The sequence below is a fragment of the Myxocyprinus asiaticus genome, chromosome 44, assembly GCF_019703515.2.
Source record: "Myxocyprinus asiaticus isolate MX2 ecotype Aquarium Trade chromosome 44, UBuf_Myxa_2, whole genome shotgun sequence".
NCBI classification, from domain to species: Eukaryota; Metazoa; Chordata; class Actinopteri; order Cypriniformes; family Catostomidae; genus Myxocyprinus; species Myxocyprinus asiaticus.
This window is the reverse complement of record NC_059387.1, coordinates 22,868,440-23,012,618: the sequence shown is the minus strand read 5'-3', so window position 1 is coordinate 23,012,618 and position 144,179 is coordinate 22,868,440.

The window sequence follows — 144,179 nt, the reverse complement described above, 5'->3', positions numbered from 1 at the left end:
GTTCTGGGGGTGGTCACAAGGAGCCAGGTAAGTGCTTCGATGTCCCTAGACTCAGCACGGCCACAACGTGGTGTGGCACCTCGCGCTCCACCCCGCTCTGAGGCCCCAACTGCCGGTACGTCTGACGACGTTGTCCCCTTGGTCCCCCTCGCGCGGAACTTGGACGCGTGGCTTGCGCATTCCAATCCATCACGATGGCTGATCCGGACCGTCCGACTCGGCTACGTGATTCAGTTCGCCAGGCGCCCGCCCAGGTTCAGCGGTATTCACTTCACCTTGGTCAAGAGCGAAAACGCTGCCACCCTGCGTGCGGAGATCGCTACCCTCCTACGGAAGGACGCGATAGAACCTGACCCTCCAGCCGAGATGAAGAAAGGGTTTTACAGCCCCTACTTCATCGTACCGAAAAAAGGCGGTGGGTTGCGGCCAATCTTGGACCTCCAAGTACTGAACCAGGCTTTACACAGACTCCCGTTCAAGATGCTGATGCAAAAACGCATTCTGGCGAGCGTCCGGCATCAAGATTGGTTCACGGCGGTAGACCTGAAGGATTCATATTTCCACGTCTCGATCCTTCCTCGACACAGACCCTTCCTGTGGTTTGCATTCAAGGGTCAGGCGTATCAGTACAAAGTCCTCCCTTTCGGCCTGTCCCTGTCTCCTCGCGTCTTTACGAAGATCGCAGAGGCTGCCCTTGCCCCATTAAGGGAGGTGGGCATTCGCATTCTCAACTATCTCGACGACTGGCTAATCCTAGCTCACTCTCGAGACATGTTGTGCGCACACAGGGACCTGGTGCTCTCACACCTCAGCCGACTAGGGCTTTGGGTCAACTGGGAAAAGAGCAAGCTCCTCCCGGTTCAGAGCATCTCTTTTCTCGGTTTGGAGTTGGACTCAGTCTCCTTGACGGCGCACCTTACGAACGAGCACGCCCAGTCGGTGCTGGCCTGTTTGAAGGCATTCAAACAGAAAACAGCGGTTCCACCGAAACCTTTTCAGAGGCTCCTGGGGCATATTGTGTCCTTGGCGGTGGCCACCCCGCTCAGGTTGATGCATATGAGGCCGCTTCAGCACTGGCTCCAGACTTGAGTCCCGAGATGGGCATGGCGCCACGGGACACATCACGTGGCCATCATGCCGGTCTGTCACCGTCTTTTTAGCCCTTGGACCGACCTAATTTTCTCAGAAAACACTAAATAGCATCAAAAACTACCACAGGACTTTCATGAACACCTGTTTGTCACTATGCACTGCAAAAAAAATTCCTGTTCCATGAGATCACTGAGTATAATGTCTAAAGTTTGATTCTGAGGTAATTTGATCTAACATTTAATCATTTTTAAAATTTTGCAAATTTATGTAGCTAATGAATATCCTGGAAATTATCACATTTATTTTGAGACAAAATACTTAATACTTACACTAAATACTTACACTATGCAGTATATATAGGGGTACCAAACAGGAACTTACAAGGACACATCAGTGTTTCCCACAGGATTTTGTGAGACTGTGGTGGGTGGACCTCAGACCCATTACGGAGGTCTGGGGGCATGCTCCCCTGGAAGAAAATTTTGAACATATTAAAGTTAAATGCATCAATCTGGTGCACTTTAAGAGCAAAATTAAGAGGCTAGATCTATGAAGAACTTTGTGCTCTTGTAAACAATTTTGTGCTCTAGTAGTAATTTAATCATAAACACATTGGTTGTATAGATATGAGTGGTGATGATATCAACCGCAAAAAAGTCACACCCACAAAGCATGGTAATTGAGACGGAGTTTAACGCAGTTCACAAATGGTCAAAACACAAAATCGACTAGAGCATACATTTGAGCCATCAAAGAAATGAAGCAAAAGTGTTTTTTTTTTTTAAATAGTTACGTTGTCAGAGCCGCTGGTAATAACATCAATGTTAGATAATTAGCTAACGTTAGCTAGCTAGATATCCAGTGACATTTTTTTTTTTTGTTTGTTGATGTCAACAACAAAAAGAAGTTCTCTTCCCCCTTTAAAGTTGATGAGCATATTTATTTATAAGAACCCATTATATTTATTATCCAGTTTATTTCCTAATATCAAACATCATTCTAACAGATCATATATTACACAGGAGGAAAACTTTTTATTCATAATTTGTCCATAAATCCTGGAGGTCCATTTATGTATTTGCCCTTATATTTACAGTGTAATGACAAGCACAGGCATAAGACCATGATGGCCCCTCATTACTATGGCTATAGGTCAATGTAGCTAGTTTTTCTAATAATAATAATAAATTATAGTGTTAATGAAACATTTTATAGATTCTACCTAATAGAATATTTAATATGAAACTATAACATTTGTCAAAATATCACAGTTACTGTTACTACTGTAAAATCGTGAAACATATTTGTATGGGTGATGTGTAATTTTAAAAACAACAACTTTATTTTGGCGCATAGCACAGTGTTGCTCTGTTCCACCACACTGTTGTTTATAATGTCGGTGCTGCCTGTTTGAGAGGTTTGACTTCCTCCATAGTGGTTTAAAATAGAAAATTTCTCACTAGAATTCAAATGGGCGTTGATGCGCGGTGGGCGAGCATGCGCGCCAGAGATACAGTGGATCAGAGAGCAGATCATTGCCGTGAGTTGTTCCATTACATTCACGCAAAAAACAAGCTTTAATCGCACCGTGAAAATATCGTGTTGCAGACGAGAAGCCTTTTGCGTGTATAAAGCACTGAAATTTTACTTAGGCGGCTGGCGAAAAATTTTCAATGGGAGAATCATGCATGTTCTTTTCCTGCTGTCCGCAACCCAGTCCGAACAGTCCTGCGACTCACTTTTGGGTCACGACCCACCAGTTGAGAAACACTGTTCTAGACAACCTATCACATTTTGGAATTCCTCCTTTCCGGACAGAGGTGTCATAGGAATTCCTCAAGAGGTAGTCAGACAGTAGAGGTAACAGTGAGTCCGTGCTGGAGAAAAGACCTCTTTTAGAACAAACGCTGATGACACTTGTGACAAGTTAAGTTCTTCAAGTTTTTTGCAAGTCAGCATTTTACCACATGGTAAATATAAATATAACATAATTTCAACTTTGTACCCGTTGCTGCCAAATTCTGAAGTGTCAGCTAATGATTACCAGATAATTCAGAAGAATTATATTTCCATCTGCAGTGTCAGCGCTAAAAGCAGAACAAGATGCGCTTTTCATTTGGAGTTCAACGAGGCGCTTGCTGCCCTGAAACAAATCATGTGCATTCTATATTTGAAATGAAAAGACTGATGATGATAAATATTGTGGAGGATGAGAGTTTAAGAGATTTAATGTGCATTAAAATGAATAGTAGTTCTATCAATCAGTCAACATCCCACTTAGACTTTGGTAAATGTAGAATGTTACTATAATTGGTGCTGTTTTAGTGAATTTCTGTCTTTGTACTGTGGAACTCGGAAAATGTTAATGAAGCATTATTGTTAAATATTGTTTTGTTATATTGTGTTATTCTTTCCAAAGAAGGAAATAAATGCATTTTGACAGTAAATAAGTATATATAGAGTCAAATTTCAGCACTTTTCCAATTTGAGAGTAATCATGATTAACTACAGTTGAAGTCAGAAGTTTACATACACTTAGGTTGAAGTCATCAAAACTCAGTTTTTAACCACTCCGAAGATTCAGTATTAGCAAACTATAGTTTTGGCAAGTCGTTTAGGCAGTAGCGGTTTTAACCACCATGCAAACCATGCAATTGCGTGGGGCTCCAGACGTCGGGGGGGGGGGGGTCCCCGCCCCGGTAGGAAAGCTCTGCAAAAAATGCTTGAGGGGTGACATATTGTTCTGGGTACACGTGCGAATACGCTGTTGTCAGCGCTCTTGGAGCGGTTCACGTTAGAAGCCCCTGGGGTCAGGACAGCTGAGTTTTTAAGTAGGGTTCGGGTTTGTAATTTATGAAAAAAATATATTGGTCTTCCAAAATTGTTTCGCGCACGCGCTCTCACTCACAGATACGCGCAAACGGATGAGTTAGGGGCTGTTCACACCGAATGTGTTTTTGCCTGCGTCTGCTCTGTTTTGCCATTGTTTTCCTGTGTAAAGACGTGATGGATGAACGCCCATACCTGCTGCACTGTGTCTCGCTGTTTCTTCAGTGTCTCACGGAGGACTGGCACATTTTTAGACACTGTGTCAAGTTAATAAGAACTTAAGGTTTCAAAAATGCATGCCGAGACACCTGCGTTCTGTATCAGTCATTGAACTGTGTCTAGATTGTTTTTTGTTTTTTTTTAGCACGGGTGTCACAAAGATTTAACGTTCTGAACAAGTTCAGGTTGCAAAGAGGGGATTGTTACAATTATTCCAGATTGTTCTGCAACAAGCAAATTTCAGCGCTTGATAAATGGCAATGTTTTTTTTTTCCTTCTGCTTTAGTGTGCTGAGGGGCCACCGTTCTTTGTATGTTTATTGTTAGTTACGAATGTTGCCTACAATGCTTGCATAAAATACAGCCCAGCATCAGAATATAAGCTCCAGCTGAAAGTAAAGTAAATAAGACAGGAATATATTACTATTGTATACATCAAATCCTCAAAGTAATAAAAATAATGTATCATATTATAATGGCAAACTGGACAACAATAAATAATTGTTGGGTTATAAAATTAATAAATAACAACTGAATTCCAAAATGTTACTGGGTGAAGTAGTAGGTTTTGCACACCCTGTTCAAAAATATTTTTTGTATAAATTTATGTGGGTAAATATTGCTTTTTTTTATTACTGTATTGTGGAAAAACTGGAAAACATGCATTAATTATCTTTAACTAGATTTGTATTTCATTAAACATTTTGAATGTACTTCACTTCAATGGTTGATAGGATGAATTTAAAATTATGATTTAAAATACATTTTATGTAATGTTTTAAGCAAAAAATTTCAAAATGGGGCCCCAGTTTGGTCGGTTGCTTGGGGCCTCAGAAATCGTAAACCCACCCTGGACATCTACTTTGTGCATGACATGAGTAATTTTCCCACAGTTGTTTACAGACACTTTTTACACACAAGTTTCACTTTTAATTGACTATATTACAATTCCAGTGGGTCAGAAGTTTACATACACTAAGTTAACTGTGCCTTTAAGCAGCTTGGAAAATTCCAGAAAATGATGTCAAGCCTTTAGACAATTAGCTTCTGATAGGAGGTGTACTGAATTGGAGGTGTACCTGTGGATGTATTTTAAGGCCTACCTTCAAACTCAGTGCCTCTTTGCTTGACATCATGGAAAAATCAAAAGAAATCAGCCAAGACCTCAGAAAAAAAATTGTGGACCTCCACAAGTCTGGTTCATCATTGGGAGCAATTTCCAAACACCTCAACTTCTTAAACTACTTCAAAGATTTCTCATCAAAAAATCATCCACATGCAGAAATGACAGCTTTGGCATTCTAGCTGTCAGTTTGTCCAGATGCTCAGGTAACATTTTGAGCACTTCTCACACACCTTACAGTCTAGCTGATCCCACAAAAGGTCAGTGGGGTTAAGATCCATAACACTCTTTTCCAAATTATCTGTTGTCCAATGTCTCTAACCTTTTCTTTTTGTTTTTCTGTTTCAAAAGTGGCTTGTTCTTTGCAATTCTTCCCATAAGGCCTGCACCATTGAGTCTTCTCTTTACTGGTGTACATGAAACTGGTGTTGAGCGGGTAGAATTCAATGAAGCTGTCAGCTGAGGACATGTGAGGTGTCTATTTCTCAAACTAGAGGCTCTGATGTACTTATCCTCTTGTTTAGTTGTACATCTGAGCCTTCCACATCTCTTTATGTCCTTGTTAGAGCCAGTTGTCCTTTGTCTTTGAAGACTGTAGTGTACACCTTTGTATGAAATCTTCAGTTTTTTGGCAATTTCAAGCATTGTTTAGCCTTCATTCCTCAAAACAATGATTGACTGATGAGTTTCTAGAGAAAGATGTTTCTTTTTTGCCATTTTTTACCTAATATTGACTTTAAGACTTGCCAGTCGATTGCATACTGTGGCTACTCAACAACAAACATAAAGACAATTTTAAGCTTCATTTAACGAACCGAATATCTTTTAGTTGTGTTTGATATAATGGCAAGTGATTTTCTAGTACCAAATTAACAATTTAGCATTATTATTCAAGGATAAGGTGTTGGAGTGATGGCTGCTGGAAATGGGGCCTGTCTAGATTTGATCAAAAATGACTTTTTTCAAATAGTGATGGTGCTGTTTTTTACATCAGTAATGTGCCGACTGTACTTTGTGATCAGTTGAATGCCACTTTGGTGAATTAAAGTACCAATTTCCTTCCGAAACAGCAAAACCTGTACAATATTCAAAAATTTTGGCCACAAGTGTGTGTGTATATATATATATATATATATATATATATATATATATATATATATATATATATATATTTTATTACGTACACCTGTACATTTAGTTATTCATGCGATTACCTAATCGGCCAATCGTGTGGCAGCAGTGTAATGTATAAAATCATGCAGATATGGTTCAGGAGCTTCAGTTAATGTTCACATCAACCATCAGGGGAAAATGGGGAAAAAATGTGATCTCCGTGATTTAGACATGGTATGATTGTTGGTGCCAGACGGGCTGGTTTGAGTATTTCTGTAACTGCTGATCTCCTTGGATTTTCACACACAACAGTCTCTAGAGTGTAAAGAAAATGGTGCGAAAAACAAAAAACATCCAGCGAGAAAAATGCCTTGTTGATGACAGAGGTCAGAGGAGAATGGCCAGACTGGTACCACCCTGTTTCTTGTCATGTTTTGCATTCATGAAGTACTGTACTTTACTTTTACACAAAGAGAAAGAAGGGTTTCAATTAGAAAACAATTTTATATGATAGACCAGAGGGATCTATTGGGCTCAAACTTGTTTATTAACGGCTGGCACGCAAAGTCAGGAAGACGATGAATAACTTGGTTTTTGAAATGCTTTGATGTTCTAATAAATGGCTCTGACGCACAGCTGTAATATACATTAGAATTAACATGAGCTCCTTCCCTTTCCAGAATGCCACAGACAGAAAGCAGAGAAGGTGCAATTAGTACTTTATTAGATGAAACTTCATGTAGGTAAAAATATGTCTGGCACAAATGTTACAGATATTAAATATTTATCTGGTGAGAGCTTGGAACAATGTACAGTTCTGTTTTTCAAATTCTTGCCTGAAAATAAAGAACAAGGGATTTTTTTTCGCCACTGTTTTTTTTCTTTTAATTCCTTTTTTCTTTTTCTTTTTTTTTTTTTTTTTTTTTGGTAGACATGCAATTTGTATGCTAGGAAATGGGGTCTCATTACTGAGGCCCATGGCAAGGTCTGTGTTATTGCAATCTATATTAAGAAAAGCTCTTGTTGATCTTGTTGTTTTTCTTCATTGCCATGTGGACCACGGTCTTTAATATCGATTGATTAGATGCAGTCTGATTAAAATTACCAGACATCATTTATTGAAGAGGACTGTTATGACTTGTCAAGCAGAATCTATTTCTTTTTTAAAAGATCTTCATAATTGGCTTGTTGTATCTTGGCTTTTTTCTTTTCCTCCTCATTTTTGTAAGTCTTCATCACTAATAGGATATAAAGTTTGTATGTGGGGAAATGGGATTCATTAGACATGAATATGCAATTCAAGCATGATGGTCCTCTTACTGTTCATTGCTCTTTACATAGATAAGATGAAAGACTTAGGTTACTCAGTACAAGGAAATTAAGATAAGAAGTACTTTAATAGGCAATACAGGGTAAGCTTTACGATAGTGTTCATAAAACACAAAAGTATTTAAAAAGTTGCATGATAATGTGACCCTCAAATATATGAGATCATTTGAGCATAAAATGGGCTGTTTGGAAGGCTGGAAGACAAGGTTATGCTCTGTGTATTGTAGATGATTAATTAGATGGCAAACTCCTTTCAGAAGATTTGGAGATGATGGAAAAGATGTTAGGTTTAAAGCATTTTAATGGATGGTAAATTTTTAAGATTCTCCCCCACAGCTCTTACTGAAATTCCATGCCCATATTTATTAATGATCTGTTTATTATTATTATTATTATTATTATTATTATTATTATTACTATTGAAAGACACAATTTTGCTCCTATCAAATTTGCTTTTCATAAACAATGTCATTTGCTCTCAATGTCCAACAAGATCATGTTGCATGTTGCGTGTTGGGGGGGTGGGGAATTTGGAGATGAGATGGCTGGTGGACTTCAGGGCGCCCACTTTTTATTTGTTTATGGGCGGCCCATAAAAGTCATGGGCTCATGTAGCCCATGCCTAAAGCCGCCCCTGCTCAGCCTCATGTTGTTTCAAATATGCATTGCATTCTTCATGGAACATGAAGACAAGTTATCGAGCAGGATGTCTAAAATGCTCTTTTCCATACATATGAAAGTGGTTGGTGATCACGGCTGTCCCTGATCCCTTTTCATTGTATAAAAAGGAGCAGCTTGGACATTCTGTTAAATATCTGAGGTTGAGTAAAGGATGACAGAATTTTCATTTTTGGGTGATCTATCCTTTTACAAAGTTTTGTTTTGCTCCTCAGCAATGCCTTTGATGGCCCCTTGGAGTCAACAGGATAATTTGTAACTTAAGCAGAATTGGAGACATTCCATCAAAGATGGAATCCAATATGGAGGCCATCAGAGTTCGCAGAAAGTAGGTATGTCTTTGCAAGGCTTTGGAGTTCTTCATGATGATCGTAAAACTAGTGTGTAGGTTGCTCTGCCTTACATGTACAGTAACTGAATCCATTTCCCTTGTGAACAGTTGATAGCTCAGCTGAGCACTTTAGCGATGCCATTTCACCCTTAATGCCAAACTGCGGTTCAAAAACCTTTAAAAGTAGTGGATGAAACCCCTTTTTTCCCACAAAGAAACTCTCTCAGTCTTCCTGAAAAAGCCCACACAACCCAGCGTGAGAGCTGTTTCTGTCTTAACTAGCAGGTTAAGTCACTTGACTCCTCTGTGAGTCCACCCATCAGAACAGCATGCTATGATGCTCTGCCTGCTGTCTGATTTCAAAACCATGAAAGTCTTCCACTTGAAAAACACAGTAAAAAGCTGTTTCACTTCTCAGATAAAAGGCCTGAAAAGAAAAGGAGAACAAATCTTATCAGGAGAAAGTAAAAGTGTGATGTTTCCCATTAAAGTTAAGATAAAGATAAGATGTTTATGTTCACCGTACCATGCAGAGATTTAAAAAAAATAAAATAAATACAAAAAAAATGGTAGGGTACAATGGGGCTAAAGACACCCTTTAAAGGAATGTAACTTTTTTCATGGACACAAAATGTATGAAGGTCAAAAAAAAAATATTTCTTTTTATTGAATATTGATGGAATAACATACTTTGTGTGAAAAGAAATAATAACAAAGTTGTAAAATTCAGTTTTTAAAAAAAAGGTGGTGAGGGAGGCTTTTACCCCACACCTCGGGTAAAAGGCTCCCTTGCTTGAGGTAAAAGGCCCCTAGGGGGTTTAAATTTATATCATGCAGATATGGGGCAATAGTTATAATGCAAAATTTGTCAACTAATGCAAATAATTTTAAGACACCAAGATGCTTTTTTGAGTAACAAATTAAGATGATGCTTACTCATAATAACTACTTCAGAAAAGTCAACCATTTCCTGTTAATTTCCAATGCATTTGTCATTTTATTACATCTCAAGTATTCTATAAACAAACTAATCGCTATTATGATTGGTCTTTAACCCCTGCAACAGGGGGATTTTTACCCCAAATACTATCCTTTCACTTACTGGACAGTTTTTATTTGTATTTTTAAATGTTTGATTTAATAACCTTAAATCAAACTGAAAATGATAAATTAGTATTTTGTCTCAAAAGAAATTTGTTAATTTCAGGGATTGTCATTAGCTACATAAATTTTGTTGTACTGTTGTACCCTACTTACAGCTCACATTACACTGCAGTGCCGAAAAAAAAAATAAAAAAAAAATTAAACAATTATGCAACACCTTGTCTATACAGGCCTTGCAGATTTGTCATTTATTATTCATGGATGCATTATCTTTTCAATAAACAGGTAATATAGCTAGATAGATGTTTATTTATTTATTCATACATTTTAAGAAAAATGTATAGCTTTGCAGTGTCCATTAGATAATGAACACAAAGATCAAGGTTAATTTTGTGAGGTTTTTTCAATTTATTTTTGGCTTACATATGAGTACTCGAAAAAAAGCTCAGGCCCCCTTAAAGCAAACCAAAGTTCTGTTTATAATATTTTTAAATAAATAGAAAAAATTGAAATATACATACTACATACATACATTCATGCTATAAATCAGTGGTTCTCAACCTTTTTTGGATAAACGCCCCTATGTCATTCCCTGAACCTATTTTTTAGGATTTAAGCATTTCTATTTCATCTTTAAAAAATGTAGTGCATTTTGCAATTATGAAAATGTATCATAGTTTTATTTATTTATTTTAGTTTTTATAGTTTTAACAGTGGTATTTGTAAAAAGACTATGGTAAGCACATGGAAGCATAGATGTTCACTACCATGGTTAGATGTAACATGATTTCTATAAAACAAACTATGACATTTTTGTAATTATAAACAGTAGGTCTACCCTAAACACATTTAAAAACAATTATTACAAAATATAAACATTTATAAGAAGTAAAAAATTAATTATATTCCCTCACTCCCCTAATGTAGCCTTTTACATTAGAGCTGAATTGATATGATCGTATTTATTATGCATCTGCTTCTGCCTAAAGTACATTTAGTGTTACTATAGTAAATTCAAGGGTGGTGATGTGTGAAAAGACTTGTAATTTGTGCATGTCACAGTGTTTTCTCTTGTTCATAGAGGTTTGCACCAGAGAACTCTGTGCTGAATGCAAACGGTTTCCGCATCTCATGCCGTGGTTCTCACAGCGCTGTAATGATCAGAGGTGAGTGTTTGAAAGATCGAGACCGGTCTGCAAATAAAAATGCACCTGCTCTGGGCTCATGCTGCTCTGTCCATGAAGCCATCTACAGAGCCTTACAGGTGCATTAGCGGAGGTGGTGACTCCACCTGTCTATTTGACGCCATTAATCCAGATACTTCAGATGACCGCAGTACAAATGCATACCAACCCGTATAATGGAGAACTTGTATATTCCAAGTCTAGATAAATGTGTTTATGCAATGAGGAACTTGACAATAGATTTAATTAATATGACTGATAAACGCCCCCCATTTGTGACCTAACGCCCCCCTCTCAACTAATTTGCTCTCAGTGCCCCATGGCATCCCTTGAATGCCCCTGTTGAGAACCCCTGTTATAAATAAAACAATGCTTAAGCAAGGATAATTATTACATACATTTAGAAATAAATTAAGAAGAAATAATACTACAATTCACTTGACATTGAAGTGGTCTGGGTTCCAAAACCAAGTAGTGTGAATAGAAAGTGAACTGGAAGGCCATGTCCACACTAAAACCTTTTTTATTTGAAAAACACATTGATTTCGCAATGTTTACGTCTCTCATCCCGACTGGAATGTTTTGACTTTTGAAAACGTCCTTTATTACCGCATACTTTGGAAAACTATGATGTTAGGAAACTGAAAATGCAGTTTCCAACTGAAGATGGATTAGTGTGGATATGGCCTCAAATGGACCAAATTAGATCTGAGCCCACTTTTAACGCCAGGAACAGTTTTAATGCAACAGACTGGGTTTCTTATTTTCACATTAAAGGGGGCTGAGATTGGTTCTTTTAAATGGACTCAAGTGTGAAAACTATTATTGCATGGGAGTTATCCCCTGAATCTTTCCTTCTCCTTAAGGACTTTAACCTGTGCATTGTGATCTGATCTACTTTCTCAGCATCATATGATGCATCTAATGAGGTTTCCTGTTACGTGAAATGATCAGGTAAATCAAGTGCTGTAGGACCCTGCATGTCTCACAACAGCAGCTCTACCCTTATTCCAGTGTCAGTGACTGATAACTGTGGACAGCTCTGAACAGAAAGGTAGGTAATTACAGCAGAGAGAGAGAGAGGGACAGTAAGGGAAAGTGGAAGTGGAAGTGGGAGTCTTGTGAAATATTCTCATTACAGGTCATCGTGGTAATTACCTGACACCTTCAGATGGAGTTGCCTCTTAATCAAAATAATGAATCATTACTGATATTGATTCAAACTAAGATGTTTGAAGTAATGACCGCACTAGTCAGGCAAAAAAAAAAAAAAAAATCCTGGCAATTTTCAGCAACTTCCCTTAGTTCCTGCTCTAAATAATAATGGAACGTCTTACTTCATTCCAGTGTAATGGCAGGAAAACGAGCATGGCAGCTGCGACTAAATTGCCCCTGTCTAATCTGCACAGATTTCAGGGCAAGAATAAAGTCGGACAGGATTTGATTTCTAATTTCTGTGCTCTCTATTCATAACAGCCAATAATTCATGTCTTTTTATTAATGAAATGAGCTAGATTAAACATGGTTATAGACAAAAAATATTATACTGTTGACTGACTATGATCCATCTGTGTTTTTACTTTTGTTATTCCATGTTTGTAATTCAGTGATTCAGGCCTGGAATTAAATTAACAGTGTAGATGTGCTATGACATTGTACATATTTCTGGGAACTAAAGTTCATGCAGATCTATACCTTGTTAAGTCATAACTTTTAATTGAACAGAGCCTGTAAAAGATTCATGAATAATTGCATGTCCCCTTGGTTTTCTTTTTTTTTAACAAAGAAAGGAGAATTAACCTGTTTCTCCATAAGTGGCTGGTGTCATTCAGATGATTTTTCCCTCTCGTTGTTACATGAGGCCAATGTGTCCTCTCATCTCTCATTTCCACATTGATGCTGTAGAAAATTACACTTAGCAAGGTAAGTTAGTCAGGGGAAAGATCTGCGCCTCTTGTGTTAATTTTTAAGAATGTCATTAACTGTTTTATAAGTACATGGTGATGTTCCTTTGAAGCAAGAAAACATTAAATTGCCATCCTGAATGCAAAGTTCATTACAAATCCCTTACGATGGGTCATCCAGTTAAACAGTAAACATGTCTTGGAGAGATTTATTGAAGGAGCACTACGTAATTTGTATGTCACCTAAGTCAATTTGGCAGTCGTCTTGGACTTGGACTGACACCCAATTGTGTGGATGCAGTATCTCATGGAATCAAATGTTTTCAGTTACAGAAGTCTTGGTAGAAATGTGCTATTTACTGTCAGCAATGATTCATTTATTCTGCAAGCGAAAGTGTCCAATAACGAGGGTTACCAAGATAAAACTAGTAATATTTGGCTGGTCATGTGATCTCAACATGTCAGCCCCCTCAAGGCTAATTTATACTTACTGATTCGCCTACAAATGATGATGAAATGCAGTGAAGTTTTTGTTCTGCCAAGGTGTTTGTTTGGTGAGATTTATCCTGTTTGCTGAAATTCTTGACCCAAGAGAACTCGGCTGGTCAAAGAGCGTTGATGATTGGTTAAAACTATTCGTGGGTGTGGTTTGGATGTGACGCTTTTTATTTACAATTGCACTTGTCAGCTGAGGAGTTGTTACCTAGGTTACTGATATTAAAATGGATAACTTTGAAGTCTGTCTCTCAGAGATTGTGTGGAAGTGTACTTTTTACATGATTTGCAACACAAACTCTACAAAGACGGCACGGCCACGACAAATGAGTGGAGAGAGTTTTGAGTTTTTAAAAGTGAAAGGGGCCGTGGCAAGTTTAACAAAGCAAAGAAGTGGCACAACGCTAAAAGCGGTGGTCCACGGAGAGAAAAACCTGCATTATTGGCTTTACTTGTGGCTGGAACAGTACGTTAAACACGTGACATAACCCTAAGCTAACACATTTTGAAACAACGTCACATGTAGTATAAACAGCGGCTTCGTTCGCCTAGGGGGCTTTAGTTCGTCCAGGAGAAAAAAGTTTGGCTTCTTCCAAAGTATAAACCAGGCTTGAGGTGACCCACTCCATGTAAAATAAAATAAAACATTTAGGCTACTGAGATGATTGGTGTCTTCATCTCAAGTGAGTGTTCATGATTTATGAAATCAGTTGTTTAGCATATAATAAAGTGGCAGAGAAAAATAAAATCAGGTTTGGTCTGAGTGTAATTATGCAGATTAGACCTGCGTATGATTATACTTCACAAACTGTCACCCTTACACTGGTTTTCACTCTATTTATTACTGTTAGATAAGCTTGAAATCACAGTGTTCCCAGGCCATATGATTAGATGGATGGTCTCTGAAGTGGTATGCATATCCAAGTATGAGAGGCCATAATCTGACCATAATTGCGGCATAAATTGCAGTGTGAATTTAATGATACCTGCAGTATCAACAGATTATTATCTGGTACCTTTGAGAACATGTTCCTTCTCCATCATGTGGCTACTCTCTGCGCTCTAGAGCAGCTCTGGTTTTCTGCACTGTCTGAGTTACAAGCTAACAGAGATTGGAATGTGTACTTCAGGCAAAGGTTATAAACTGGTCACCCAGACTGGCCAGATAGATTGGCTGGTCTGTTATTATGGTTTTAAGGGGCTTTGGGCAATTGTGCTGGCCAGGCTTTGAACTAAACCAGCTGAAGACCACCTTTGGCTGGTTTAATCCTTTGTAGCAGGTTTTAGTAAGAAGGAAGCTGGAGCCGGGGTTGCAGTCCATGTAAGGGTGATTTTATTCTCCAACTTTAACTCATAAAGGTGCTTTTCAACAAGTCTTTACACTTCACAGACAGAGCTTCACTGATAACAGTCAGAGTAAATTTAAAGTAAATAAACGCTTTGCAGCGTATAGCTTCAGGGTGTGTATCTGGTTCAGACTCTCTCTCCCTCACTGGCGCTTCGCCGGCCTTTTCAAGCCCATCTCCGCCGTCACTGAAATGATTTAGTATCAATAATCACCAGGTGATGGCTCTTACCGCTTCCTCTCTCCCCAGTGACAGACACACGACCACGTCCCGCTCCACACACCCCCACCGCCCGACTCAGCCCTGGGCCCCGTCCAGCCCATTAACCCCCCCCCATTCTTGGAGAGGAAATCAGCAACAACCATCTGCAGCCCTGGCCTGTGGACCACCTTAAATTTGAACAGCTGAAGTGCCAGTTACCAATGAGTGATCCGCGCATTGGCATCCTTCATGCAGTGGAGCCACTGAAGCGGGGCGTGATCCGAGCAGAGGATGAAGGCTCGACACAGTAGGCAATAGTGGAGGGTTAGGACCACACATTTGATGGCCAGGCACTCCCTCTCAATCGTGCTGTACTAATGTAGAGCATGGGCTGCTCCACCGCCTCCACCTGCTGCGAAAGCACGGCCCCCAACCCCCTCTCTGATTCATCCGTCTGCAAAATGAAGGGGAAAGGGAAGTTAGGAGCATGTAGGAGCGGCCCACCACAGAGTGCAGATTTCACTCTCGTGAAAGCCTGTTGGTATGCTTTCGTCCACTGGACAGAATCTGGGACCCCTTTTTAGTGAGATAGGTCAAGGGGCTGGTGACATCAGAGAAACTAGGCACAAACCTTCGGTAGTAGCCAGCCAGCCCCATAAACTGTCTCGCCTCCTTTTTGGTCTTGGGACGTGGGCAGGCCGCTATCACCGCGGTCTTATCAATTTGGGGCCGTACCTGCCCATGACCTAAGCGGAAGCCCAGATACCGTATTTCCACCAGTCCAATTGCACACTTTTTCTGGTTTTCCGTGAGCCCCGTGCTCATCAGCGACCTCAGGATGGTTCTTAGATGCTGCATATGCCTCTGCCAGTTGATACTGTATATAATGATGTCGTCCAAATAGGCAACGGTGTATGCAGCATGCAGCCAGAGAATCTTATCCATGAGGTGCTGGAACGTGGTGGGAGCCCCGAACAAACCGAACAGAAGAGTGACGAATTGGTGTAATCCGAACGGTGTGGAAAATGCAGTTTTTTCTCGGGATAATGGTTAAGGGGATCTGCCGATATCCCTTTTTAAATCCAGTGTCGAATAAAATTGAGCCGCACCCAACCGATCAAGCAGTTTGTCAATTGGGGGCATTGGGTATGCGTCAAATTTAGACATCGCATTGACTTTCCAGTAATCTACACAGAACCGGACTGACCCATCACTCTTAGGTACAAGAACAACTGGGCTGGTCCAATCGCTGTGCGATTCTTCTATTACCTCCATCTCGAGCATTGCCTCTAATTCATCCCGAATCAAGCCGTATGGCCGACTACGCACTACCACTCCCAGTGGGGTCTCGATATGGTATTGTACTAGGTTTGTATGACTGGGAAGAGGAGAGGACACGTCTGCAAATTCCTTTTGCAATTTGGCCACCCCCGCGAGCTGGAATGGTGAGAGGTGGTCTCCACAAGGGACCGGGGTAAATGGATCGCCTTTGAACTTTACCTCCGGCCCGAGCTCCACCCTCTCCGGAACTACCATCGTCATGGACATGGGGACCACCTCTCTCCATAATTTAAGGAGGTTGAGGTGGTAAATTTGACATATTCCCACTCTATCCATTCGTTTAACCTCATAATCGAGATGTCCGACTAGCCGTGTAACCTCAAAGGCTTGCAGGACCTCCCTGACTGCAAATAATAGGGGTTCCAGCCATTTGTCCCAATTGCTAGTGTCTTCATGTACGAACTTACGAATTATATTTTTCAGGGTTCGATTAAATCGTTCAACCATCCCATCGGTTTGCGGGTGGTAAACGCTGGTGCGAATCGATTTAATCTCCAGCAATTCATAAAGTTCACACAGTGTATGTGACATAAATGTTGTGCCTTGATTGGTGAGGATTTCCGTTGGAATCCCCACCCGGGAGATAATCTTGAAGAGTGCCTCCGCAACACTGCATGCTGAGATGTTGCGTAAAGGCACCACTTCCGGATATTGCGTTGCGTAATCCACCAGGACTAATACAAACCGATATCCGTGTGCTGACCACTCTAATGGCCCGACGAGATCCATACAAATTCTTTCGAAGGGGGCCTCAATTAATGATAATGGGCACAATGGCACTCTTGGGGTCACTGGTGGATTCACCAACTGACATTAGCGGCATGCCGCACACCATCTGCGCACATCCCCGTGAATGCCCAGCCAGTAAAAGCGGGCCATTAACTGGTGCAGTGTTCTTTCTTGTCCTAAGTGACCCACCATAGGATTATGGTGAGCCACCTGGAAAAGTGTTTCCTGACGGCTCCTCGGGACTAATAACTGGGTTGTGTTCTCATGGGTTTGAGTGTCCTGTGTCACTCGATACAGCCAGTCCCTAATAATCGGAAAATACGGATATGTGAGGGCAACATCAGGCTGGATCTGCTGGCCATCGATTACTCTCACTTGGTCAAATGCGTGACTAAGGGCTTCATTACATGATTGCTCTAGAGGGAAATCCCCCTCCGGGAACTCCCTCAGGGTGGGCCGTCCCTGCTCGATCGGGGGCAGTCTGTGGCGTGTCGGGGACCCAGATCCACATATCCACCTCCATTACTGGACACCGGATTTGGATGTGTCTCGGTTCCCCGCAACTCCGACAGACCAGCCCAGGCTTCCCAGCTGCATTCTTGGCGGCAGAGACATCAATCTGGGAAGGGCGACGGAGAGGGGTAGGGGAGGGGGCCGGCGCATAGTGCAGCCCGCAGAGGCGGGGCGTCAGTTTGGGTGGAACCATTTCTGGGGAGCTGGTATAGGGTGAGAGGGAGGAGAGGGAGGGACAAGAGGGGGAGGAGGAGCAAGAGGGAGAGAGAGAGATCTGGACTGCTCGCCGGTAGGCCGCCATGTGGGCTTTCAGCCAGCTGGACAGCATCATCCACCGACTTGGGGCGATGGCACTGGACCCATTCTGCAGTTCTTCGGGGCAGGCGAATGGTTAGCTGCTCCAGCATCATCAGCTTGATGACATCTTCCACATCGTGGCCTTCCTCAGCTAGCACCCATTTCCGGCAGGCATCACGGAGCTGCTGGGAAAACACAAACGGGCGGCTGGCTTCGCTCAGGGTGAGGGATTGGAACCGCTGGCGGTGTTGTTTTGGTGTGCACTGCAGGACAGCTGTCTTCAATCTTGAGTAGTCCATGCGGTCCTCTGCGGGTAGTTGCTGCGCCACGAGCTGGGCCTCCCCGGAAAGCAGCGGCAGCAAGTGGAGGGCCCATTGGGTTTGGGGCCAGCCAGAGGCGGTGGCCGACTGCTCAAAGAAACTCACAAACACCTCCGGCTCGTCCTGTGGGCCCATCTTTGAGAGCAGCAGCTGTGGCTTCATCGCTGCTTCCGGGGCTGCGGTGGAGGATCCGCCTGGAGCTAACCAGCTCCACAAGGCCTGCCGATCCTCGGCTTGGGCTTGGAGGAGCTCCTGGAAATGCCGTTCTTGAGCGAGGAGAGCTTGATGGTGAGTCTCCTGGATGCTAGCCAAGGCACGGATGACTTCACCCAGCGGTGAGGTGTCCATGGCGACCAGTCTTCTTTCTTATCCCGGGATTCGGAACCAGTGTAGCAGGTTTTAGTAAGAAGGAAGCGGGAGCCGGGGTTGCAGTCCACGTAAGTGTGATTTTATTCTCCAACTTTAACTCAAAAAGGTGCTTTTCAGCAAGCCTTTACACTTCACAGTCAGAGCTTCACTGATAACAGTCTGAGTAAACTTAAAGTATTAAATAAATGCTTTGCAGTGTATAGCTTCGGCGGGGGGTGGTGTCTGGTTCGGACTCTCTCTCCCTCTCTGGTGCTTCACCGGCCTTTTCAAGCCTGTCTCTGCCATCACTGAAATGAGACACAGGTGTTTAGTATCAATAATCACCAGGTGATGGCTCTTACCGCTTCCTCTCTCCCCAGTGACAGACACACGACCACGTCCCTCTCCACAGCCATTTTTTCCAGGAAGCAGTAGTTATTTATATAGTTATTTTCTGCATTCAAGTTAAAATTGAGTTATTTAGGAATATTTTAAATTCATGACTTAAGAAGGCACACTTTGAATTGTTCAGAGTATCAGTCTAGTTGCACAGCTCTATAATGGTGTAATGTGTTCTGTTTCATAACTTGTTCTACCAGGATAGTTTATTGACACTCAGAGTGTCAGATCAAAGGCTTATCAGTGTTTTCTTTGTAGTGATTGTCTAATCACATTTAGAGGCTATTATTTGTTTTGTTTCACAGTTCACACTGGAAATTGCCTGTAAATTAGCAGCTCTAATCTCTTAAATTGCTCATTTTCATGTGAAAATTGCACCATTATATCATGCCCATGCGTTCATACAGAACAAAACACGACCAAGAAAACAGATTATATATCCCATTTGCATTTTCAAAGTCCTATGCATGAAACCAGGCATGAGAAAAATTCCTGTGGCATAATAGCTGTCGATTAATGCCTCCTAAATGTCATGGCATGTTTGTTCCGAAATGTTTAGAATCGTTCCTCCCTCAGAGTCACAGAGTCTCTCTAGCTATGAATGGCAAGTTCTGTTGGGGGTTGATCAACAAACCAATAAAGCGAAGCAACAGTGTTGCAATTTGCATTAAATGCCCCGTGCAATTTTGTGCAACATGATAAACACATGCCCCATATATTCACAGGCCACTGTACTCCAGGCGGGCAGAGGCTTCTATAAATAATGCCTTGTTCCCCGCAGTGGATTCTGACATGCATAAACATACACTGTATGCTTTTTGTGCGATAATTCCATAAACAGTGTTGGTAACAAGTAGCCAATGCATGTCTTTACAGCTGTGCAGCAAAAGTTATGAAAAGGTAACAGGAAGTTGGAGAAGTATTTGACAACACAGCTGGAACAGCAGCTGTTAGCAGGCAGTGCATAGGGCTCTACACTAGAGCTTTCAAACCCATCCCAGTTAAACTTGGCTCTGACCTTCCATAAAGTAGATGGAGAGAGAGAAACATTGCACCTTAGCTTTTAAAAGGGCCTCCTGGAACTAGAAAACTCACAGCTCTGGTTAACCATGCAGTGTGTGATCCAACAGAGCAGGGCTGACTTGTTCATGAAGTAACCCAATGATGCTGAAACTAAACTCAGGAACTTAGGCCCTATTTACACCTGGTATTAAGATGTGTTTTTTGCATCCGATCACAAGTGGACAGGCGAGACACATCACAGTTTACACCTGGTCGTAATATACTCTTGGTCTCTTTTGACCACCAGATTTCGAGGGGAGGGTCTCTGATTTCATGACAACATCAATCACTTTGTAAGTACTGTATGATAATACTGTTATTTTTTGATAATAAAGGACAAAAAATGTAAAAGAAGAAAAATAAAGCATTAAAAAGCAGCGTTTCCCTCAATTATACTTGCTCTTCACCTAAGCACAAAACTTGGGGTTTAGAGCATAATTTATTTTATTGGAGTACCTTTATTAACTGAGCTTCAGATGTGCATACTTATTATTTGTTTCCCTGCATGTTGATATCAGGCTTATAGAAGTTCCATGAAATTCTTGTGCATCTGCATGTATTAGATATTACAAATTTATAGATCAGAAAGTTATTTCCTTTTAAAGCTGCACGTAACCGGCACAGGTTAGAGGAATATTGCGCTCAGACAGTTTTAGCAGTTTAGAGGCAGAAATATGAAACTTCTGTTAAAACTTGTGTATAAATTGTTGACTTTACACTCATTTTAGGGCTTACACTGTCATGGCAGTGTTGTCATATGTAAAATTGGATATAACTTTACACAGAAAAGGTTAGTAAGCCATTTTATCATGTTAACATGCTTATTGTTACATCTTGAGGCTATTCTTTTGAACCAGTGGGTATTTTTAGTCATTTTAACTGATTGGCCCCATTCACTTACATTGTAGGTGCCTCACTGTAACCTCTGGCATAACTTGCTTTTTTTTTTTTTTTTTTAAGAAAAGGAGGGACAAGTTGAAATTACTTTTTGTGCTAATCAGCATTATGCCACAAATGCTGTCAATTGAGATTAAGTTGTATTGAACCCAGATTATTCTTTTAAATTCTTGTTTTAGTGTATCTGTTGATTGACAGGTGAGTAGACGGTGCTTCACTGCTATGCATTTGGATGGATGTGCATCTACGCTATGACCGCAATATGGTCAGTTTTCTACCACTTTCAACCAGCCCCAAATGTGGTTGAAGTGTACTCCATTTACACCAGTCTTTAGCATTGTGCAGTTTCAAACAAATCACCAAAAATGCATCTTAATACCAGGTGTAAACTGGAGCTTTAGATGCTACTGTAGATTCAGGTGCTGTGCCATTAAGGGAACTCTCATGACATTTGAACAGACATTGTCTTTTGAAAAAACATTGCATAATTCTATAGTAATAGCATACGTATACTTACTATTTTAAGTATAATGCCTATAGTATATAATTTTTACTTTTTCTGTGGCATTACTATAGCAATGATATGTACAGAAAGAAGTCTATTCAGTCTGTTCCTCACACAGAACTATCATATGGCATTAGAAGACATGGAATGTAGTGCACAAGTTGTATGGGCTAGGGTTGCGCTGTATACCGGTACTAACAAAATGCCGCGCTACCAACATTTTTTAAATGGTATGATATCATCTTGTTGTTAATTTCGGTACCATATTAAAGTATGCTGTCATTAGCTAAATTTAATATAATGTGAGAGTTTTGAGATGAAATGAAAGACCATTTAAAAATAATAATAAAAAGCCTCTATATGGCCAAATGTGATAATTAAACAGCAGAAGGATGTCATTTAATGAAATAATATAGAGTCACATGCGCTGCGTGCCACAGTATGAATAAGATGCGCCTCTCTGCTCTGTCATCTCCTTCACACACACACACACAAATGCAAGGCACACTACTAAAGCTTGATTTTCGTGCAGTGTGTCCAATAGTATCCATCTACAGAGCCACAGATCAGTGTGTTGAGAGTATAAATGGCTGTGAACTCTATAATGAACTCTTTCTCCATTGCAGCTCGGAGATTTCAGCTCACGAGTCATGGGAAGCTTGATATATCGAACTCTTTACGAACAGGAAGAACTTCAAAGATCTTTCAATATAAAGTCCCGCTCAAATGAGAGCTCTGTTCAACTGATTGCGTGAAATTGAAGACATTATGACAGAAAGATATTACTACTGTATAATAGTGTAGTATTCAAAGCAGTCACAATAATAATCATAGTTAACAATAATATAATATGAAATGGTTATTTTATTAGTATTATTATCTGTAAGCAATATCACATAAGCAAGGGTACTGAATATCAGCATGCTGTGATTCAGCCATGGCAGCCTTTTGCCTCAGGTAATCAGATTGTTTACATTTAATGTTTTCATTAATACTGTAAAGCTCTGTTGTGCATTTTTTTTTTTATTTATTTTTTTTTACCAAAAATGTTATATATGTCCGCAATAGGCTGAGAGAGGCTGGGCTGAGGGCTTGTAGGCCTGTTGTAAGGCAGGTCCTTACCAAACATCACCGGCAACAACATCGCCTATGGGCACAAACCCACCATCGCTGGACCAGATAGGACTGGCAAAAAGTGCTCTTCACTGACGAGTCACGATTTTCTCTCACCAGGGGTGATGGTCGGACTCGCATTTATCATCGAAGGAATGAGCGTTACCCCGGGGCCTGTACTCTGGAGCGGGATCGATTTGGAGGTGGAGGGTCCGTCATGGTCTGGGGCGGTGTGTCAGAGCATCATCGGACTGAGCTTGTTGTCATTGCAGGCAATCTCAATGCTGTGTGTTACAGGGAAGACATCCTCCTCCCTCATGTGGTACCCTTCCAGCAGGCTCATCCTGATATGACCCTCCAGCATGATAATGCCACCAGCCATACTTCTCGTTCTGTGCATGATTTCCTGCAAGACAGGAATGTCAGTGTTCTGCAATGGCCAGCGAAGATCCCGGATCTCAATCCCATTGAGGCTATATTTTGCTGAGAACATGAGCTCTCATAAATAAGCAAAGGGATGATTCACCCTATGCCTGCACTGTGCATGTAATAATACATTGTTATTTAGGGCTGGTGTGTTGCCACCAGTTGGCCAATTTCTTTTCTTTTGCTTAAAAACACCCTCTCCTCTTTAATGAACCTGACAGCAGTTGATTACCGTGGATATGATCATTTATATTATGCCTTGTGCTCTATGTAAGGAGAAGGTCATTTGGTCTGTAGTATTGTTTGGGGAGGATTATTCACTTGTCTTTGTTTATAATATGCTGGTATTTCAACCATGCGTCACCCTCAGTAAGTTTTCTTCAAAAACAAAAATGGTTAATGGTTAAATATTCTGTCATCATTAACTCATCAATTTTGTTATAAACCCATATGAGTTTCTTTTTTCTATGGAACAAAAGATTTTGAAGAATGTTGATGCTCCTTTTTTCATAAAACAAAAGTGAAGGGGACTGAGGCTAACAATCTGCAAAACATCCTTTTGTGTTCCATAGGAAAAAAAGAATGGCATACAGGTTTTAAATGACATGAGGGTGAGTAATTAATGACAGAATTTTCATTTTTGGTAAACTATCCCTTTAAGTTATCAAAGCTGCTGTTATTATTTAGAAGCTGTAAGCATGAAATATCAAACCTGACATGCTTCTGATATAACAAGCCTCTGGGTCTCATATAAACAGCTGATTGCACCTCTGTTTGATCATCCAATGAACTACTCTATTCTTGTTCTTTTTCACTGTCATTCACAAACACACATACACCCTTAAGTAGAAATGTGTCTCAAATGTTGATGAAGGCCACAGAATAAATAATATGCTGAAAAGGACCATGCTGTGTTGGCTAAACAAATAGACCTTTGAGACTACTCTTTGAAATGGCCCTTCTGTGAAGAAAAGAAGCCGTTGCACTGTGTTAATGAGGGACTGTTTGGAGATGCAGGCCTCTTAGTGTGGCATTCACTCTCATCCGCAAGAGGCGAGGCAACATTAACCAACTGATTTTTTTTTTTTTTTTTTAACCCAAGGATTATACATTTTAATGAGGTAAGACATGGCTTGTTAGTGGTATTAGTCATTTGCAATGTCACAGTTAAAAATACTTATTTTTAATGCATGCACACACATCTTAGCCTCACATCCATGGCATAGTCATTAAAAATAAAACCACAGGCTTTTAAGATTCCAAGCCAAAGCCAAAAGTACTAGGAAGAAAGAGTCTCTTGGAAACAATGGTGTGGAATCATCATTTGTTGTTGTTTAAACCCCAGTGAGGGTTTCTAAGGTTAAGCTAGCTTTTTATGTGTTTTAAACTCATTTTAGCCTAGCAGTCCCCCTCCCACCTAAAAAAAAAAAAAAAAAAAAAAACTTGCACACGTGCACACCCATCTTAAGCATAGTTCACATTTTCAATATAGTGAGCTCATTTTTATTAAAAAAAGAAATGGGACTGGTATCCTCTCCGCCCTGACTTCCTGCCATAATTTGAGTTAATGAAGATGTGGTTGTAGTGCGTGTGGTCCTTTGGAAAATGATGGTACCATGAAAACATGGCCATGCAGTACTTTCGTCCCTCCCAAAATGAGCTTTTTCTCTACGCAAACTGTGGGAGCCCACTCCAGCCAGGGATGTTGACAATTACCCATGAGATTATGGCACATTATTTTATTTCACCATTGGAAATGAAATGAGGCCTTCATGCCATATGCACACTCAAATGCATTACACATGTGTTCATTTTCTCACCTTAAACTCGGCTGATTTAAATGATGTTAAGATGAGGCACACAGACGATAGCACATTTCAGCATGGCAGCTGAATAGCCTCTTGCTATTGACAGACATTCAGTAGAATCATCAAACCAGCTGTGTATTTGTGTGAGGGAAATTTCCACAGTCACAAATCCATCTGAATTCATCATAACAGAACATAGGTCTGTTTTGCATTCAGAAACACCCACTGTACACTTTTATTTTTGCCTTTTTTTCTTCTTTTTTTAAACTCTCTTTCTCTCTCTTTCTCTTTGTCCAAAGCATCTTTTAATACTATAAACTTCAAAACTCAAAAGTGTGCTTTGTCTGTTGGATTGTTATGCCGTTGAAACAGCAGCATATTAAGAATCCCAGGGTCTTAGGTAGAATAAAATTTAAATTTTTCTTCAAGGAGTATTTTAAAATAATGCATAAGGTATATATACAATAGGGTCATGGAAAACCTAAAAATATCATATCAAGTCATTAAAATTTCTACAGTGACTATACAATATTTTTGTAGTGATTATACATATGATTGAATCACAATATGTACTTGGCTATATTATTATGGTTTAGAGCATGCATAGTGTAAAACTTTCATGCAAGCCACAGACTGATTTCCAATTTGTCCGAAAAAGCGTTCTTGAGTCGGTTCTTTTCAATAAATTGGTAAATGGTTTACAAATCAGTCTAAACTTTACATTAGTGATTGAATCTGGATAAAAAAAATATTGGGGAAAAAAACATGTAAATTCATTGGTCATAATGTGTGGGAACCCTGATTATATATAAAAAAATAAAATAAAATAAAAAAAAAAAAAAGAAAGAAAAGAAAAAACTGGTGGTGCTAAGTCTCTTTGCTGAGCTTGCTAGTTATTTTAGTGCATATTTTCATTAAATGTAATTTAATTTGTTAAATCGTCAAAAAATTAATAGTGGATGTTAAAAACAAACTTGTCATTTAAAGCAACATTATGGGTATCACCTGGCAAGCCAAACCTGTGCAGCACTCCTTAAATTGGCTTTCTAAGATTGAAAAGGGAAATGATAGATAGTCAGATGCAGGGCACATGTACCTGATTGGACTGTAAATGAGGGTTGAGAGATGTCTGTCTGGACCACGTGGTGCTTAGATGGGGCCACTCTTTGCTGATTACCAACTGCAGCTTTATGGTATGTGAATGTGAACTTGTATGCAGGGTCATGGGCTGTATTCATTTTGAGACACAGAATCATGCATGGGGAAGCCTAACTAGTCTTGATTAGAAGAGAGGCAGGGGAGAAATAAAAAACAACTTCATGACCCTACCTAGGTCAGAGCTGCCCTTTGGGGCCAGGGGATGGGTTGGCTCTTTTCACCTTCTCGTATGCTGTTGAACTTTAATGCTCGGTGTGATCACATGCAGAGATCATGCTCATTTGAATGATGTCTGGAAATCAGCATCTACAATCATTTTAAACCAGAAACTGACTCCAATGCAGGGAATGACTGGGTGCGGCCCATTGAGAATGTGTTAAGCCAGAGTACCCCAGGCTCCTACAAGATCCTCTTCACTCCTGTTAGGCAGAGTGAAACAGGAAGGGTTAATCCTGAAAGAGAGGTGACCTTTATCCTTCCTAACTTAGTCCCCTCTTTTTTATCAAGCCTCTCCAAAGGGACTCATCATACGTGAGGCTCCGCAGAGGGAGAGAGGAGAGCATTGTCCTTATCACCTCCTCCCAGAAAGTGGGGAGTAATAGGACTTTGTAAGGAGAAATGAAGCCCGGCCTGATGGTGGCTGATTAAAAATTGACTCTGCCACATCAAAGAGAAGTTGAAGGTGAAAATGATGATCACTTTCCCTCTCTCAGGGACCCACCACCATTTCTTTTATTCAACCTTGAAAGATTCCCCCTGAATGAGTAAAGCTTCCCCGAGCCCACTCATTGGCGATGGAACCTGACAAATGAAGATCAGAAAGCACTCCATTCTTCATATTAGAAAAATCAAATCATTAAATTTTTTAACTAATGACATCTTAGGACAGGACTGTTTCGTTAACAGTGTGGAGAAATTTATCTATGCCCGAGTCCATGCACTTACTGTAGCCTAATTGCTTTGAAGGGTAACTGTGAGTACACAGGATACAGTGGGGTTCAAACACTAAAGGTTTTCAGAATCTAATTTAAACCAGGAAATAAACAAAGTTTTAGGATTTTGAATTTTTTTTAACAAGAAACATTATGGCGTTCAATGAGTAAGAACTATTTAAGATTCTGCACTATTTCTAGATCAGTAATCTAATAAGCAAATTTGTTAACCCCTTTGTACAAAAGGTCAGATTTCCTTTTATGCACTGAAGCACACAAGATGCTCTGTAGAATACTCTCAACAGCTTTGGGGGCGTGTTGAAGTGGGTTTCACCCAGGGCGCCATACAAGCTAGAACCGTTACTGTTAATGTCAATTGTTCAGTTCAGCCTTTCGTTTAAATTTTTATTCTGACAAAATAATTTGTAATGAAAACAAAACTATTAGATAAGTACAAAATAGAAGCATTTTCATAAGTGGTCTCAAACTTTTGAATGCAGACCGAGCATTTGGCCAGTGCACACTAATGTTTGTTCTTGCGTAGCTGTGGCGACAGCAAACTTCATTACTCAAGGGAGCGATAGAGTTGTCTTCAAATGTTTGTTCCAGAAAACCGGATGTGTTATTATTCAGGTAAGTTGCTTTAAGAATATCGACTTACTTGCTCAGCAATATTCTCTTCAAACTTTTGCTCCATCATTACAGTAGTTGACTTGAAAGAAAAAACTCACAGAAGAAGCGGACGCTGATGTCCTCTATAGCACCTCTTGTGGCTATGATGTTCTGAGCTACAGTCTGACACATTTTGTAACGCAACGATGCACAAGATCGAGTTTGAGTAGCTAGAAGCATCCATATTTACTACTTGCATTGAGTATGTTTCGGACTTAGTTTACTTAGGAAGGACTTAGGAATAGTTCACCCAAAAATTACAATTCTCTCATCATTTACTCACCCTCATGCCATCGCAGATGTGTAATATTTTTTTTCTTCTGCAGAACACAAACAAAGATTTTTAGAACATTATCTCAGTTCTCTAGGTCCATACAATGCAAGTGAATGGTGACTAAAACTTTGAAGCTCCAAAAAGCACTTAAATGCAACATAAAAGTAAACCATACAACACCAGTGGTTAAATCCATGTCTTCAGAAGCAATATGGTGGGTGTGGGTGAGAAAAAGATCAATATTTAAGTCCTTTTTATTATAAATCTCCACTTTCGACCAGCCTTCCTACGCGCTTTCACGAGAGGTCTTTTGTTTTTTTGTTGATTCACATTCCTGCTGGGCTGTTGAGCAAATATGATTTATTTATTATTTTCTTTTCCTTTATTGCTTTCTTTTTTCTTTATCCTCCCTGCTCAGTAGGTGGCGATATGCACGAAGAATGGTAATCGCCAAAAAACTAAAGAAGAAGAACTGGGTCCTCTTGTGAACACACATATGAGGGCAGGTCAAAAGAGCTACATTTATATATTTTTCAGAGCTTCAAATTTGTTCACAATTCACTTGCATTGTATGGACATACAGAGCTGAGATATTCTTCTAAACACCTTTGTATGTGTTCAGCTGAAGAAAGAAAGTCATACACATCTGGGATTAAAATTTTTGGGTCAACTATTCCTTTAAGGCTGTCCTAACATTTTGCCCAATAGACCAATCCTTTGCCAAAGACACCGCTTACGTCACACACGGAAATGGTGGCAAAAATTGTGCGCTAACAGTAAATTTTATTTGAATTACATTGTTGAAAAATTTGTTCTAGGCCTCTCGTAGATGGCTGTGGCTTCAAACCATCAATAGAGCTGATGGGACTGAGAAGATCATTTCATCTTCAGCTTTGTAGAAAACATTTATAGCAAACATTATTACAGGCATGTTATTAACTCATATCATTATAATAGTTGTAAAGCTATGAATATTTCTGTATATATGATGGCTTTGTGTCGTACTTTTGTTTAATCATCTAATCTGTCAAATCTAACACAACAGTTTGTCGGCTTTGTACAATCTCTTACTGCGCGTGCGCTGGAATGGTTGTAAACAATGGGACTGGTCTATATTCCAGGGGTGTTGAACTGTCCCTTAAAATTTGTGTAGTTAAGTGTGTCTGCACAAAGCACCATTTTAGATATAAAAAAAATCACACATCCCGTATGAATTGCGCCTGCCCTCAGCCTTTCCTTTCCTCCCGTACAGTGAGTGCTACTTGGTGCCATTGTTCCTGTGAAACTATAGGCATCATTAGCATATTTAGTGTAAGATATCAGCACCAATGTAATCTCTTCCAGTGAATGACAAAATGAAGGTGTCACATGAGGTCAGAATCTCCCAATGGCAAGCTGATGTGTGTGATGTCAGAATTTGACAACAGTGAGAGGAGCTTGTGCACGTATGCAGTAAATCAAGCTGATCCATAATGGAGGATGACATATCCAAGCAAAATGCTAAAATACCATCTGACAGGCTCACAATAACAGCAGCATCACTCAGCCACACAGAATTTGGAATGTATTTAAAACTGCCCCAAACCTCAATGTATGGGCCATTTGCCACAATAATATTGTATTTTGATTATGATTACTGTAAAAAATACTTTTTATAACCCAGCTAATAAGCAAATACTGCTATATATTTTGGATGGCACATGAAGGGATTGTTCACCCAAAACTAAATATTCTGACATCATTTATTCACCAAATGTTCCATCCCATTCTGATTTTCTTAAATGTAAAACAAAAGGAGATGTTAGGCAGTATGTGACAGACTGAAGTAAATGTTAGGCAGAATGACAACCTCAGTCATCATTCACTTTCATTGTATGGAAAAAATATTTATTCTGCCTAGCATGTACTTTTGTGTTCCACTGAAGAAAGTCATACAAGTTTAGTAGCCTATAACATGTTGGTGAGTAAATAATGACAAAAATGTAGGAGAACTATCTTTGGTCAAAGAGTCATACTTTAGTATACTTTACTTCAGTGTAGCTGGTGGGTTGTAAAGAAACAACACAGGATACAAAAATATCTTTTGGGGTTTTATTCTGACTGCTGTCTCAATAAAAGGACAGTGGTCGATGGGGCCATATTGAATTTAAGAAAAAAAAAAGAATAAAGAAAAAAAAATGGAATACAGAAATTAAATACGGTAGATTAATGTCAAATGAAAATACAAACAGGCATTAGCCTATCCATATTCTTCAGCATACATCACCTTAATACATGCTTATAACATTCACAGCATTTTATGCATTTAAGTACTTGCTTAAGCATTTTATGCATTTATCACATGCTTAAATCACTCAAAGCATTTTGTTTATTTTTTTAACCAGGCTTTAAAAACATGTATAACACTTATATTTACACATATAACACATATTTCACTTGTTCATTAAACTGGAAAACACTCACGGTGGCCAAACGACTAAAAGGTGGCCCTGGACTTTCTAGCCCAGAGCTGCCCACCAAACCCGGCCCACAACACACCACACCATAACACACAGGCTCATTGATTTCATTTTCCGGCTCATTTTCAGATTTTTGTGTAAAAAAAAAAAATAATAATAATAATTTCTATTGACTGCTATTCATGACAACAGGCCCCACCAGTGCAAAAATTGTCATAACTTTAAATATAAACCCACTGTAAATGTGATGAGTGGATTTTTCAGAGAAAGCACTAAAAATAAGCACTTTATAGTTCAGACAAATAACATGTCCGAAAACTTACAAGGGAAAGTGTGTATTTTAGGTGCTGTGACAAGACAGCACTTCTTCAAAGTTTTTAAAGATCTTAATCGCATTTCAGCTTTTTTCCAGAAGTGCAAATAAACTATTGTCTTAGTTAATATGAGGTTGTGGAAACAACAAGTATAATAATAATATATTATATATGCATATATAGCTATACAATATCGTAAAATGTTTAAAATAGTTAGATGAAGAAATTGTCATACAGCAGGACACAAAAAACTAGGGCTGGCAATGTGTCACATATTTACAAATGCAATCGCAGGCCTCTGCCTCTCCACTGCATTAAATGAAAAGCGGAGCAACCCAGAATGACAGTGTGTAGAATTAAAATCAAACATGTATCTTTGAAAGTTTGCGCCAATAAAGCCTTCTCTTGCCTGGCAAATTTTTTTTCACACCTATTAACGCAATATCTATGCGTGCTCTCCTCTCTATCATTGTAATGTGACTGGGGACATTCAAATGGATTTAGAAGACAGGAGAGAGACAGCAAGAGAGAGAGAGAGTTCTCCAGGGAAGTCAAAACACAGCCCTGCAAGTTTGCCAGTAACAGTGGCCCTGTCATGGGTTTGTGAATTTCACAGTTTAGTGCTAATAAGCAGATTATGAAAATAAACTAACCATGTCCACAAATCCCTTTACTTTTCCCCCACTCCGTAGTGTCAGTTTAATTTTTTTTTTAATTTAATTCATTTGTTGTCAGACTCTCCAAAGTCCTGTAACCTATCAATGATCTACTGCAAGGGTCGGCAACCTGACGGTTGGGTGGGTAGTAACGTGCTACAATTACTCTGTTACATTTACTTTAGTAACTTTTTGAAGAAAAAAATTACTTTTAGAGTAGGTTTAAAAGTGGGTACTTTTTACTCTCACTCAAGTAAATTTTGAATGAATTTTTTTAACTTTTACTTCTTTACAATGGATGCCGTTCCTGTCATTACATTACTGGGTTTAATTTTAATTAATGTGTAATTTATTGAGAGATTTTGAATGGGACTTTTACGAGAGCAGAAGTTCACACAGCTGCACGTGCTGAGCCGCTGTCACAGACTGTCACTGCTGCAGCATCAAGCTCTTCAAAGTGAAACACTTTCTTCGCTCCACACAGTGAAAAAAAAGAATAGTTTCGTCATGCAATGCCTTCATTTAACACCAAGACAAGCTGATATTTCAAGATTAAAATCACAGCTCCAACTTAAGGCAGCACGCTGAGGTAAATTTTGGCTCCAATCCTAACACGGGCTTTTCTGTGTAATGAGATGGTCATTTTCAAGATGATAATGTAACTGGGCTCTTATGACACCAGTTTTTAAGTGTACATTTTTAAATCAGTGCAGCAATATATCAGTGCGCTTTGTCCCATGTCCCGCATGTCATGAGCAGTATTTACACATTTACCCCCCGCGCCCTTGCGGGGGTACTGGAAACTATCGCAGCTACTTCAGGCAGATTAACTATATAAATCCATGTAAACATCCAAGTTAAGTGTAAATTATTGCCATTCATGTGATCGACAACTGGAGCACGAACAGACAGCATTTCTGCGCATGCACAGCGAGGTGCGCGGGGAGTGCGTGTGTGAGATGTGCGGGCGCGAGGCAATAGTATGGCGAAGAGAGTGGCTACGTACGCAATTGTTCACTCATTCACTATTTCCTATATAGTGAATGGCAGTTAGTGCACTATATCTCAGCGGTAAGTGAACGAAATGAATGAATTCGGAGGCCTGAAGTAGCTGCGATAGTTTCCAGAACATTTTAAAGCTAAACAAAATCACGTAAGTTAGCATAAAAGTAATCCATAAGACTACAGTGGTTAAATCATTATCTTCAGATGCGATGTGATAAGTGTGAATGAGAAACAGATCACTTTCACATTCTTCTTCTTGTGGTTTTGGTGATTCTCATTCTTCTCTGAATATCGCCCCCTGCTGTCTAGCAAAAAATGACAAATATTGATCTGTTTCTCACCCACACCTATCATATCACTTCTGAAGATATGGATTTAACCACTGGAGTCTTATGGATTACTTTTATGCTGCCTTATATGCTTTTTGGAACATCAAAATTTTGCCCTACAGGGCTAAAATATTTTTTTTTTAAATCTTAATTTGTGTTCTGCAGAAGAAAGGAAGTCATACACATCTGGGATGGCATGAGGGTGAGTAAATGATGAGAGAATTTTCATCTCTTTAAAGTGATAGCTCAGCCATAATTTAATATTCTGTCATAATTTCCCTACTCATATGTTGTTCCAAACCAGTGTGATACTTTGTATTATGTGGAACACAAAATATATTAGACAGAATGTTAGGAACTGACAGTCTCATTCACCATTCACTTTCAAAATATGGAGAACAAAAAACACATTCACTGAAAGTAAATGGTGACTCAGGCAAACATTCTGTCTAAAATGTCCTTATTGTGTTGCATAGAAGAAAGAAAGTCATACAGGTCTGGAACAACATGATGGTGAATGATGACAGAATTTCCATTAATAATAATAATAGTTCTGTAGTACATGTTCAATGTGTATTATGTAATGGAATATAGGGGAGTAAACGTCTATTATGTAATTTGTGAAATTAACGAGTTACTCACTACTTGAGTACTCTTTTAATTGGATACTTTCAAATCAAATCACTTTTATTGTCACACAACTATATACACAAGTGCAATAGTGTGTGAAATTCTTGGGTGCAGTTCCGAGCAACATAGTAGTCGTGACAGTGATGAGACATAAACATCAATTTACAATAAACATCAGATTTACAACACAATTTATAATCTAATATACACATAATTACACACAACACAATATACAAATAAGAACATACAATGTACAGTATACAATACCCAATTTCTTACTCAGGTAATTATTTATGTTAGTACTCTTACTTTTACTTAAGTAATTTATATATATATTTTTTTAAGTAATTGTACTTTTACTTGAGTACAGTTTTTGGCTACTCTGCCCACCTCTGGTAGAATCTTAAATATTTCTTATTATGTCATACATTTTTCAAAATCACACAGAGGGGTAATTACTAATACGCAAGCAACAGCATGAGAGTAGCAGACTATTTTATTTACATGACGTTTTTCACACCTGCATCCAATCTACATCTTGATGTAATCCTTCCTCATGATTACACAGTGTGTTTTCATTAGCTGAATGGGAGGCTAAACACTATTAAAGTGTGACAAGAGTCATGCTGCACATGCAAGCCATTCGTGCATCACAAGCTGATCAACTATTTAGCCCTTTTCGGTGAATCGCACCTGCAAAATCCTAAAACTTTATTTCCAGGTTTAATTTATATTTTGAATAGACTCAGATTTTTGAACCCCATGATGTGGGTTTATGTTTTATGGGTTATGTTTTATGTTATCTTTTAATCTTTTAATGTAATTTTGAGTGTGGCCATGGTTTAAGGAGGGTGTACCTGTATGCTGGGTTAGAAATCTCAAGGATTAATAGTGGCGTTTTCCTTATTACATCACGTGTTGTTCTGAAAGCAAAAAGAAACAAATGAAACACGGAATGTAGGCTGTCATCCACGCAGCCTGACCGAAGCAAAGTGGATGCGTTTACTTGTGCGATTAATGGAAAGTGAAGCGCTGCCTGCACGTGATGCGCGAATGGCTTAAACGCGCTGCACGAGTCTGTAGGGTATATTGCAGTCTCCTCACATTTTTACTTTTTGTTTAGCCTCCCATTCAGCTCATGAAAACATGCTGTGTGATCATGAGGAAGGATTACATCAAGATGTAGATTGGATTCCAGGTGCGGAATTTCACATGAATAAAATTGTCTACTCGTCTCTCGCCGTTGCTGACGTGCCAGTGATTAATTGCATTATTTATGCATGGCCTCATTATGCATGCATTACTTAAAGTAAATGTACTTTAGTGGTAAACAAATTAATACACTGTTTGTTTGCATTGCCGTTTAAGCAGTTTCCTGCAATATCTGAGATAATCTTGCACTCCCTTGCTTCCTCTGAAGCTCATGGGCAAGGAAACAGGCGGATAACCATCTTATTTTCTCGATCTCTCTATCAGATGCTCACAGGAGATGATAGCTTATGCTCGGGTCCTTTGCACTCGGTCTACCCAAATATCAAACAGATTTTCCCTGGTGTGCGTTGTACAGAAGCTCCCGCCTTTTAGGATGGCTAAGTTCATCAATGAAGGCTATTAGAGCAGTATGCATTAAAATTGAGTCTGACCCCCTCAGTACATGCCTTCCTATCATAGCAGCGACTAGAGCATTCAGGTGAAAAAAATAAATGAGTTCATTTAGACAGCTTCATCAAAACAAGAAAGAACAAGAGAGGTGACAGGGCCTAACTGAGAACTCCATATGTGGGCCAGACAGAAGTTATCTGAGGGCCAATCAGGTCCCTCATCCATTTCCATTTCATCAACCCAAACTACTTTTCTATCTTCTCTGCCTCCTTCCATTTATAGGCTGTTTTTGATAATGTAGGTTTCTGCATGTTTAAGCACCAGTGTAGACATCTCCATATGAATGTAGGTGGGTAGGGCATGAAGCTGTAGATAGACCAGTGAATGATACGAATTTAGTGGACCCTGCAGAAGCCCTCCGTGGTTTTTCCGCCACATATCAAAAAGGGCATTAGATTCTGGCATGCTTGAGAAGTTTGGCTTGGCAGGGTTCCAGGCCATAATAGCTGGGGATATGTATGTTCTGAATAAGGTGCACTTGTGCTGCCAGTAGAACAGGGGGGGAATAGCGGTTTACGCTGGCAGGGCGCCTGACCACGGACGCTGCAATTGTCCCCCCTTCCCTCCCCCTCATGTTTCACGTTTGTTTCTTTCACATGAGCCGCGTTATGTGCAAACGCAAGCGTGCCAGGAAAGATATTTAGCTAGATTTCTTTGGGCTCCATGCAAAGTTGAAGGAGAGATAAGTGCCATGAAAAGTTTGTTAGCCCCAGGCTTCTATGACTCTTTAAAATAATTTTCTAGTATTTTTCCTTTTTTTTTCTTCACCATTTTATTTCTTTTTCATCTTCTCCAAAACCAGTGCGACTGTCAAATTTCAAGAAGATGCACCCAGTTTTTCTGCTAATTTTAATTGGCTCGGTAGGATTCATTTTCCATTGGGGATTAGTGCAAGCTGTTCTAATATAAGATAGGGTGGTGCTTGTGTTAGCACTGTAAGTGTGTGTGTGTGTGTGTTGTGTGTGTGTGTGTGTGTGTGTGTGTGTGTGTGTGTGTGTGTGTGTGTGTGTGTGTGTTCTACATTCTGACTGCGGGTAAACTTTCAGTGCCTGAAGTAGGGCAGGTAGGCAGGTAGAGTTGGCAGACCAGCGTGGCAGCATATCCCCATAGTCCATCTGCCTGTGAGACTTAGTTTAATTACGGCACTTTATGAAATAGTAATTATGATAATGACAACACATGCATGTAATATTGCATTTTTAATAAAGAACATCATGTGCATGCTCCATTTTTTCTCTCCAAATAATTCTTAGATGTAACATTTGCTTAATACGCACTTGAAATAGCAACTAAATAATTTATTAAAACAAATTCTACATTATTACAAAGGCCTCAAATTAAATGTGACCAATAATAAAATATGTAATGCATGGGTATAAAATATGCATGAAATTATGTAAATTATGCAAGCAGGATAGAAAAAGACTTCCAGCTATACTTTGGGATTTCTGACAGATCGCTAGAATTCAAACAGGAACGGCGTTGACGTGGTTGTCAACGGTTATATTTGCTATCGTAAACAGAGTGGAACAATCGCAGTGAGCACGTTTCATGCACAGTCTTACACTGAGTATGCTTAATAAGCCGACAATGTGTAAGGTCTTGTAAATGCCTTAAACTGTTTTCTTTTATTGGGTAAGGTCTAGGGCTGTCGATTTAATCTGTTAATACGGTGCAATTTAATTAAATAAAAAATAATGCGTTAAAAACATTAATGGAATTAATGTCTCTGGACCGTAATATGGAAAATTTCTACCATCGGAGCAATTCAAGCTTGAAGTACCACATTTTTTCAGCAGGGGGCAGTAAGCGAAACTCCAGTTGTATAGGCAGTGCGCAGCTGTACAGAGAACAAACCACTCTCATGCTTGACACTAGGGAAAGCACAAGATGAGAGCATGTTCTTGCTCTCATGAGTTTAAACACAGTTGGCCGGAGCACAGTTTTGAATGCTGGGGTCTCAAAACGTGTTTTTCTACGTTTTAAACCATGTTTAGCTTGACACAGCGACTTAAAAACATGTTGTTTATGATGCAATACAACCAAAATGAGATGCTCCAAAAGCATCCATCCTATGCAGTTGTGCAATCTATCTTGGACAGATTGAATAATTAAATTGCAAAATGAATTGCTGTGGACTGTAGGACTATAGAGTTCAGTAATAGAGAAACAAATAATATATTGCATTCTGAAGCCACTTTTAGTATGGTCTTATTACTCGTCTGTCACAATAATGTAATGTATTTTTGTAATCTTAGTTATTATTTTATAATATATATTTATAGTTATATAAATATAACTATTAATAATTATTAAATCATTTTATATTAAATTGTTGTTATTTGAGGGGCTTTCTCAGCAGATACAGTATTTACATATTTGATTAATTTGAATGATTAATGATTAATGTAAACAATTTACACCAGGTAGATTTTTGCCCATTACAAATTTCGCATTGCATACCGGCGTTCATACTGACTTATCCAATGTGTGCATGTGGTGCACGCATGCCTTATATTTTGAAGTCAAACGCAGAGAATAAGTGGATGATTTTAAATCTCATGTAAATGCAGGTTTCTTGCGTTGTCAGATTTTTTTAATAAGCTGATTTTTGGTAGTTATCACTGTAAGTGTGTGCATGGAAATGCACTCACTGTGATAGTACAGACACAGTGAATATGAAACACCAACACCAACATACAGAAGTGTTCTTCAGTCAAAATACTCACACCAAGTAATTTCCGGTTTCATGAGGAGCACACCAAAGCGTGGGGGTTGAATCCATAATGTTCACAGATGGCTTCCTCACTGCTAGTCTGTCTCGTGTCATTATCTCGATTTGGACATTTCACTTCATTTTGACAAATGGCCTCCATCGCTTCTTGTTTGGGGAAAGAGGTATCCATTTTGGGGCCCGACCTAAGCGAAAGGAATTATGTTTGATAACGTAAAACCCTCAGAATTTTAAGTTCACTGAGAGGGTCTGTTGTTAATTTTATGTCTGACTGTTTGTGTTCTGCATTGGGTTAAAAAAAGATGATGTGTTAATAGCTCAGCCTCAGATAAACAAGGGCTTAGGTTTGCCATGGTACTGACATGAGAGAAGCACCTAATCTGACATTTTTATTGCTGTATAATGTAAAGGATTTGCATGTTGCGATGTATTATCTTACTGTAAAATGGACTGTTCATGTCAAAACCTAAACACCAAGTATACATTTCTCTGTCAGCTGTCATTTCTTGTCATCTTCTCTCTTTTTCTTTATCTGCCTCTGTCTCTCTCTCTCTCATTTGCTGCCCTCTAATGGCATATAAAGACAGAGTAAACCCACACAAAGAGCTCTATGGATTGAGTATGTCTCTGAGTGTTTATGAACAGCTATTTTTGCTTTTTGAATTAAACACACCCAATACCTCAGATTCAGTGTGATTAATTTCCTTTATTACCTTACAGATTGATATAAGAAATGAGCATAAGAAATTGTAAACATTTAACACTCTGATAAAGAGCACATTACAGTAGATTAAATGTGAGAAATGCTGTTCACCAGAGTATCTTGATAAAAGTTATGGCAGCCCTGATATTGTTGTATGTGCAGAATATTCTGTCTTAAAATCATTCTCAAGTTCCATTTCAATTTCACATTGTTTATACCTGAAACATAATATGTTATTGCATTTAGTGTTTTAGTGTCATTCATTTGTAATAATTTACATGAAGAAGCGTGATTTTTTAAATTGTGACATGTTGAGTGTGTTGCATTGTAAAGTTATGAGAGTGGATCTTGAGTGTTTGTAATTATATCCCATTTTGCTTCAGACTATGAAGTGAAATTAACATTATGGTTATGATGATTTAAGCTTCATGGATGTGTTTATCTCAGCTTGAATATTAATTAAAGACATTATTTCCTGCTACTTTTATCTCTTATGGTGTAAGAAGACACACTGGGAATTTCCTGGTGAACATGCTGAGCCTCACTACTTCATTAATTTGTATGGTAAAAACTGTATTGTTTCAATTATGTGTTCTTTATCAGAATATGACTCTGCTGAATTGTACTCTGAGTGTGAAAGCATCTTAAATTGTCATAGTATTCAGTTAAAAGGGAAATTGTGTTTTTAGAGTTCATTAGATGAGTCATATACAGTATGGCACAAAATTCCTTCAAGAATCAATAAGGAAGGGAAAAACTTGAAATGTTTTCAGGCAAATTCAACAGTCTACTCAGAACTGAATCTTAAAGACAGAGCAAGATAGTTCTTTAAAATGTATGTTTTCTTTTAATTATTGGTCATTGTAGACACACTACAGTATGTCAGTTGGAGTATTCTGTATGGGTAGTTGACATAACTTGTCCATAGTCTTTTTCAGGTGAAATGCTAAGAATTATGCCAATATGCAGCAAAATCTGCATTTGTTTTTATTGGGCAACTGCTTTGAGGACACTATGTAAAAAGGACACAGTCATTGAATACCATTTAAAGTAAAGAATAACGCTCGCTTGTGTGAATCAAGGTAGATCAGCTTGTAATGTACATTAAGGCCATTTCTAATGTCAGTGCTTGTTTGATTACAGATTGCGGACAGGTAAATATACCTGCGACTACACGTTGAATACCAAAAGCTCTTAAAGGAGAAAATAGTTGCCTTAAATAGCATCTATTCTCTTGATTATGCAACACACATATTCACAAATTTGGAAATCAGAATGAAAATATCCCAAGGCCTGCCATAGTTATCAACCTGAATATGCTCACAGGCTATAATCAGCTGTTTTTGATAGATTTTTTCTCCCTCTGTCATCTGTCCTGGAAAATTACAGCACAGCTGACTGCCATATACTGAGGAATTGTGTCATATACTGGCAATTTCATGCCCATGTCAGACATTCTTTTCTTTAATATGACTGCCATTGCTCTTAATAAAATGCTCTCCTCCATATACATGGAGGCTGCCATGTCCCAGAGTTCATCACGGCCTGCTCAATACCCTCTTTAAATATTTACTTCTGCTGAATGACAATGGGAGTTGAGGAAAATAAGCTCCAAAATGTGAGTCCCTCACTGGTGCTTATAGTCTTAAGCAGCCGAATGGAGAGCTTAGAGACACTGCGAAACCAGAAAATGGAATTTCCTATCAGTTGATCAAAATGCAGCCATGGTCGCCATGTGTCCATAATTCACCAGGCCGCACGGCAGGATTGTTTAAGGAATCCTAAATAAAGAGAAAGACTGAGATGCTGTCAGGAAAGAAATCCCTACATCAAAAGTCACCCTTAATGTCCATCAGAGAACACAGTGACAGGACGGTGGGCAAAATGGTGTCATGGTGGGTCAGTTTTGAGCGTATCACCTTTTGTGCGGCAAAACACAAATCAACACGCCTGATAAATACTTACAGTACCTCCCTGCAAGAGGCATGTGGAACAACTAAACAAAAATCAGAGCACCAGTGCCAGTAACAGGTAAGAACTGAAATAAATCAAACACATTTCCTCGGTCATTTAGATCAATTGTTACTGCAGTCATCATGCTTAATGTTTCCCAGTGGATCATTTAAATGAGCTCAGGCGTTTAGGGCTTCATGTGAATTCTAATCTACTATTCATTTGTCCTCAAGTTGGGACAGAAACACAGATGGAGTTTATGTGTTACTTGTCTAATGGCCTCCGATTGCACTTAAAAACGTATTTTTTTCAAGTGTGCTGCAATTAGTACCGTATTAAAGAATCAGCTGCAGTTAGTACACATTTTATAGATCTCTAAATACATTAGTTGGGCATCCTTTGGGATGCATTTGCAAAGAATGCAGACAAATATGTTTGTGTTGCTAAAAAAGTATTTATTTTGTTGTTTTTTGCTGATCAAATCGAAATTACAAAGAATTCTTAAAGGGTCTTAAATAGTTATTGGACAGGCCGATTAACTGGCAGATATTTGACCATTTTGAGATTAACAGCATCTTCCAATAATGGTTCCCGATTAGTCGAATTGACACTTAGTGTCAAATCCAAAATCTACTTAAAGCCTTGTCAATGGATAATAGATCATACATATTTATTTATTTATTTATTTATTTATTTTTAAGGATTTTTGAGCAAATACTGAGTAAAATAAGTACTCATATACATTCAGAAATTCTTAGTACATTTGATTTGCAATTGTTATTTTTTTTTTTTATACAGTATGTCTCTGCATTATATCAGCCATTGGCCACCCTGCTCTTTAGATATCATTAGCGGTATCTGCCATTAAAAACACATGTTGGTCATCAACTAGTCTTAAAACTGCCCTATGACACCTCTTGAGACCTTGTTTGTATATCAGAGTTCATGAGATCTGAAACTTTTCTCAAAGGTTACTTGTGTCACCTATTTGGCTCAGTTGTTGACCTGTCTTTTGGATATTACGGTGTTCTGACATTTTTCAACATCACCCTCCCCTGATATACACAGATGTGCAAGGCTGACCAAGAAAACAGTCAGATCCACCCTCATTTTACAATCTTAGCATATTTACCAAGCTGTTTGGGAAGCTGAGCTATTTTCAGCAAGGATAATGGATGCTGCTATGCTGTGCAGAGTTTTAATGACTTTCCTACACATTAAAATAATCTGTCATTTCAATTAAAGCTCTGTCAGCTGCATGATGTCTCCCCGCACCTCCCGTACAGTGTTAGCATACTCCTTTCCTCCTCCGATGGGAGTTCACTCAAAAAAACAAAAAAAACAAAAACAAAGAAGAGTTTCAAGGGAAACTGTTTGACAGCAGCTTAAAAGCGAGTCAGGAATAACTTATCAGGTGAGGGCATATGTTACTTTACAGGGTCATTTCATTTAGATTACATTCCCTTCACTCAAAAAAAAAAAAAAAAAAAAACAGTTAGAGAGAGTGAGCAAACTTAAGGAAAACAATTTTATGAATTACAACTTTTTTTACTCTTACATATTCAGTTCTTCTCAATAGATATGCCAACTACCTTTCTGAAAATCAGCAGGCACGACAAAGTACTGTACATATTAATGTTTGTGCTATGGATCCATCACCTCTTATCCCACTGATAAACACATACATAACATCAATGTTTGACCTGCCTATGATCCGATCTTTTAGGGGGCCTTTCTCAAACAAATACAGTACAGAAAGTTGGACATATAGATTATATATATAAAAATAAATAAATAAATAAAATCTTTAGAAGATTTGCAGGACCAGTTGCATGCTTCATGACTCAGTTCAAGTTTTGTTTATTGAGAAGCGCTTGACCAACTTTTAGTTAATCATTTGTTCAATCTAATTAGCTGCATACCTATGCTTTTAAAGAAAACAACAGATCTTTTGCCCTGTACTGACCTGAAGGCAGTCCCAAAAGCAGGATCTAATGTACAATGTTATGATTGCAAATTATGAACTGTACCCCTATGAAAATGCACTCTGCTCTGGTTTTTGTCCTCCTGTTTTAGTGTATTGGTGAGATTATGAAATGTAGGCCTTCTTAAGTCTGAATTTTTCTTCCAAATGAGAGCCAGCTGAGATCTGCTTCACATTAGCTGCCTCAGGACTGCGATCTATAAGAACACCTTACCCCTCTGTGTGTATATATTCAACTCGATCTAATGAGAAGTCATGCAAATTCGCACGAGATGGTTAATTCGTATGAAATCGTAATCAAGTTTGTTCGTATGAATACATATGAATTATAGACATGCAAATCACCTGATGTGTAAGTGAAAGTTCTGCGCGTCAGACGTTGTGTACATGTTTCTTAATTTTATGCCCTTACCCAAACCCCATATCTAAACCTCACCATAGAGGAGAGTCCCAAAGCATAATCTGAAGCAAAAAGAGTGTGTTATGTATGACGGACGAAAGTAATTGTCACGTTTTAGAAGGAGATGAGGGAAAGTCACCTGACTGATTGTTGGAAAAAGATTTCATACGATTTAGCCAACTCTATATACATATGATTTATACATATAATCAACATCTGGGACATAAAAGTGTCCGTAGTTGATGAAAAACATATGTGCACAGGAAAAAACAGAATTGTTTTTTTATGTTTTTGTTTTTTCTTCAATACATATATTGTTCTCATTAGCTCAGCAATATATGTATTCTGTAACTTTCTGGTTTTATGACCAAAGTACTTATCTTTTTTTTCTGGTGGACTAAAGGATAGAACAGATGCAATTAAATGTAAAATGCTCACTGAGTGTTTTTACTATTATAGCAAATAAAAGAGGTAGCAGAGATATTCAGACAGCTCCTATATGTTTATTACTATGCACACTGTTTCTTTAATATAGAAAGCACTGATATAAAGAGGATTAGAGCAGCCTATATATCAATAAGACACTTTGGCTGGAATAATTGCATTAGTATTTACTTTTCTCCACTTCATCTCAGCCCTCGCCTACGGCCATCTATCACTGCCTGTGTGTGTGTGTGTGTGTGTGAGAGAGCGAGAGAGAGAGAGAGAGACACCTAACAATGGGAGAGAGGGAAGTGATATAGGAAGAGAAAGACTAATAATGCTATTCAGTTTAGAATCAGAATCAGAATTAGCTTTATGCTTACACACACAAGGAATTTGTCATGGTGACAGAAGCTCCCAGTGCAAAGAGAATACAAAAAATATACATATACAACATATACATACAAACATTTGAAATATACATATAAACATATATAAGTAAATAGTGAAATAACAATTTAAAATATGATACAACAGATAACTATATAGAGGAAACTACAGTAGGGCAATAATGTTGTTCAAATATGTTATATACAGACATACAGTTATGTGCAAGGTGATTTCATGTATTATGCAGAAGAGGTAGGACATGTCAAATAAATATAAATGGAATATAAATATAATATGAATGAATAGTTGAATATGCACATGATTGTATTGCCACAATGGAGAGTATTGGGGGCAGTTTTAACTGTTCATAAGGTGAATGGCCTGAGGGAAGAAACTGTTCTTGTGCCTGACTGTTCTGGTGCTCAGTGCTCTGTAGTGCCGGCCAGAGGGCAACAGTTCAAAAAGGTAGTGTTGTGGGTGAATGGGGTCCAAAGCAATTTTATCAGCCCTTTTCCTCACTCTGGAGGTGTACAGTTCTTGGAGGGTGGGAAGGTGAGATCCAATAATCTGTTCAGCAGTCCAGACTGTCCTTTGAAGTCTTCTGATGTCTGAATTGTCCAGAATTATCCAGAGGGGAGAATGGATAGCAAGATGGAAGGCTGGAGAGAGAGAGAGAGAGAGAGAGAGAGAGAGAGAGAGAGAGAGAGAGAGAGAGAGAGAGAGAGATGGGAATTTCTTTTGGTTAAGATTTGTGAGCATTTATTTTTTTGGTGTGTGAGGGTACAGTGTTTTTCAGATTGAACAGTTATACTGGTGCCCCGTATTAAATAATCCAGGTCGAAAGAAAAATCCTAATGGCAGTTTCATGCATTGTGGTTGTTGTTGTTTTGTTTTTTCTATTAGAGAACAGGTGAAATGTTTGTTTTATTTGTCTGTGGAGAGGAAATGTTGACATTTTCATTACAACTGTGCTTAAATCGTATTCATAGTCATCCGTTGGAGGATGTCATAGAGACTATGAATTTAAAATGTTTCCTGTTTTGTATAGAAACATATGCTGCATTATCTTCTTTGATTGTGTAACCTGTTGTGTAAAAAACTGTCTACACTGCTTAAAACAGAAATGGCGTCTATAAAACTAAACCCTCTACACTATAGTGTTTCCCAGGCTTTTATGTCTTGGATACAACCACAGCCCCATCAGTAAGGTTCAAGTAGCACTTCATCAACCCCAACCCTAAAGTCATTCATAAAAAAACTAATTGCATGTTTATAGTTTTAACAAAGCAAAAACTAAATCTTTCTAAGTATCCTCTGAAACATTCCCTTAAAAGGTTTTTGTATGTATGATCCAAACAGGCTAGGGAGAGGAGCAATGAGCTCTTTTTTGAAAGTGGGCCCCTGCAAATGTGACTTTGTATATAAAGTCTGGCATCTAGTCACAATCTTTATCTAAAAGAAATAGGCAGCATTTTTAAGTAAGCAGCTGATCTCAAGGCAAATGTTAATGTTAATAAAAGCTTTTTATTTATTTATTTATTTATTTTTTTTAACATGTAAATGTATTATGTGGGCCCTAATGCATTGGAAAATAGAAATCAATTCATTTTCAGAGGTACTTTTATTGTCTTGCCCTTTGTAGGGTTAAAGTTAAAGTTGAGAATTCTGTCATTTATTTACCCTCATGTTGTTCCATTTACACACCCTCATTTTGTTTCCAACCCATGTGACTTTCTTTCTTCCATGGAACAGAAAAGGGGATGTTATGTAAAATGACAGCATCTGTCACCATTTACTTTCATTGCATGGAAAACATGAAATAAAAGTGAATGGTGACTGAGAGTAACATTCTGCCTAGCATCTCCTTTGTGTTCCACAGAAGACCTGAAGTCATTCAGGTTTCAAACAACATGAGGGTGAGTAAATGATGACAGAATATTTCAGTGCTGATCTATCCCTTTAAGTACCCCTTGTTGGTAATCGCTTCTGTACACCACTTACCTCACACTAGGTGTAACAACCATTTGAATTTTTAAATAGTTATACTTGCATTATCTGCTAAATGCCTTAAAATGTAAATGTACCAAATGGGATATCCACAGCCCCTGGTGATGTATGTGGTTAATCATTTAAATACTATGTAAAATGGATGCTGGTTTGCAAAAGGAGGGCAATGGAACTCCAGATGTGATTATGCCAGTAAGTGTCTAAATTTCACATGCTTTGTACTATTTATAGTACGTCTGGTCTTGTGCTTATCATTGCATTTCTTTTCTTTTTGTTTCCAGTGTCTCATCTGTCTCTGACAGTTTTTCATGTGTCAGTTTTCTTTTGCTTTCCCAGTTTGCTTCTCTTTGACAGGCAACCTTTACAATGAACACATTAAGTTTTCAGCCAATTACATTTAAGCAAGCGTTTACGGTGCCAAATATTTCAGCCTTTAATCCGCTTTACTGTAGGCAGATGTATCGGCCTACATTTGCTACACTTAACATATGTAAATTTGCCAGATAATACACATCCTGCCTGATAAATAATGTTTTTATACCTGCTAAAAACACTCTGAACCCAGGATTTCTCCCACTACAGGATAGGAGACCTGATACTTTAAAGTAAATGCCTGCTAAGCAACATTAACAGGTGTAAACAGTGAGTCAGATGTGGCTTAGCCACTTCATTTTAAAAGTGGACCCCCCCCCCCCCCCCCCACACACACACACACACACACACTCTCCTGACCAGAGTTATCACTTTTCCTCAGGGAGTGCAGTGTGCATGATTGCAGCCCTGCCTTGTCAAAAATCTGCCCAGTGTTTCTATATTTCTTTGTGAGACGTCCTACTCCTGAATAATGCATGAGACCTGGTCTCATTACATTACTCTCTCTACCTCTCTCTCTCCCTCCCTCTCTCTCTTTCTCATCCTGTTTGTAGATGCAGCAGAAGCGACAGCTCAGACAGAGATGGTCACCCCTCTCCCACCAGCCCCTGCTTTTGCTCTCATCAACTCCACTGCCCGCTGCTGACAAAATGGGCTTATTTGACTCCTCACCCCGTGGCACAGATGAATAATTCACCTCACCGCTGCACTGCTTGGGAGGTGCGGGCAGGTTTGCATTTGACAGAGCGTGGACAGTGGATTATGGGATTGTGTAGAGGTGCTCCACTCCCTGGATGTCCAGGAGAGAGTGCTTCAAACTGCAGCTGGCCTTGTTGAAACCCGGCTTTGGCAGAACGATACAATACTGCAGATACTATAGCAATGATTTCTCCTATTGTGTGTTTGGGGAAAAAAAACAGATCAATTTAAAGTACTATAACAGTTGTATGATGCTCTTTTCATGTTAAGACACTCCTCTGGATGTGGTTATATTGAAAACATAGATACAAAATTGAGGCATCTCAAATCACTAAATGATCCACTCATTTTACTACACAGTCTTAACATGGTAGATGTTGTCTACATCAGTGGTTCCCAGCTGGTTTTGCGTCAAGACCCAGATCAAGTGGCGACACAACACAGGACCAGATTGGTTTAATGTACAAAAGTGAAAAAAGAATGTCCTTAAAATCAAATATTGAAATGTATTTAGCATGACAGGCTGATAAGAAAAATTTATGACAAGTTTGTGAATGCAAAAAAAAAAAAAAAAAAAAAAAAAAAGGAAAAACAGCTGAAGTGTTATTTACCAGCCTAATAAATTGCCATATTGTATTAGTATAGGCCACATTACCAAGCGATAGTATTTGTGCAAAAAACAAAAAAAAAAAACGCTAGGTGTACATGTCTGCATCTACAGATATTCAAACTGGGGGCTGCAAGAGGGTGCTAGGGGGTCAGTGAAAAAAAAAAGTAAAAACACATTACAATGTAGTCAATTCATGAGCATGCATATCCATCTTAAATTAAGGTAAGAGATTAAAATAAATGTATACTATATTCATATTCATAATTCCTCATCCAAGAATAAGGAGGATAAAACAGTATAGGTATAACCATTAATGAATTGCTTATGATGTTTAAAAAAGGAAATCAGTCAGAGCTTTGGCCTAGAGGTTAACACACATGCACCAGACTCTTTGAGCTGAAGTGGTTACCCAAGAATTGTGAGTTTGAGTTTGGCCTAAATGTAGTTCCAATCCTATTCCTCCTATTTTTCCCATCATTTGCTATCATTCCTCTGCTTTTTCTGTCAATTCATTGGCAAAATGTCTAAAAAACTGTGAATTGGCTCAGTAAATCACATTAGATCTTGTGACATAGTCACATGTGATTCTGTCTAGCTGTCAATGTTTCTCGTTATTCATCTACAGGCCAGTGAAAAGCCCCTCGTGTATCCTTTAAATGAAATCTAACCTGGCAAAATAGAAGCTGTCTCAGGCCAAAAGAGCAAGATAAAATAAAGTGCCCCACAATATCATACTTCTCAGGATCACCACAAAGGACTTCAGTTGCCCTTCCTGCCCAAACAAGTCAGCCACAGTTTATTTCTGAAGGAAGAAGGACACTGTAAGGAGGTCAGCTCGCCTTTTTTTTTTTTTTTTTTTTTTTGGCTTTGCAATAAAGATAACCTCTTTTTACACATCCATGCTCTAATTTCCAGCAGCCCATGGCAGGCAAGTTTAGGCCTACCTTATCTGTCTTGTTAAACACAGACAAAGGGATGAATTCTTTCTCCTTTTCTCTGGTGGAGACAATAGCCAAAGTAGATAACCTAGGACTCTGGAATTAATTATCTGGCCTTTTAATTCAGGGCCGTAGTGATTAGCCCTCTGTGGATGCATTGGCATAATATTTTTGCTATCTTCTCTGTGCTGGGTCTCCTGGACCTTGTCTTTTTCCCTGGTGGAAAACCCCACTCAGCATTTCCTCTGCTACCTGGCAGTCCCTGCCTATGAATGTGATTTGAGGGAAATTAGGTTTCCTCTTCATACCAAACGGGCTGATGACAGTTCATTGGAAGGGGATAATTATGAATGGTTTTTATATATCATTGACTGCTGTGATGGGGAGAGCGATATGATGTGTTAATACAGACATTTAGCTCCATTATTCCACATAATAATCCTCAGTAACTGCACCACTGATTACCTGCTCCATCAAGACTTGACTTCACAACATGCTGGCTTCGCTAGTTGGACACATGCTTTGTGGAGCATTAATGTGTGGAGGACAAAACCAGAACTATACCAGCTCAGAAATGGCTGTTCATGAATTTGAAATGACAATGAGAGAACAGTATTTATCAGCTTTCTCTCCATGAGCCAAAGCCCAGGACTCAGTCTTCCACTGGCACTCCTTGCGTGTTTTACTTCTTGTTCTTCAGCATTCTTTTATATTGCAACCATGAATGTTTCCAAACCTAAGGCAATGACTTCACAGGCATAATTTTTGTAGGAAGGTACTTAAAGAATACTGTAGTTCACCCAAAGATTACATTTTGTCACATTTTCATGAGCGCTTTGAGAGAAGCTTGTTCACAGTGACCTGCGTGTACACGCAAAAAACTAAAAACAAAAAACAAAAAAACTTGAACACAAGCATTGTTTAGTGCTAAAAACAATGCAAGTTCTCGTGTGAACACGTGCCAGTGTCTCTCATGCACTCATAAACATACAATGGACGTCTTTATTTTCACTGAAAATTACTTACATTTCAGGTTGTTATTTGGTTGATTTATATATATATATATATATATACTTTTTAAGCTTTAAAGTGAGACACAGTCCACTGCCATTGCATTGAAAAAGATATTTTAAATAAACATCCTCTTTTGTGTTCTGTATAAGAAAGAAAGTCATATGGGTTTGAAATGACATGAGGGTTAGTACATTTTCATTTTTGGGTGAACTCTTTCATTATTAAGAATCTTGTTTCAGACTGGTTTCTAGGGCACCATTTCGTAGAGTGATCTAGAAGGAAAGCTTCAGACAAAACTAAGTGAATATTTAAATACTACAATGATTATTTATAAGTTAGAAAATTGTCATTTATAAATTATTTTTTTAATATGCTCCATCAGACGCCTTTTTTATTATTTCCACCAACGGCCAAAAAGGCAGTGAAGGATACATCTGTGCTGCCATCAAAAACTGACCAGATGAAGACATCTTAGATGACAGGATATGAAGTAGACACTGGATTCAAATGTACCTTGATGCATTCTTAAAACCAAACTGCCTGTGATGATAGCATTTTTCAGCATTCTGACACAGCCCAAGAGAGCCTATTGATGAACCACTGATCTTACTTCTACAAAATCAAGCTTTGTAAGATACTTTGACCTCCAGCAGCTCAGTGTCACCCAACATTCTCTTCTTTTGCTTCAGGTCACATGCCATTTTCCTCCTCTGCCAATTCCAGGCAGTCACAACACAAAGACAAACTGCTTCTCACAAAATAGGATGCTAAATCGCCTCCATCCTCAGAGTTTAGCTAAATGCACTGAGATAAGATGAAACCAAAAGTGTATGCATACACAAGGGACTAACATTCAGTCAGAACTCCAGCTACACACCCTCAGGATTAATACCAGAGAAGAGGTGGAGTCTGTTATCTGCATAACAATATCCTGCTAATCATCTCTTTTTGAGAGAGGAGAGGATGTCCCCTGAGGATGTTAGAGATTTTTTGCTACAACTTCATTTTTCAGAATAAAGAAGAAAATAAATGTACGAGCCACCCATGCATTGAAGAATTAATTTCCCATTTTTATTTCTGAACATTTGGAGCCAGTTCCAAATTACTTTCCTAGGGGGGGATTATGAAATTAGAGCACCATTTTGAGGGATTAGGCTGGTCTTCAACCAGGCTCCTGTTTCAGGCACTGGATGAGGAAGCTCCTCTATACGATGCAGGAATTTCTTAAAAATACAGAGGGATGGAGAACAAAACCAGTGTAAACCCTTACTTAAAATGAAAAACAGTTTAATACATGTGCATTTATACAGCTTAAGAACCAGAGGCAGTGATACAGTAGATCGTAAAATATGCTGCAAATGCAAAAGATGTTCTTTAACATCCTTATTCTTGGATGAGGAATAATGATAGAATGTCTGAATAATGCATAGTCTTTTAATAGCTTATCTTAATTTAAGATGGATATGCTCATGAATCAACTAAATTGCAATGTGTTAACAGATGGAACCTGAAATTATAATGAATGTTGACTGCACTTTAATGCTTTTACTTGCTCTTGGCACAAAGTCAAACATTTGTATTTTGCAGAATTGCTATTGACAACTTTTAAAGGCTTTTTTGCTTTGTTAGAAGCCTATCAAAAGAACAAATTTTATTAACTTATGTTTTGTCCCAAATTACTTAACAGGAACGTTCACACATCCTGTACTGTTACACACCTTTATGTTGTTCTAAACACGTATTGCTTTCTTTCAAACGAGGAACACAAAAGGAGATGTTAGACAGAATGTTAGAAATAGCCAGTCTAAGTAAACATTCACTTTCATTTGTCCATAGAAGAAAGTCATATGGGGCTTGAATGTCATGATGGTGAGTAAATGATGACAACTAAACCTTTAAGTCTGTATAACTGATGTTATTGAATACAAAAATAAGGTCTGTTCCAAAACTGTCTTCTGTAGAAGCATCTTAATTGAAATGATGCCTCATAAGAGACAGATTTGGAACACTCTACATAGGCGGCAGCTCCACGGCCGCGCATCATTTAAGTAGACACTTGACTCACAACTGATTTCAATACAGGTGACTCAAAAGAAACGACGCAATCCTCTAATGAGCATAAATACATAAAGCACACACACATTTTGGGTAAAATAGTCAGTTTTTTGTTATATTAAACTGTTATTTAACGATACTTTTCCGCTTTGTCCGCCATCTTGGATTTATTTTTCTGCCGAGCTCATCACGGTGCATTTTGGGATCGCCTACCCGGGGAAGGATACATCAGAATCAGAATGAGAATGAGCTTTATTTTTTTGGTGATAGGAGAAACAAGTGCACACAGAACATTACAGTGAGACACAGAATATAAAACAAGGTAAGGGTATAAATAGACATATAAAAAATAGGGCGTATAACATGATAGAATGGCATATGTACTGTACATGTGCAAGTGGTAATATACTGTATGTGCAAGGTAGGGGTATGTACATTTATTGAATTTAATATGAGTGAATTTACATATGTACATGAGATATTTATTTACATTATTGCACTATGGGGAGTCCTGAAGGCAGTTTAATTGTTCATGTGGTAAATGGCCAGAGGGTAAAAACTGTTCTTGTGCCTGGATGTCCTGGTGCTGAGTGCTCTGTAGCGCCGGCCGGCTCTGTAGACGCGTCCTTCAGGTCTACCGCCGCGAACCAATCTTGATGCCGGACGCTCGCTAGAATGCGTTTTTGCTTGAACGGGAGACTGTGCAAAGCCCGGTTCAGTATTTGCAGGTCCAGGATTGGTCGCAACCCACCGCCTTTCTTCAGTACGATGAAGTAAGGGCTGTAGAACCCTTTCTTCATTTCGGCTGGAGGGACAGGCTCTATCGCGTCCTTGCGCAGAAGGGTAGCGATCTCCGCATGCAAGGTAGCGGCGTTCTCGCCCTTCACTGAGGTGAAGCGGATGCCGCTGAACCTGGGCGGGCGCCTGGCGAACTGAATCACGTAACTGAGTCAGACGGTCCGGGTCAGCCATCGCGACGGGTTGGAAAGTGCGAGCCAAGCGCCCAAACTCTGGGTGAGGGGGACCAAGGGACCGATCATGTCGGACGTACCGGCAGGTGGGGCCTCGCGGTGGGGCAGAGCTCGAGGTGCCTCGTCGAGGGGATTCGAGCCCCATGGCCATGCTGAGTCCAGGGACATCGAAGCACTTACCTGGCTCCTGTCGCCCACCATAAGATTGGCCGAGGAGGGGGGAGGAGGAGTCTCGTCCCCGTAGTCCACCGGACGCAATCCCATGTGGGTGTGTTTGTGCCACAGCTGGGCACACAGGGGCGGGGGACCGCCGCTGGATCGCCATACCTGTAAAGATGAAACGGTGGACGTGGTTGTGAAGACGGCCGTGCGCACCGGACATGTAACCCAGGGAACAAGAAAACCGCTCTTTTGTTGAATTTTTGGGTACCGCAGCCTCTTGGACATGCGGCAAAATGAAATGAAAATGGATAGCTTTTATGCTCCCTTTATGTGGATTGTGGAGCTTAAAAATTTTGGCACCCATTCACTTCCATTGTGAGGACCTACAGAGCTGAAATATTGTTTAAAAAAATCTTAATTACTGTTCTGCAGAAGAAAGAAAGTCATACACATCTAGGATGCCTGGAGGTAAATAAATCATGAGTGAATTTTCATTTTTGGGTGAACTATCCCTTTAATGCTTCAAGTTGTTGTTTCTTGGCAACCGCAAACTCCTACATTAAGGAGGATAATGAACTTTATTACTTGCCGGAAATTTTTTTAATTTTGATCCATCTTGATTTATTCCATTCAGCTTTCAAATCAGAATTTTAAAGATTATTATGAAATATTAAAGGGGTCATGACATGACATATAAGATGTCATTGTACTATAACAACATATAGTACGTTTTAGAACTCAAAGCTTCTTCTCCAGACAACTCATTTTGAAATCGGCTACATTGTGACATCACAGTGTAGTGACATTTGCATAGTCCCAGCATCCACAACATAAGTATCGCGGCCAGTGCATTGACAGGGAGAGAAAGAGGCTGGGATCCTGCAACACTGAAAGTGGTACTATTGTAGCTGTAGTTTGCTTTTAACCAGCAAATTGAGTAAAGTTAGGTCCCCAGACGTTGTTGTGTTCCTGGTTGTGGAAAAACTGCATCTCTGCATAGCCTTCTGAAGGTTCCCAATAACATGTCAATGTGGGATTATAAATTTGGATTATTTTGGATTTATGAATTCTTTTGAGAACCAATGATTCAGGATCTGCAAACAAACTTGAGTTAAAAGATGTAGCAGTGGCAACTATACTGGACACGACAGTAATGCCAATGAGTAACAAGTGTAATTCTAATGTTTAATCTGCCTTTGTTTGTTTGTTATGTAAGGAATTGTATGATCAGATGTTTTTTTTGCAAAATAAACCATGATCTTGACTCCACTGTGGAGCGGATCGTGCTAATTGCATGGTTACCAAAGAAATACATAATTCCTTACAAGACATTGATTTGAGATTACATTTTTTTAAATATGGTTGAAGAACTTGAAAAACAATGAAGTATTTGGTAGTAAGGCTGCCTGTCTCATATTAGCCATGATGTTCCGCGTTTTGGCCGAAATGAACACATCGGGATGCACATATTCTGGTATTTAAGCAGCACATTTATCGAGGGAGACCCCCAACCCTGATTGACCCGCAAATAATTCGAGGGAGATTCCCCAACTGGCAAACAATGCTTATTTCCTTACAGGGGATGCACATTGAAGCCAGGAGATCAAACAAGCCTATAAAAATTGTAATCGGGTGAAATTAAACTATATAAATACAACACACACTTGTACTGGGGACTTAAATGACATAGAATTGTAGGAATGACCCTTATTTACAAGCTCCTGCATGAGACACTGCTTTACATTGAAAAACAGCACGGACAGACGCAAAAACACATTTAGTGTGAACGTCCCATAAACAAAATGCACATTTTTATCCTTAGAAGTCATTATACGCAAACAGCCCTGGGAAAAAAGTAAGCATACGTCGTATACATGTGTATGGCCTCGACTACACCACTGGTTGCTTGGCAATATGGCACTTTCCATGTTGATTCCAAAGGAATCATGTATCCAGTGATCACCTCTATGTTTTTGTGGGAAGTAGTCATTAAATCAAACTTGCAGTTTAGTGAGATGTGCCATGACGGTTCTCTTCAGGACATTTTTGCCCATGGTATCCAGCAGTTGTGCTTCATAACAAGCATTGGGAAACATGTCAAAGCTGTCTTTGCAAGCATGATTTGCCCACAATGTAATCTTCTTTTTGAACGCAGTGACATTATAAGACTGTCAAAAAATATTGTGCCCCCTCCCTTGCATAGACACATTTAATGTGATGAGGTGCTCAAACACATCAGCAAGCTAAGCAACAAGTACAAGCCAGATTTCGTTAAACAGCTAAGTGTATGTTGAGGTATTCTCCAATAGGAAGGCAGCGATTTCTGTTTTAAGTTCGAACAAGCGTGACAACACTTTTCCCCTTGAGAGCCAGCGAACTTCAGAGTAGTACAAAACCTGGATGTGCTCAGAGCCCAGGTCTTTTCACAGATTTTTTAAATACTGTGCATTCTTGGCACTTTGTTTAATGTGGTTCACCACTTTGACGACATCTTTCAATGTTTCATCAAGCACTGACACCATGTTCTTTGCTGCTAATGCCTCTCGATGCAAAAAGCAGTGGTTCCAGTTTGCGTTTGGTGCCCTCTCGAGAATTCTCTTCACCACCCCTGAGTGTTTTCCGGTCATAGAGGCAGCACCATCAGTTGTGATTCCCACACACTTTTCCCAGTTCAGGTCCATCGAACCCAAGTACTCTGCCATTGTAGTGGTGAGGAGATCTCTACTGCAGAGAAATTTCTCCTGCAAGTCCCCTTCCCAAACATGCCTCACTTAAACAAGTAAAATCGCATGGTTAGCAATGTCCGTGGATTCATCTATCTGTGAAGCATAGTAAGCGCTTGCCTGTATGCAAGCTGTGGTCTGTTGTTTAATGTCATCAGACATTTCTTTAATGCGCCTACCTATGGTATCATTTGACAGTGGTATGGTCTTCAGCTTATCTGCCGCAGATTGATCTATCACCTCTCTGACCATATCCATGGCTACAGGTAAGAGAAGCTATTCCGCTATTGTGTGGGGTTTCTTGGCCTTTGCAATACGATGAGCTATGTAGTAAGATGCACGGCGTGCCTGTATTTGTTTTGAACATGATGATGTTGGCACTTTGACGATGCCCTCAGCTCCTGGAGTCGTCTTTGAAAATACTCAACAGGTTTGTTTTTGCAAGCCAGGTGTTTTGTTTCTAAATTACATTTCAGTTTGGATGGTTTCATGCTGTCTTGTGAGAGCACTTCCCTACATACCACACACTGAGGTTTCGGGCCCTTTTTGTCATCAATGTACATAAATCCATATTTCACATATTCCGGGTCACACTTGCACTTCGCCATATTTACTGCTCAAATAATAAAACAAAAGTATGTGACTTTGTCACCTTTCAATCAACCTGAGGTAGTCATGGCAACGGTTAGCTTACTAAATATCTTTCAAAATAAAAGTCCGGCAGCAGATACATATTTTATTTTTATTTTATTTTTTTGACCACACTTTCCACGACCCACTCAAAACACTTGAAACACTGCCTTATAACACACTCCCTACAGCTTAATACACTTTTATTTACACTTCACATTCACAGCTTGTGTTCAACTAGACTATTTTTGCTGTTTAAATAGCATTAGTTTCTCACCAAATCTTGTATGCCTGATGAGTATTTGAGAGAAAAAATTTGGTGATTTTGTTCAGTTTTTATTGTTATTTCAGTCAAACAGCTGTTGAAATTTGATTGTGTGCTTAACATAAATTGGGACATACATTCATATCAATGATTGCTTGGACTGATTGCCTTGAGGGGATTTCATTATGCGCTTGCAAGTTTTCATTCTTTCATTCTTGACAAATACAATTCCACACTTGTAATGGCGGAAGGGCATTTGCCTATAACGTTAGCCAATCATAACAGTGGCCGTGTTTTAAAGGTGAAGTACACTCAAAACGGAGCGTTTCAGACAGAGGGTCAAAGACAGGGTAAAAAAAGGTCATGTAATACTACAGTACATTATGACTTTTTTGTGCAAAAACCTTTACTAACATTATACAATAAGTGAACCCCAAGGAAGAAAATAAAATTACAAAAAATATGCATTTCATGACCCCTTTAATGTGCAAAGTTGCTATATTGCTTGGCAACTGCAAGTATGTACTGAACTATATGGATACTGAACTATATAACTTTACAGAAGAATTGTTTATTCAATTATTACATTTATCAAAGAAATTGTTATGAATAATTAATTTCACTATAAGAGTTCTGTATAAGAACACCACTTATCTATGGTAAACTCATTGTATTGCAAAGTCTCTTGTGGCTTATTGCTTTATTGATAGACATACCATCCAGAAATGTGTATTAGCTAGGCCTTTGCAGATCATCTAATTCAAACCACTATAAAACATCTATGATAGAGTTAGATCTTCTCTCCCTCCCTCAAACAGAGAAAGGCAAGTTTGTATTTGAGGCTTTTGTCTGTGTACTGGCACAAAACACTCAAAAGGTTATTGTTCCTCTCCAACTCTGGAAATATTTCCTTAAGCTCACCTCAGACCAGGCAATTTCTCCTTTTTTTTCTTCTCTTGCCTTTGTTTTGAAGACAAAGGTGATGAATTTGGAGTGGGTGTGAAATGCCAGGCAGACAACGGTGGAGAACGAAGTGTGTCATTTATTCTCACAGCAGGTGTGATGCGCTGGGCCTGGTGTGAGCCTTGGTCCATTGTCCTGCCACACACACGCCCCGTTCCCCAGAGAATAGCTTCCTCTCCCTGGCCACACCAATCCCAGGACAGAAAACTTGCAACAAAAGGTGAAAATGAGTGTAAATTGCAGTTATTTTCCCATCCTTTCCTTTTGTAATTTAAACACTTTTTATCTGCTGGAAGAACACTTTATTTATTTATTTATTTCCTGGAAAGGAGCTCGCTGACACGTTATTCACAGGGTCATGTGACAACACAGGTTTCTGATTATTTCCAAATGGTGTTACGATGAAAATTGTCAGCCTTGACCTATAGAGCAGCTTATGACATGTTCTTTGGTTTGTCTCAGCATCAATACATATTTGACTTAATTCAACATTAAAACCATTTATTAATAAAAGAAAATGTATTGTGATTTTGATAAAATGATAAGGTAAGTTGAAGTTTAATAAACAGGTGTATTAAATGGTGCTGTTGATGTCACAAAATGATAGACTATACCAATTTCAGTTTTATAGAAATAATAGTTTATGGCATGCAAAATACTACAGATTGGTTTGATTGGACTGATGTAATACATCTGTATTTTAATGTTAACTAATCAACAAAATATTAATTTTACCATACATATATGGAGGTTCAAATTCATGCAGAAAAAAAAAAATCACATTTTATTATAGAAACATATACCTCCGAATCAGCACTTAAGACCTTAAAAAAAATGTTTTCATTTGCTATAATCATTATCTGTTGGGATAAGTAGTTCAGCTCTACAGCATTTGTAGCATAATGTTGATAAAAAAATAAATAAATAATAATAATAATAATCTATATAGACCCCCTCCTTTTATTAAAAAATAAATAAATAAATCTAGGTTACAGTGAGGCACTTACAATGGAAGTGAATTGGGACAATATTTTGATGGTTTAAAGGCAGAAATGTGAAGCTTAATTTTATCATTTATAATTTTATAACAGCGCTTATAATAATTCTTCTTTTAAAATTTGTGTGTTATTTAAGCTTTTAAGTGCTGTCGATTTTGCAGAACTTTTATTGAATCCAAAATATTTCTTTAAGGCCACATCCACACTAATATGTTTTTTTGCTTCATTTTAGCCTCTCATCCAAACTAGAATGGTATTTTTCGAAGATGCGCCCCATTACCGCATACTTTGGAAAACGTCCTGGTTACTTGCGTAACCTCCGTTCCCAGATGGAGGGAACGAGACGTTGTGTCGATGTAGTGACACTAGGGGTCACTCTTGGGAGCCCGAGACACCTCTGGTCTTTGATAAAAGGCCAATGAAAATTGGAGAGTGGTATTTGCATACCACTCCCCCAGACATACGGGTATAAAAGGAGCTAGTATGCAACCACTCATTCAGGTTTTATGCTGAGGAGCCGAGACAAGGTCCCAGCCATTTCAGCGGGTAGTTCAGCGTTGTGGCAGGAGGGAACGGAGGTTACGCAAGTAACCAGGATGTTCCCTATCTGTCACTCACGCGACGTTGTGTCGATGTAGTGACACTAGGGTTCCCTATACAAAACGCCGCAACTGGCTGAACTGTGTTACGTGAACTGGCGGTGTGTGACGGGTAGACCACTGTGTGCCTCGTAGCCAGAGGACCAGGCCGACACGTAACCTCCCCCAACACATTTATGAGTGTCGAATGGCCCTTTGGGGACAAGTCGACTACCCAAAAGATAGAGATGGGCTAGCCCAGTCATGGCCTCTTATCCCCTTTTTTTTCCCATTCCCCCAAAAAAAGGGGGATTAACTGACTGGTGCCACCAGGTCTAGACAGGGGGTTTCCCTCCCAAGGGGAAGACACCACGGAGACCACACCCTGCCCAGAGAGTGGGGGGGGGATATTTCAGTAGAAATACGTCACATGGTCTTGCCGAGCTATGTCGGAAGTATGCCATGTGGGGAAGTCCCATGGTAGGTCCCACCCTATGGGGGAGGAGTTACTACAAGCATGGTGACTGGGGCAGAGGGGCCTCTGCCCAAGGAAGACGCAGTTTGCCAACAGGGAAACGAATTAGCGGAAGATATACGTCGCATGGGGTTACCTACGGGGAACCACCAAATGCGGAGCGCCTACCCCAGTATAGGGCTTAGTTAGCACGTGTACTGAGCTGGCAGCGAGTTTCTCCACAAACTCGTCTGCCACAGGGCTCGGAGGAAATGTACTCAAGATGGCGCCGAGTATGGCTGCTGCGTTGCGAGCTCCGACACAACATAGTAATGTTTTGTTTGTTTTGTTTTGTTCACAATTCTTATGTTTTTTGTCTTGGATGTTGTCTCCCTTATTGTCTACGACAGACAAACACTTTTGGACATTGGTTCAGCAATTTCACACCGTAAACCGGACTTCAAATTCCTCAATGCCGACCCGCTGTTTACAAACACGCAAGTGGAGCCTTTTGTCTGGGCAGCCCGGCCGCAGAAATGCAAAAGGAAAAGGGGAAACAGAGCCGCCGTTCTCATCAGAGTAAGACGCCGCGCAAATCGACCCCCGCTACCCACTAATCTACTGGCAAATGTTCAGTCTCTGGATAACAAGCTCTGCGAGCTGAAAGCGCGGATCTCTTTCCACCGAGAGACGAGGGACTGCTGCATTATCTGCCTTAGGGAAACTTGGATGTCTGCGGAGATTCCAGACTCAGCCATTGAACCCGCGGGGTTCTCCGTGCACCGAGCGGACAGAGCGAAAGACCTCTCAGGTAAAAGCAGAGGTGGTGGAGTATGTTTTATATTCAACAAATCCTGGTGTGATCAGAGGAACGTATATTCTATCAAGTCTTTCTGCTCTCCTGATCTGGAATTTCTCATGCTTCTGTGTCGACCATTCTGGCTACCGAGGGAATTCACAGCGGTCATTATCACTGCTGTGTACATCCCGCCACAAGCCGACACAGACCGGGCACTCAAGGAACTGTATGGGAGTATAAGTGAGCAGGAAACCGCACACCCTGAGGCCGTGTTCATTGTGACCGGGGACTTTAATAAAGCCAGTTTCAAATCAGTCGCACCAAAATACCACCAACACATTAGTTTCAACACACGAGGGGACCAGGTTTTGGACCATTGCAACTCTCCGTTCCGGGATGGCTACAAATCCCTCCCCCGCCCACCATTTGGCAAATCGGACCACTCTTCCATTCTGCTTCTGCCCGCTTACAGGCAGAAACTGAAACAGGAAGCACCCACCCTCAGAACGATCCAGTGCTGGTCAGACCAATCAGATTCTACGCTACAAGACTGTTTTGATCACGCGGACTGGGAGATGTTCCGGTCCGCCTCTGATGACGACATCGAGCTTTACACTGATAGCATAATGTGTTTCATCAAAAAGTGCGTGGAGGACGTGGTTTTGACCAGAAAAATACGGATCTATCCGAATCAGAAACCATGGATAAATAACGATGTTCACGCGGCACTTAATGTGCGGACCTCCGCTTTTAATTCCGGAAACGCGGAGGAGCATAAACAAGCCAGTTATGCCCTCTGAAAAAGAACCGCAAAACGCCAGTACCAGGAGCAAGATTGAAGGACAGTTTAACACCACCAACTCTAGAAGCATGTGGCAGGGAATTAACATCATCACGGACTTTAAAGGGAATAAAAACTCCACCACGAACACCGCTAACACCGCTACCTCTCTCCCGGATGAGCTAAATAATTTTTATGCTCGTTTTGAGAAAAATAACAACGCCCTAGCGGAGAGAGCTCTCGCGGCCGAAGCTACAGAGGTTAGTTCATTCTCCGGCTCTGTAGCGGATGTAACCTGATCCTTCCGACGGGTGAATATCCGCAAAGCCACAGGCCCAGACGGCATTCCGGGCCGCGTCATCAGAGCGTGCGCGAACCAGCTGGCTGGTGTTTTTACGGACATTTTCAACCTTTCCCTCTCTTTGTCTGTAGTCCCTACATGCTTTAAAACATCCACCATTGTGCCTGTTCCAAAGCAATCAAAACTAACTTGCTTAAATGACTGGCATCCGGTTGCTCTGACCCCCATCATCAGCAAATGCTTTGAGAGACTAATCAGAGATTACATCTGCTCTGTGCTGCCTCTCTCTCTTGACCCATTGCAGTTTGCTTACCGCAACAACCGCTCCACTGATGATGCCATTGCATCTACAATACACACTGCTCTCTCCCACCTGGAAAAAAAGAACACTTATGTGAGAATGCTGTTTGTAGACTACAGCTCAGCATTCAACACCATAGTGCCCTCCAAGCTTGATGAGAAACTCCGGGCTCTGGGCTTAAACAGCTCGCTGTGCAGCTGGATCCTGGACTTCCTGTCAAGCAGACACCAGGTGGTTAGAATGGGCAGCAACATCTCCTCATCACTAACCCTCAACACTGGAGCCCCACAGGGCTGTGTTCTCAGCCCACTACTGTATTCCTTGTACACACATGACTGTGTGGCAACACATAGCTCCAATGCCATCATTAAGTTTGCTGATGACACGACGGTGGTAGGTCTGATCACTGACAATGATGAAACAGCCTACAGAGAGGAGGTGCACACTCTGACACACTGGTGTCAGGAGCACAACCTCTCACTCAACGTCAGTAAGACAAAGGAGCTTGTGGTGGACTTCAGAAGAAAAGAGAGAGAACACAGCCCCATCACCATCAATGGAGCACCAGTGGAGAGAGTCAGCAGCTTCAAGTTCCTGGGTGTCCACATCACTGAGGAACTCACATGATCCATCCACACTGAAGTCGTTGTGAAGAAGGCTCATCGGCGCCTCTTCTTCCTGAGACGGCTGAGGAAGTTTGGAATGAACCGCCACATCCTCACACGGTTCTACACCTGCACTGTAGAGAGCATCCTGACTGGCTGCATCTCCGCCTGGTACGGCAATAGCACTGCCCACAACCGCAAAGCACTGCAAAGGGTGGTGCGAACTGCCAGACACATCAACGGAGGTGAGCTTCCCTCCCTCCAGGAAATATATACAAGGCAGTGTGTGAAAAAAGCTCGGAGGATCATCAGAGACTCCAGCCACCCGAGCCATGGGCTGTTCTCACTGCTACCATCAGGCAGGCGGTATCGCAGCATCAGGACCCACACCAGCCGACTCCATGACAGCTTCTTCCCCCAAGCAATCAGACTTCTGAACTCTTGATCTCCCACGATCAAAATACATCAGCACTGCACTTTATTACCCTTACTCTTATATCTCACACCGGACTGTCATAAATTTTATTATTATATTATATTCTCTCTTAACAACTGACTATCAACCGACAGCCTGAATGTCAATACAGTACAATACTGTACATTCTATATTTACTACTATATATACTTTTTTATATATTTTTATTTTTATTTTTATTGAATAATGTGTATCTATATAGTGCGTATTGTATACTGTACACTGTATGTTATTATTTGTATATTGTTGAGTGTAATTGTGTATAACAGATGTTTAAATTGTGCTGTGTTAATTTGATGTTATTGTAAATTGGTACTGTCTCATCACTGTCACGACTGCTATGTTGATCAGAACTGCACCCAAGAATTTCACACACCATTGCACTTGTGTATATGGCTGTGTGACAATAAAAGTGATTTGATTTGATTTGAAATCAACCAGGGAACACAGTTTGTGAACACTACTGGGAGTTAACGGCACACGTCTTCAGCTCAGGGGAGGTGAAAGGCACTATGCACAAGCGATACACCCAGCCGGCTGTCCCGGACTTACTTGCTTGTGCGTGCCACCGCACGGGATGAAACCGGTTCCACCCGGAGACTGTAGAACCTCGCAAAGGTGTTGGGTGTTGCCCAGCCCGCTGCTCTGCAAATGTCTGTTAGAGAAGCGCCCCTGGTCAAGGCCGAGGGGGCCGCTACACCCCTGGTAGAATGGGCCCGTAGCCCTACCGGGGGCGGCACGTCCTGGGCGTGATATGCCATAGTTATGGCATCAGTGAGCCAGTGGGCGATCCTCTTCTTGGAGGCAGCGCTTCCTTTCCACTGTCTACCAAAGCAGACAAAGAGCTACTCAGAGACGCTAATGCTCTGCGTGTGATCCAAATAGATGTGTAAAGTGCGCACCGGACACTGCAACGTCAGGGCTGGGTCTGCCTCCTCCTGGGGCAGTGCTTGCAGGTTCACCATCTGGTCCCTAAAAGGGGTCGTGGGAACCTTGGGCACATAGCCCGGTCGGGGTCTCAGGATCACGTGAGAGTAGCCCGGACCGAACTCCAGGCACATTTCGCTGACAGAGAACGCTTGCAGGTCTCCTACCTTCTTGATGGAAGTGAGCGCAGTCAGGAGGACAGTCTTCAAGGAGAGTGCCTTAAGCTCAGCTGACTGCAAGGGCTCAAAGGGGGCTCTCTGTAGACCCTGAAGAACTACAGAGAGGTCCCATGAGGGAACGAGACATGGTCTGAAGGGATTCAACCTCCTAGCGCCCCTCAGGAACCTGACGATCAGGTCATGCTTCCCTAAGGACTTACCGTCCACTGTGTCGTGGTGTGCTGCTATAGTGGCTACATACACCTTCAAGGTGGAAGGGGACAGCCGTCCTTCCAACCTCTCCAAGTCTCCACTCTCCCCTGAGGGTAACCTGCCGTGACAGCGCATCCACTGCAGTGTTGAGGTCGCCCGGGATTTGAGTGGCTCGCAGCAACTTGAGGTGCTGCTGACTCCAGAGGAGGAGACGGCAGGCGAGTTGTGACATACAACGGGAGCGCAGACAGCCTTGACGTTTGACATATGCTACCGTTGCCGTGTTGTCTGTCCGAACTAACACGTGCTTGCCCTGGATCAATGGCCAGAACCTCCACAGGGTGAGCAGAATTGCCAGCAACTCGAGGCAGTTGATGTGCCAATGCAGCTGCAGGCCCGTCCGTAAGCCGGCGGCTGTGTGCCCATTACAAACAGTGCCCCAGCCTGTTTTGGAGGCATCTGTCGTAACCACGACGAGCTTGGAGACCTGCTCTAGGGGAACGCCTGCCCGTAGAAACGTGAGGTCAGTCCAAGGTCTGAAGAGGCAGTGACAGATCGGCGTGATGGCCACGCGATGTGTCCCGCGGTGCCATGCCCATCTCAGGACTCGAGTCTGAAGCCAGTGCTGAAGCGGTCTCATATGCATTGACCTGAGCAGAGTGGCTACCGCTGAGGATGCCAGATGCCCCAGGAGCCTCTGAAAGAGTTTCAGTGGAACTGCTGTTTTCTGTTTGAAAGCCTTCAAACAGGTCAGCACCGTCTGTGCACGCTCGTTCGTGAGGTGCGCCATCAATGAAACTGAGTCCAACTCCAAATCGAGGAAAGAGATGCTCTGAACCGGGAGGAGCTTGCTCTTTTCCCAGTTGACCCGAAGCCCTAGTCGGCTGAGGTGTGAGAGCACCAGGTCCCTGTGTGCACACAACATATCCTGAGAGTGAGCTAGGATTAGCCAATTGTCGAGATAGTTGAGAATATGGATGCCCACTTCCCTTAACGGTGCAAGAGCTGCCTCTGCGACCTTTGTGAAGACGCGAGGGGACAAGGACAGGCCAAAAGGGAGGACCTTGTACTGATACGCTCGACCCTCAAATGCAAACTGCAGGAAGGGTCTGTGTCTAGGTAGAATCGAGATGTGGAAGTACGCGTCCTTCAGGTCTACCACCGCGAACCAATCTTGATGCCGGACGCTCGCCAGAATGAGTTTTTGTGTCAGCATCTTGAATGGGAGTCTGTGTAAAGCCCGGTTCAGTACTCGCAGGTCCAAGATTGGCCGCAACCCACCGCCTTTTTTCGGTACAATGAAGTAGGGGCTGTAAAACCCCTTCTTCATCTCGGCCGGAGGGACAGGCTCTATCGCATCCTTCCATAGGAGGGTAGCGATCTCCGCTCGCAAGGTAGCAGCATTCTCGCCCTTCACTGAGGTGAAGTGGATGCCACTGAACCTGGGCGGACGCCTGGTGAACTGAATTGCGTAGCCGAGTCGGACAGTCCAGATCAGCCATCACGATGGATTGGAAAGCGTAAGCCACGCATCCAAGCTCCAGGCGAGGGGGACCAAGGGGACAATCTCGTCGGACGTACCGGCAGATGGGGCTTCGTGGCGGGGCGGAGCCCGAGGTGCCACGCCATGTTGTGGCCGTGCTGAGTTCAGGGACATCGAAGCATCTACCTGGCTCCTTGTGACCACCCCCAGAACAGCCTGGGACAGGGGAGGAAGAAGACTGTCCTCATGACCCATGGAGACTGTCACATCGGGGGCGGATTTGTGCCACAGCTGGGCGCGCAGGGGCGGGGAGACCGCCGCTGAAGCGCCAAATCTGCAAGGATGAAAAGGTGGATGGTGGTCAAATTATTTAGTCCGATTTGGTGAACTGGTTCAACTCGTTCACTGAAAGAAACGGTTCAAAGGAACGATACATTCACAAACTGGACATCACTACAACATGGATGGAGACAGTCCACTACATCTCTCCTTCTAAACTTCTTGCATGTGTTCATCTAAAAAAATGCTTTGGGCTTTGAATGAAAGGTATACCCAACCATTTGCCATCTCATTAACACATTGGTTTTGTGAAGTTCGCAGTGTTGTACCTGAAGGTACAGTGTTTATGCTAATAACCTGAAAGGACCTGATATTATTATGAGGGAGCCTCCTACTGTATACCTACACAAAGCAGCTTTTCCCCATGCAGAAACATTAGCTCCCTCATCTCTTTTAATCAATATGCAATATATTTGTCTTTCTTCCCCACTAACAGCATATTTTCTTGTCGGGTTACAAATTAAAATGTTAGACCACTAACTGGCTGTGGAGGCTGAGGTGGAAGCAGGGGCAGATTGGCAGCCGGGAGCACCAGGCGTTTTCCCTGTGGGTCGCTGGGTAATTTGGGCTGGCCCGTTGCTGAGCAAGTACCAGCCCTTCCTACAGACAATATAGGCGGCCGCCCAGGGCTCCAACATGCCTGCACGGACCCCATTACAGAGTGAATATTAAAAAAACTCTATAAGGTAAAGCCTATACAATGGTTTTTATTTTGAAAAATTAAAATGATTTTATTTTTAAATTACTCGCACATCATAGCATTTCCGTATATTCGCAATAATAAGCATTGTCATCAGTGTCCTGCTGTGTGACACTTTATTCATCTAACTATTTTAAACAACATTTGATGATCTTGTATAGCTATATATGCATATATAATATATTATTATTATTATACTTGTTGTTTCCACAACCTCATATTTACTAAGACAATAGTTTATTTGCACTTCTAGAAAAAACTCGAAAGGTGATAAAGATCTTTAAAAACTTTGAAGAAATGCTGACTTGTCACAGCACCTAAAATATACACTTCCCCTTGTACTTTCATGTTCATTTTAACCTAACATCTGTTTGTTGGGGGAAAAAAAGTTTTCAGACATGTTATTTGTCTGAGCTATATAATGCTTATTTTTAGTGCTTTCTCTAAAAAAATCCACTCATCATATTTACAGTGGTTTTATATGTTTTAAAGTTATGAAAATGTTTGCACTGTGGGGCCCATTGTCATGACTAGCAGTCAATAGAATTTTCAATAGAATTAATTTTTTCAACACAAAAGTTTGAAATTGAGGCAGAAAATGAAATCAATGCGGTGGTGTGTTATGGTGTGGTGTGTTGCTGGCCGGGTTTGTTTGGCCGCTCTGGGCCAGAATGTCCAGGGCCACTTGTTAGTCTTAGTCTGCCCCTGGGTGTAGGCATCAGGCATTACAAAAATCGAATTGTTCTTGTGACATTTTCGTCTGTGGGAAAATTAATTCTATCGGTCTACATAACTTTTTCCTCAAGTACTGTACAATGGCATTTTTAGTATTCATAATGAATGGACTGTAAGTGAGAGAAAGGTTAAAGCAATCATTACATTATTTAACAAATGTATTTAATTTAATTGGATGTAGGGAGTGTGTTTCTCAGTGACGACAAGCATTGATGTTCTGCCTGATAATTCAGTATTGTAAATGGGATAGTTTTGGACAGAGTACAATCTTTACAGTGCATTACAATGCTCGGTGGCAGCATGTAAACATCTTATGTTCAGTTTCTGGCCTCACCCTTCCCCTCCTCTTTCTTTCTTCGTCCCTCTCTTTTTCTGGCTTTCGCAGACTTTCAGCATCTGGTTTAATGTAAGTTGAGTTGTATTTCAGTGCAACTGAATTTACAAAAGCAATTTGCAGAAAGCCGGCACTCGTGGGTTTGTGGAGTGCTGAACAGCTCACTTTGGCTACATTAGAGAGCAGCTTCCATCAGTCACGGCCCCTCTGGGATCGAGAAGGTGCTGTACATCCATGTCTTAAACTGAGGTGAAAATCCTAATTTATTAAGTATTGATCACCACAAATGACAGTAAGTGCTACATTTAGTGAGCAAATAACTGACAAATTGACAGACAATTTTCTTACATTTGGAGTCTTTAATGGCTTAAGTACACAAGAAAAGACTATAAAAATATTATCAGCCACGGACCATGAGAAAAACAAAAATCCATCACGGCCATTACACTTTCCATTTGACATTGTTAAATTACCTTAATGCCTTAAACAATGGACGTTCGAGGCTGTGATGATGCATTTGGTGGGTGTTTCTTACTTTTTGCCTAAAAATTACATAGTTTTATTTGATTTTTTAAATGCAGCTTGTAATGGGATATGCATTATGCATGCTGCAATGCCATTATATAGTGCTTGTCCAAAGTACCTGAGATTGTATTGAAGCAAATGTGCTTAATCTAGAAGACTTAATCTAATTTTGATCAACAGCCTTCTTGTTCCGGGCTTTGAGAGAAATGTTAATGTGGCCTCATTAATCTATTAGCTCTGATGCACGCTCATAGAGGTGCAGGCAGATTGGAATAAATAATGCATTATTTTCACCATGCTTGCCCCTCTGTAACCCTCCCAACTCTAGGGCAATTAAAAGGGGTTAGAGTGCCTCCGCCATTCAGCTATGGCACGTGGAAGGGTAGGCGCTTCAGATGAATATTTGCGAATGATAGCAGTATCCTTAGCTCCTCCAAGACCTTATTAATAACAGGCAGGAACGCATCTGAGCAGCTTTAGACTTGACCTAAAGACTTGTTTATCCCCATGGGGGCATACTTATGAGGCCCGGCAATGCGGTGGAGAGGTTATTCTGCGCTGCTCAGTGCCAGAATAAGTGCTTTACTTGTTACTCCAAAAAAGGCCCTTCTCATATAATTATGGTCAAATACATTGTATATGACATAATGTACTACTATCTACAAAAAATGAGAGAGCGGTCATATTGTGTACTTGATTTTTTTATGTAGTTTCATTTTTACAAGCTAATTTAAGAGTTTTAATTAAATGACAATTTCCATTATATTACCCCATATCCCAATTATATTCCAAGAGAAAGAAAAGCGCAGTTTTTCACCCTTTTCAAATGAGTGCTTCACTGCCATCCACAGGCATCAGTAAAAACAGTGACCTAAAATAGCTATTCAGGCTAGCTTTTCAGTAATTATAGCTTAGCTTTCTTTACACATAAGATCCAGAGATCTGTACTGAAGGAAAAGTTAGAAAGAAAAAGTTGGTGTTAGCGTTGTATTCTCTCACGTTTCACTCCTCAAAAGCTGCAATTATGTTGTGAAGATAAGAATTCATACTTGGTTATCATTTTTTACTTTGGATTTACTTCACCTCCTGAGAGTTTCAACCTAACGCAAAACGAAAAGATGAGTAGAGCTGTTTCTTCTTTCTTCCACTGTATTTTTTATTAAAACAAAACAAAAAACAGAAAAGGCCTACATCTTTCAACAGGCTTTGACATTAATTTGAATAAATGTTCCTGTTTCAATTCTGTGTTTGAATATTGGCAATGCCAAGCTTGTGAGTGAGGCACCATTATGGAGGATTCAATTCGCTTTTAGTCAAAATAATGCACTTTTACTATGGATTTGATTGGGGTCTCTAATTAAAAGAGTCTTCTTGATTACAAATGTGTTTTAAAGGGGTTATGACATGAGGAATAAAATTTTCTCTAAACTCAAAACTTCCTCCTCACTGCAAAACAAGCCTTTGTTTAAACCAAGGTGCCAAAACAACTCATTCTCTACTTCCACACTGGCTGTGTTTACACTGTCACAAAAACTAATTTTTTTTAGTAATACACTGGAAAAAATATGGTTTTTGTGGGTGTTAATTACTATTCCGACAGGTTGGTTAAAATTTACCCAAGGAAATAAGATCTTCAGTTTACCTATTAATTTTAGGTAGATTTACTTCATAATTAACAGTAAAACATTTCTTTAATTAGCAGTAAATTTCTTTTGATAAAGTTACACGACATGTCCTCTAACAATTTAACTAAAACTACCACATACAAAAGCCTCAGAAAATCTATTAAAATACATTTCATTCTTGTACACATACACGCATGTGTTATCCACGATGAGAGATGCAGCCGTTGACAGAAATAATGGACATCCAGCAGGATCGACAGAAAAATGGCATTTGGACACAGAATATATGGTAAGACATATTTTTATTTTCTTTGTGTTTTTGATATTATACTTGGCAAATTGAAAGGAAATAGACATTTCATGCGAGTTTTACAGGTATATCGGTTATCCGAGTGGCAAGGCTTTACAAGTTCATATAAGGTCCAACTGCCAGCTCAGGAACATTTCACAAATGGCTGAATGAAATCCTTTACTATGAGTTAAGATAATGTGATGAAGTAACATTACATTTTGTTGTCTTGTAATTAAACTGTGACCAAGCTTTATGTTATCGTGCAGTGCACATTTTGAATCTGAGTATTTCTGATGCTGCAGGTTTTGCCACCTTTTGGAATTCAAAATGAGCAAGGCCAGAAATATTGACAGACAAGATGCTTTTGTGTCGTGGGTAAGTAGAAAAGCACATTTTTGTGATACTAAAGACATTACTATTTTAATGCATGTTTATCGTGTTATGGATTTCTGAATCTGAAAATATTACAGTTTTTCCATGCATTCTACTCGTGTTGGTCCTGCAGTTAAAAAATCACGGAAAGCTGCCTGCATCTCACTGAGGCTCAGCTACGTGTTTCATATCAACAATGAAGGAATCATTGTTCTGTCACAGTTTGACTGAGATACAAGTATGGACTAGCCATCAGGATTAAACCATGCAGCGCATCCGCCGGCCACAGCACGAGAGCAGATCGGGACAACCTCCGGTCTCTCACCCAAGCAGCGCAGCGTGCACTCTCACCCTCATGTACAGTGGTAAACACAGAGCGAGTTGCACAGCCCATTTGAATTCAACACAGAATTAGCTGTTATACACCCATGTGATATGGAAATCTTTCTGTCTTTCATTTACTACCATTTTGAGGACAATGAAGTACTGACTAAATGCAGCAACAAGGCTTGTACTCTGTTAATAGGATATTTTTTTAAAAACTGGATGACAGATCAGATGTGATTTTTATGTATGAATGTTTTAACGTATTGTGCATTTAAACATTAATTCAAAGATGATTCTCTGTGAAAGATTTTTGTTTGGTCAACCCATTTGTACACATGTTGGTCAATAGATATTTTTAACAATTACTTTTGTGTTTCTTGTGACTACTGTAATTGAAATAGATTTAGTTTAGTGTAGTCTAAAAAACTGCAATAATTATAATGGGGGAAAAAATAGGTATAAAAAATACTTACAGTTTTTTCAGGTTCATTTTACCCAGTATTTAAAAGTAAATTTTGCCTATTTTGCAAAGGTAAAATGCACTAACTATAAGTTATATTAGGTAGACTTTACCTGATATTCTTCACCTATATATTGCATGGTAAAATTGAGAAAATGTACTCAAAGAAAGTGGATGCAAATTGCTGCCTCTTTTTGGGGGGTCAAATCTATATGTTTTTTTTTTTTTTTTCCAGTGCATCTGAAACAGATTGAATATTGTTGCACACGTGTAAATGCAAAAATCTGCATGAGATCAGATTTTTTTTTTTTTTTTTTGAGCCACTTCCAAATGTGGTTTTAAATCATGTACATATATATGGACACAATATCTGGACATCTGATCTATGTCTAAACATGCATATCGGATTCCCCTTGGCTTTTCTTAACTTTGTGTCCTTATGAAGCTGACGTGCCTGTAGGCGCTTGCACAAAAATGTCTCGGTCACGTGAAACGTAACCCTGGTTCCCTGAGTGAGAACGAGATGCTGAGTAATCACTTTGGGACATGCCCTGAGTGTCACTTGGTCTGAAGCCCTTGTAAAATCATGGCAATTTATTGGCTGGTGGCGCTCCATAAAATTGCTCACTTTGGCGCCAACGAGTCAGATTTTCTGCTGGAAGGCACGAGCCTATGCAGCTGCTAGAGAGTATGGCCAGCTTACGCAGCTTCTCATTCCCACTCAGTGTTAAGTTTCACATAACCAAAATATTCCCTTTCGTAGGAACTCGAGCCGCATATTCGCATTGGGAACGATATACATTCACGCCATGCGAACAGAAGCTGCCAACTGTCTACGCCCATGTGGCAAGCATATAGCGGCACACAAGTGAGCCAAAGCATCTGAATAAAACAGAGAAAATTATGAGTTTACTCCTGTTCCAACAGAAAGAACCTAGGAAGCAGGAGTCAAACCCTCATCCAGATTATAAAATCTAACAAATGTATGTGGAGTGGACCACCCTGCTGCCTTACAAATGTCCAAGGATGCACCACTAGCCAAAGCCCATGAGGATGCCATGCTCCTTGTAGAATGGGCCCGAATACCCGAAGGTAAAGGTAAACTGCGTGCTTCGTAAGCGCTTGAAATTGCATCAGTAATCCAATAAAACAGCCTTTGCTTGGACACCGAAACATCACTGTTGTGGCCACCAAAGCACACAAACAACTGTTCTGACTTACGCCACTGGTTAGTACGGTCAACATAAACTCGCAGCGCCCGAACTGGGCAAAGCATATGCAATCTTTCATGCTCCTCCGACTCAAATGGGGGAGGATAGAAAGCCTGAAAATTAATAGTCTGCGAGCAAAATGATGAAGAAATGACCTTGGGCAAATAACCCAAACGAGGCCTTAACACCAGTCTTAAACAGCCTGGTGCATTGATCGACAGGAAATGCAAATCACCAACCCTTTTAAATGACGCCAATGCTACTAGTAGGACCGTTTTAAAAGTCAGAAACTCATAGCAACTGTTGCCAAGGTCTCAAACAGAGCACCCAAGAGCGCCTTTTGGGTCTAAGCCTGCGTACAAATGAAAAGGTCTAAGCCTGTGTACCCGGGGCATAAAATGAGAGACAAGAGAATGTCTACCAACAGAAACTCCATTGATAAGCACATGCTCAGCCGCTACAGCAGCAACATAGACTTTAAGTGTTGCCGGGGCAACCCCGGCCCCAAAACACTCTTGCAAAAAAATTCAGCACTGTACCGACAGGGCAGTAAACTGGATTTTCATCTCACGCTGTACACCAAGAAGCAAAAATACGCCACTTGAACGTATAAAGCTTCCTAGTTGATGGAGCTCTAGCATTCAGAATGGTATCAACCACAGCAGGGGATAACCCATTATTCAAAAGTTTGCTCCATTGAGGGGCCATATCTATAACTAAGTCAGGCCAGGGGTGCCAAATGCTGCCCCGAGCCTGAGACAATATGTCTGTTCTGACTGGAATCTCCCAAGGCATTTCCTCCAGGAGAGAGACCAGAGTCAAAAACCATACTTGAGGATGCCAAAACGGTGCCACTAACAGAAGCCAAACCTGATCCTCCCGAACTCTCTGCAGAACTCTGTGCAGCAGACTGATCAGTGGGAACGCGTAAAGACGCGTTGTCAGCCACTGACGCGGCAACGCATCGATGTCCAGCGGTGCTGGAGGTGAGAGGGAAAACCAGAAGGGACGTTGTGACGTCTCGCTCGAAGCGAACAGGTCCACTTCCGCTCTGCCGAACCTTCTCCAGATTTTTTTCCATAATCTGACGATGTAATATCCACTCTCCAGGCATCAAGCCCTGTCTGAACAGGAGATCCGCCTCCATATTCAACTGGCCCAGGTCATGCAGGCTCTTAGAGACAGCACAATGTCCCGTGCCCGCAGAAGAATGTGACGTGCCAGTCTCAGCATGACATGAGAATGCACTCCTCCCTGGCGATTGATCTAGCACACCACCGTCATGTTTTCTGACCGGATGAGGACATGGCTGCCCTGAATCTCTGCGAGGGAAATCTTTAATGGCAGCAGCACCGTGAACATCTCCAGACAGTTTATTTTCCAGTATTACAGCTGGCCCATCCAAACCCCGTAGGCTGGACGACCCTTGTATACAGCACCCAACCCGTGGAGGAGGCGTCTGTCATTCTAACTTTGCGACGACACACCTGTCCCAACGAAAAGCCCTACATCAAAAGGCGGGTCTGTTTCAGTGGTAACAGAGTTTGTAGCACCCACGCATCACTTTGAAGAGACGAAACGCATGCGACAGTGGTTGAAGTGCCTTTGTGGAGTTCATTCAGCACTGAAAAGGTCTCGCATGCAACATGGAATGAAGCCATGATCATGAGCCACAAAAGCCTGTGAAATGTTCCCGCAGGGAGAACTCGTCCAACTCTGAACATAACTAGACACTGGCGAAATGACAGAATGTGAACTGGAGATGCCTGCATCATTCATGAATCCAGCTCCACCCCTAGAAACAGAGTCTGTTGCCCTGGAAACAGGACACTCTTGTCTAGGTTACACACAACCCTAGATCAAATGGCTGAGAATGACATCTCGATGTTTGGCAACCAAAGTCTTCGAGAGGGTAAACACCAACCATTCGTCAAGATAATTCAAAATGCTGATGCTTTGAAGCCTCAAGGGCATCAAGGCTGCATCCATGCCTTTTGTGAAAGTGCATGGTGCCAGTGCAAGTCTGAACAGAAGGATGCAAAATTGATACGCTTGCATGTCAATATTTTTTGCCGCAATCTGAATATGGAAATAAACGTCCTCCAAATCTATTGTCACAAACCAGCCCCAGTCAGCATTCTGAATTGACATTTCATTAGAGTGAAATACAGAATGGGAGGCAAGCCACTGTCTTTTTTTGGGACCAGAAAATAATGGCTGTAAAAGCCGCATTCTCCCTGAGAAGGGGGAATCTCCTCTATTGCCCCTTTTTCTAAGAGAGAATGAATTCCCCGAATCAAAAACTGGGCTTCCCAAACAAAAACGTCTGTCGGAACAACCCTATTGAACACCGGCGGAGCCCGCCTGAATTGAATTACATAATCATGCTTTTGTAACGAACTGGCCATGGAGACATTGTTAGGATCCATGTGCAGGAAGTTTATTAAAGTACATAAGCAAACAATCCAAATCGGCAGGCAAATAGAGGTAGTTGTTAAGCAGGTGGTATAATCCAATAAACCAAAAAGACAGTCCAACAAGGCAAACAAAACAAAGGGGTATCCAAAAGGCAATAAATCCAGGAAAACAGGCAATGGTCATAACAAGAGAACAATCAGCAATGGCAATGGAAAAACACTTGGTAAGGCAGGGTAAACTGGCAATACTTCGCAATGAACAATGGAGCAGCATGTTATTTATATAGTTCAAAACAGGAAGTCACCACAGAAGAAACGGTACAGAGTTAGTATTTGGGAGAGGGCTCCCTTTGGTGGTTGGTAGGAGGGGTAACAACCTTGGATTTTACAGCTTTATCATTCGAAGTACCTAGTTCTAAATGCCCTACAGCTGCTGCCAAGCCGACAGATGCACAGACAGAGGGATTAATGTATGGCTCTTGCCTGCAACACGACCTGTAACCACTAGATGTTGCGCTTGGCTTTACTTTGCGGGGGAAAACTGGACCATATTCTGGTTGTCGGACATTCGAGGCATGTACAATGCCGAACTCATCCCTATACTGACCGAAGGGCAAACGAGAGAAATGGATATGTTTATGTAAATGACCTTAGTTCGTGGGCAATGGAGGAGTCAGGAGACAATGAAGCAGGTTCAAGGTCAGATCTTTTAATAATTAAATTGTCCACACTTGACGGTAACCGTCAAAACAAAATTTAACAATAATAGTAGCTCTCTCTGGCTTGGACTTGCTGGTCACTCTATCCCCTCTCTGACACTCTGGCGTGCCTTTTAGGTCTCCCTCCGCCATCATATAAAAAGAGACAGGTGTTAGAGATAATTACGACCCAGGTGATGAGCCTTACCGCTCTCCTTCTCCCGCAGACCGACACATGACCATGCCCACCATACCACAGTTTATATGGTCCAATTTCATTCACTGAATATGGACTTGTCCTTCGTTACACAGCAAGCCTGTCAGGCTCATGTGTAGACCTATTTTTATTGTACATTGAGTTACATTACTCGTACCCTGAGACCCTTGGTCATGGAGGCAGAGGCAAAAGTCAAGCTGACAATATTCAATGCTCGTTCGTCAGTGTAAATTACGGGGGAGACTGAGCTAAATTGGTGTACTGAAAAAACAGGTTAAAACTAAACCGGCCCCAACATACGAGAACAACGAGTAGTACCCAGATAGTGCAAAACACCCACATGAAAAAAAGCATCGCCTTGACCAACTTGTTCCCCAGCGCGAGCCGCAGGGGGAAAAACGAAGGAAATTCCAAGCATAGCCGATATTAGCTCAAAGTATTCCTTAAAGCGATGCACTTGGTTGGACTACAAAACCATCATGTGTAGATCCAACAGCTGACTGAAAAGAACGACATCCATGCTGCCACCAAAAAATCGAGCAGAGATAGCAGTGCACGTCTCTTGTCTCACCAGAACGGCCGCATGGTCCGCAAATGGGCGAAAGACAAAAAAAAACAAGTTTAATTACCTTGCATCTCCTGATAGCATCCAAAAGAATAATGGCACCGATGAAGTGCTCGTGCGTTGGTTTGCCACCACTCCATTGGGGAATATTTTCTTATTCCATCCCCCTCGTTCTGTGGCCGGGCTCACCGGTCCATGCATGATCCCCTCCGCCGCGAGCAATATTCTTCGAACAGGGAGAGGAGAGAGAGAAAGGCTGAGGCTGCTCCTCCATTACCTTATTCATGTGCATTCTCCTAGAATGACACAGAAAAGGACAATAGGGACAAAGTGGCCAATTTGTTTCCTTACCTTCAACGACGAATTCTCTCATACAGCGTTTTTAATAGCGACGGCTCAAGACGTGCATGGTTACTCTTTTGCACGCTTGTTCATTAGTAAATGGCCGCCGAGCTAGGCCTCAGAGCAGGTCCAACGAGACTCGCACTTTCGCTAAAGGGGAGGGCGACAAACACTAGGAAGAATCCGATGTCTGTTCGCACTCCAATCTTCTCAGCTCTGAAATTACACAGTATAAAATGACGTGAGTCGCGTCTTGAATTCCATCCTGTGTTGCCACTCAAAAGGGAGAATAGTAATGATCTTCACTTCAGCGTGAGTCATTGGTACAACACGGGCCAGACGAGATTGTGCACTGAAGAACAGAAAATCTGACACAATGGCTTTTATGGAGCTTGTGATGTAGCTCCGTAGGGGCGTCGCTTAAGCGTCACCAGCCAATAAATTGGCATGATTGTAGAAGGGCTTCAGACCACGTGACACTCAGGGCGTGTCCCAGTGCAATTATGTAGCTCGAGTTCCTAGGAAAAAGAACTCAAAGCTTCTCTTGTTTTAGCGAAAGTTTTGTACCCACTCCCTGTCATCAAACGTGTGGACTTGGTCCCACCACAACTGACTTATAGCCCTGTTCAGACGGAATTAGTTTTATATGGGGACGTGGTGTAATGTAATTACCAGAGCTTCTCAGTAATTTTAATCCCGTGCGAATCGGTCATGTCAGTAATTTAACCTGACTTTTTCCGGACTGTGCATTCCTGCGCCGGTAAAAATTACAGCGTGATTTCCTACTATAAAACGGTCTGTATAAATAACCCCTGGTAATATTAATCCAGTGTGAATTAATAAAAAGCTCGCAAATCTGCATTCCAGCACTTGAGCCCTTTAAATATTAAATATTTACACATGTAAAAGATAAACAAGCAGTTTTTGATAATGATTTGTGCAGAGTGAGTGCGGGAAATTTTGTTGAGCCCTGCGTTTCGGAACATTAAATTAGATAATGTGAAGAGATTGTCCATATTTTTAATTCAAGAATGTATTACAAGATTACAGGCTTGTTAATGTCACCAGTTCTGTTGTATTTAGCGAGATAGTCCAATCAGTTCTTCTTATGATCACAGATACAGTAGATGATCATGTTTAATGTGTCCTGCGTAATTAATAAGCACATGATACATTTTCTAATGGGTCAGTTACGCGTGACAGCAGTGTAAATGCTGCATAAACACCCATCTATGTGATTTTTTAAGATATCGCTTATCCCGTACATGCGAACTGACGGTAAATATTACAGATGTCTGCAGTAATAATTACTTTACGGACATATGTCTGAAAAACGAATCCCGTCCAAATATGTCTTTAGCCGCACTTGTCTAACTGATGTTGAAATCATTAAAGTCATGCTAACCATGGCAGCAGTGAAAAGATGCTTTCGCCTTTTTTTTTTTTTTTTCTTTTTTTTTTCTTAATTAATTGCGTGAAATTTTTGCAGTTTTCTGTTATTAATCTCGATTATTCCCAATTAATAGTACATGACACATTACAACAAACATAAAAATATATATAATCATAAATATATTTACTTTTCTACTTAGTCTCAAAGAACTTGCAAGAAATGTGTTAGTCATCATTTATTTTAATTATTTAATTACGTGTTTTTTTTTTGTTTGTTTTTTTTTTTTTTTTTTGTGCTTTTTTGTGGATAGAGTTAATTACAGGTATAAATCTTTGATACAAGTATATGTATACATGCCATAAAATCAGTGAACATGCTGTAATAATTGGAAAAAAATATTTTGCCATTTTACAGTTTTTATTTATTTATTTATTTATTTATTTTTTTTTTTTTTTTTTTTACTTATAGGATCAAGTGGGGAGATTTTATTCATATCAAACTTTATTGGCAAGATAAACTTGTGTGCATTGCTAATCCATTAGAAAACACTATACATACAGATATAAAACGTATTGAATGCTGAATTTAAATTTACTACATTGTAAAATCTCAAAACTATTATTTTCTCAGGCTGCCATTTGTGGCAGAGTGAAAATGTGCCTTGCCAATTGAAGGATCCGCCCCCAAGCCATAATGGGGGTGAGTCAGTATAAAATGGCCACCGCTTAAAGTGTGCCAGGTGTGGGTTTTGACTGGTGTGGAATGCAGAAGTTTGGTGTGCGCAGAGTTGATATGAGGAGGTAGTTTGCCATCGTGTACATGTGTTGCGAGTATAAGAAAGCAATTGGAGGAGTGAGGACAAAACAAAAAGGGATTGATAATCCGCGCTTACCACAACAAAGGTAGCCAGGATTACAGAAGGGAACAAAGCTACCAGACAGATAACTTGAGTTTAATGTGGAGTGGCGTGTATACGGTGCCTACCGACCTGCTATAGTTCTCTATGACAGAGCTGAACTGGAGCCAGCATCAGGAGCTAAGGTGATCTCATCTGCCTTTATTCCCATTTTGACCTCTCCCTCTGTGCTCCTGCAGCAGTGCCTCACACACAAACTCAAGGTACATGCAAGCATCCCCCTGACCCACTGCACGCTCATTCCCATACCCCAGAGTGCCTGAACTTTCTCACACCCACATACACCCCAAACACATGCATACACCCTGTTGGCTGTTCAGTGTTTAATTAATTTGATTTCTTTATTTTTTTGAACTATTGATTCACTTTTTGTTTAAAATAAATGTACTAAAGAGTTGATTCATATACCCTTGTGTTTTCTGGTTTATGGACAATATATTGTATTTCTTTCTAAAAAGTTATCGCTGTGACTGGTGCCTTGAAAAGAGCTATTCTGGGTCAAAGTTTTTTCGACAGGCCTAATCCTGTTTGGCACCCAAATATATTTAATTTTTTATAATTTACATTTATTTTGGGGACCGCCACCATTACAGAAGTGGAAGTCAGTTCGGGAACAGGGACTTCAATTGAATACAATCAGGTGATTTCATTTTGACTGGAACATGGACCATGAACATTTTAAACCTTGAACTTTTGAATTTCGTGACTGACCTGAACTATTGATGTGTTTTTGTGTTTTTGTGAATTTTGTTGAATAGCTGAAAGCACAAGATTGTGAAGTTGTAAGGGGGAAGTCATCCACTGGTCCAAGGACGGTATCCAGTGGTGTGGCTGAAGGAATCCTGCGTGTTCTGTCTTATCGTGCATGACATTAAATAATACTTTGATTATTTGATTTGAGTTCCATATTTTATTAATCTTATCATTAATTATTTTCTTTCATCTGACTACAATTATGAAAAACCTCGTTGATGTATCAATGCTCTGAATTTGAGTAATTCTCTCTTCTAGACTGCATTTGTTATTTCAATGTTATTTGGGTCCTGTGCTGGCCGGACACAGGTTTTTAAACTTATTAGTAAGTTTTAGACTAAGTCCTTATAGATTCTCGGCTTTATCCATTTAGTCTTATTTGGCTAAGTTCATATAGATTCTCAACTCACCATTTAGCCCCAGTCAGTTAAGTTTTGTTTTACAGATTCTCGGTCCTACCCTTAGTATTCCCGTTTAATTCTACTTGGCTAAGTTCTATTATAGATTCTCGGTTTGCCATTTAGCCTTTTACATACTTAACTAATGGGTTAATTCTGAAGTAGCTTAGTTAAGCCAACTCTGACCATTGATTTGTAGTTAATAAGAAATATACTAGAAAACAGACCTTCAGAATGAATCATAATAACAAATTATTTACCAGGTAATAGTAGTACATTCAAACAATCCAATTAAACCAATAAATCAAACTCAAAGCTATCAGTGAACCAAGCATAATAATAATAAAGTTGCATTCCATTCAAATATTTATCAAACATAAGAAATTAAAATTGCAATTACCTGGTAATGAAAAACGACACACAATGTTCATTGTATGGGTCATCTGGCTACAGAGGACCTTGATTCCTTTGTAATCTCTCCTTAAATACCAAAACGATTCTGTTGTTATTCCAGATGTGTGTGTTTGATGTTATCCAGGATTTGGTTTACAATTTAGGGGTTTGAAGGTAGACCTCTGAGACTTGTGATTGAGAGTTTGATTGATGTTTACAAAGAATGCATCTGATCTGCATACAGCATCTGGTCTGGGAGAGACCTGGGAGGGGTCATGCTCCTGAAAGAATACAGTATTTTACTAAGTTCTTAAATCTTACTTGTGATTTGACTTTGCTGAAAGGGAATGAGACTGTTTTACCAGTTGCACTGAGACCTCTTGAATGATACCAAACGTATGATCAGAAAACCTTTTACATTACAGAACAGGATAAGTCATAACTTAGTTTTTGGTGTCCTTAAAGTGATCTGAGGTGAGAGAGAGAGAGCAGATATGAGTGTGATTTGCATTTTATGGTCCCCAATCAGTGGGGTGTGTTTTCTCAGGTGGAGATACTCCTCTGTGTGAGTTTTATGACGTTGGTTCTCACAGAGTTCTTTGAATTTTCCGGAAGTGATTCAAACAATTTTGTGCCAGTCTTACAAAGTTGTGACATTTCTGTGCTTTTGACTGATAAAAAAGAAAGGAAAAAAAAAGGAAAGTGTTAATAATATTTTGAAATTGTGAACCCTTAATTGCTGAACCTGTAAAAGGAGTCTGAACTTTAACTCAAACCCTGTTTTGCATTGTTGAAAAGATGAAACCTGTTGTAATGTGACCTGATTCTTTGAAATGTTGGCTTGTGTACTGAAGCTGCTGCCCTTCCTTGGACATTTTGATTGTGAAGGTGAAAAACTTTATTGAATGCGTGCAATCACTACTATATTTTCACAATTTTTATTTTCTCATTGACTGATAACATTATACATTTACATTTCCCCTTCATGCTGCTTTATTGAGCCATGGCAGTTTCTCAAGCCCCACAAGCAACTGTAGTAGAGATTGAGGCAATGGATGTAGAAACTCCATCTGTTTCTTGACAAGATTCTCCATTATTTTGCATTCTTACCTACCTTCATGCCCCTACCCTTACCAACACCATCTCTCATGGAACCCATGCAAGGTTTGGTTCTCCAGTCCTACAACAATGTACACCAGTTCAATACTGCACATTTGAGCAGAGATTTCAACAAGACAACATGCATCTATACATGTCAACACCCCCATTGCCAGGAATGTCTGCAACCCAGGTTACTATCTCTTCCATTCCCCACTACAACCTGAGTGGAATTCTTTCATCTTTGGAACTAAAGATGGATAAACTCACAGAAGTAAAACTGATGATTGCTGAGGAACTGCAAAAGGTGAAGGCTACCTTTGGTGTCATAGGTTGTACTGTGATGATACAACTCAAGTTGGAGATTCAATGGGACAACAAATAACTTTTTGAACACTCAAAAGATCCATGATAAGCTGCCAGTACAGTGCTGGAGGTACAGTGGACATCATACGCCTGGTAACTGCCCTGACTTCACTTCCACCTTCTCCTCAGTCACCAGCTGAACATCACATGGTTACAGAAGAGGTGGTACTCACCAACATGGAGAGTCCAAAGTAAAGCTTTTTACTCAAGTTCCATTCCTCCTCCTAAACCTGCATTGAAATCTGTCAATGACCAAGGAGACCATCCGCATTCCCAGCGACCTTATTCCAAGAGTCCTTCAATGCTATTATGCCAACAGGAGTCTACCAGACCTACAAGCAACTTAAGCAGGTAGTGTTCTGGCCAAGAATGTGGACAGACGTGAGGAACTTTGTCAAGAGGTGTGTGATATGTCAAGCTGATAAACTGCACCCAATCATGTTCACATCTTTTCAAGAACACTTCAAGGATGAAATCCAAAAGGAGGAAGTGGAGGAAAGGAAGTAACTCCTGGGAAGATGCCCAAAGATCTGGAGTGAGACCTCTTCAGTGTTTATTGCCAATGATGGGTTGTCTTCTCAAGGGGGAAGAGTGTGGCAGAGTGAAAATGTGCCCTGCCACTTTAAGGATCTGCCCCCAAGCCATAATGAGGATGAGTCAGTATAAAATGGCCGCCTGTTAAAGTGTGCCGATTACAGATGGGGCAAAGTTACTAGACTGACGACTCAAGTTAAATGTGGAGTGGCGTGAGTACAGAGCCTTCTGACCCAGCTATAATTCTCTACGACTGAGCTGAACTATGACTGAGCTGAACTGTCATAAATTATATTCTCTCTTAACAACACACTGGCAACTTACTATCAACCGACAGCCTGAATGTCAATACAGTACAATACAACCTACTGTACATTTTATATATACTATATACTATTTTTATTGTATAATGTGTATTCTATATTGTGTGTATTGTATACTGTACATTGTTATTATTTGTATATTGTGTTATGTGTATATTAGATTTTAAATTGTGTTGTGTAAATCTGATGTTTATTGTAAATTGGTATATGTCTCATCACTGTCACGACTACTATGTTGCTCGGAACTGGACCCAAGAATTTCACACACTATTGCACTTGTGAATGTGTAAAGTGATTTGATTTTGATTTGAACTGGAGCCAGCATCAGAAGCTAAGGTGATCTGATCTGCCTGTATTCCCATGTTGACCTCTCCCAGCAGCGCCACACACACACTCAAAGTACATGCAAGCATCCCTCTGATCCAGCGCACACTCATTCCCATACCCCAGAGTGCCTGAACTCTCTCTCTCACACCCATATACACCCAACACACACGCATACACCCTGTTGGCTGTTCAATGTTTAATTAACTTGAATTGTTTTTTGTTTTTTTTATTGAACAATTGATTCACTTTGTTTTAAAATAAATGTACTAAAGTGTTGATTCACATACACCTGTGTTTCCTGGTTTGTGGACAATATATTGTATTTCTTTCTAAAACGTTATAATATCGCTGTCACTGGAAAAGAGCTATCCTGGGTCAAAGTTTTTTCAACAGACCTAATCCTGACTGGAACTCGAATATATTTAATTTTTTATCATTTAAATTTATTTTGGGGACCGCCACAGTTACACATTCAGTCTTTACAAGTATACCTGGCTGCAGCTTTCTGAATGGCCAGTTCCATCTAACGGTATGAGTCCACTGGCGCATGGTGAGCGACGTGGACGTTTTCAACTCATTCCAATGAATCGACCTTGCATGCATGGTGCTCCGCTCCCATTGAAATTAATTGAAAACGCCCGCCTTGCTTCGGTCACAAACGACCGGTGGACACATACAGTCAGTCTCAATTGTGCACACGCTGTGCCTCTCGTGGTTTCACTTCTGACAGTGGTTCAGATGAAAGTGAGGGCATTTTCGGGCAATGCAAAGAAATTGAGCAGCTTGCCCTGTACCTCTCCCAAGCCTAGTTTATTTTATTTTTTTACATGTTAAATAACTTATCGCAGAAATTAATGTTAAATTTCCTAGCCCTAATTATAAGTGAACCTCTAGCAACATATTAAAATAATAATAATAACAACAATAAAAAGGCATGTCATGACCCATTTAAGAAGTTTTTATTTTAAAACTTCTGATTTGCCATCGGTGGATTACAGAGAATCAGTGTTGTTGTGTCCACGCATTCTTGCTTATTGGTATAAGCTCACAATTGATATTGCTTTGCTTATTCAACAGTTAATTTGAACAGATGAGCACACTGAGACCGATACTGTAATCAGATCCACTTTTTGGTGTATGGAGTCAACAAAGCATTTCAGAAGAACAGTATCCAGTCAATCTCTTTGCATTGCCTTGAAATATCCATTCAAATTCTCTCTCACTCATAACACTTATCTTGAAGCTTTCCTATAGTCTGCCTTCAATACCCATGCAAATATCATTCAACCTCAAAACTGCATTGAATATAAAAATGAAAGACCTGATAATGTCCTTGACTGGAACAAGAGAGGATTTTTTTTTTATTTATTTTTTTATAAGCACTTGGGTCACTATATTTGAATAACATTCAAGAGCTCAAAGCTCCTCCTGCCTCCAATTTGTTTCTTTCTCTAACTCTCTTCTGGCCAATTCAGCTGAAATGTAGAATATTAATTCATTTATCTCCTTGATAACTACATGCTGTCTCATTTAAACTTCAAAATCCAACCATTAACAATTAGTCACAGTCTTAAAACCAAGTAATTTTCCAAGACAACATTTCCTTTGCCTTTCTTTGGCACTTTTAAAAGGATGGTTCACCCAAAAATGACCTGAATGACTTCCTTTTTTAATGGAACATGAGGAGAAATTTTGAGAATGACACTTATTTTATCCATGCAATGAAAGTGAAGAGTGAGGCTGTCAGTCCCTATTTTTCTGCTTAACATCTTGTGTATTCCGTGGAAGAATAAAAGTGTTAGATGGGTTTGGAACAACATGAGGTTGAGCAAACCGTGACAATTTTTATTTGGGGGTAAACTATCCCTTTAAGGCTTTTTTTTGCTCTAAGTACCACCACACATTGTTATCTCCAAACACAATCTATATACAGCACTTAATTTACCCCTAAAAACTTCATAAGTTTTATTGGGCTGCTATAGTTGTGTTGGCTGAGGCATTGCCTTGTTTTTAAATTTCATTCTTGTTTGGTCAAATGATCAAGGCCTGTGAGAATGAATACTAGGTTATTTCAGTGCACACCAGGTTCAGGGGGGAATGTGTTTAGTGAGGATGGGCAGAGTTTCCACATCATCAGGTGTGGGGTCACTGGTCTGTCCCTTATATGGGGGGGGGGGTCTGCACCTAATTTCCTCTAAAGACCAGTGAACAGGCCTAGTGTCTTTCTCCCCCATCAATTGCAAGGTCAAGAATATGGAAAATGAAGCCTATTTTAGGGCCATTAAGATTATATGTATATATATATATATATATATATATATATATATAAATGACACATAAGATGGGCAATATAACTAAAATTGAAATTGCGACATACATGAACCATATCAAATTTGGTTGATAGTGAAATATAGACAATATAGACGCATAATATAGACATTTTTATGGTAAGTAAATGGATAGAATATATATATATATATATATATATATATATATATATATATATATATATATATATAATGTTACATGCATATTTAAAACAATATTCAAAGTGAAAAAAAAATGTCAATAATAATAATAATAACATTTTTATACGTTATGTTATATCAACTCTGCAATGGTTTTCAATCTAGAACAAAATGAGGCATGAATTTAAAACATGGATATGTTTAACATTTAAGCATTTGCTTTGATTCTGAAGCAACCCCCTGCATTATGTATTTGTTTTGGATTTAGCCTTCCCTTGGATACTGGAAACCTTTTTGGTGACCATGTTTTGCATATAGAAAATAAACCCTATTTTTACACTATGACATTGTTTTTGTGATAGTTAGACATATTTGATCACCCAATTCTCGTTATACCAATGTGAAGAAAGAGGGTCATTATGACATTCTCATTACCACAATGTGACATAATTTACAATTTAAATAATATATAATTTATGTATCCATCATAGTAGTACTCTCTTGAGACTGCCTTTCATTATCACAGATTTTAATAAAAATAAAAATTTTACAGAATTGTTTTTAACTGTAATAGCATAAAAAAATACTGTGTTACGGTAATGTAAATCATCATTTAAAAAACAATAGGAATAGTAAAGGTAAAACCTTCTAATCCTTTATGGTAATGAGAATTGGAAGGTAAAATGTGCTTAAGTGTCCTGAAAGTAATGTCACAATTGAAAAATTCTTAATAGTTCTAATTGTAGGCTTAATTTTGTACTTGGAAAAAAATACACACACACACACGTGTGTGTGTGTGTGTGTGTGTGTGTGTACACTCACTGACCACTTTATTTGGTACACCTGTACCTCTACATATTAATGCTATTATCTAATCAGCCAATCATGTGGCAGCAGTGTAATGTTTAAAATCAAGCAGATAATTCAGTTAATGTTCACATCAACAATCAGAATGGGGGAAAATGTGATCTCAGTTATTTTGACCATGGCATGATTGTTGGTGCAAGATGGGCTGGTTTGAGTATTTCTGTAACTGCTGATCTCCTGGGAAATTCACGCACAACATTCTCTAGAGTTTACTCAGAATGTGGGCAAAAATGGCTTGTTAATGAAAGAGGTCAGAGGAGAATGGCCAGACTGGTCCAAGCTGACTGGAATGTGTCATTAACCCAAATAACCAAGCGTTACAACAGTGCTATGCAGAAAAGCATTTCTGAATATACAACACATCAAACATTGAGGCGGATGGGCTACAGCAGCAGAAGACCCCTCCGGGTACCATTACCGTCAGCTAAGAACAGAAGGCTGAGGCTGCAGTGGGTACAGGCTCACCAAAACTGGACGGTAGACGATTGGAAAAACATCACCTGTTCTGACGAATCTCGATTTCTGTTGCGACATGAAAATGATTGGCCCACTGCTGACTCAGTTTTCTGTGTGTGTATATGTGTAATATATATTAGTATTTATTTCGAGTTAAATATGACCAGGACATTTTCTTGACAAGTTTCATGAGATTGAGAATCATTCACAAAGTGTTTTTATTTATTTTTTAAGGAAGAGCAATAACATATTGCTATGCAATCAAACTTTTGCATTTTGCCTTATAGCACTTAAAGCCATCTTTAAATCTTTTCCAGCTCTCTTTTTAATATATCACAGTTAATATTGCTACACAAAATATAGAATGTCATTTTAACATATTCTCTCTTAGCATGCTGAGATTTCAGCTAATCTTTGATATAATAGGATTTTTTATTCCTCGTACTTTTGTGTTTGTTCAGGGTATAATTTGGTCGTCCTGAGTGTCACAATTTGGAGGCTTTTTTTCACCCTATAGATGGCCCATGCATCTGTATTAAGTGCTGGGGGGCCTGCATCATATTCAGTGGTTCACTCTGAGATTTTTATTATCATTTTCAAAGCATCAAAGGTTTTCTCCATCCAAGCTTAAAGAGATGAAAGTTTGCCTTTGTTCCATCCCCACGACATTACTACCATGCATTAGATTTCTTTTTATATGTGAAATTACCTTTTTAGATAGTCATTGAGAGCGCAGTACTATAGTCCCCTCTCATGTTTTTATCACATAAAATTGTATTTTTCCACCTCCTGAGGAATATACAATTAGATTTTTTTTTTTTTAACTCTCTCTCTCTCTCTCTCTTTCTGTTTCAGTGCAAGGTTCATATGGCGATGCATTTTGTGGTCACCACTGCCTTTGATCGCCTCTAATCTCAATGACAAACACTGCCTTGTTTGTTTCATGTGTCAAAACCTGGCTGTCTGTTGGATGATATGTTTTTGTTCTTTTTTTTTCCATCAGGAAAGCAGGAATGGCCACTTAAAGCACACTTTGAAGATGTGACAATGCACCTTGCTTAAAGTACTTTGTGCAAAGGTAAAGAAGCAAAAAAATAAATAAATAAGAGCACATATGGAAATGCAAGCAGTTTACCTTCCATCTTTAATATTTTTTTTTTTCTCTTTGCTGCACACCCTTACAAGACTGACTCTGTTTCTGCCATGCTTATAAATGTTTGATTTACACATAAAAGAATCCTTTCATTCATTTTGAAAACTTTGAGCATCAAACAGCAGCATGATACATTTAGTACAATCTGAGTTCAGAGTCATAATTTTAAGTGGATTTGATTGGCTTGTTCATGCGGTCAGCGAGAAACACAGACCAAATGTACTTGCCTGGTTTCATTGTATTCTGTATTTCAAATAAACAGCTCTCTGTAGAATGCCTTTCGGATGAAATTAGAATAAGGAAATTAAAAAACAACAACTTGAATTTCATTCTCTGCGTAATGTAATTAATAGCTTTTTTATCCATGTAGAATTTTAAATGTAATGTAAGAATGTAATTTGGCCATTTAACATAGCTGTAGGATTCATAATCCTGAGCTGTCGAACTGAATTAAAGCTTTCTCGCACACAAGGGATTTTCAAGACATACAATGAGAAACCAATCAAGATATATTCAAAATTACTTTGGTGTCTGTGTGATGAAATTGTCCACAGGGCAAATCCCCAGTGAGTGTGCATGATTCATCTTTTACCTGAATGGTTGAATCTTCATGGCCGACTCAGTTCCCCTCTCTTTCTTTGTACATATGCAAACAAGCTGGCGTCACAGACAATTGTTCATTCCCCTCTCTTGATCACAGAGGCTTAAACCAGCAAATAAGCAGAAATGAAAGGAATGTTTAAGCGAGGCGTAAAATTTAAAGAGGTGCAGTAGATGAGGAAGGTACAGCGGTAATGTGTTAATCTGCCTGTGTTAGATGAATCACCTCGTGGGTTGTGGAAAGGAGTGGAGAGCTCTAAAATGGGAAGATTGGGACTGACAGACACTGTACCAGTGAGCAAGCTGCGCACCTGTGCATGTTCAAATATCTCTCTGGACTTTACCCAATTATAAGTAATTGGTCTCTGCCCTTCTGTGGCAAACCTGCAGTTCAGATACTTCAGATTCAAAATTATTTCACTGCTGCTGGAAATTAATAATTAAACTGCAGTGTGTAATTTCTGCACCAAGTGGAATTGTAAAAATTATGATTGTTTTCCAACATGGTTTCCGAACACTCCCCCTTCTGTCACTGGTTGGTAAAACAGATAGTCCTACCCCAAACTCATGCCATTGGTTAAGCTAATGTTGCTGTGTCAGACTGGTTTGGATGCTCAAAGCAATGTATTGATAGCACCATAGAGCCACAGTGTTTACACTTTTCAGGGAAATCAGTCTACAAATGGCTTACTTATACTGCCCAAAATGCGGTTAGAGCACAGTTATACCCTGTTTACATCAGACACGAGCTGTGTGGCACGATGCTACAATAGCAAATCGCTCCTATTGTGATAAATGAAGCTGTCTACGCCTGATGCGTCCATCGTGTTGTGTTGTGCTTTTTCGCGCAGACAGTAAACAGAAACCTCATTCTTTTTTGTGCTGCATGCACTGCTGCTACTCTTGCCAACAAGACAAATAAACTGTTTAGAACATAGGTTTTAGGGTGTTAGATGTATAAACAAAGAATAAAAGTATCCCTTGTGACAACCTGGGGTTCCATAGACCCCAGTTTGAAACCGCCTGGCCTACCAGACCAAATTACAACTAAGAAAGAGTATGTAGTTACTTTGTTTTGCCTTTACATGACTCTATAGTTGTCTCTTTATATTAAACTTGGATAGGTAAAAGTATTTCAACATCTAAAAAATTACACACTTCAGTTTCAAGATTCTCAATGGAATTTATGTATTTGATGAACTGGCCTATTTAACTCACTTTTCCTGTGGACTTCACACAAGAGCAAATTTAAAGGTTTACATGTCATTTATATACCCTTTTCAAGTGGTCCATTCTAGTTAAACGAAAAACTGTTTAAATGTCCAAAGGGTTTTTTTCTGAAGTATCTCCAACACTCAGTGAAAACTCAAAGTGGCTCGAGCACTAAGAGTTGATGGAGCCACTCATCTCGTATTGAACTTCCCATTGCAATGTGCTTTCAAACTGAATTACAGCATGGGAGGCCCATTTAAAGGGGCACCTTCATGGAGTCCTGCTGTATCATATTCGATTGTATGATTCATTGACAAAATGCTTTTAAAAGTTCCTCACACTTAAACCTCACACTATTTTTTTCCTCTTTGTTCATTTGTGCTCCCAGAGGCTCCCTTTCACATCTTTATTTCCTGGCATAAACAACCAATAACACCAGTTTTACGCAGATTTACATAGTTTTAGAGAAATGGTGGCAGTTTGGGAAACAGTTTGAGTAGTTTTCTATCAATTTCACCATTTCAGCATTGACTACATAAGCGCCATCTTGCAAATCGGTGTAATATGGTACCACACTGTATCATTAGTGCCAAGAGAATTGAGGCCTGCTAGCTTTTTATGCATGTAAGGTCTGCTGATAATCAGCGCCACTGCTTCAGCCCAGTGGACCACAGTGAGACACTCATTTGTAGCATGTTTAGCTGCGGCATGGCAGGGGTTCAGCTCCGTCCCTAATTAAAAAGATGTCATTAATCATGCTCTGAAAAGTGTGTTAAATAACGAGCAATCATAACGCTCACATCAGGGATCATAAAGGAATAAGTACAAGACTTTACAAAGTTGATAAAAGTTTATGCATAAATACAAAACTTCACAACTTCAGAAACTAATATTATTCTAAATAGTGAACATGAATATGTTCATGCTCCAAAATGAAGCAAGTCGAGAGAGCAGTGTTCCCTATTTGAATGGAAAGCCATTTGTGATTCTGGACTTCACAAATTCCTGTTCAGTGATTTAAGACCTTCAAAACACAACAGCTCATTGAAATAATAATGATCATAAACCACCCAGAGTGGTCTGTGTGTACATCATATATCGCCTTCATAACATGGTAAACAAGAAAACAATAATGGCGGGCCACTTAATTTATTCTGCAAGTATTTTTTTGTGTTATGTCACTCTACTTTTAATTGACTCTAAAAGCAAGCTTTTCTTTGAGTCGTTGTTTTATGATTGATTCTGTCTTTACAGGAATGACATTGCAGTGGACAGCAATATTCAGACCTCTATTAACCCTGCAGATGTCTGAGCTACTCAAGTATGAACTAATTTGCATTTCTCTTTAGTTTGAAAAGGCATCCAGAGCCGCTAAGACAGACTCATTCTATTAACCGTACAGGCGTCATTTTTTCAAGCCACACACGGCTGTCATCAAACAAATCAATTTGTGTCACTTTGAAGGTATTGTGATTGCTTGACATAAAAAATATGGGGCAATTAAAATGGAGAAAAGATCAGCAGGAATGTATCCTTTGCCATTTTGATGCTGAATATTTTAATTTGTTAAAGCATAGACATCCTAACTGCAAACATGAGTCTCTTTAGATGTTCAGTATTCACACCTCCCCCAACCAACACATATATACAGTATACACACATAGAGGATCATTTTATTGCACAAAGTTTGCTATTTCTTAATGGAGTTCTCATTTATTTTATTTACATCTCAACTTTATCTAATATTTTTCCCCTACAGCACAGTGTCTTAGGAGAAATAAAAATAGATATGAATTAAACAATTGTTGACATGCAGTAAGAGTATGGAGCTATAAAATTAATGCAGATTGCATAACCCAGATAATTCAGTTTGGATTAATAATTTAAAAAAATAAATAAAAAAAGTTTATATGGAAATTTCTAATTTTAAAGTATAGGTCTCTGTGGAACAAAAATGGACGCTTCCCAAATCTGAGGGCGTTTTCAAACCGGGATGGGCGCTTTTCAACTATCCAATGAAAGTAGGGAATCTTAGTGTAGTAATCGGTGGGTGTTTCCAAACCAGGATTGGTTGTTTCTGAACTACCCAATGAAAGTAGGGAATTCCAATGTACAGTGGTAGGCAAATCGTGTAAAGCAGTTGAAAACTCCCATCATGGTTTGAAAATCCCCGATGATTGGAAAACACCCATTTTTGTTCTGCAGAAACATAAGCAGGCTTGGGGAGTAACGGAATAGTTGTACTGGTATTACGTAATCAGGATACACAATTTTGTAACTGTAATCTGTTAGAGTTTAGATTACAGATACATTTGGTAAAAATTGGGATTACTAGCAGGATTACCATTTTTAATTAAAAAAAAAATATAATAATAATAATAATAATAATATCCTCCTGACATAAAAGGATAAAGACCACTGCTTGCTTTAGTGCAGAATACAGATATGATCAGATGCAGGCTCGAGATCTCTTCTGGTTCTCTCTCCTGACTCACGTGAATCTGGTGCCACTTACTGTCGCATGCGCAAATAACATCTGTCTCACATCAACACTGTGAGACAAGGTCAAACCATTAAGGGCTGTTTCATCGCAATGGCCACTGGAGAACGTCATGGTTACTGGTGTAACCTCCGTTCCCTGATGGAGGGAACGAGACGTTGTGTCGATGTAGTGACACTAGGGGTCACTCTTGGGAGCCCGAGACACCTCTGGTCTTTGATAAAAGGCCAATGAAAATTGGCAAGTGGTATTTGCATGCCACAACCCCCGGACATATGGGTATAAAAGGAGCTGGTATGCAACCACTCATTTAGGTTTTATGCTGAGGAGCCGATATAAGGTCCGGCCATTTCAGCGGGTAGTTCAGCGTTGTGGCAGGAGGGACACAACGTCTCGTTCCCTCCATCAGGGAACGGAGGTTACACCAGTAACCATGATGTTCCCTGTCTGTCACTCACTCGACGTTGTGTCGATGTAGTGACACTAGGGGTCCCTATATGAAACGCCACAATTGGCTGAACTGTGTTACATGAATTGGCGGTGTGTGGTGGGCAGACTGCTGTGTGCCTCATAGCCAGCACACCAAGTCGACACATAACCTCCCCCAACATAGTTACGAGTGTCGAACGGCCCTTTCTGGGGACATAGAGACAGGCTTAACCCAGTCGTGGCCTCTTTTCCCCCTTCTCTTTTTCCACTCCCTAAAAAAGAAGGGGGATTATCCAACTGGGCCACCAGGTCTAGTCGGGGGGTGTCCCTTCCAAGGGGAAGACACCGCGGAGACCACACCTCGCCCAAAGGGGGGGGGATATTTAAGTGGAAGAATAAGTCACATGGTCTTTCCAACCATGTGGAGAGCCTTCAAGGTAGATCCTGCCCAATGGGGGAGGAGTTTCTACAAACATGGAGACTGGGGCAGAGGGGTTCTGCCCAAGGAAGACGCAGTTTGCCAGCAGGGAAACGAACTAGCGGAAGATATATATCTCATGGGGTTAGCCTTACAGGGAACCGCCACATGCGGAGCACCTACCCCAGAACAGGGCTCTTAGTTAGCGCGTGTACTGGGCCAGCAGCGAGTCTCTCCGAAAACTCGACTGCCACAGGGCTCGGAGGAAGTCAACCAGGGAACAAAGTGAACACTGCTGGTAATTAATGGCGCACGTCTTCAACTCCAAGGGGGGGTGGAAAGCGCTATGTGCAAGCGATACACCCGGCCAGCTATCCCGGGCTTATCCGCTTGTGTTGCGTTCCACTACCTGGGACGAAACTGCTTCCACCCGGAGGTTGTAGAACCTTGCACAGGTGTTGGGTGTTGCCCAGCCCACTGCTCTGCAAATGTCTGTTAGAGAGGAACCCCTGGCCAGGGCCCAGGGAGCCGCTACACCCCTGGTAGAATGGGCTGGTAGCCCTACTGGGGGCGGCATGTCCTAGGCGACATATGCCATAGTTATGGTGTCAATGAGCCAGTGGGCGATCCTCTGCTTGGAGACAGCACTTCCTTTCCGCTGTGCACCAAAGCAGACAAAGAGCTGCTCAGAGATTCTAAAGCTCTGCGTGTGATCCAAATAGATGCGTAAAGCGCACACCGGACACAGCGACGACAGGGCTGGGTGTGCCTCCTCCTGGGGCAGTGCTTGCAGGTTCACTACCTGGTCCTTAAAGGGGTGGTGTGAACCTTGGGCACATAGCCCGGTCAGGTTCTCAGGATCATGTGAGAGTAACCTGGACCGAACTCCAGGCACGTTTCGCTGACAGAGAACGCTTGCAGGTCACCTACCCTCTTAATGGAAGTGAGCGCAGTCAGGAGGGCAGTCTTCAAGGAGAGTGCCTTAAGCTCGGCTGACTGCAAAGGCTCAAAGGGGGCTCTTTGTAGACCCTGAAGAACTACAGAGGTCCGATGAGGGAATGAGGCGCGGTCTGGAGGGATTCGGCCTCCTGGCGCCTCTTAGGAACCTGATGATCAGGTCGTGCTTCCCTAAGGACTTACCATTGACTGCGTCGTGGTGTGCTGCTATGGTAGCAATGTACCCCTTCAAGGTGGAGGGGGACAGCCTCCCTTCCAACCTCTCCTGCAGGAAGGAAAGCACTGATCCGACTGCACATCCCTGTGGGTCTTCCCGATGGGAAGAACACCACTTAGCGAACAGATGCCACTTAAAGGCATACAGGCACCTCGTAGAGGGGGGCCCTAGCCTGAGTGATCGTGTCTACCACCGCAGATGGTAGACCGCTTAGGTCTTCTGCGTCCCATCCAGGGGCCAGACATGGAGATTCCAGAGGCCTGGGCGCGGGTGCCAGATGGTGCCCCGTCCCTGAGAAAGAAGGTCCTTCCTCAGGGGAATTCGCCAGGGGGGAGCTGTCGTGAGGAGTGTGAGGTCCAAGCACCACGTCTGGGTGGGTCAGTAGGGTGCTACCAGGATGACCTGCTCCTCGTCCTCCCTGACTTTGCACAGGGTCTGTGCAAGCAGGCTCACTGGGGGAAATGCATATTTGCGCATGCCAGGGGGCCAGCTGTGTGCCAGCACGTCTATGCCGAGGGGGGCCTTGGTCAGGGCGTACCAGAGCAGGTAGTGGGGAGGATTCTTGGGAGGCGAACAGGTGCACCTGTGCCTGTCGAATCGACTCCAAATCAACTGGACCACCAGACGGTGGTGTCTCCACTCTCCCCTGAGGGTAACCTGTTGTGACAGTGCGTCCGCTGTAGTGTTGAGGTTGCCCGGGATGTGAGTGGCTTGCAGCGACTAACACATGCTTGCCCTGGATCAACGGCCGAAACCTCCACAGGGTGAGCAGAATTGCCAATAACTCGAGGCAGTTGATGTGCCAATGCAGTCGCGGACCCGTCCAGAGGCCGGCGGCTGCGTGCCCGTTGCAAACAGTGCCCCAGCCTGTTTTGGAGGCGTCTGTCATGACCACGACGCGCCTGGAGACCAGTTCTAGAGGAACACCTGCCCGTAGAAACGAGAGGTCGGTCCAAGGGCTGAAAAGACGGTGACAGACCGGCATGATGACCCCGCGACGTGTCCCGTGGCACCATGCCCATCTCGGGACTCGAGTCTGGAGCCAGTGCTGAAGCGGCCTCATATGCATCAACCCAAGAGGGGTGGCTACCGCCGAGGATGCCATATGCCCCAGGAGCCTCTGAAAAAGTTTTAGTGGAACCGCTGTTTTCTGTTTGAATGCCTTCAAACAGGCCAGCACTGACTGGGTGCGCTCGTTCGTAAGGTGCGCCGTCAAGGAGACTGAGTCCAACTCCAAACCGAGAAAAGGGATGCTCTGAACCAGGAGGAGCTTGCTCTTTTCCTAGTTGACCCGAAGCCCTAGTCAGCTGAGGTGTGAGAGCACCAGGTCCCTGTGTGCGCACAACATGTCTCGAGAATGAGCTAGGATTAGCCAGTCATCAAGATAGTTGAGAACACGAATGCCCACCTCCCTTAACAGGGCAAGGGTAGCCTCTGCGACCTCCGTAAAGATGTGAGGAGACAGGGACAGGCCGAAAGGGAGGACTTTGTACTGATATGCCTGACTCTCAGACTCTCAGACGCAAACCGCAGGAAGGGACTGTGTCAAGATGGATCGCGACGTGGAAGTACGTATCCTTCAGGTCTACCACCGCGAAACAATCTTGATGCCAGACGCTTGCCAGAATGCGTTTTTGCATCAGCATCTTGAACGGGAGTCTGTGTAAAGCCTAGTTCAGAACTCACATGTCCAAGATTGGCCGCAAACCACCGCCTTTTTTCGGTACGATGAAGTAGGGGTTGAAAGACCCCTTCTTCATCTCGGCTGGAAGGACAGGTTCTATCGCGCCCTTCCATAGGAGGGTAGCAATCTCTGCGCAAGGTAGCAGCGTTTTCGTCCTTCACCAAGGTGAAGTAGACACCGCTGAACCTGGACGGACGCCCGGTGAAGTGAATCGCGCAGCCGAGTCAGACGGTCCGGACTAGCCCTCGCGACGGACTGGAAAGCGCAAGGCATGCGTCCAAGTTCCGAGCAAGGGGGACCAAAGGGACAATGTCATCGGACGTACCGGCAGGTGGAGCCTCGCGGTGGGGCGGAGCTCGAGGTGCCACCCCACGTTGTGGCCGTGCTGAGTCTAAGGACATCAAAGCACTTACCTGGCTCCTTGTGACCACCCCCGGAACAGCCTGGGACAGGGGAGGAAGAGGCCTGTCCTCGTGACCCGTGGAGACTGTCACATCAGGGGCGGATTTGTGCCACAGCTGGGCGCTCAGGGGCGGGAGACCACCGCTGGAGCGCCAAACCTGCCAAATAGAGTGGTGGACGGTGGTCGTGATGATGGCCGTGCACACCGGATATGTGACCCAGGGAATAAGGAAACCACTCTTGCTGAACTCCATGAGTACTGCAGCCACTTGGGCATGCAGCGCAATTAAATGCAAAAGGTAACAAAAAGATGGAGATCTGCTTACCAGCTCCAGAGCAGCGGGTTTCGTTGTCCCTGGGTCGCCTGTCTCAAGGGCGCTTTGAAGTCTTTCACGGGTTCTGGGCGGCCGTGAGACGGGTGGCGTCTGCTTCCTGCGGTGGGCTCCATGCCGGGGCTGGGCCAAAGGGGCGTGCTGCGGTGGAGCCGGTGCAGTCACCGCAGGGGGACGCCCTTGGCGATGAGTAGACGGGGTGCGGGATCTTGAGCCGCGCCGGGGCAGGATATGCCGGCTAGCATCCATCTACTGCTCTACCATCAAAAACTGCTGGGCAAAGTCCTCGACGGTGTCGCTGAATAGGCCTGCCAGGGAAATGGGGGCAGCAAGGAATCGTGTCTTGTCGGCCTCACCCATCTCGACCAGGTTGAGCCTGTGTGGCCATCGTCCGCCTGAGAGACCACACCGTGACCTCTGTCGCTCGGAGAGCGAGGTCATTCGCCGAGCACAGTTCCTGCATCAATCCCAGGGTGGAACTACCCTCGTGCAGTTCCTTTAGCACCTTGGTGGACTTGCAGAAGAGCCATGCCGTGCAGGGCGGAGGCGGCTTGTCCGGCAGCACCGTAGGCCTTGGCCGTCAGAGACGACATAAACCTACAGGCCTTGGACGGGGGCTTTGGGCACCCGCGCCAGGTGGCGGCGCTCTGCGGGCATAGGTGCACCGCGAGCACCTTTATCCACCAGGGGATTGACGAATAGCCCTTGGCCGCCCCACCATCGAGGGTAGTGAGGGCAGGGAAGCTGAAAAGATCGGGACCAGGCAGTAAAAAGTGCCTCCCGTGACCTTGTCAGCTCTTCGTGCACTTCCGGGAAGAAAGGAACGGGGCGGGGCGTGGCTTTGAGTGGCGCCACGAGCCCAGAAACCAATCACTGAGCCGCGAGGGTTCAGGGAAGAGCAGTGAGTTCCACTCTAGCCGACGCTTGTGGCTGCCCGGGAAAGCATGTCGTCATCTCCACGTCAGCCTGTGACTGGGCAATCGATCCCGAAGGGAGGAGCCCAGCTGAGGCTTCCGACTGGACGAGCCCGCTCTCCGATGCTGCGCTCGAGAGCTCATCACTTCCGCAGGCTCCGAATAAGCGGTCGAACTCGCCGTGAGACGAGCCGGCGGACTCATCCGGAAGCCCGATCGGGGCAGACGAGCGTGCTGGGGAATGGGAGGTCCGCGGGGGGATACCCGGCGGAGGAAGTCCCATTGGGGTCCCAAAATCGCCCCCAGTGCTAGCCACGCTGGCCTCATACCCGTGGGTAAAAGGACCGAGGCGGGAGCCTCTGGGGTGGCTTGCTTTCTTACGAAGGTGAGCCGCGACCGCAACGTTGCCATGGACATATTCTCGCAATGAGAACATGACCATCCACAAACGCTGTCTCCGCGTGAGCAGTGCCCAGACACGAAAGACAGTGATCGTGACCGTCAGAAGGCGAGAGATAACGAGCACAACCAGGAATAACACACAATCGGAAAAGCATCTTTAAAAAGACACATCTTTAAAAAGACGTTCCGTGTGTGTCGCTCTTTTAGAGAAATATACTCTTTTAGAGAAATATACTCTTTTATTTCTGCCGAAGCGCCCAGGGACATTCTCTGCAGTGCACCAGTGCAGAGGGGGGAGAAGCCGCTGAAATGCGCCGTCAGATCCAGCAGAGGTGAATGAACAGTAGTATTCAGCTCAGTGAGCATGACGGCTCCGAAGAGAAAATCTGAATGAGTGGTTGCATACCAGCTCCTTTTATACCCGTATGTCCGGGGGATTGGCATGCAAATACCACTGCACAATTTTCACTGGCCTTTTATCAAAGACCAGAGGTGTCTCGGGCTCCCAAGAGTGACCCCTAGTGTCACTACATCGACACAACGTCGAGTGAGTGACAGATAGGGAAATATGATTATTTTTGTGGAAATTCTGACATTCTTGTCTCTTCAATGGAGAAAAGGAAACAATATTACAGTTCAGTGCAATTTAGAGGCTACCTTCCAGTTGTGAAGATGCAGTGATTTTCCCAGGACCCGACATATAATTTAAAGAAGCATTTAAAGGTAAGACCCACACGAAAATCACAGCAGCTAGGATAGCTAAAATTAGTCATGTTCCCTAATTTCACTGTCTGTTGATCATTTTCATGGGGCAGGAATAGAAGCGGAGAAATGACCACTCCCCCTGGTGAATGTCCAGTATTCCGGTACACGGGATGCCTACTGTCGAAACTTTGTGACTTCTTATGTCCATCTTAACATCAGTTGAAACTCTAAAATTGTTCTCTGAAATGCATTCATGTTGTAATGACAACAGTAATTGGGACCGCATTTCTTCCTTTGTTAAAAAAAAAAAAAAAAAAGCAAGATTGTACAAATGAATACCAAATTAATTGAAAATGTAATTAAGTTACTTATTATACATGTATTGTTAAGAACAGTTCAAAAGTATGGGTGAGGGAGAAATACTGGTAAATGTAGCATTGTAAAACTCATAGAAAGTAGGAATAAGTAAATCAAGACATTAAAAAGATTAAACATAAACATAAACATAGAATCACCCATAAACGTTGGAAGGTGATGTTTGACTGTGGATGGTGAGCAAGCGGAGGACAGACACTGGAGGCACTGCATTAATAATAATAATAATAATAATAATAATAATAATAATAATGAAGATAGCCTGTGATCTACCTATTGCAGTCAGAAGTAAATGAATGGTCAGTGCCAATTAGTCTACATGCTAACTGCAATACATGGCAGAATTTAACTTGGTAGTGTTTTTTGAATCTGAGGTATAGCCTATCAGATTTTGTTTAATGTTAACCAAGACATAATTCAGTGCATCTGTTCTAACTGTATTTGCTTGATAAGAAAATAAACCATTTTCTGTAACAGATAAAGGACTCACCTGAGTTGGTTAAAAATGCTGAGTTGTTCATTTTAACAACTATTTTCATTGTTTACATTTTAACATATTCTGTTTTCATAATAAGGAGGCACTGTCCCTGTTTATCATGCTTTTATTTTTATTTTTTATTATATATAATAATAGCTACATTACTCAAACACGGTTTGTTTGCATTCAGAAGGCATGATTAAGGGTGTGTTCACACTTGTAGTTCGGTTCTCTTGGTCCTCTTGGTCCGGACCAAAAAAGAATATGATACATTTTGTCCTGGTTCACTTAGCTTTCACACTGGCATTTATAACACCGAACCTAAAGATATAAAACAAAAGGCATCGGGAAAAATTCACAATCTGATTGGACAGCTTTTATGATGTTTTTTGTGACAGAAATCCAAAACGATGCTGGCTGCTGGGCGAAATGCACTCGTTAGATTCATATACAGGTGCATCTCAATAAATTAGAATGTCGTGGAAAAGTTCATTTATTTCAGTAATTCAACTCAAATTGTGAAACTCGTGTATTAAATAAATTCAATGCACACAGACTGAAGTAGTTTAAGTCTTTGGTTCTTTTAATTGTGATGATTTTGGCTCACATTTAACAAAAACCCACCAATTCACTATCTCAAAAAATTAGAATATGGTGACATGCCAATCAGCAAATCAACTCAAAACACCTGCAAAGGTTTCCTGAGCCTTCAAAATGGTCTCTTAGTTTGGTTCACTAGGCTACACAATCATGGGGAAGACTGCTGATCTGACAGTTGTCCAGAAGACAATCATTGACACCCTTCACAAGGAGGGTAAGCCACAAACATTCATTGCCAAAGAAGCTGGCTGTTCACAGAGTGCTGTATCCAAGCATGTTAACAGAAAGTTGAGTGGAAGGAAAAAGTGTGGAAGAAAAAGATGCACAACCAACCGAGAGAACCGCAGCCTTATGAGGATTGTCAAGCAAAATCGATTCAAGAATTTGGGTGAACTTCACAAGGAATGGACTGAGGCTGGGGTCAAGGCATCAAGAGCCACCACACACAGACGTGTCAAGGGATTTGGCTACAGTTGTCGTATTCCTCTTGTTAAGCCACTCCTGAACCACAGACAATGTCAGAGGCATCTTACCTGGGCTAAGGAGAAGAAGAACTGGACTGTTGCCCAGTGGTCCAAAGTCCTCTTTTCAGATGAGAGCAAGTTCTGTATTTCATTTGGAAACCAAGGTCCTAGAGTCTGGAGGAAGGGTGGAGAAGCTCATAGCCCAAGTTGCTTGAAGTCCAGTGTTAAGTTTCCACAGTCTGTGATGATTTGGGGTGCAATGTCATCTGCTGGTGTTGGTCCATTGTGTTCTTTGAAAACCAAAGTCACTGCACCCGTTTACCAAGAAATTTTGGAGCACGTCATGCTTCCTTCTGCTGACCAGCTTTTTAAAGATGCTGATTTCATTTTCCAGCAGGATTTGGCACCTGCCCACACTGCCAAAAGCACCAAAAGTTGGTTAAATGACCATGGTGTTGGTGTGCTTGACTGGCCAGCAAACTCACCAGACCTGAACCCCATAGAGAATCTATGGGGTATTGTCAAGAGGAAAATGAGAAACAAGAGACCAAAAAATGCAGATGAGCTGAAGGCCACTGTCAAAGAAACCTGGGCTTCCATACCACCTCAGCAGTGCCACAAACTGATCACCTCCATGCCACGCCGAATTGAGGCAGTAATTAAAGCAAAAGGAGCCCCTACCAAGTATTGAGTACATATACAGTAAATTAACATACTTTCCAGAAGGCCAACAATTCACTAAAAATGTTTTTTTTATTGGTCTTATGATGTATTCTAATTTTTTGAGATAGTGAATTGGTGGGTTTTTGTTAAATGTGAGCCAAAATCATCACAATTAAAAGAACCAAAGACTTAAACTACTTCAGTCTGTGTGCATTGAATTTATTTAATACACGAGTTTCACAATTTGAGTTGAATTACTGAAATAAATGAACTTTTCCACGACATTCTAATTTATTGAGATGCACCTGTATGTATATATGGTGGAATTTTTACCAGCTGAGAACAAACGAAGAGCTAATAAAATGTGTAAAGGAGTCAAAACAGTGCCAGGAATTCCTCCGTTGCACACACAAACGAAGATATGCTGCAAGGACGGCTAACGGCGGTTCCGACACCTGTACCTAACTGTAATGGGCAACACAGCTCCTATGATGAGAAGAACCAGGTATGCTTGAGGTCAGTATTAGGCAAATTACTTCCTATTTTTGGTCCGTTTAGATGTCTTTGGTCCATGTTGCGTTCATATATTAATCGAACCGCACCAGAGTTCGTTTGGATGTTGAACGAGACCCACTATTCAGGCGGTCTCAGTCCGCTTCTTTGGTGCGCACCAAGGTTCGGATGGCAGTGTTCACACTTGTTCAAATGAACCACACTAACAGAACAATCGCACCAAAATTCGTTTTAATCTAACCAAACCTGCCAAGTGTGAACACACTCTAAAAGTCTTTGAGAAAATGTTGCTTTTCTTTATTCACATATGTGATCTTGAGGCAATCAAAAAGTAACAAAGTAATCTGATTACATTATTTTCTTATTGAGGTAACTGCATTAAGTTACTGATTAATTTTTTACTAAGTAATCAGTATTTGTAATGGATTGCATTTTAAAAGTAACCCTCCCAACCCTGAACATACAGTAAGTCTCCACATTTTTGGTGATAGACTTCTCATCTTGACATCTTTAGAAGAGAAACTGTTAAGGTCACTTCTGAAACTCTCCAGGAGACAAATGTGAGATTACAAGGGTCTATTTCTCAATAGAAAAATCTGAAAAGCAGGGCACATAAGCAGAATTTTCCATTTGCTCTCTAATCTCATGGCTGTCTTGGAGAAAATATTGAGAAATGAAAGAGATCTATTTATTTAATAGTCTTTCATCTGAGCATATATTCAACCCCAATGTCTAATTTTATCAAACAGTAATGTGAGTAATTAATTAAAACTTTATTTTGTTAACACTTTACAATCATGTATTCATTAACATTAGTTAACTACATTAGTTAACTAACAATGAACAATATTTTTTCAACACTTATTAATCTTGGTTAATGTTCATTTCAACATATACTAAAACATTTTTTAAATTAAAAGTTGTATTCATGAACATTTGTTAATGCATTCTGAATTAACATTAACTGACAATGAACAATTGTACCTTTATTAATTAACATTAACCAATATTAGTAAATGCTGCAAAAAATATATTGTTCCTGGTTAGATAACTTATGCATTTACTAATGTTAACAAATAGAACCTTATTGTAAAGCATTATATTTAGCTCATTAAAAAAAAAAAAAAAAAAAAAAATCCCTTTTTTCAATTATCTCATAATAACTTTTAGTAATTAATTACTCACCACTTCGTAAATGTTATAAACAAACATAAATTATTTTTAAACAGCAAGACACACTCAGACACCTAAGCTGCCTCAATTTCTATGTGACAGTCATGGTCCAGTCCATTCTGTGTACAACACACAGCGAGGCATGGCCAAATAGCAGGTGTCTCTCTGTTCATTGCACTGAAGTGCATATCAGTCATAGCCAATATGACAAGCAGAACCATTTCCATTCTACTCTCTGCATGTTTTATTCACACAATATTCATACTTGCCCCTGCAAAATTTCAAGCTCTGTCGTTCACCAGATGTCCCTGAATAAGTTAACACTGAAGTTAAGGACACACTAATTTTTCATGGCTATTTAGTCAGTTAGTTAAAAGAATAGTTTTCCCCAAGAAATAAAATTCCATCGTCATTTAATCGCCCTCATGTTGTTCCAAGGATGACTTTCTCTCTTTTGTGGAACACTAGAGGATACATTTTGAATGGTGACTGAAGCTGTTAGTCCCTAACATTCTGTTTAATTTTCATTGATGTTCCACAGATTAATGAAAGTCACATGGCTTTGAACAAATGTCCTATTAAGTTCAGAGGATACTCTACATGGTGCAGGCCGATAGGTTCAGTTCCCGACATGCCTCTACAAAAACCAGTCAGGCATTTACACTGTCAAAATATATTAAATTGGTTTTCACCACAACAGCTTTGACTCAAGTCTTTTTTTTTTTTTTGATAAACTATGACTTTAAAGAGAGTCTAGTGGAGTCAGTCTATTAAAACAAACAATATAGTAACAAAATATACTATTTTACCAGGATATTTTCAACATGTTCAATGGTAATTTTGTGGTATTCTTTGGAGTTCAGTGTAAAATACCATGGTACATAAATATGTCAAATGGCCAATCATTCAGTACGGTTTTACCATCTGAAATCATCATGGTTCTGCCACAGTAATTTTTGGTAAAGGAAACATCCTGGTTACTTTCTTAACTTCCGTTCCCTGATGGAGGGAACGAGACGTTGTGTCGATGAAGTGACACTAGGGGTCACTCTTGGGAGCCCCAAACACCTCTGCTTTTTTGAAAAAAGGCCAATTTGCATGCCACTCCCCCGGACATACGGGTATAAAAGGAGCTGGTATGCAACCACTCATTCAGGTTTTGTGCTGAGGAGCCGAGACCAGGTCCCGGCCATTTCAGCGGGTAGTTCAGCATTGTGGTAAGAGGAACACAACGTCTCGTTCCCTCCATCAGGGAACGGAGGTTACGAAAATAACCAGGACATTCCCTATCTGTCACTCACTTGACATTGTGTCGATGTAGTGACACTAGGGGTCCCTATACAAAACGGCACAACTATCTGAACTGTGTTACGTGAACTGGTGGTGTGTGACAGGCAGACCTCCCCCAATGCTCTTATAAGCATCGAACGGTCCATCAGGAACAAGTCGACTGCCCAACTATAGGGACAGTCTAGCCCAGCTGAGGCCTCTTTCCCTCTCTTTTCTCCCCAAAAAGAGTGGAATTTGTTAACTGACTGGGAGCCATATGTGTCTGCGTCAGGGGGTGTCCCTCCCAAGGGGAAGACACCGTGGAGACCACACCCCGCCCAAAAAGAGGGAGGGGGTATTTTGAGTGGAATACATCACATGATCTTACCGAGTCTTGTCGGAAGTATGTCATGTGGAGAGGTCCCATGGTAGGTCCTACCCGAAGGGGGAGGAGTTTCTACAGAGCATGGTGACCGGGGGCAGAGGGGCCTCTACCCAAGGAAGATGCAGTTTGCAGACAGGGAAACGATTTTGCGGAAAATATCACATGGGGTCGCCTTCGGGGAACCAGCACATGCGGAGCACCTACCTCAGTACAGGGGCTCATTAGCGCACATACTGGGCCAGTCAGCGAGTTTCTCCGCAAACTCAACTGCCAGAGGGTTAAGGAGGAACGTCATCCAGGGATCACAGTCTGTGAACACGACTGGGAGTCAAGAGCACACGTCTTCACCTCAAGGGAGGGGAAAGGCGCTATTCGCAAGTGGTACACCCGGCCAGCTGTCCCGGAACTTATCTGCTCGTGCCTGCCAATACACGGGACGAGACCGGCTCAACCCGGAGATTGTAGAACCTCGCAAAGGTGTTGGGTGTTGCCCAGCCCGCTGCTCTGCAGATGTCTGTCAAAGAGGCGCCAATGGCCAGGGCCCAGGAGGCCGCCACACTCCTGGTAGAGTGGGCTCGTAACCCCACAGGGGGTGGCACATCCAGAGCCTGATATGCCATTGTTATGGCATCAATGACCCAGTGGGCGATCCTCTGTTTGGAGGCAGCGCTTCCTTTCCGCTGTCCACCAAAGCAGACAAAGAGCTGCTCGGAGCTTCTAAGGCTCTGCGTGCGATCCAAATAGATGTGTAAAGCTCACACCGGACACAGCAACGCCCAGGCTGGGTCTGCCTCCTCCTGGGGCTGTGCTTGCAGGTTCACCACCATCGGTTCGTGGGAACCTTGGGCACAGAGCCCGATTGGGGTCTCAGGATCACGTGAGAGTAACCTGGACCGAACTCCAGGCATGATTCGCTGACAGAGAACAACTGCAGTTCGCCTACCCTTTTGATGGAAGTGAGCACAGTCAGGAGGGTAGTCTTCAAAGAGACTGCCTTAAGCTCAGCTGACTCCAAGGGCTCAAAGGGAGCTCCCCATAGACCCCGAAGGACTACAGAGAGGTCCCACAAGGGGACGAGGTGTGGTCTGGAGGGATTCAACCTCCTAGCACCTCTCAGGAACCTGATGATCAAGTGCTTTCCCAAGTACTTACCATCTACTGCATCGTGATGAGCCGAAATAGTGGCTACATACACCTTCAAGGTGGAGAGGGACAGCCGCCCCTCCAGCCTCTCCTGCAGGAAGGAAACACTGATCCGACTGCGCATCTCTGGGGGTCTTCGCGTTGGGAAGAACACCACTTAGCGAACAGACGGCACTTCAAGGCATAAAGGCGCCTTGTAGAGGGAGCCCTAGCTTGAGTGATCATGTCTAACACCGCGGGTGGTAGGCCACTTAGGTCTTCTGCGTCCCATCCAGGGGCCAGATGTGGAGATTCCAGATGTCTGGTCACGGGTGCCAGATGGTGCCCCGTCCCTGAGAAAGAAGGTCCTTCCTCTGAGGAATTCGTCGGGGGGGGTGTGGCTGTCGCGAGGAGCGTGAGATCCAAGAACCATGTCTGGGTGGGCCAGTAGGTTGCTACTAGGACGACCTGCTCCTCGTCCTCCCTGACCTTGCACAGGGTCTGGGCAAGTAGGCTCACTGGGGGAAATGCATATTTGCATAGTCCAGGGGGCCAGCTGTGTGCCAGTGCATCTATTCCGAGGGGTGCCTCGGTCAGGGCGTACCAAAGCGGGCAGTGGGAGGATTCCCAGGAAGCAAACGGGTCTACCTGCTCTAGGGGAAACCCTGCCCGTAGAAATGCAAGGTTGGTCCAAGGGCTGAAGAGGCGGTTACAGATCGACATGATGGTCACGCGATGTGCCACGGGTGGCATCATGCCCATCTCGGGACTCAAGTCTGAAGCCAGTGCTGAAGCGGTCTCATATGCATCAACCCGAGTGGTGTGGCCGCCGCTGAGGATGCCATATGCCCCAGGAGCCTCTGAAAAAAGTTTCAGTGGAACCGCTGTCCTCCATCTGAATGCCTTCAGACAGTTCAGCACCAACTGCGTGCTCTCGTTCGTGAGGCGCGCTGTCATCGAGACTGAGTCCAAATCCAAACCGAGAAAAGAGATGCCCTGAACCGGGGAGAGCTTGCTCTTTTCCCAGTTGACCCGAAGCCCCAGTTGGCTGAGGTGCCAGAGCACGAGGTCCCTGTGTGTGCACAGCAACTCTCAAGAGTGAGCTAGGATTAGCCAGTCGTCGAGATAGTTGAGGATGCGGACGCCCACTTCCCTTAGCGGGGCAAGGACTGCCTCTGCGAACTTCGTGAAGATGTGAGGGGACAAGAACAGGCCGAAGGGGAGGACCTTGTACTGGTACACCTGACCTTCAAAGGCAAACCACAGGAAGGGTCTGTGTTGAGGTAAGACCAAGACGTGGCAGTACGTGTCCTTCAGGTCTACCGCCGCGAACCAATCTTGATACCGGACGCTCGTTAGAGTGTGTTTTTGCATCAGCATCTTGGACGGGAGTCTGTGCAAAGCCCGGTTCAGTACTCACAGGTTCAGGATTGGTCGCAACCCACTGCCTTTATTCGGTACGATGAAGTAAGGACTTTAGGACCCTTTCTTCATCTCGGCTGGAGGGACAGGCTCTATCGCGCCCTTGCGCAGAAGGGTAGTGAATTCCGCAAGGGTAGTGAATTCACCGAGGTGATGTGGACACCGCTGAACCTGGGCGGGCGCCTGGCGAACTGAATCGCGTAGCTGAGTCGGACAGTCCGGGTCAGCCATTATGACGGGTTGGAAAGAATGAGCCATGCGCCCAAACTCTGGGCAAGGGGGACCAAGGGAATGATCACGTCGGATGTACAGGTGGGTGGGGCCTCGCGGCGGGGCGGATCTCGAGGTGCCACGTCGAGGGGACTCGAGCCCCGTGGCCATGCTGAGTCCAGGGACATCGAAGCACTTTACCTGGCTCCTGCTGCCCACCATAAGATTGGCCGAGGAGGTGGGAGGAGGAATCTCGTCCGCATAGTCCACTGGAACCAATCCCGTTTGGGTGTGTTTGTGCCACAGCTGGTCGCACAGGGGCGGGGGGTCCACCGCTGGAGCGCCATACCGGTTGGTGGACGGTGGTCGTGACGATGTCTGTGCGCACCGGATATGTGACCCAGGAGACGAGGGAACCATTCTTTTGTCAGGCTTTTGGGTGCCGCAGCCTCCTGGGCATGCGGAGACAAAAGATTCTCCTCCCGGACCTCCACTGGGGGATGGAGTGGTCTGTCGACCAGCCCCAGAGAAGTGGGTCTCCTCGCCCATGGGTTGCCCATCTCGGGGGTGCTTCAAAGCCTTCCTCGGGTTCTTAGCGGCCGACCGCGAGACGGGTGGTGTCTGCTTCCTGCGGAGGGCTCAACGGCGGAGCCGGGCCACAGGGGCGGGCTGCGGCAGAGCCGGTGTTGTTGCTGCAGGAGGACGCCCTTAACGATGAGCAGACAGAGTGCAGGTTCTTAAGCCACGCCGGGGCAGGATACAAGGCCTCCGTCTGCTTCTTCACCGCCGAGAACTGCTGTTCAAAGTCCTCGATGGCATTGCCAAACAGGCCAACCTTGGAATTGGGGGCATCAAGGAACCGTGCCTTGTCCGCCTCTCCCATCTCAACCAAGTTTACCCAAAGGTGGTGCTCCTGGACCACCAGGGTAGACATCACCTGCCCGAGAGACCACGCCGTGACCTTCATAGAGTGAGGTCAATTGGCGAGCGCAGTTCCTGCATCAATCCCGGATCAGAACTACACTCGTGCAGTTCTTTTAGCACCTTGGCTTGGTGTACTTGCAGGAGAGCCATGGCATGCAGGGCGGAGGTGGCTAGGCCACAGTTGTCAGGGACGACGTAAACCTACAGGCCCTGGATGGGAGCTTCAGGCGCCCGCGCCAGGTAGCGGCACTCTGCGGACACAAGTGCACTGCGAGCACCTTGTCCACCTGGGGGATCACCGAATACCCCCTGGCCACTCCACCATCGAGGGTAGTGAGAGTGGGGGAGCTGAAAGACCGGGACCGGGCAGTAAAAGGTGCCTCCCATGATCTTGTCAGCTCCTCATGCACTTCCGGGAAAAAAGGAATGGGGCGGGGCGTGGCCGTGGGCGGCGCCCCGAGCCTCAGAATTAGTCGTCAAGCCGTGAGGGTTCAGGGGAGAGTGGAGGGTTCCACTCTAGCCCGACGCTTGCGGCCGCCAGGGAAAGCATGTCCATCATTTCCGCGTCGGCGTGAGGCTGGGCGACTGTTCCCGAAGGAGGAAGCCCAGCCGAAGCCTCTGCATCAGACTGGATGAGCCCACTCTCCGATGCTGCGCTCGATAACTCATCATCTTCCTGAGCTCCGAACGAGAAGTCGAACTCGCGCTGAGACAAGCTGGCGGTCTTATGCGAGAGCCTGAACAGGGCAAGCGAGCATGCTGCTTTCTTATGAAAGCAAGCCGCGACCGCAACGTTGCCATGGTCATGTTCTCGCAATGAGGACATGACTCATCCACGAACGATGTCTCCACGTGGGCAGTGCCCAGACACGTAAGACAGCGATCGTGGCCATCAGTAGCGGAGATATAACAACCGCAACCAGGAATAACACACAAACGGAAAGGCATCTTTAAAAAGACGTTCCGTGTGTGTGCCGCTCTTTTTGTGAATGAAAGTATACTCTTTTAGAATATACTCTCTTATTTTCGCTCTGCCAAAGCGCCCAGTGGCATTCTCTGCACTCCACGGGTGCAGAGGGAGAGAAGACGCTGAAATGCGCCATAAATACAGCAGTTTTGAGGTGCGTCTTTGGGGGGAATTGAATTCAGTGCACTGAATACAACCGATCAGCTCCAAAGGGAAAATCTGAACGAGTGGTTGCAAACCAGCTCCTTTTATATCCGTATGTCTGGGGAAGTGGCATGCAAATTCCACTTGCCAATTCTCATTGGCCTTTTTTAAAAAAAGCAGAGGTGTTTTGGGCTCCCAAGAGTGACCCCTAGTGTCACTACATCGACACAACGTCGAGTGAGTGACAGATAGGGAGCTATAAACCCCTTTTTTGTGATCATTTTTTTAAAGTTTACCAAAACAAAAATATCTGACCACTCATTTGTTCCTCTGAAGCATTGAAGTATTATTTATACATCATTAATCAAGTTTTTCCCCTTTTATCTGTGCATTTCGACATTGAGACCTATTATTTAGATTTAAACATTTCTACCTGTTTCCTCTGAGTGATTCACCAAGGTTACATAACATCTGAATGTGCATATGCATTGTTCTCACAATGACTTGCGGCAATCTATGCAAAGTGATGTAGATTAATATTTAAGTAGATCATTTGCAAGATTGCTATAATTAGGAGGACATGATTCATGTATTCCATTTGGATATCTCTGGGGGGATACTTTGACTCATTTGAATAAGATGCAACCTGTCACTGTGGATATGAATGGATGTAGGGCTCATAATTTCACATGCATTATCACAAACACAATGTCTTTTCATCATTTTGAAATAATTACTATGGACATGATAATGCTAATTAAAGCTATTGTTCCTGAAAGCCTTATCTTCATGGAAAAAAAACAAACAAATAAACCTGTATGCCAGATAGCTCACAATTTTCTCTGAAAAATATAATTTCGTCCTGCATATGCCAGACATTTAAATGTAAATGCAAAGCTTTCCTGTGGTAACACTGAGAGCCTTTCACAGTTGAATAGGATCTTCCCACCAGGCCATTTTTCTTTAATGGCAGATTACTTTACACATCAATGTACATTAAGGCATGGCTGCCTCACTGAGGACCCTGCTAAAGATATAATTCCTGTTTTAGCAGCTTCTGGAAAACATACAGGCCACATAATGCCAAAATTTCCAGTCCATTGCACAGGGCATGTTTGTGACAGAGAGCACAGTATTCTTTCGTTAACATGTAGTATAGACACAAACGCATACATTTCTCAGTGTTTTGACATTTGAGCATCATACACAAGACCTCAGCCCTTGGTTTGAAGAAGGCTATTCTATCATTCACCCTTCATTCTAAAGGATTCTACTCATCATACCTTATAAAACATCCAGAGAGGGAGAGGACTGCTGTGTTCTAGCCAACCTGGTCTCATAGAATCATGATACCTACATTTTTGCAAAATTATTTTTACAATCCCAGTTGTACTACTTTCCTAGTGAAATAATTACTAGAGGTGCTAAAACAAAGACTTTTATTCACTTTCACATAAATCACGAGTGAAACGGTAGATTATCAGTTAAAAAATGCTTACTTTTCCTCACACAATGCCATCTTATGACATCTAAACACTTTTACTACAGTGGATGATTTGTATGGCAATGCATTTTAATGTTTGCATTACATAACCAACTACATTTATAAGCTTATTCGAGTGCAATCAAGTTGAGCAGAAGCTCAACTGATAGAGCATTGCACTTGCGATGCAGTGGACCACAGTACGACTCCTGAAGAGCATGCAAGTCGACGTGAGCCGAAAGTGTTATTGGAAGCACCACAAAGTTACATGGATGCTTCAGCAATTGCATTTTTCTTCTCATATTTACTTTTATGACACTATCGGTTGGGTTTAGGTTTAAGATTCAGGTTTGGATGGTAGGTTTTGTTGATTTAAAACTTGATACAGCATTAACCTTAAACTCATCTGATTGGGAGAACATTTAACACTTTTAGCACCGTGCAATGGACATTTTACCTTGGAACTGCCGCTATACAGTGATCATGAGATCAGGCTGGTGTCTGCTTGCCATAGTATTGGGGACAGTGAGTGATCTGTCTTGAGTCTGTCTCCACTACATTTACACTACCAGTCAAAAGTTTTGAAACACTTACTCATTCTTTATTATAATTTTTTTTTTTTGTTTGTTTGTTTTTTTTTTACATTTTAGAATAATAGTAAAGTCATCAAAACTATGGAATAAAATAAATGGAACTTTGGGAATTATGTTGTGACTAAACAAAATCCAAATAAATCAAAACTGTGTTATATTTTAGCATCTTCAAAGTAGTCACCCTTTGCCTAGAATTTGCAGACATGTACTCCTGACATTTTCTCAACCAACTTCTTGAGGTATCACCCTAGGATGCTTTTTAAACAGTATTGAAGGAGTTCCCATCTATGTTGGGCACTTATTAGCTGCTTTTCTTTATTATTTGGTCCAATTCATCAATTTCAAAACGTTTTTTTTTTTATTTATTTTTTTATTAAATTTTAGTTTTATAATTAAATAAATTAATATGGTGGCACAATTATATTTTTGTCTACAAAACTAATTTCTAACATTAAAGCATATGCCTTCAGATGAAAAGATTTTTAAGATCATGTGAAACATTTCAGTCAAGTGTTTCAAAACTTTTGACCGGTAGTGTATGTCCAATTTTAAATTTGCTCTTTAAAAAAAAAAAAACACATTTTAATTTTATATTTCATTTTTACTTCATTTTAATCCTTTAAAGTCTTACTTTCTGTTACATTTCTTTGTCTAGTACGCCGCATATCTGTAAACGCGTTTACTTTTTTATTTTATGAGTACAAATATATGTCAAGCGATTAAAGCAGCTTAAAACTCAGTATGTTTACATGCGCAGTTATAATCAATCTTCAGCAGGTTTTTTCATAGCTGAGCTACAGTCTTAATCTGTCTGTCCAAGTATACATGACACTATGTGTAATAGAATAACTGAAGGAAGAATGTCAAATACGTTGGGTTAAATACACAGCATGCATCACCTCTATCATTCGGAGCATGCATGCGCACAATGCAGAGGTCTGTTGTGGTCCACATGTAAACATGCTGGACAAAGCCAAGCTACAATTGCATTATCTAGGTCTGTTAATCAGACTTTGCAAAAAATAGACTGTTTCAGATGGACTAAAACATTTGAAATTTAAAAAAAAAGATGTGATGTTGTTTTAGTCCAACTGATATTCAACTTTGAAAGTGCATGTAAATTTACTGTCTGAAAATTGAAACTGAAAATGAGAGACAGGTAAAGGGAGAGAGAGAGAGACAGGCAGAGAGAGGGAAATTGTATATAGGGGGCAGGATACTGAAGGTTAGCTGCATGGCTAAAGGCTAAAATCTGTGTTTATTTGACTGCTCATAACCATCTGTTCATCGCTAGCCAGAGCTCAACATATTTAATGCTTTACGCCTCACCGGTGGAAACGTCTATTGCCAATTAGTCCTCTGGTTTACCTTGGCTCTCCCAAATGACTGCAAAATTAAAGGAGAAGGCGAATGAGAGAAATGTAAGTTAGTAATTACAGAGGTTTGAGTGGAGGCGGCAGAAGGCTGCATATGCAGACTTACACCACATCCTCCCGAACAATGTTGTGCCTGGGCTCTTTCCAGCCCCATGCAAAGGGCCTGCTGCTCACCACTGGTAATTATCATCCGGGCTGGCTAATTAATTTTTTTATCATTTTTGTTTGCTTAAGACATTCTGGGCTTATTTATATCTACCCATCTCTGGGTAATGTTCAAGTGAATGCTTTGACTCCTACTACCTCCTGTTTGGATCCGGTTGTATTTACTCTCCTGGTTTTAAAGGTGGATTGTAATTGCCACAAAGCTTCGGCAAATATTGTAATTTTTAGCTTTTATGTGCTTTCTTAAAAGTTACTGTGCCAGGAAATTGACCACCCAGTACTTTGTGTTACAGATATTCTGTCCGCAGGAAAAAACACCATTGCATACTGCCAGGTTTTGAAGATTTGCCATAGATGGAATTGCTGGAATATTTTTATACCCCTAAAATTGCATACTACAGTTTTTTCTAACTGCATGTATTACAGGTCTAATTATACAATGTCTGTCAGACTGCTGATGAGTGTATGTCATTGCTGGCAGTGGAGTGTATTTTCATGCAGGCTGTCAGAGAGGCTTTTTTTGCCTGTCTAATGCTGCCCCCCACTGCTTCAATACAGAACATTTACAATCCCATAATTACTCAGGGCCCTCGCAGAGGCTGTAGACTGGGTTACCCGGGTGCACATCTATTATCTTCACCTGTTAATTCATTTGGTGTTACGTAACAAGCACTCGGTAATAACAAATGTTCCAGCGCTCGGCTTTGGCAATTAAAAGCAGCGGGGGGCTTCTATTTTGATGGTCCAGATTGTGACATCCATCATAGGACACAAGTAGCAGCACAGTGGGATGACAGATGCCACCCTGATGGCGAGGCTAACTAACTGCCTGTCCCACTGAAATAACTGTCCTCCCCCACCCACCCCTTCCGACTGCAGCTGCAAATTATCTCATGAAGCCTGACCTGCCGGATCAGGGCTCACGCAGTATCTAGAAAGAGAGAACGTCTGATTAATTTAACACTGAAGGACCAGAGACGCTATCTGATACAGCATCCAAAAACCCAACTTGGGCTCACTGCCAAAATATGACAGAGAGAAAAGTTTTAGAAATTGGCAGTAACTGATGAGCAGGGTGTGCATCTGCAGTAGTGCACACACTCTTTTTCAGATGCCTCAGTGTGTGTTTGTGTGGTTTTTTGAGGCTTTAGCTCTGTTCCAAAACCAAGTGAACTGCCTTGCCCCCTGCTTAGGCCTTCTAAATGTCAGTTTATACTTTTGCATTGGACCTATGGCGCTGCCTCTACGTTGTGGCACACACAGGGTTTGCATTTATATGTCTGCAGTATAGGTTTCTGTGTTGCTCTGCAAGTACACAGGCAAAATGCAAAATTATTTAAGTTTCTTAAATAATTATACATTTCATAAATAAACAAAAGCAGTCATATTAATAAATATGTCCTCGTTTGAGCAATACAAAAAGGGTGCCGTTTTAAAGCTTAAAATACTTCACAATACATTTAGGAAATGTGGCCAACTCTTAACAAGTGCTTTATAATGAGTTGACAAATTAGAACTGTTCCATTTTCACAACTTATGAAATGCGTTTATTTACTTTGTTCACCATACTGTCAAACATCTGATCAAATATCAGAAGTGTCTTCTGTAGAATACAAGTACCATGTTTCACTCACAAACCAAATATATATTGTGTACAAGGCGTGAAAACAGAGTTTATAAATTGTAAATAAATGAGGCTTTGTGTTTGCCATGTGCTCACCTGGCACCTCCCCACTCATTTGTTCCCCAGCCACACCCTCTTTTTAGCCCTCATTTATGTATTAGTCTCACCTGTTTCTCATCACCTTGTCTTTTTATATATGTAGCCAAGTGGAGAAATTTAGTGTAATTTAATTTTAGTCATAAATTGGACTTTAAGAACCGGAGTTTTGCAACACCTGCTTTTCAGCACTTTCTGGTGTTAGAGACATGAGAAAATATGTTGCGCAAGAGAGCTCACGGTTTTGTTCATAGTTTGAGAATTACTCGAGTAAATATCAAATTTTAAACAAAATGCTTATAAATTGCATTAAATGTGTGTTCAGAACAGTTGTATGTTAAAACTGAGTGTTTGTTATGGATCATTTTTGAAGGATGCATATGGATTGCATGTGTGGAATTAGACCACGTTCTGCATACATGCGAGGACTGAGTATGTAATTTTAGAATTTATCTTGTCTTAATTAATGATTTATAGCCCAGAGTGTTTTCCAATTAAGTGAACATGTGTAATGAGAATTTTGTTGTTTTAAACTGTTATGCATGTCCTTAAAGCCTGGTTAAAAATGCTTAAAATGCTTTGAGTGATTTAAGCAAGTACTTACATGCATAAAATGCTGTGAATGATATAAGCATGTATTAAGGTGATGTATGCTGAAGCATATGGGTAGGCTAATGCCCTGTTTCTATTTTCATTTAAGATTAGCCTCTACCGTATTTCATTTTACCATATTTCAGTTTTTGTGCATCTTTTTTTATTTATTTTTTAAATACTATATGGCCTAATCGACCACTGTTTTTCTTTTTTGTTATTTAAAAAATATCAAAGTTGTTGAATTGTTTTGTGTTGTGTCCTTATCCTTTGTTGGTGTTCTTGTTTGTATTTTTTATTTTTATTTTTCTTGTTTTGTGACAGTTTCTATTTTTGATTATTAATGATTCCCTCACTCATCCCTGCCCTGCATTTGAGTCAGTCCTCCTATTCATCTTATTCAGCCTGCCCCTTTTCAGAGCGCCACTCTTCCGGGTTTTGTCTTCTAACTTCGGTTTGAATTGAAGCTACGGAAAGATATGTCAGGGAGCACAGAGAGTGTTTTTCACCAAGAGGTGATGCTGTGAGTCTACAGCAACCCTCTACTATGTGAAAAAGCTTGCAAGGAGTTCAGGTGTCACAGTAAAATTTTGTTTCCGACACCCACCGTGGTAAATTGGACCTGGATCACAAGATTACATTCGGACAGCCATGACACACAGAACTATTTTCATGATACAAGCATCTAATTTTATTTAGTGGAATTAATTTTTATTTTTAGGTTCCAACTTGTTAATAATTTGTGCTAAGATTTGTAGCTGAAATGAAATTTTAAACATTAACTGGGTTTACATGGACACCAGAAAGCCATTTATTGCGACAAAGTTGCTTAAGGCTTGAAATCAGTGCAGGGGTTTACATGAGCTGTGTTCCCGGCTTTCTCTTTACTCCCTTATATTGTACATGCATCTCGATCATTGAGCAGCTTTCTCCACAGCAACATAATTTTCCTGCGACGCTTGTGTGAATAACAAACATGGGATCTGGGGAAGACTTCGCTATTTGTTTCACTGTTTCTTTTCTTTATTTTCAGATATAATCCAGTGTTGTTGCTGTGTTTTTTTGTTTCCTTCACTTTCTAATATGACCTGCAGCGGAATTGCTCTGCAATAATGGGGTTTCCCTCTTACATAAACTCTGGGATTCCCCCAATGTACAAGCATAAACAGGAATGTGAGGGACAGTCTATATTTGGTGTGTAAATGGGTATAGTTTTTAGTTTGTGATTTGCCCACTGTACTTCCAGTAATGTTGAGTTCTTTCCACTGTGTTGACATGTTTGTTGGGCTCCATCTTATTGTTATCCAGTCTGTTTACACACTCCTCAAAAACTGATAAGAACGCCACCTATGCATTTACATGACCACATTAAGCCATGTTATTTGGGAGAATCCTAGGTGTGTTAAACTGCTTTCTCTTAATTCCTTAAACGGTATAAATAAATCAGTGTTGTTGTTTACATGACGCTTATAACCGCCACTTTGAGCAAAAACCCTGGAATAAACCGTATTCTTAAGAGCATTTAAACAAGGCTAATCACAACTCTTATTATAAAAGTAATTTCATGACATTCAAGGAAAATACCCCTTTTGAAGCTAATTTAAAATTATTTGTCACCCCACATTTAAAAAAAAGCTTAAATTTAAGTAAAATTGTTGAGCACGGAATGTAAAATAAACATTTAGTTTCATATATATGTACGTGTGTGTGTGTTTATGTTGCCTGTATGGCACTCCCCCTCCCAGTTTGAGATGTAAATATCTGTTCACATTAACTATAACCCAATGGGTGAATGACATGAGAAGATGGCCAGAAGTGTAGTACAGAGATATTTTTAATGACTTCGTGTTCTCTCTTGGAGTTTTAAGAGCACAGAGGTATATCAGTACATCCACAGCGTGAAGGTAGGATCTTGTGTATTTATGAATGAATCGCTCCTGTTTTCTTGTTTTAAAATTTTCTGCCTCTACTTCCAGTTGATATGACCCCCTAAACACATTACAATACTTATAACTTCTGGCAACTCTATAATATGTAAAATCCACTTCACCAGTTACGTCTAATTACTCTTTGACATCAACACCATATATATCTGTATCTGTAGGATATATCTGTAAAATGAACTCAAATACAATGTCATACAATATAAAAATATATCTTGGAGAATATGCTTAATGTTTTTATCATCCTGAGGAATAGTCTCTGGTTACTAAGTGACCAATCACAGCTGTTGTGGTCTGCGAAGACGTGACACGTAGTTACATTTTTGGAGAGGTTTGGAGACACGTAGCCAACGGCGTAGGTTCGACACGAAAGTATAAATCTTCCCAAAGTAGCATTCTAACCATCATGAAACCTCATAAGTGATCAAAGGCCTGTTGCTGTTTCAGTTTAGTTTGAGCAAACTAAAACTTTTTTCTGTCTCAAGAAGGTGGGTCGGTTTTTACTGGTGTTTATTGCCATAGCAATTTACGCTACATGGCTAACCTGCTCCAGAGTTAGTTTTATTCTGGGTTACAGATGAAAGTGACCTCTCTGACTCAATTAATTCACTCCCCCTATATCTCTCACTCCAAATGAAAGTGCGCTTCAAAGGGAAATGTTTAATAAATTTAGATTCATATGATTTAATATCTTAGACCTATATATTAAGATAAAATATAAAATAGTTTATTTGAGAGATCGGGGAACCTTGTATATTTTGAGCACTACATAATTATTTTATTGAATGACCTTACATACTGTACCTGTATGCGGTGCGTATGCTGAAAACCTTGTAAGGTTATTCTCACACTTTAAAGACACATTTATTGTGTGACGATCTTTCCACCTAAACAAATATACTGGTAAAATTATATTGTAGACTATCACACAAAGTGACATGGCTTGCACTTCATTAAAATATATAATACTTTCAACTGAAATAAATTAGAAGCTTTAACATTTTACATGAATATATAGATTTTTATTCTTTTAAAATTAAAAAGCCTGTATGTTCTTATTGTGAACCTGTGGGCTATAAATTTAATTCTACATTATAGTCAGTTATTTTTTTCCAGCAGTCACCTCAAACTTCTATGGCAGCAGCAGTGTTTCTTCTTGCTGTGGAAATGTTCAAATTCTTCATATTTTCATAATGATCTTAAGCGGAGAAGTAAATCATGCTGAATTTCTTGCAATAACTAAATGGGACTGACTCTCTCCATGCTTCATGTACTGGATCTTCATAGCCAGTGTCACTCATTCATGTGCATGCGCCTCAGGGTTAACCTCGAACTCAGGATCAAAGTTTACAGAGAACATTTGTAGCGAGTGTCTTGAGATTGCCAAACCCAATCTAAACCAGTCTGACTTTATCTGGTTTTGTCAACCTGAAACTTACTCTGAAACTAAGAATAAACCTAGTTTATTCAACAAGCTTCATGACACAGGCCTCAATTTGGTACACTCTACACAGAAAGAGACTCCACGTACCACACAAATAATGCTCCGTTCAAGAGACTCTAGCTTCAGCTGGAAGTGCATCATCCAGGAACTCACTGTATTCTTCTTTTCATTGTATTATTAGTATGAACACACTACTCATACTACCTACACTACAAAAAAGCATAGAACAGTGCAGAAAAATGCAATATGGGATTTTGCACATCGAGAATCTACTAAAAATGTAGGCCACCCAGACAACTTTGGCATACTCATTTAACATGCAGTACTATGATTTGGGACACACTAACTCAGAGACCATTGATTCCTTTAGAGTTTGAAGTTAGCATGTTGTGAAGCCAATTGCATAATACTCATCTCGTTTAACATGACTACACATGGGACACACAAATATTATGTAAAATAATCTTTAAATTAATCTCAAATACTAATATTAATTGTGTTCTTTAATCTTAATGCAATTTTAAAAAACACAACTTAGTTTCACTATTGAATGGTACATGTTTATTTATAATCTATATTTAATCTCAAAAACACATCTATGATGCCTTTAAACTCTGCTCGCTAGGTTTTGGAGCAGATCAGGTGAGTGTGCATTGTCTCAGAGAAGGAGGAGCAAACTCATTACCCCTAGTATCACTTCTTTAATGCAACTAGTCACATTTTTCACACGTTTGCAGGTGTGATTATACATTATCTGTGTTTCTTTGCTAGTGGCAGACAGGAGCAGGCTCTGCTTGTTAATGAGATGTTTATTGTGGCCATAAACGAGATGCTGCCACTTACGACGAAGGGGACAAAAATACTTGTTTTCTTACACCAGTAGAGAAACAGTATAACTCTTGTTTTCATATTCTTTGCATGGCTATATTATGAAAGTCATTGCCTCTCAAATGAGCACAGGGCAAAAGCAGACATATGCTACGCAAATACGTCCTGGTCTCTGGATTTTCTGTAATTTACTCCCGTTTCCAATATAGTTTGTCACAATCAGAGAGGAGACCGGGCACCTTTTTAGATTATATGTGACCTGTAGCAAAAAACAGGAAATGATTTTTAGTGATTGCAGAGCTGTAATGACACCCGATAGCCCCGGAGCCCTAAGAACAAGGGAGCAATTTAATATGTCTAGCACAAGCAATAAATGCCATTTTGATTAATTGCATAGAACATCATCATATAGTGTTGTGGCGAGGCCTCAGAGGTGTGTTGGCTGGGCCGACTTTGCAAGGATGTTCACTCTTCTAAACATTAAGCTCATTAATAGTAGCAGCTCCGTTTAAAAGTGAGCTGCAATATGCACATGGTACATCACCGTCTAAATATTCAATCTAACGAAGCAGGCACTCTCACAAAAGGGCAAACATAGGTGGTAAATAAGACCTGTGGATGCGCTCTCTTGCACTGGCCCTGACCTCCTTTACATTGTTAAGATCCTCTATCCAAGCACAAACAGAACAGCCTGAATGGGATTTATTGCTTTTTTTAAAAAACTGTCCTTGTTAACCATTCTCAGTCTTTTCACAGTTCCAGCCTCAACTGTAAAGAGACCCTTAACAAGAAAGAAAGAAAAAAAGAAAGAAAGAAAGATGGATGGATGGATGGATGGATGGACTGACAGAAGGAAAGGAAGAAATAGAGAAAGAGAAAAGATTAATGGAATTAAGGAAAGGCAGATGGATGGATAGATGGACAGAAAAAGAAAAAGAAGTATGTAAGGTAGAACAGAAAGAAAGATGGATGGATTGGATGGATGGATGGATGGATGGATGGATGGATGGATGGATGAACAGAAAGCAAGCAAGCAAGAAAGAAAGAAACAAAGGAAGAAAGGAGCACAATTAAAAAGCCCATCTGTCCATGAAGTATATTACAGGCAACAGAGCTGGCCAAGGTGTGTGAAGACTTGGTCAGATGACAAAACTAGTCTCAGGTCAACATTGACAACATTGTCCTGTCCATTTCCTGTTCAGCTTGCCCACAAGAACACAGTCATGTGCTCCACATTCCCTAAAAACGTACGTTACTATGTTGCAATTACAGTCAGGAACATTCCCAGTATTCTGAGGTATTAACATTTCTCATGTACAGCTGATCATTTTGCATAAATGTATACAATTTTCCTGCATTTTTTTTTTTTTCTTCTTTTCAATTAAATAATTGTGGGCAATGCTGTTACCTTCATCTCCACAGTGCTGGCGCTGAATGATTTTTATAATCCAAAAGTGATTTCCTCCCTGCTTTGCAATTTCATCTCCTTTTCTTTCGGCTGTTCCTAGGCACCCATAAAACCCTCCAGCACCATCATTTATCATATTGGTTAGTATTGTACCATTACCCCGTGGACATAATAATCATTTGTGTTCTTTAATATGCAGTTTTCTGCACATTGTGTTTATCATGAACTTGTCAGTGAGCCTGGTGTGAACAAGTTTCAGAGGTGTTTTGGTTGTGTTGCTTTGTGTATATGTGTGTGTGGTGTTGGTCCCTCTGTGGCAGGCTGTCAGCTCTCTCTGATGGATGGAGATAAAAGGAGAACTCTGGATGCTTAGGGAACAGGAAAGGTCCAGTCTACAGGATATGAGGCATCACTACGCAAGGTTAAGAAATGTGTCAGTTATTGTCTCCACCGCCTAAGGGCACTGCGGGGCCCCAGCAGCAAGAGAGAGACAGAAAGAGAGACTAGCTCCAGCCTCCCCTCCCCTACCATCCGCTCTTCATTGCCTCCCTCCCTCGTTCTGTCTTTTTCGCTCAATTCTGTCTCTGTTTTGCCCCATTCTCCTCTTCTGCTCTCCTCTCCTGCTCTGAAAATACCGGAAAACTAATTGATAAACATGGGGATGTGTTGCAGGCTGGTTTTAATGGGCGCAAAGGGAAAATTATGCTTGTTTCCTTTCATTATGTCAAACTTTGAAATCTTTGACATTTACAAAGTTGCTATTGTACCCCTCCCTTCCCTTGACAAGACATATTGCCTTTAAAGTAGTCTGGGCTTTAGGGGAAGGTGGGGTGGGTTCTTTTATAGTGCTTTGGACCTGAGCCAATAAGAATGAAGGTACGACTTCATTATGCTCATATGAGAATGTTTCATTTTTAGTGACACCAATGGGACAAAAAACGAGTGGTGTTATCCTAATAAAAGTTGACTTGTTTTCTTCTGCTTACCTCATATGGAGAATTTTAGGATTGATTATGTGATTATGTTGGAGGTGTATATCTGGACATTTAAACAGTTGTGGGTCTGTTACAATTGAATGATCCGACTACACTTCAGTTAAAGTGATAATTAAATGTAAATTCTGTCATTTACTCACCCTCAAGTGTTTTAGAATGTAACTTAAAGGTAAAGTGATTAGTAATGTGATGACTCCCATTAACATAATCTTGTAAGAATTTTAGAGAAGTAATTGGTCATTTGTAATTGATTACTTTTTGAGTAACATCCAACAATTGTTCTCAAATAAACCCTTATTGTGCAAGAGAAGTGATCTTGGATTGGAACATTCCAATGTGTGATTCATTAACTAGAAATTACCATCAGAATGTAAATACCATGATTCAAGAATACTGTAATCATTCAGTACCATGGTACAGTATGTATATACCAAAGTTTGAATTAGTATGGATCAACAGGACATGAAAGACAAAAAATATAGTACGGAAGTTCTGACTCTTACTCTGAGACTCTGAATAGATGCAGCAGTTTCAGCTTAGTAGTGTAGTATCTGAATACAACTGTGGAGGAATCGTAAAGGCGTTACAAACATTTTCAACACTTTTACCCTGCAGTGGTATCAAAGCTAACTGAGTGCCCAGTGAAACCCTGTCCTGTGCAAGTTTTTTTCTCTCATTTGTGTATTTGTGTGTATGTGTGTATATATAACCCATAAACCCAGAGAAGCTGTGTTTCTGACGGGCTGTCACACCTATGAGGCGCAAGCCTTCTTTTAGTCACCTCAGAGGACACATGCTCACCACAAGAGAATAACTCCTTCTGGGAGGCCAAGGTCTGCCTCTTTCATCAGCCCACAATGAACTCAGCTCCCTTTTCCTCAATGGCTCCTCGTGCATCTGTCACAAGGAACCCAGAATATGAGGAGAAATCTTTCAATTAGCAAACAACACTTCAATTCCGTTTTCATTGCCTTTCACCCCCCTGCATCCCCTCACCGCCTCCTCCCTAGACAATTAAAGCAGTCATCTTCAGTGACAGCTGGGTTGTCTCCTCAGCTTCTGAATGAGTTCTCTATGCATGTTGTTAATGAGTATCCTCATGCTGGTTGAGCAGGTACACAGAGGCACTTCTGACAATTTGAATTCAGCTCTCGCTGGGCTGCTCTGCTGTTTTATTCTATTTCTTGGAAGGTTTGGTGGATAATAATTCGAAGTAATTTCCTACGCTCCTTGGTTCACGGTTCAGACATGTATGAAATACACGAAAAGGGGGGAGAGGGTATGCGTGTGGGCCCCTCTTTGTTTATGTGCTGTGCCCTGACAGTGTGTGGGGTTGAGTGCATATTTGTGCGTGACATTTTAGTGTGAGTGGGTGTATATGTGTTTGTGTGTTGTATGTTTGCGTGTGTTTGTGTGTGATGACAGAGGCACTGGCTGTCCCCTATAGAACCTGCCCTTTCCACATGCATCAAGCTTCCAGCTCTGACACTCCATCACCCTGAACTCTGACAGCCTCCAAATTGGAAGCGCAGGCCCAACCAAGAAAGATATATCATTAACACACACACACACACACTTATACTCACACACACAAAAACACACGCAGTGTATCCCTCTATCTCTGTATCTTCAGAGTACACATGCGCACAAATTTAAAATTTAAAAATTTAATGTATCTTTCTGGAATATATATATTACAATCTTTTTTATTTTTATGAAATGAGGGTTTTTACTGAAATAAAGATGACTATGTTTAATATGTAAAATATGTTTATTTCATATGAACATGAATTGAGTAATTGAGTAATTTAGAGGTAAACAAGGGCAAAAAATATAAAAAAATCCCAAACAAAATGCATGACTTTAGTGTTTTTACTTTAGTGAAGATAGTGTTATTACTTGTACATATCTTAAAAAAAAAAAAACTGAGGCTCAACATTTGGTCCGCTCTGACCATGCTACAGCTCACTTCGGCTATATACAGCTTCTGTCCGTACAGACACGAGCCGAATTCGGCTCAGCAAGCAGTGGGTCGCGCTCCGCATCACAACTCGTTCATGAATCATTCTGCAAACGTGTTTCGCCTCTTCGCAGCATTTGAGCTTGCCGCGCAGCTCCGATAACTATGAAGCAAGCCCTTCTACAAACTTCTATTCATCTCTAGACTATAACATCACGTTCTCTCCTCCTGCCCAGGACAAACTTTTCACTCAGGTGAAATCAATCCATCACTTTAATTTTCCAGACAAGTCTTTTCAACTATTGTAGTTTTCTGTAGAATTTATTACAGGTTATCAATATAAATAAGTTGTATTTATTCACCATACTACTGCAAGCGGCGCCCATATAGTATCTATTAAATCCAATTCTCTGGCTCAAACTCCAAATTATTTTGTACATCCTCGTCAAAACGAGTCACCCCATGCAAGTAATGCAGTGAATTGAATTACTTGCATTACGTTGGAAAACAATCTACAACGCTCCAAACCATATGCTTAAGTTAAATAAATATCATACTATAGTATTCATTTTGGTACTTAGTTTCAGGTGCCCTCTAATTTAATACAAATTAATGCAATTTAAATGACGTTGTACATATGCACATGCAAGCATGTATCCTGACATTGCTTCACATATGTTCCAGATATTTAATCTAGCAAGCAGTTAAGTTTAAGGTGTGTGCTGATGATACGTTTAATCATGTCTCTCTCAAAAAGCATTTGTACATGCGTGTTTGCAGGTGTCTTGTAACACCTAATCGTGGGGGGGAAAAACAACTCGAAATTCTAAATATTTTCCTAGAAGTGCTTTTACAGGGGATCTTCCTTTACGATCCTGGCTCAACTATTCATCTGTTACCCCAATCACCAGCACCATTTAATGCTAGGCCTTTCTGCAAATGCATGTTTTACATATTACTGTTTTACATATTTCTGTTTACATTATCCATAAATGTTATATTATCCATAAACCCGTCCCTCTAGGAAGCAGCAAGTAGTCTAACAATGTACACCCTCTATCTGAGTGCTGGGCTAGGCCGTTATCTCAGCACAACGCAGATGCCTGCTCAACCTTAAGCCCCAGCTAGCTGTAATGTTAGCTGCAGACCAATGCAATCTATGTCCAACCGCTTCAGATGCTTCCGCCGAAGCCCCTTTCATCTATGCCTCAACGCAGTCATAACAAGCCCAGACTTTGCAACTGCAATTCCTTTTGTCCTCTAACTCATATGTACCACCCCGGTACTTCACCACAAATCCTCTCCTCGGGCAGTGTGCTCAAGCTTGGCGACACCACAACTGCGGTGCCCCTGCATATACATCTCCGAAGCAGCGCAAACACACCGTTCACGTGCCTCAACCGCAGCATGTCGTTCAGGCCATGCGTCTAGTTAGTTTAGTTTAGTTTAGTTTAGTTTAGTTTAGTTTGCTTTTATTGTCAAAGCATCCATGGCTCCGTAAATGTGACGTGTTTTTTTTGCTTAATTGTCCCATATTCATACTAATACCAAATATTACCCACCTAGTGATTGACAACAATCAAACAAGCAAGTTTTAGGTCTTCCATAAACAGTTCACCACAAGCCTGCATCTCTGCATCAATCAATTTAATTCGAATATAGCCTACAATACGCCCTCCTGTCAAACGTTGTGCTTGACGACTCAGCCCATTCGTATCACAGAGTGAGTTCTCGTTTATATGCAGCGTAAACTTTTCACATGAAAACACGGGCTCTTCCTGTTAAACGCTGTGTGGTCCCATGCTCAAGGATTCAGCCCATTCGTTTCGTATAGGGAGTTCTTTTAAAATGCAGCATATATCACTTTCGCAAGAATCAAGAGTTCTATCGTTGAATACTGTGTGGTCCCATAACTGCGGATTCAGCCACTCACAGCAGTGAGCAAGCTCAGTAAAATACAGCATAAGGCATTCTCATATGAATCGTATGCTCTCCCATTGAACGCAGTGTGGTCCCGCTCTTGAGGATTCAGCCCATTCATATCGAAAAAAAGGGGGAGGGCTCTCATTTTAAAGCAACTTTAATCACTTCATTTGAATGCAGCACGGGCTCTCCCATTCGTATGCAGTGCGAGTCACCACGTCCAGGCTGTGGGGTCTCCCGTTCGAATCGCAGTACGGCTCTCCCGTTCAAACGCAGTACGACTCTCCCAATCAAACGCAGTACAGCTCTCCCGTTCAAATGCAGTACGGCTCTCCCGTTCAAACGCAGTACGACTCTCCCAATCAAACGCAGTACGGCTCTCCCGTTCAAATGCAGTACGGCTCTCCCGTCAAACGCAGTACGACTCTCCCAATCAAATGATGTACGGCTCTCCATTCAAATGCAGTACGGCTCTCCCGTTCAAACGCAGTATGGCTCTCCAATTCAAACGTAGCACAGGCTCTCCTGTTTTGAATCACAGGTAGAGCTTTCCAGTTTGAATGCAGCGAGAGTCACCTCATGCAGGCCGTGGGCTCTCCTATTTGAATCGCAGTACGGTTCTCCCATTCAAACGCAGTACAGCTCTCCCATTCAAGCGCAGCATGGGCTCTACCGTTCTGATCACTGTATGGGCTCTCCTATTCAAATGCAGTGAAAGTCTCCACATCCAGGCCGTGGGCTCTCCCATTCTAATCGCAGTGAGGGCTCTTCAGTTCGAATGCGGGAGAACCCACTTTCAAATGCAGGCTGGGCTTACCCATTTGAATAGCCATGCAAACCTTACGTCAGTAGGATGCAGGATACACAGCAGAGTAAATCTTTTATGCGAATCAGATCAATAAAGATCCAAACAGCCTCGCCGCACACATGGAGGGCCCTCCCATTCGCATGCTGCAAGGGCCCTCCCATTCGAATCGCAGTGAGGGTTCTTCCGTGCGAATTCTGTATATGAGCTAACTCATGTTTATTTGTATCGTGGGCTCTCCCGTTCGTACTGCTGTGAGGACTCCCCCGTTCTAATGCAGTGAGGGCCCTCGTTCGATCGCAGGATGAGCTCGCCCACACAAGCAGTAGCCGAGCCCCACACCCGTGGGGTTAGCCCGTTCGCTGCTCAGGCCCCTCCCATTGAATGACATGCATCTGGATGTGGCATAAGGTCGAGTCAGGGATGGGGCACACCCAAGGCAGCAGGGGCCCGCTCTTGCCATGGGCAGTGGGAGGTTTACACCCCTTCCTCCAGAGGGGCTGGGGGGGTGGCCTTCTAGCCACAGGTGTTACGGAGCCCTTCAGCGCAACAGCAGCTCCCGTGAGAGCAGCAACCGCCACTGATCTCAATATTCCTACCCAAACAAATTGCTTTCCATATTTCAAGAGGCTCCGACACTAGAGACTTGCTGCCCGGTCTTGTCTTCTTTTGGGGGGTATTCGAGCTCGGGTCAAGTCTCGAGCCTCGAGCCCTCATTCAGGGACAGCGAACCAAACACGTACGGCAGAATTACATTAACTTTTGATTTACTGAAATAGATTTTCATAACAAAGTTCAGGAGAAGCATGGTCATTTAATCAAGTATGTGATATATATATATATATATATATATATATATATATATATATATACCGATCAGCCACAACATTAAAACCACCAGCCTAATATTGTGTAGGTCCCCCTCGTGACACCAAAACAGCGCCAAACTGCATCTCAGAATTCTATTCTTCTCACCACAATTGTACAGAGTTGTTATCTGAGTTACCGTACACTTTGTCAGTTAGAACCAGTCTGGCCATTCTCTGTTGACCTCTCTCATCAACAAAACATTTCCATCTTTGGAACTGTCGCTCACTGGATATTTTTTGTTTTTGGCACCATTCGGAGTAAATTCTAGAGACTGTTGTGTGTGAAAATCCCAGGGTTACAGAAATACTCAAACCAACCCGTCTGGCACCAACAATCATCCAGGCGATTATCTAATCATTCAATTGTGATTGAACATCCAATAAGTTCTGTGGATGGAAATGCCTTATTGATGAGAGAGGTCAACAGAGAATGGCCAGACTGGTTCAAACTGTCAGAGTCTATGGTAACTCAGATAACCGCTCTGTACAATTGTGGTGAGAAGAATAGCATCTTTTAAAGCTCAGTATTTTATAATTACAGGATATGTGAGGAGGGGGCCAGTACTTTCTTTTCTGTAAAAAAAAAAATAAAAAAATCTTCCTTTCCTTCCTTGTTCTTTTTTGTAGGGGACCTCTTGACATGTGTCACATTTTGGAATTATACTCTCCCAGGATAAATGCCAGATTACATGGGGTAGTATTTTTTATCCTCTCTACATTAACTGAAACCGCTTACAACATCAAAGTGGAGGCACATCACACACATCAGTTAAAAAAATACTTCCTTTGATCTTCCCTTGCTAATAATTATCCCAGCTACATGCAGGCATTAAAAGTCAAATTTGAATTAATAAGGCGACTGAATCCACAAAATAAAGAGACGTTCTTTAAGTGCTCATTTGAACCCAACAGCTCAAAGATAAACTTGATTATTGACTTTTATGCTTGGTATATTTTTGGGGAATCAACATGAGAAGTTGTTGTTAAACTGCCAGTAGGGGAGGAGTTCAAGGAACTATTGTGTTTTTATAGACAGAGTAATATTGACAGACTGGTTGTATTTTATTACCTGTAGATTTAATATTTTTTGTGTAGATGCAAAAGAGTCCTGTTAGACTTAGCTCAGTTTTCTGCCATGTTGACATATTTCCTATTGAAACATTTGCTTCCGAATTTTTGAGGGATATATCGAAGGTTTTGTAAAAAAAAAAAAAAATTTAATAGCCAATAGATTTTAGTTACGTCACAGCCATGAACCATGGCTGAGTTCAGAATTGCATATACTACCATACTACTCATACTATTTCTGCCATAGGCACAAAGTAATTTAAGTATTAAGAGTAGTTGCAGTATGCCATTCCAAACTCAGCTCATGATTTGCTACTTCCTGGTCCATTGAAGAGCGAGGGACCATCTCATTCTAAAGAGCATTTGATTTGATAAAAAATCTGTGAAGTGCAAAATGAGTCATCAGTATTTTTGTTCTGTTTTGATTAAAAGGTTTACATCTGATAAAAGTAAGTTTTGTTGCATTTAGAAGTACAGTACACAGAATACAAATGGAAAAACTTTACTTTTGCTTTCATTGGGTCTTTAGCATTTACCTTGATATTTCAGAAGAAAATATCTGTTGTGGTTCAGAATGCGTTAATAACATGATTTAAGGCCAAGAAGCCAAAAGCAATCTGTGTTACTTAAAAAGTGTCTTCCTGGTATGTTATCATCTGTTTTGCTCTTTATTGGTCTCTCATATTCTCTGAAAATTACTCATCCACAAGCAAGGGGTTTAGTAAAACCCATATGATGATATCATTACTATAAAGATGACATCATCCTGCATTGATCATATGCACAGAATGTAAAGTAATTATCAGTGTGTTGAATCATTACCTATATTTTTTCACATTTGCCTAACTTAACTCCCTGAGAGGGGTTGTGTGTTGAGGATAACAGTATTTGTAGCACTGTCTAAACAGTTCCATCAATGTTTTTATCATTAAAACTAAAATGAAAACTAAATTAAGCTAACTAGAAAAAAAGCATAATTGGAAAAACTGAAACTAAGCTACAATACATTTTCATAAATAATATACATTTCCAAAAATAACTAAAATAACATGACAACAAATTAATCTTAGTTTTAGTTTTCAACAGTATATTATGAAATTTCAAACCTTTGCAAACCACCTTCCACAAGAAAGATACTACACTGGGTACTGAATTCTTACCTAGTTTAGATACTAACACTGACCCTAACCTAACCATAAATCTAACCTAACCTAACCTAAAGTAAATTAATAGGTAAAAAGTTCAAATTCATGAGTCTCTTTGGATTTGATTATGTTGCCCATGCAAACTAAAGAATTTAAATTCCTGCATATAAATATTAATCTGCCTTCCCCTAACCCTAACATTTTAAATCTGTTTATGTATTAATTTTGGAAGTCCTAAAATACTACAATTAAATTTAAAATGAAAACGAAATAAACTGAAAAAAAATGTAAACCAAAAATGTGCTTCATATGGTAGCATCCAAATTAACTGGTTTGATTCAAGTCAACAATATCATTAAACATACCAACAAAACTGATGTTAAGAGTTAGGTCATGCAGAAATAGCTCAAGTTAAAACTTGCAGTTTTGTTTTGTTTGTTTTTTTTTTTTTTTGTTTTGTTTTTTTTGTATATTGAAAAACTTAAACTACACATACTAGAAGACACTAAAAACTAGACTAACTAAACTAGAGTGAAAACTAATGAAATCTTAATTAAATGAAAGGACAAATAATAATAAAAAAATAAAAAAAAAAAAAGCTATATAAAATACCATAATATTCCCACCAAGGCTCAAATATCTTTCTCTCTCTCTCTCTCTCTCTCTCTCTCTCTCTCTCTCTCTCACTCAAGACAGTTTGTTCTGATTTTGTATCAGATTTTGTTGTTTTTGAACCACAGGAATTTGCAGACTCATTGCAAAAGCTTCAAATAAAGCACACAAGATGCTGTTTGAAAGAAAACTAGACCAGAGGGAGGGACAATGAGTAATGGGAAAGCCCCTTGGAGTCTGGAGAAAACTGAGTCATTGTTTTTGCTTACACTGTAGATTTCTTTGTTTTGCTGTGCTTCCCAAATGCAGGAGGTAAGGTCAAGTGTGGGCATGTCAATTTCATTCTCCTGGCACAAAGACAGTACAGTTAAAGAGGCAGCAGAATGAAGTGATTCAAACCAGCAGGTAATCCTGAAGTGACTGAGACTGTATGGAAATATCAACAGTCTTGCTGGAGGAGGATGTTGGTCATGTAGTGTGGATTCTTTCCTGCTGTAACATCTTTAATATCAGGGCTCATGAGTCATGTGACAAAACAACATGCCGCCAATCTCTGTGAAGTTTGTCTTTGGAAGAAATGCCAACAAAACTACTTCTGATAAGAAACCTCAAAAGTGCAAACAATGGTATATGCTATTTATACCCCAGTGCAGATAGTGGCAGATATTATTTGCACCCCAACCCTGGTGCAAATAATGGTAGATACTAATTACACCCTGGTGCAAATAGTGTCAGATACTATTTGCATCCTTATTGAAATACTAACACACAGTATGGGCATTACTGCAGTGTGTTTTTGTGTTTATTTAGAGTCCCACAGACACACTACATTAACCCCTACCCCTAAACCTAACCTTGGCTGGGCTTCCTGATAACGTTGCAACTTAAGGTTTTACGGTTATCTTAACTAATGTTGCACGTTATTTTACGATGGAGTAATGCCTGTTTCCCAAACCAGCACATAGGTTGCTCGTAATGAAGTAGAACTTAAGTGCTTCGTTACGGGAGCTGTCCAGTCCAAAGGTGCTGATCACTTTGGTAAATATGTCCAGAGTTTGTCTTCTCAACATGAAAATAATATGGAAATACTAATAAACATGGAAGTTGTTTGTAACCTTGTCGAGGCACGTCAATGTATTAACAATTACAGAATTTAATTATAGAAATAATGATGGCTTTAGTAAGATGGAGTTTCAGATGTTTTGATGCTCAATCATAGAGATTAATGAAAGTGACGCAATATATGCATGTAACATGAATGTGGATGTGAATCATAAGCGACTCTCACATAGCCTAAAGTTTTTTGGCAGGAAACTGAACAAATGCACACAGAACAGGATTAAAATGAGTGACATAAGTATTGAACTACTCATAGACCTATCTAAATATTAATAGATCATCTGGTTAGAGTTCAAGGCACTGTGTACTTGTAGCCTTACTGCCATTATGCAATTTGTTACTGCCTTGTAAAAAGACTATAGGCGAGCCGATTTGAAACATCCACTGGAGGAAGGAGGAGGAGGAGGAGGAAGAGAGAGAGGGAATCTCTCATTGCACACTCTTTAATCTCCTTTGTTAACCAAATTTTAATTATTTATTAGGCATATTTATATAAGTTTTAAACTGCATCGTCACATCACATCACTCATGTACTCACTTATGTCTTCTTAAATAATCTGTTTAATAAGAACATGTCTTCTTTCTATTGCCATTACATTTATGCTTATCAAAGAAGGCTAATATAATGTTATTCTGTATTAAATGTCTTGTAATTTAGACCTATCACGTCGCATGCGCAGACTGAGGAGACTGCCTATTGATTTCATAAAAAAAAAAATGTCAACACTTATTGTATCCTCTGAAATAGTTAACAATGGCTTTCTAATGATAAAAATATATTAATACAATTTATTCAATGTCCCATTGTCTTTGATAAACTGTGAAAGATGCCAGAAAGATACATTTAAGTTGCACTTAATGGACTTAAGAGCGGTTCAAAGCTCTCACTAATTTACAAACATTTGTACAAACTAATTAGATAATGCTGCTATTGTGAAACGCACCTTCGAGATTAAGTACTACTTAAGCGCTACTAACGTTCTACTTAGTGCTTCGGGAAACCCAGCCCTTAATCTTACTTTAGAAAAATAATCTTGGTTTTGATGCAATCTACACACAAGCGATGCCGAGCCACTGGAGTAAGAGGAAGGGAACAAGTGCAATTGACAGACCCCGCCTCCAGATCAAACCCTTCTCTGCACTCCTCAACATTCACCGTGAACAAATCACTGCGATGAAATCAACATTTATGTTAATTTGTATCTATCATTTTAAGTAGTAGAAAATAAATTAAGGAAATATTAAGAGTGGAAACAGGAAAACAGATGGGGAGAAGAGTGGGACAAAATGCGGATTCGAACCACGGTCGCTAGGACAACAATACACATTAACACACCAAATTTACACCCCATACCTCTGCAGTGACACTTATTGTTTGGTTTGGTGTATATTTCTCTGGTTCCACCAGACTATTGGGGTGCAAATAGCTGCCCTGTGTGCCAGATGCAATTTGCACTGGGTTGCAAATAGACACTCCGTATTTAAAATTCCACAACTTAGGTTGTCCCATATGTGGACATCAATTTTTAATAAAACTATTTGCTCTTAAAAACATTTTTTGCATGTTTATTAGGGGCTATTAGTTACAAATCAAAAAGGGTCATGGAAAATGCACAAAGCAGTCGCTCTTAGTCTCAGGAGGTTAATTACATTTTTCAGTAGCATCACAATAGCTATTTTCATAATTGTGTAGCTTTTCCAATAACAATCTAAATTTTCCAATGAGTAGCATTGTAGCACCACAAAATGCTACATTTGTCACATTGTATTGCGAACACAACAATGGAGCTGAGGGTATAAACAAATGCTCACCAACCATCCTCTCTCCCCCATGTAGCACTGGAAAAACCAAATCATTTCAGTTAATCGGTTCTTTTTGACAGTTTATGTAAATGAACTTGTAAAAAAAAATATATATATATATATTTTATTTAGCTGTGGGAACTATGATTTATTTTAGTGAGTCGGTTCTTTTGGACAGTCACGTAAATGAACTAGTTCATAAAAATTATTAATTGATTCACTTGAGCCCCACGCAGCCTTAAAAAAACGTTGCCTTCTTTTTTAGAGCAAAGTATTTAGTTATTGCTGCTGTTTATCATTATATTTCAGTTCAGTTCATCCTATAAAATAGGATGTTTTCAATTTTTTTTAAGAGTATATAAAATAAAAATGTATGTTCAAATTAATGTTGTCACCCTATTTGTTTTACCTTTATGAAAGTTAGCAATGGTTTTACTACAATACTACTGCAGTAACTATGACTGTAGGAACCATGTGATTTGGCAGAAACCATGGCTTTAATTCAATATACCATGGTTTTACTACAGTAATACTGTACTATCCATATCGTTACCAGGGGTTTACTATAATAATAATGTAGTAACCATGACTGTAGTAACTATGGTTAATTTAGTAGTTACTATGGTTTTACTACAACTACCATGGATTAACTATGGTTACTATAGTAAAACCATGATTAATTTTTATTAGGGAATGTCACCCTAATTAAATATATCTATCAGGTGATATTATTGAATTATATAATCAAAACTTATGATTGCAAACTTGAATAAATAGTTAAAGGGTATTTCAAATTTGCTGACTAAGTTTTAAAATGCTTCACACAAAGGTTTATGTAATGTCATTTTATGAAGTTATGAAGTGTGAATATGTCCGTCTTTCCAGCAGGAACTGTTTAAAGATGCCTCAACTTGGGTCTCAGCCACAGACAGCACACCCATAGAGTGTCCACAGCCCGTTTGATGCATATTGCACACAGAAATAACAAGAACTGGTTGAAATCACTCAGTAGCGGTTCTAGCTTGTATTTCACCCTGGGCACGCCCCCAAAGTTGTTGACCGCACAAGATGCCCATGTCGCCCATGCCTAAATCCACCACTGAAATCACTAGCTCCAAGCAGATTGGCTGGTTTCTACTCAAAGGGTGCATTGGTTTATATCAGTATACCAGGACACAGATGCATATGAGGCACCAAGCTGTTACAATGAGCACTTCTGAGAAAATATAGTCACAGAATCAGCTAAAGATATTCAAGTTTGGTTTGAGACAATTGGTAGAATGTAAACAAGATATTGTTGAGCCCAACTGTAAATTCTTATTTGTTGTTATGGGTCTATACAATTTCAGATTCACATGTCACATTTAAATAAAAAAGGAACTGTAGATGGTCACTTTAAATTGTTGGAAAAGGAACTGTAGATGGTCACTTAACAACTGACTATCAACCGACAGCCTGAATGTCAATACAGTACAATACTGTACATTCTATATATATATATATATATATATATACTTTTTTATATATATTTTTATTTTTAATTTTTATTGAATAATGTGTATTTATATAGTAAAAACAAAAACAAAAAAACAAAAAAAAACAGCGTATTGTATACTGTACAGTGTATGTTATTATTTGTATATTGTTGAGTGTAATTATGTGTATATCAGATGTTTAAATTGTGTTGTGTTAATTTGATGTTATTGTAAATTGGTATATGTCTCATCACTGTCACGACTGCTATGTTGATCGGAACTGCACCCAAGAATTTCACACACCATTGCACTTGTGTATATGGCTGTGTGACAATAAAGTGATTTGATTTGATTTGATTTGTAAGATCTTCACTTGTAAGATCCCCCCCTTCATGTGGATGTGGGAAGTTCTTGACCAGGACAAGCTGCAATGTAGACCAACCTTTATGTCGATAGTTACAAAAAAAAGTTTGGCTATGCTAAATTTATTGCACATATGTCTTTCTGTCAACATGAAAATTACATGCCATGCGTCAGTCCCAAATAAAAAGGGAACAAATTGAAATCTGATGGAAATGTGATATTGGGAATGTAGAGAATTCAATTGCAAAACTGCACACTAGATCACAGCAGCCAATTTTTCACTGTATGTAAAACTGAAGCTTCGCTGGTTTAAGCGGTTTTAACCACACAGCAATGCTACATCAACAGGAACATAAACACAGAGTGCTTCTTGTGGTTTTGGCTTGGTTGCGGCCTGATCTCTATACAATTGATCATCTAAATCTGAAGAATGCAGTCAAACCGCTCCCTCCACCCATTTTCTCTCTTTTTAGCTCCACCAGCCTGTTACTTGTACTTAAATAGGCAGCACATTAGCATAAATTAGACTGCATCATTTTTTTTTAAACCACAGCATGTCGTAGTGAGGTTGACAAATAGTCAAGTTGGTGATATAAAAACTGAGAGCTGTTGTAGAGAGAGAATGATGGACCACACTGCTGCTCGCTGGCATAAGCAAAGACAGCGGGGTGTCACGAGCGAATGGGAATTTCAGCAAACAACACAAAGACTGGAGCTGTGTGGTGATGAAACAGAAGGAAGAGAGCCATTTTCTTTCATTATTGGTGCCGTCTCTTCTACATCCAAGTGAGGGTGAATCTCACAAAGCTTTGGTAAATTCAGAGGTGTCGGCACAAATACAGTACATAAACATGGAAATGAAAATATGTTTGCATGAAAACAATCACTGGCCCCCACAAATGTCCTAGCTGCAGTCCCTTCCATAGCTTGAGTAAGTGAGTCTTGTGTGTGTTTGCATTGGCAGGGGGCAAACCTTATTACCATTGTGCCTTCCAATTCAATGTTATTTCTGACTCTCCGAGTGGCAGACCGGGTGTCCTGGGGTGTTTATCCACAGCACACTGTAAATGTAGAAAGGATGCTGGGATGGGCAGTAGCCCACTGTGAGCCAGCTGTGATTTTTAGATTGCAATTCTCCAGCTGTGCCAGCCCCATCAAAATCTGCTCTTTGTTGTTGAAAAAAAAAGTGCACATCCCTGAAAATAGAGTATAGCAGACCCCTCAGAGAGCAGACAAAGACAAACCGATTCAAAATTGAGGCAGAGAATGAGAGAGACGTTCAACCTTTCACACACACACACTCTTTTCTGTTTGCTTGTTTGTATGTGTGTGTGTGTGTATGAGCATGAGGGATTATCATACTCAAACCAAAATGGCTCCTCTCAGTAGCTTCACAAGCCTGAGAGCGCATCACTAACTGGATTGTTGAAGCGTTCATAGTGAATGCTCAAGAGTTGACCTTTGGGGCCAGTGATCGATACGGGGATATTTTGCACGTTCAATGGCAGGCCTGTAAAGAGACGGCTCTTTCGTTGGGAGGGGTTTCTGTTGCCCTGAAGTCTGAAAGAGTGGAGAGGTGGGGGCAAGTGGAGATGCTAGAGGAGAAGAGAGACTGATTTCATTCAGCATGCCTTTTAGGTAAAATCAATAATGATATATTCATTGAGTGTCTTGCACACGATGTGGGCTGCCTTCTCTAATAATACCTGACAAAGAGCAGGTGGCCTCTAAATACAGACCACGTCATGCTGTAATGAAACCTGCTCTCACAGGTCCTTAACCGAAGCTGATATTAGCTTTGTGTAGACGGCTGTGCTTCAGTGCTCCGGGCTGACCCGGGCCCTTGGGGAGCTTCGGGAGTCACACTGACTCAATTCTGTGCTTATTCACACTGACTCAGCAGCCAGTTAAGCATGACATACTTAAACTTATTTTTTTCTGCTTAAGAGTATAGACTGTTAAAGACTCACTTCATTTTGAAGGTGTGCACCAAACAGGAAAGTTAGAAGCTTTTTCTCGGATCTCTCTCTGCTGTCCAATGACCCTGGAGTGTTTCAAGAGCCACCTAACATGGGGTACCAGCATTATGACCCCCAGTTTGTCAGGTAAAGACAGATTTGCAGACTTAATATTTGTGATATAATAGTATAAATTAATTTAGAACGTAATCAGAATGAATTTCTGAAGCGTAGAAGTTTACTAAATAGTTAAAAGAATAGAAATCCGGAAGCTCGATTACACTTCCTCGTGTGTGATACATACAACACGTGTACATGAGCAGAGCATATAATAAAGTGGACCTGTTGGTGTTTTTTTACATCAGTAATGTCCTGACTATACTTTGTGATCAGTTGAATGCCACTTTGGTGTATTAAAGTACCAGTTTCCTTCTGAAACAGCTAAATCTGTACATTATTACAAACTTTTGGCTGCCAGTGTGTGTATATATATATATATATATATATATATATATATATATATATATATATATATATATATGTGTGTGTGTATATATATATGCATATATGTATGTGTGTGTGTGTGTGTGTGTGTGTGTGTGTTAGTTACCGTGTTAACAGTCTTCTTTATGAAGGGAAGACAAAACATATGGCGCAAAACGGCGTAACATTAATCTGGGGTCCTTTTTTTCCTGACTGCACCAAAAGAGGCACAGCATTAATGGATAGATTTTTTTTTTTTTTAGGGTTAGTGGACAAAAGATTCAGAACAACAAAGAAAATGAGATAAAATAAAAATAAACAAACAATTTCAATACTAATGATAATGAAAATAATTAACCAAATGAAACTGTTTTCTCACTTTATAAAGCTCTGTATAGCTATATAGAAAAGCAGATGCTGGACTTCTCACCAGCCTCTTAGCAACTTTAGAGATATTTTGACCTCGTCTATGATAACTTTAAGCAACCAGAAATACCAGCAAAAGAAACTTTCAGAATGGTGGTAAACAAAAAACAAACACAAAAAAAAAAAAACAACGGTAGTGGCCTGTACATACTCTGAAAAGAAAAGGAAAAAATAAAGAAATGTATACACAAGGCCCATTATTGCTTAACAAAATCAAGTATTAACACATACAATGTATTTAGGGCACATATCATGTTAAAGTTAATGCCATAAACTTTACACTGAACATCACTTCACTGCATTTAAAGTAATAAAGACAGTTTCATAAAGAACATAATGAACAAAACTCACTTTGAGGCGTTACCCCACATTCAGAAGCTCACGTGACCCACAGCTCACATGAAAGTTCACGTGCCTCTCTTCTCCCGTCTGATTCAATACAAGAAAGAGTCATTTGAACCCCCCTTTTACCGCATTCAGTTTGACATTGGTTAATTTACAGTTTGCTTTATTAACAAAAATCAAATCAACACTTATATGGTGGAGATGTCTCACGTGCTCAGGTAACGAAACAGCACAGGTCGGCAAAGCACAAAACCATCCTCTGACCAAACTCACACGGCTGTAACAATTACACATTTATAAGTTGATAACTTGCATTACTTTAGTATTTTATAGACTTTATCAACATATTTCTCATCACTGAGCACTCTATGTATCTTCCGTGCTCTCTTGCCCAAATCTAGCACCCACTCCCCCAGCGCACACTGACATCTTAAAGGGGCCACGACACTGAATTACAAAGCACACTGCTGCGCACTGTCTTACTGCTACAGAAAATGCATAGCTTTAAGGGAGTAAGTACATTGTCCCATGCCATTTCTGACCTGGTACACATATAGTCAGAAATTTACATACACCTTAGCCAAATACTTTTAAACTCAGTTTTTTACAATTCCTGACATTTTATCGTATAAAATATTCCCTGTCTTAGGTCAGTTAGGATCACTACTTTATTTAAGTTTCAGAAAAAATTTCAGAATAATAGTAGAGAGAATTATTTATTTCAGCTTTTATTTCTTTCATCACATTCCCAGTGGGTCAGAAGTTTACATACACTTTGTTAGTATTTGGTAGCATTGCCTTTAAATTGTTTAACTTGGGTCAAACATTTTGGGTAGCCTTCCACAAGCTTCTCACAATAAGTTGCTGGAATTTTGGCCCATTCCTCCAAACAGAACTAGTGTAACTGAGTCAGGTTTTTAGGCCTCCTTGCTCGCATACGCTTTTTCAGATTGAGGTCGGGGCTTTGTGATGGCCAGTCCAATAATTTGTTGTCCTTAAGCCATTTTGCCACAACTTTGGAGGTATGCTTGGGGTCATTGTCCATTTGGAAGACCCATTTGCGACCAAGCTTTAATTTCCTGGCTGATGTCTTGAGATGTTGCTTCAATATATCCACATCATTTTCCTTCCTCGTGATGACATCTATCCCCCACAACATGATGCTGCCACCCCCATGCTTCACAGTTGGGATGGTGTTCTTCGGCTTGCAAGCATCACCCTTTTTCCTCCAAACATAACAATGGTCATTATGGCCAAACAGTTCAATTTTTGTTTTATTAGACCTGAGGACATTTCTCCAAAAGTAGATCTTTGTTCCCATGTACACTTACAAACAGCCTTTCAAGTTATGTCGATATAGGACTCGTTTTACTATGGATATAGATACTAGTCTACCTGTTTCCGCCAGCATCTTCACAAGGTCATTTGCTGTTGTTCTGGGATTGATTTGTACTTTTCTCACCAAACTACGCTAATCTCTAGGAGACACATGGTGTTTATACTTGCATACTATTTTTTGTACAGATGAACATGGTACCTTCAGGTGTTTGGAAATTGCTCCCAAGGATGAACCAGACTTGAGGAGGTCCACCATTTTTTTCTGAGGTCTTGGCTGATTTCTTTTGATTTTCCCATGATGTCAAGCAAAGAGGCACTGAGTTTGAAGATAGGCCTTAAAATACATCCGCAGGTACACCTCCAATTCAGTACCCCTCCTATCAGAAGCTAATTGTCTAATTGTCTAAAGGCTTGACATAATTTTCTGGAATTTTCAAAGCTGCTTAAAGGCACAGATAACTTAGTGTATGAAAACTTCTGATGCACTGGAATTGTGATATAGTCAATAAAAGTGAAACAATCTGTCTGTAAACAATTGTTGGAAAAATTACTCATGTCATGCACAAAGTAGATGTCCTAAACAACTTGCCAAAACTATAGTTTGCTAATATTAAATCTGTGGAGTGGTTGAAAAATGAGTTTTAATGATGTAAATGTACACTTCTGACTTCAACTGTATATATACACTGGCAGCCAAAAATTTGGAATAATGTACAGATTTTGCTGTTTCGGAAGGAAATTGGCACTTTATTTCACCAAAGTGGCATTCAACTGATCACAAAGTATAGTCAGGACATTACTGATGTAAAAATCAATACCATCACGATTTGAAAAAAGTCATTTTTGATCAAATCTAGAAAAGTCCCATTTCCAGCAGCTTTCAGTCCAACACCTTATCCTTGAGTAATCATGCTAAATTGTTAATTTGGTACTAGAAAATCACTTGCCATTGTATCAAACACAGTTGAAAGCTATTTAGTTAATTAAATGAAGCTTAACATGGTCATTGTGTTTGTTTTTGAGTTGCCACAGTGTGCAATAGACTGGCATGTCTTAAGGTCAATATTAGGTAAAGAATGGCAAAAAAGAAACAGCTTTCTCTATAATCTCGTCAGTCAATCGTTGTTTTGAGGAATGAAGACTATACAATGCTTGAAATTGCCAAAAAACTGAAGATTTCATACAAAGGTGTACACTACAGTCTTCAAAGACAAAGGACAACTGGCTCTAACAAGGACAGAGAGAGATGTGGAAGGCTCAGATGTACAACTAAACGAGAGGATAAGTACATCAGAGACTCTAGTTTGAGAAATAGATGTCTCACATGTCCTCAGCTGACAGCTTCATTGAATTCTACCTGCTCAACACCAGTTTCATGTACAACAGTAAAGAGAAGACTCAGGGGTGCAGGCCTTATGGGAAGAATTGCAAAGAAAAAAACACTTTTGAAACAGAAAAAAACAAAAAGAAAATGTTAGAGTGGGCAAAGAAACACAGACATTGGACAACAGATAATTGGAAAAGAGTGTTATGGATCTTAACCCCATTGAGCTTTTGTGGGATCAGCTAGACTGTAAGGTGCGTGAGAAGTGCCTGACAAGACAGCCACACCTATGGCAAGTGCTACAGGAAGTGTGGGGTGAAATATCACATGAGTATCTGGACAAACTGACAGCTAGAATGTCAAGGATCTGCAAAGCTGTCATTGCTGCATGTGGAGGACGATTTTAGATGAGAACTCTTTGAAGTAGTTTAAGAAGTTCTGAATTTGTTTTTGTTTTGTTTTGTTTTTGTTTGTTTGTTTGTTTGTTTGTTTGTTTGTTTGTTTGTTTGTTTTTGTTTTTTTAAAATTGTAATGTAATTTTTCACGTTATTAATGTCCTGACTATACATTGTGATCAGTTGAATGCCACTTTGGTGAATAAAAGTACCAATTTCTTTCCATAAGAGCAAAATCTGTACATTATTCCAAACTTTTGTCTGCCAGTGTATATATTATTGAATTCAAAAAAGCAATTAAGTTTTTGCCTTTTTTCTACATTCTTCATCACAGAAGAATCATCAGTGAGTGTGTCTCCTTTGTTTTACATCCATGCAGCCATTCAAAGCCATTCAAAGCAAAAAATAAAAGCAATGTTGTTCATCACAGTGATCCATAGAGTTAATAAAATCTTAATAATGCCCTTTCTGTCAAGCCCTGCCTTGTTCTCAATTAAACTTTATATTCAGGTGCAATTAATGAGCTTTAGAAATCCACTTTTTCAATAGAGGATTGTCTCTTGAGTTGGCCGTCCACGCCACCCCATTTTAGCATGATATTTTCATTATGCCTTCCAGCCAGCGAATTTTGTGCACATATTATTTTAATCGTTTCACTTAGATGGTGTATAACATTAATAATTAAGTCTAAATGTAGAGTGATAAGAGATCCTTCAGGCTCACTCTGTTATTACACTGTGTAGCTCAGTTTTGAACAAATTAATCCAATGATTGAGGTCACACACACACATCCATGCTAGAGAGAAATCAAAACACACAAACCGAACGTTGATGTGGTGTGAGTGGGAATGTTTGGCTCAACATGGTGGCTCTTGTCCCCAGACAGAGTGCCACATTAAAGGGACTGACTGACAGGAAATTAGACACACACACAAACTGGAACAAATTAGATAATACAGTGCCTTTTAAGTGGAAGTATAAATTAAACATAATTACATGGTCTAATTACAAGTGGAGATTAATCTTAGTCTTTCACCTTTTGAGTTCATTCTGGCAAATCATCAAAAGTGTCTCTCTCAAACACTGATGATAGATAGGAAGCATAATTTTTTTAGTAGTTGCTTTGAATGATGCCTCCCAATTGCTGAACATTAATTTATTTGTTTGTTTGTTTGTACTTTACAAGTCAGGACAAATGATAAGTTCAAGATAATAAAGGAGGTTTGGATAGTCTAGCTTACTTGTCTGATTCAAGTTTTATATTGAAGCTTATGTTTTTGTTGTTTCACATATTGCTTGGCTGCCCTTATCTGGTTATATTCTACATGAAAAGCAATTCACAGTCAAAAGGTGTTTTTTTTTTTTTTTTTTTTTTTCACTATTGCATTTGATAAACAAACATAAAACTCTTAGGTACAGTGTAAATGCTGTAGAGATTCTGTTAAAGTGTTCTGGAGTTAATGTGGTGTACAAAATGTGGTTTATCTGGGTTGTTTTCTGACCTCTAGGCTTCTCTCGCCACATTTGATTGAAAATGGATGAGAGAAAGGAAAGGAATGCCTTTGCCTTCCTCTCCTCTAACCACTTTACCACCTCATGTATTGTTATGCTATTCAAGACAGGGCCAGGACTCCCGACATACCCGCGTTTGGTGCTGTTAGTGTTAATGCACTGTCACTTTCAATGGGGGGATAAAAATCTTTCAATATAGCTGGAAGATGAGAGCATCCCTCAGTCTGTTTAGATGTTTCGAGAAATATCTGTAGTGCACCAGTTTAAAAGGGAATCGGCTGATCAGGTAACTTCTACTTGGTAAGGGTCTTTTTTCACATTTGTGTGCTTTTGTGGGGGATGGGAATTCCTATGAGCTGTGCACTAGTCAAGCTGTGACCCTTAGCTCTTCATAATCAGTCTAATCAATAAGACTTTTGTAGAACATGATCCTATTAATCTCTTGTTCCATATAGACCGAAGTCAATTTCCCTAAAGACACATGCCTTAAAGTTTTGGCTACAAAAATAGTGGGGCATGTTGTCACAGTATATGGGGTAAGTTGTCACAGTAGATCCTGCCATTAGCAGCATATACAGGTCTCAAGTCTTTTTTTTTTTTTTTTTTTTTTCTGCTGGCCCTATCGGACCAGTAGTTCAGATTTGTACATGCCCTGTCACCATTTACCCTGGCCCCACCACAAAAAAATATATATATAATAATATGTAGAAGTGCCAGGAATTATATATTTTTCATTAAATATTATGTTGCCTTTACAAAAAAAAAAAAAAAAAAAAAATAATAATAATAATAATAATAATAATAACTTTGCTGGAAAACAGTGGCATGATGCAAAAAAAATTACTGATTGGTTTTTAATTTTCAGCCCATTCTCATTGATGCCTTTCAAGATTATCACAAATCATTCTCAGACAAAACCTTATCTATTTTAGCTAGTTAGATCATGTTAACTTGGGATTAATGAATGTAACATTCAGTGACAACGCGACACTGGCCCGAAAGGGAAACTGACAGTTCTATCAACTGTCCCGAAACTCTCTCACACTGGCCTAATAATTGGCCATTTATAGTTAAATTATGGAAACAGTAAAGAAAATTACAAAAAACAAACCAATTCCAGAAACAACAAAATATCTGGTAATGTAACAAATAAATAAAATGTTTTAGCCAACAAATATTGAAATTAATGAATTTTATAAAAACCATAACATATAAAACACATCAACTTGCCCCAACCTGACATTTATGAAAAATACCCTTTTCCTGGGAACGTAGTTCAACATTTTGGTGAAAATCTAGTTGATCCTTGCCTGAATGCATGCTAGTGTGAATTTATTGTCTTCACTTTTAGTTTGTAAGATGGAAAAGCATAGAGCATAAAAAGTTAAACATTAATTGAATTAATTGCATGACTGTTAATTATTTAATTTATCTCTGTATTAATTTCTTTATACTCTCATGAACTCACCTGAGATTTCAGCCTCTGTTCCAGTTGATGTGGATCTAGAGTAAAAACCTATTGAGATGCTTTTTTAAAATATATGATAGTTTTGAGACCAAAAAGGTCCAAGGTTTGCTTCTTTGCCCATTTGAAATGAAAAGCAGTGGGAGGAGGGACAGAAGCAGAAAAAGGAAGGAAAGCATGTTTGATGAAAGGCGAAAATGAAAGCAGTGTGTTGGTCAGACACCATTATAGCCTCGGGCGGACTGATGAAGTGGTTTGCTTATTAACAGATCCATTTAAAAAAAAGTGTGGTCAA